At 42.2% G+C, this 144,179-nt stretch overlaps 1 protein-coding gene across 1 annotated transcript; it reads right to left on the reverse strand.

Moving 5' to 3' along the window:
* Positions 1–15,094: 15,094 nt before the first annotated feature.
* On the reverse strand, positions 15,095–118,488 carry ajap1 (adherens junctions associated protein 1). The gene is made up of 5 exons (XM_060851915.1): positions 118,459–118,488; positions 113,835–113,877; positions 109,087–109,174; positions 70,552–70,794; positions 15,095–15,173 (listed from the first exon to the last, which is right to left on the reverse strand). The coding sequence occupies exons 1-5, from the start codon at positions 118,486–118,488 to the stop codon at positions 15,101–15,103; spliced, it is 477 nt and encodes a 158-aa protein (XP_060707898.1). The 3' UTR covers positions 15,095–15,100.
* Between the last annotated feature and the right edge of the window lie 25,691 nt (positions 118,489–144,179).

Consider the following 144,179-nt stretch of genomic DNA (forward strand, 5'->3'; position numbering starts at 1 on the left):
GTAGTCAGGAGGGACAGCCATCTGAGAATATAACAACTTGTATTTATATAGTACCCTTAACCAAATTAAATGTCCCATTTCAAAAGGAGGGTTAAAAAACAAAATTTAACATTGAGCCACACAGGCAGCTATGAGGTCAGACGAACATAATCAAAGATGTAGGTTTTACAGATGATTTTAAAACATGAAACAATGGGACAGACGCAGAGGGATTTCATCAAAACGTATTAATATAACCCCTACAGTGTGGAAACAGGCCCTTCGGCCCAACAAGTCCACACCAATCCCTCTGAAGAGCAACTCACTCAGACCCATGCCCCCTACCCTGTATTTAGCCCTGTCTAACGCACTTAACACAACACATTCCTGAACATTATGGACAATTTAGCACGCCAATTCACCTAACCTCGCACAGTTTTGGACTGTGGGAGGGAACACATGCAGACACAGGGAGAATGTGCAAACTCCACACAGACAGTTGCCTGAGGCTGGAAACAAACCTGGTCCCTGGCACTGTGAGGCAGCAGTGCTAACCACTGAGCCACTGTGCTGAGGGAATAGTGCTAGTGCCTCAGCAACTGAACGCACAGTCACCGATGATGGAGGAATTAAAACTGCGGATGCTTAAGAGACTAAAATTGGAGGAAGACAGATATATTGGAGGGGTGTGTGGATCCAGGAAATTTCAGAGGTGGGGTTTAGAGGTGAGTTTATGGGGTAGCTGAAAACAAGATGAACACATTAAATGGAGGCATTGCTTAAGTGGGAGCACAGGGATGATGAGTGAACTAGACTTGGTGAGTAAGCATAGCAACAGCAGAGTTTTGGGTGACCTCAGATATATAGAGGCTGGAACATTGTGAAGCCAGTTAGGAGCACCTTAGAATAGTCAAGTCTAGAGATAACTGAGGCATGGATGAGGATTTCAGCAGATGTGCTAAGACAGCAGCAGAGTTGAGCAACGTTATTTAAGTGATAGCAATGGTCTTAGTGATGGCATGGATATTTGGTGGGTAGCTCATTTGAGGATCATATATGATACCAAGGTTATAAACGATACTTTTGTCAGAAATGAATGGGCTGAATGGTTAGGAACAGTTAATTAAGCAGTGACTAAAGGGAATGGCTTCTGTCTTCCTAATATTTGATCAGAGGGCATTACTGCGCATGCAACACCAAATGTTGGACATGAGGTTGGAGATATGAGAGCAAGAGAATCAATGATGAGATAGAGCCTGAACACCTCAAAATACTTGTGGATCCTGAGCCAAGAGCCCACTAGGGAACAGGGAATTCTGGATTTGGTGATGTGTAATGAGGGTGACTTGATTAGAGAGCTGAGGGCGAAAGATCTCCTAGGGACCAGTGACTATGATATGATCAAATTCACCCTGCAGTTTGAGAGGGAGAAGCTGGAATCACACAAAACAGTGTTGCAATAGAGTAAAGGGAACTCCAAAAAGATGAGGGAGGAGCTAGCCAGAGTTCATTGGAAGGAGAGCCCAGCCAGGAAGATGGTGGAGCAGCAATGGCTGGAGTTTCGAGGATAAACAACAGAAATTTATCCTGAGGAAGAAGAAACATATTAAGGGGAGGATGAGGCAACCATGGCTGACAGGGGAAATCAGGGACAACATAAAAGCAAAAGAAAAAACATACGCTGTGGTAAAGTTAAGTGGGAAGTCAGCAGATTGGGAAGTCTTTAAAGCCATCAGGAGATAACTTAAAAAAAACCAATAAGTGGACAAAAGTGAAATATGAGAGTAAGCTAACTAGTAATATAAAATAAGCTTGCAAGAGTTTGTAAAAGATATTTAAAAGACAAGAAAGAGGCAAGAGTGGATGTCAAATGGCTGGAAAATGAGGCTGAAGAAGTAGTAACAGGGAACAAGAAAATGGTGGAGGATCTGAACAGGTACTTTATATTAGTTTTCATGGTGGAAGACACCAGTGGCATGTCAGACCTTCAAAAGAGTCAGGGGCAGAGGTGATTAAAGTAGCCATCATGAAGGAGGTGGTGCTGGGGAAGCTGCTGGGGAAGAAGGTCTGAACGTGTATGAAATATGAAGACCAGATGGACCACACCTCAAAGTTCTGAAAGAAATAGCTGAGGGGATTGTGGAGGCATTAGTGGTAATCTTTCAGGGATGACTTAAAGCCTGGGAGGGTCCCAGAAGATTGGAGAATTCCTAATGTAACACCCCTGCTTAAGAAGGGAGGGAGGAAAAGACAAGAAGGCCAGTTAGCATCAACTTGGTTATTGGTAAGACTTTAGAGCCCATTATAAAGGATGGGATTGTGGAATACTAGAAAGTGCATGGTAAAATAGGGCTAAGTCAGCATGGCTTCATCAAGGGGAGGTCATACCTGCCAAACTTGTTAGAATTTTTTGAGGAAGAAAAATGCAAGTTAGACAAAGAAGAGCCAATGGACGTGAACTACTTGGATTTCCAGATGGTCTTTGACAAGGTGCCTTTACAGGATACTGCTAATTAAGATAAGAATCCATGATGTTCGGGGCAAGGTACTGGTATGGATAGAGCATTGGCTGACTAGCAGAAGCCTGAGAGTAGGGATAATGAAGTCGTTTTCAGGATGGCAGCTGGTCACCAGTGGAGTTCTACAGGCATTAATACTGGGACCACAGTAATTCACATTATACATAATTTATCTGGACAAAGGAACTGAGGGCAGTGTTGCTAAGTTTGCACATGACAAAGCTAGGTGGAGGGACTGTTGGTGTTACAGAAGGCTGCAAGCTGCAGAAGGACATGGGCATGCTAGGCAAATGGGCAAAGAAGTGGCAGATGGATTACAATGTGAGAAAGCATGATGTCATGCACTTTGGTAAGAAGAATAGAATTATGGACCATTTGGTAAATGGGGAAAGGCTTCGGAAATCTGCAGCACAAAGGGATTTGGAATTCCTAGTTCAGGATTCTCTTAAGGCTAAGATGCAGATTCATTTGGCAGTTAGGAAGGCAAGTACAATGTTAGCATTCATTTCAAGAGGGTTAGAATACAAGAGCAGAAGTGTACAGCTGAGGCTGTGTAATGATCTAGTCAGATAGTATTTAGAATATAGTGAGCAGTTTTGGGCATTTTATCGAAGGAAGGATGTGCTGGCCTTGGAAAGAACCCAGAAGAGGTACACAAGAATGATTCCTGGGATGAAGAGCTTGTCATTTGAGGAGTGGTTGAAGTCTCTGGGTCTGTACTTGATGGAGCTCTGAAGAATAAAGGTTGACTTCATTGAAACTTACATAACACTGAGAGGCCTGGGTAGAGTGGACGTGGGGAAGATCTTTCCACTAGTAGGAAAGACCAGGACCCAAGGGCACAGTGTCAGAGCAAAGTGTTGACCCATTAGAATGAAGACTAGGAGGAATTTCTTCAGCCAGAGGATTGTGAATCTGTGGAACTCATTGCCAGAGAAGGCAGTGGAGGCCAGGTCCTTCAGTGCATTTAAGACAGAGATAGATAGGTCCTTGATTAGTAAGGGGACAAAGGGGAGAAGGCAGGAGAATGAGGTTGAGAAACACATCTGTCAAGATTAAACAGCAAAGCAGATTTGATGGGCCAAGTGGCCTAATTCTGTTCATTGATCTTATGGTACTTTTGGGTGATGTGTAAGGGGATAGCATATAAATGAGAAATAAAAGGGAAGGGGGTGAAAGATTGAACCATAATGATATCATTAGGTGCCATGTAATACCATGTTGCAACCCTATTCCCACGCCATTCGATCTCTGAAACTTGGGTCATTCATGTTAGAGAATTTCTTTGTGACCAGAGTGCCACTGCTAATATTCTTTCAGGATGAAAGCAATGTAAGGCCAGTTCTGAAATTCGGGACCTGATTTTAAATGCAGGCCCGTTCTGGACAGGTGGATAGCAGCGTGAGTTCAAAAACTCAACTCTGGCTCCAGAAATTTAAGTCCAGCTGTCAAACTGAGAAAGCTGTGGCCTAGAGATCACCCACTGATAGAAGGTGTCAGCATGGATAACTAGAGGTTATAAACATGGGGGGATGGTTCAAGTAATGTTTTTAGTTTGCTTGTGTCTTTCAGTTCAGAAAATCAAACTAAAGTGAAAGCGAGCTGAGTTAGAAGTCACATGACTGTGGTAGGTAAGCTAGTGCAAATGCATTTCTTCAAACATCTTCTGTTACACAAGAAATAAATTATATACTCTGACTTTTGGCTCCAGGTTACTCAATATACTCAATCAACAAAGAAAATTATAATTTATGAACAAAATGCATTAATTCTAGTCAGTCTCATTTTCATCAGTCACTACAGACACACTTCATCCATTGTCTCTAAGACAATCAGGCTTTTAACGATATGCGTGAGAATTGATGGTGTCTGCTCGTTCCTGGGTTGATGTCCCTTTCCCTGATGAGGCCATGATCAGAGTAAGATGCTTGCCTTTCAGATTCAATATCCTTGTTGAGTAGATCACTTTTAGAACACATCGAGCGACTGTTACTAAAGCTGCTTCTTGTTCTGTGCCTCAATACTGCTGTGCATTCTCCCATGCACTAAGTCTGTGTAAGCACTCACACATCAATGACTAATTAGACAAGAACTTTGCTAGATAGCTCACTATTCCAACAAATGTTTGTTCTGTTTTCAGATCCATTGGATGGTGGATCTCTGCTGCAGTGCTCACCTGGTCAGGGCCTAGGCAAAGTCCGAAAGGCCCTCTCTAGTAGTCACATGAGGTTTCAATCACTGTCTACAAATAGCTTCTTCCACCATGTCCCCACGTTTATAAATTAGCAGTTAATCTACAATAGCATCCACTCTAAGAAGACTATTAACTATCACACATGTCTGCATTGATATGCCTCCAGAGCAAGAGAAATGCCAAACAATATGTGAACTATCTGCAGCTCCCAAATGGCATCCAGAATGTAGTTTTGCTGCTGCTTTTATCAAGCTACATTTGGCAGTAACCATCCTTCACAGCGAGGATATTAAACATCTTGCCTTGACATGTTGTGACAAGATTTCTTCAAAAGTTGTCATGGGTAGTAAGCTCTCTTTAAAGTTTTATTGAAATCCTTTGGATCTATGCACACTCTTAGTCTTCCAGGTTCTTTCACTGCTCACATGCTGCTAACATAGTTGGTAGGAGGTTTCACTTGCTTAATTACTCCATTCTTTTCCAGCACTTTCTATCTGGACCTGGGGCAGCAGGAACCTTCCTCAATAAATGTTGAATTGGCCTCACACTCTCACTAGTGAGAGATGATATTCACCAGTAAGACTAGGAAAGCATCTTTGGTAGGATTGGTTCAAGAATCTATGAGTTAGTGGCCCATGGAATTCTGCAAATCTCTTTGACACAATGTAGGATTACCAGTCTAAGCTTCAGATTTGTTTCAGCTTAGATGAGTGAACCAGGCTTAATGTCTAGTATCCTGGAACTCCAGATCTTACTTTGTGCTATTACATTAGACTTTCAATGACTGCATGTGTTTTCTCTGGGTGCTCTGGTTTCCTCCCACAATCAAAGATGTGCAGGTTTGGTGAATTGGCCATGCTAAATTGTCCATAGTGTTCAGGGTTATGTAAAATTAGATGCATTAGTCAGGGGAAATGTAGAGTAATAGGGTAGGGCAATGGGTCAGGGGAGGTACTTTTTGGGGGGTTGGAATGGACTTGTTGGACCAAATGGCCTGTTTCCACATTGTAGGGATTCTATGATTTCAGACACTCTCATCTTTTTGGCATGAGTATCATTTCATTATCCAGCCTCAATCTTCCCTTCACAGACCCTGATTTGTGAGGCCTCACCAATTTTCTTCACTATCTTGAGCTACATTGCTCAGGTCTGCCAAGCCCATCGTGCTTCAGGAAGCACCAATGTCTACCTGACACTTCATATTCACTTGATGGTCTCCTTCTGCAGTCATCATTCCGACAGTCACACAATATTTATCACTTTTGGACCTGATGATGGCATCCTGTGTCATAATTTGCCAGGATTATTGGCTGATAGCTATCCAACAATTACCTTCACCAGCTGCTCTGCTTCTTTGTAGCTGAACACTTGAATGCAAAGTAATCCAGTTTCTTGCAATCAGAGTACTGTTTTCCTAATGCTGAATGTGCTTACTTTTCTTCCGTGACCTGCCCCTCACAACTGTTGCATCCTGCCCTCTGGCCTTGATCTTGCTGCTCCTCTTCTGTAAATATTCCTTCCCTTTTTCCACACGTTGATCTTGTTAGGCTTGGAATATCTCTCAGCACAATGAAAAGTCTCCTCGGTTCTCCTATTAATACGATCCAACTGATGCATTAGAGCTTTTGTACATCGGGAGAGCGTTCTTGAGAAGAAATTTCTCCTCTCTCAGCAGACATGCTCTGGACAGTCCTATCTCTGATATGATCATCTTTCAATCATCCAAGAATTCAGCTAGATGTATCAATGCCAGGCAAACATTGATGAACAGTCGTCATCTCACTGCCTCCTGATTTTGAGTAATTTGCCATTCATAAGTAATATTATATGAGGGTTCAAAGTATGTATTTAAATCCTTCAAAATCTCTAATGCAGAGGTCTCTGCTCCTCAGTGAAATATTTCACCCATGCTGATAACAGGGATGTTACTCTCATTTGATTAAGATTTTAGTTTAATTCTATTTTAATGTTTTGGAACTGCCAGTCAAAAAAATTAAATACTTCATATCTTCTATCAATCCTACAGCAGCAGGGACTGAAAAATTCATAGTCACTCACTCAACATGCATTTCACAGTTACAGACTGCAGTTTTAAATTTTCTTTTTAATAGTGGCTGGCTCTCTTACATCTCCATAATAGATTCAATCACCCCTGGACATTACTGAAATCCTGTTTCAACTAATGCCCTCACGGCTGCCATAAACTAAAAGGAAAGCAAGTTACAGCAGAAGGGTGCATAGCCACAGTAAACCAGCTGAAAATGTGTTGCTGGAAACGCGCAGCAGGTCAGACAGCATCCAAGGAACAGGAAAATGTCGAATTTCCTGCTCCTTGGATGCTGCCTGACCTGCTGCGCTTTTCCAGCAACACATTTTCAGCTCTGATCTCCAGCATCTGCAGACCTCACTTTCTCCTCCACAGTAAGCCAGCTAGCATACTTAATACAACTGCATTTCTCAAAATATGGGAGGGAGGTGTAAACGATAGCAGCAGGAAAGGCCAAGCATTTCCAAGGTTCCCGATCTTCCTGGACTCCCAAGGAAGGTAAAGGAAGTTGAAAATCTTGCCTTTTTAAGGTTCCTCTCATCATAGTTCCTTGCTGTATGAAACACTTCTGTTTCTTCCTCGGGCCCTTGCTAAAAATTACAGAGTCAACTGCACCATTGGCACTCAATAAACATGCGTTCAAAAGGACCTCATTAATTCTGGATGGATAACATAGCCTTTTGCTTACGTGAGATGGTGAAAGTTGGAACCTGTCATTTCCAAGCAGTTCGATGCAAGAGAATAACTTGGGCTGCCATAACTAATCAACCCTGCTGCTCATTCCCAATGCTTAAATAGGGTTTAAATTATCCCCTTCCTCACCTCCAATCTCATTTAAGTCTTAGGATTAAAACAAAAACTTGACACCAGTTTCCATCAACCTTACAATCAGACCCTCAAGGGCCATGACTATGGGTAGTGCAATAGATGGAAAGAGCTGCTAATTTAATTGGGAAGTATGGTACTAGTTTTAGTTTGAGTTATAGAGTTTCTTTGCAGCTCTAGCAAATATATTTTGTGCTTCCTGCTAATGAATGTGAGGCCACATCGAAGGTTTACAAAGTAGGCTAGAGGGATTGCATGCTCATAACAATTTGACCTAAGGAGCCCACAGCAGAGTTATAAAGGTTAAGTGACCGGTTAAGAAAATACAGATGATAATTAGAAATGTCATAGAAGTCAACATAACTCTTGTGCTTGAGGTGAACTCTGTGGAGAAATATGTGGAATCCCAGTGCTACATCTGCCTGACCCTGCTAAGGACCGGTTTCAATTGGCTCAGCCTGTATAATTCTGATATCTGCACCAGTCTTCCAAGTCTCAAAGACTTAACCCTTTTTCTGACCTCATTCTCTTTCGCTATGCCTTGTTGCATTTTAGCCTTGCCACACTTCCCTTTCCCAATGCTGAGCATCTCCTTTCCTGCTCTATTGCAAAGGTCACTGGCTTGTCATTCTCTTTTGGCAACGCACTATACAAATTGACACTATTACTTTTTACAGTGGCCACTCCATCTATATCTAAACTGTTTGCAATCGCAATAGAGAAATACCTTATTTCCTGTTCAAGTATGAGAGCGGGATTCTGCTTTCTGTTTGAATAAAAATGTTGAGTATTGCAATTAGTGAACCGATGGTCATGCCTCACCCATGCAGTTTTGCCAGTTCAAGCAAATCAGATGGCATAGAATGCATGGCAGTCTGCCAATGGCATTTTTCAACTGAAAAATTGCCACCACGATTGAGTTAATTAATCTGCGTGAAAAGCGGCAGCAGTGTGAGGAAATACTCCCCCAATTATTTCTAATTTCAATAATTGCTTGGTGCTACAGATTGTAAATATTGTTAAACAGAGACATGAAGTTGAAGCTTTTTATCCTGCATTTATCAAAACTGGGACTCAAGGAATCAAAGAAAGAAATGGAGCAATTATTTAAACAGCGTAAGAAGAGAACGCTGATTGGTTCGACTAGATTCCCTACAGTTTGGAAACAGGTCCTTCAGCCCAACAAGTCCACACCGACCCTCCAAAAAGTAACCCATCCAGCGACTTGATATTTACTCCTGACTAATGCACCTCCCACTATGGACAATTTACATGGCCAATTCACCTGACCAGCACATCTGGACTGTGGGAGGAAACTGGAGCACCAGAAGGAGACCCACACAGACACGGGGAGAATGTGCAAACTCCACACAGACAGCGCCCGAGGTGGGAATCCAACCCAGGCCTCTGGCGCTGTGAAGCAGCAGTGCAAACCACTGAGCCACCGTGCCGCCCCTGCACTGTTAGACCATGTTTGGTATGAAGACTGCTAACTATGAATCTTATTTTAAACTCAGAACAGCCTTATGTAGATTCTGTTGGTCAGCTCATTACATTGAGGAATGCATTAGAGATTCACCGTCTCCATGATCCTTTCCCCAATGAAAAAAGATGCAACACATGGACAAATTCCTTCTGCTAAAATGAACAGGGTTCTGTATGTGAATATACAGAACAACCTCGGTTATTTGAATATCAGTTATCCGAATTCGGATTATCCAAACAAGATTTCAAGATCACAGTATGGCTTCCTTTGTTTACGATCAAATCAGTCATTCGAACAATCACATGTCCGAACAAAATACTCCCCACCCGTCTCATTCGGATAATTGAAGTTGTGCTGTATATATAGGTCCTGGAACACAGAAATGAACCACACCGCAAACCCAGCCATTAATCTTAAATGGCTCAGGTGTATTTCTAAGCACAGTCAGGATTATTTAGGAAGCGCTATCCAGTTTTGCAATCACCTCTCATTATATTTGTGGTGTTCTGAGCGTTTCCGAGCACCCTGCTGGTTGAGGACAGTTGGGACACTGCCTGCCACAGAGAGTCAATGGGACATGCTGTTTCATGTCAATCATTGGGATACACAGGCTACATTCTTGGCATCACACTAAGACGTAAACCTATATCCACATTACTAATCAAAACCAGGATACATGGACATCAACTAGCCACAAAACGACATGACCCTCTCTCACTAGTATCCTTATATTCAGATGAGGAAGGACAACACATCCATTCTAGGACTAGTCAAACGGAGACATGCACAAGATTTCCTAGAAGCATGGCATTCCAACTGGAACTCTATCAACAAACACATCGAGTTAGACCCCATCTACCACCCCCTGAGAAGAAGAACAGGAAATAATGTCACCACAGGAAATGATATCACCAACCCAAAGAAACCCAAACATAAATAGAAAGCACAAATTATCAACAGTGCTTCACCTGGAGGCCCACTGAAGGTGTTACCTATTACCAAACGAACCTTCCAGCTCAGCGAACAAACCCACATCCAGAATCAAAAACATCTTTCTAGCTGATGGTGGCATCCTCTTCATGGAGAATGCCACTCACCTTTTCCTCCAAAGTAACACAGTGAGACAGCTAGCCTCTCATGTTGCTCACATTTCTGAGATAGCTTTCCCAAAGAACAAATGATTCATTACCTTTCAGTACAGAGTTTAAATGTTGCTTTCTTTAAAAAAAAAGAGACAAGGTCAAAGTTTTTCACCTTGCATTCCTCTGGGCACCTTTCAGAGCCAATAGTGGCAGGTTTCGACCTTTCCTAGTTAACTTCAAAAGGACACTGACTTTCAGTAAGGTGGCAGGGGAAGGAAAACAGTATGGATTGGTGAAATAATTTGAGCAAAGCTACAAGATAATTAATAAACTGTGACACACTGGATTGAAAGTGGCACACAACAAATTCATTTGTTCTTTCTCCTCCTAACCATTTAAATGAGATACACTTACCGGCTGGAGAAATGATGATCAAAACCGAAGGTAACTCCTCCCCACTTAAAGGGTGCTGCCACTTTAGGGCAATCAAAATTGAAAACTGACCCTTCTTGTAATTAGTTTGTAAAGCAATTTGCATCGAATATGAAAATACAATAATTAGTAATGGCTAAGTGGTCAATTATCAGAATTATTATGACTGTAATTGTAATATAACAAATAAAGCAGATGGGATTTATTGCCATTTTTATGTATTATAATATATCAGCACAATGTGTATTTTTGGCACATCCAATGTCTGCATCCATCAGTTCATGAGGGAGCATCCATAATTTCTACTTCACTTACAATGAGGCGCCTACTATATTCAGCAACCCCATATTGAAAGCTGAGGAAACAGTTTTTAAGGATGATTGAGGCAGGGGTTGAGACAGTAAGTCTGTTAATACATGAGAGTGGGTTGCAACCATATCATTAATAACTAAGTGAATTTTCTGACTCATGCTCCAAGGTCATCACATCTGGACAGGAATCATACATTCAGCCCAAAAGTCTAAAAATATATACCAAAGCAGGTTGGGGTTTGTGCTCAGTCTTGTTCAACATTGAAAGCTCCAGAGCAACTGTGGAAATAGAAGATGCATTTATAACTCCTTCAATCTGTCACTCACTGAAAGGAAGGCAACAACTTTGGGCTTCTCCCAAATGGCAGTCGACTGCCTGTGATAATGATCATAGCAGATTGGTTTGGTGGATTGGATTTCCTCATGAGGAAGTCTCATCTTTCCAGGCACTCTCTAACCATGTTATAGTCAGTCATCTAAATTGAAGGTCAAGGACATAACGTGGGGCATCAGAAAGTGGGAGAAGAGTGAATGGGATGAAATGTGCTGATTAGGTGAAACCAAATTTATAATGTTAAAAATCACACAACACCAGGTTGTAGTCCAACAGGTTTATTTGGAAGCACTAGCTTTCAGAGTGCTGCTCCTTCATCAGGTGGTTGTGGCTTACACCTGATGAAGGAGCAGTGCTCAGAAAGCTAGTGCTTCCAAATAAACCTGTTGGACTATAACCTGGTGTTGTGTGATTTTTAACTTTGGATACTCTAGTCCAACACTGACATCTCCAAACCAAATTTATAATATTGCAGGAGAAATGCCAGGCAGAAAGAGATTCTGAAACCCAGGAACAAAGTTAGAGAGATGTATAGCTCAAGGGTTCAATATAGTGAGGATGGTTCCTTTTCTAATGAGTTAGCACCCTTTACACTGAAGGCTTATCCTGCCCTTTAACCAATATTTTGCTCATTGTGTGCAAGTCTTGGTTGCATCATTTGGGATAGCAAGGAAAACAAAACTGCATTGATGACGAGGGTCACCATCGGTTCAATACACCATCAAAAGTGTCAAAGATGGAGGATCGATGGCCATGGAGTAGGTCGCTAAGGGCCAGCGCAGCCCCCAGATTCATAGAGGAACAAACCTCGGGATGGGAGTGTGTGGAAGGAGTTAAAAGGAATGAGAAAACGAGAAGTAAGATCACAAAGTATAAACCTTAATTCAGCTCAACATGTTCCAAGGAACAAATGATTCATTGCTTGTCAGTACAAAGCTTAAATAGTGATTTTAAAGGAAGGGACAAAGTCAAAGTTTTTCATCTTGTATTCCTCTGAACTGCAAGGAAGCCAACTTTAGAAAGGAAAGAACAATTTCTGCAGCATGAGAAGAGAATGCTGATTAGTTGCATTTTGGTTAGCTTGGAAAAACACCAGGAACTAATCTGTCTCTTTACTGATTACATTTAAGAAAAACAAACTTTGATCCTGATGAACACAAAGCTTCAACATCATGTCTCTTTTTAAGCAATGTATAAGTTTATATTTAAAGTGAAAAGCTTCCTTTCTTATTGCTGCCCTGCTGCTGCTGAACTCCTGACACATCCAATAATTGTCTCGATTGCCTAACACTGTCCAAAATCCTGAAACTTTGGCTCTTCCAAAACTCTAGTGGTATATCCCATACTGAATGTCATTGTTCATCATCTTATCTTCATCAACTAATATAGTCTCAGAGTTCTCCAAAATCTTCAAGTTAAAATGTACATCTTTGTTGTTTATATTCCTCAAGCTTTCACCCTCCCTTATCTCTATAATATCCTTCAGTGTTGTTGTGGTTCTGTTCGCCGAGCTGGGAATTTGTGTTGCAGACGTTTCGTCCCCTGTCTAGGTGACATCCTCAGTGCTTGGGAGCCTCCTGTGAATGATATTATAGTGATCATTATAAATGCTGGGGATGAAACGTCTGCAACACAAATTCCCAGCTCGGCGAACAGAACCACAACAACAACGAGCACCCGAGCTACAAATCTTCTCCCAAACTTTGAATATCCTTCACCCTTTCGAACTGTCCTATTCCTCAGATTTTAGCTTTTTGTGCATACTCATCTCTTCCACCCCAGCATTTTGATATGTATAGATTTTAGAGTTTGGAATTCGTTTCCTGAACTCCTTCAAATCTCTGCTGTTTCTCTCCTTCTTTAAGAGCCTCTGCAGGATTCAACCTCTGGCCAAATCTTTGGTTTTTCCTTCTAAGGGTATGTTCTTTGGTTTGATGCACATTTTTTTCTTTAAGCTTCTGTGACTCTCATGTTTTTACTAATTTAAAAGTGTTCTATTAATGCAAGTTGCTAGGTAAAGTTAAGCAAAGAGAGGCAAAGTTAGAAAATAATAAAATTGAACATGTTTATCATTGTAAGATTAATACATGATTAACAATACTCAAACATACTACATCTTAATATAAAACAATGCCAGATGGATGGAAAGATTTTTTGAAACACCATGGGTACTTTTGTGAAACTCAGCTCACTTATTGCCCTCACAGTGCTTAATAGTAAATCAAAAACAGATTTAGTGTAAATGGTCTATCCAAAGTCATAACCATAAGTTAAAGTATGGGCCAATTCCTACTTTCAAGGAACAATTGTGATTTCTTCCTAAGTGTTCATTGACTTATGCCAAGATTCATTTATAAACAAATAGGTATTTACTTGCTATGTTTTGTTTTTAAACCCCAGAGGTTTTCTACAAATATTAGGTTTTCTTTTCCCAGAAACAAATACAAACAACATTTATTTTCGAAAAACAGCAAACTTGGCTTCATCATTAAACAGTTGAGTCACGGATGGCATCCAATGTAAACAATGCTTCATTGCTCTATTTGTTAAACCTTCTGAAATTTTGCCACAATTTGCAAATATGTCAAGTCTTTTGAGATGCTTTAGGTCATAAATGATTTGAAATAAGCAACTGTGCCCTGGATAAGCTAGCTAAAAATAAGTCCTTTATCTTGGTGTCTATTGGTTTTTATCCACTTCACTTCATCCCCATTGTAAACATAGCTAACACAGTATTGAATTGATAAATCTGCTGGGAAGCTGAAAAGGATCAGTAATAAACCAATTAAAGCTTCACAAATATTAATTCCAGACACAAACAAGGTCAGCTTTCCTGAGACCATATTTTGAAGCTATTTAGTGACAAGTTGAATGGTCACTGTGCGTTTAACGTTCAAATATCTTACCCTGAACTCCATTATTTTCATTCCATGACTCAGATCCTTATCCATAACATTGCTGAGAAATATTTCTGAAGGATATAGAGAGGAAAAGGTAGCACTATAATAATTAATTCTCCCACCCCCAAGAAAATTAGCTTGAATGATCTTTCCTGAAAATTAGGAATATTCAACGGGTGACCATTTGAACGTTGCACTATTTCAACTGGTTTTCCTTGCAATTATGTCAATCTTCAAATCACTATTATACATAGTAGAAACGTATACTGAAGACAGGCTATACCTAATCAAGGACCTTCCTTTTAAATTGGAGCACATCACACCAGTGGTCATGCAAACCCATTGTTTCTTCAGGAGTGTGAAAAACCTGAAACTCAAACCTTTTCAGTGAGAGTGTATTTGGAAGGTCTTTCACAAAAAACAGCCTGCACCTCCAAGTGGTGAAAATTTCCATTGCTCCACAAGCATTGTTGGGTGGGATTGATGTGGTTTGTGAGTTTGGGTTCTGGGCCATAGTCAACATTTTATGGTATTTCTAAATTGACTGGGATTTCAATTTGTTGGACTATCTGAAGTAAATAGGGCAAAGGAAATGATGTTAACCTCATGTTAACCGAACACAGTTTGAATGTCAAATTTGGAAACATCGAAAATAGATCCCAATTGATAGATGGGCTGTGATACCACATTCACAAGTTGGCTTTGTTGTGCTTTCTGAAACAAAATCACTGCAGGACGCAGTGCAGTCTCTTTCCACACAAATTGAGTGATGTTCAACAACACCACAGAAATGCCAACAATACCATTAGGATGGAATTGATCCCAACAAAGGCTACACTGGATGTATTTTTCTCTAATATCTGGCCTTCCCTCCTCAGACAACATTAACAATTAATGTGAAAGGAGCAGATGGTCTGAACTGGAGAGTCATACTTACCAAGAGTTAGAAAGGTGATGTCTGCCCGCCCCAGGAGTAAGAGCCTTCGGCCAGTCAGCAGGAGATTTCAAACCATTTCTCCGAAACGAAGGGCACTGGGATTAGCTGCCGTTCAGGTGGGGGTGTTCTGCAGTGAGCAGAGAAATGGGCTTGCACGTGCTGGCAAGTAATACACATCAAGCAGGCCTAGTAGGCTTGCTACAAGCTAAGCTTGAAAAAAAAAGTCTTTGTGAAGTGGCACTTTGCCAAGTTATTAGAGCATCGACCTCTAACCTTTAATGAAAAAAAGACTCTTCTGATATTTTAAGCCAGGTGTCGGTTTGACCAAGATCCCCAAAACTGGGCCGATTAACATCTTCAGTTTTGTTGAAAATTTCACCAAAACGTTTTTAATTTCTTTTTTTTAAGAAATCAAAGTTTGTGGAATTTATTAAAAATTAGCAGGCAGACACCCTTAATAACAACACATATAAAACATCAAATCCTCAACTAAACTGGGCCTGTTATTCCTAAAATGTTGAGTCATACATTAAAAAATAATCATGCCTTATAACACTTTATGAATGCTTTTGGATTGAAGGCAACATTCCTACATCCAATGATTGTTACATTGTTCTGCTTTTAATTTAAAATGATGCATATATTCCATCTTTCCCATTCAAATCATTGTTTGTGTTCATCTCAATAAGACGCACCATTCCCCCACCCAGGAGACAGGGTCTCTACTTCTGCTGACTGACTCAAGCCTGCCTGACTTAAAATAGTTACACACGAGTGGCTTGATTTCACTCCACCACAGCTTGCAACATTGGTTATTCTCTAACTGAGAGGCCAAGCAGGCAAGTGTCCTGACCCCTATATAACAGCATTGACTGCCTTTAGCCTTCACTCTCTCACCTTATCTTCCTTTAAGGTTGTGTAAAATTATAAACTTCCCACAAGTAATGATAACTAAGTAATTCTCATAATAGTGAACTGATCATGAAAAGAAGTGAACATTTGGAATAAACCTTCATTTGGGATACTAGTGACTAAAATTCTGAACTATAACCTGACAGGAATGTCAAGGTCACTTCTCAAATACTGAGCATTTCTGGGAATGACCCAAGAAGACATATTTGATTGTTGCTTACTAAATTAATTTGATTGGCCTCTAATTACACTTATTTGGTTCCAAACTTTGTCTTTCACCAATGTTCACCCCTTCACTCTCCTCTCCTGAAGGCATTGACTCCTAAACTCTGATTACCCCCCAACGTTGTACCTTGTCCCAAGCAATGCTTATCTTTTTGGCGATGGGAGCGACTGAAGATTATTTTGCAATGAATCCCAATTCTGACCAAACAGTACCAGTACTTTTATGCATTAAAGATTGAATCCCTCAACTATCTAATGATGACAACTGGACAGTGATGACAAGGAGCAGGATCCCAGGGCAATGGGAGGGGCCATCTATAGCATCTAAATACCCTAAACTGAGACAACCTAATCAATGCTGAATAAAACTGAGAGCTTTCTGATTTGAATGGCTCAGACATTCTCAGAATAAACACCAGAAAGGAATTTCTTCAATTGTTTCGGTCAGTAATGTGGCCATTATCTTCTCGGACTCAAAGGAATGCAACAGGCAAACACATAATAAAAAAAAGATCCAAACTCAGAAAATGAGAAGATACAACATGTCACATTTTCTTAAAATATGAAGGGATTATTTTTATACCCCCAGGTAAATAATATATTCTCGACATATCTTGAAGTTTTCCCTGGAATGCTAGTTCCATTTGACAAATGTGTTGCATCCTCTAGGGGAAACTGACTACCCTATTAGTGCTTGTGAGAATGATGTAGAATATAAATGGAAAGTCTTTCACAACAAGATATATAAAAAGGTGAGAAACAAATATACACAGTGTATCCAAAGTTAAAACGAGGAAGTATGACAAGAAAAAGTCTGGGTGGGAAACAAGCCATGTACAAAGAAAACGAAAGATGTAAACAGAAACATTTTTGTATGTTAATTACATCTAGTACTTGATGAAACACAGTTGAGTAAAAGGGTCTGTTGAAGAATCCAAGATCAGCTGACAGGCCAATGGGTAAGGAGACTATAATTGACTATGGAAGTAGTTTGATAAGTTACGTGAACTCTCTCAAATACTGCATCAGACTGTTAAAAAATGCTACAGCCAACTTAGAAAGGCATCAGTTTATATGAATGAAATGTTCAATTAACATTTGCTTTAATACACACTCAAAAATAATGCTCTACTATTCCTGTTGAACCATTTCAATAAAATTAGGAAAATCAAAATATGTGAGAAGATTTATAGCTCGGGTGCTCGTTGTTGTGGTTCTGTTCGCTGAGCTGGAAGTTTTTCTTGCAAATGTTTCATCCCCTTTCTAGGTGACATCTTCAGTGCTTGGGAGCCTCCTGTGAAGCGCTTCTGTGCTGATTTCTCCGGCATTTATACTGGTTTGAATCTGCCGCTTCTGGTTGTCAGTAGCTGTCCGCTGCAGTGGCCGGTATATAGGGTCTAGGTCGATGTGTCTGTTAATCAAATTCATGGATGAGTGCCATGCTTCTAGGAATTCCCTGGCTGTTCTCTGTTTGGCCTGTCCTATAATAGTGGTGTTGTCCCAATCGAATTCATGTTGTTTGTCATCTGAGTGTACGGCTACTAGGGATAGCTGATCGTGTTGTTTCGTGGCCAGTTGGTGTTCATGGATGCGGGTTGTTAGCTGTCTTCCTGTTTGTCCTGTGTAGTGTTTTGTGCAGTCCTTGCATGGGATTTTGTTAACTACGTTGGTTTTGCTCATGCCGGGTATCGGGTCCTTTGTCCTGGCGAGTTGTTGTCTGAGAGTGGCTGTTGGTTTGTGTGCTGTTATGAGTCCTAGTGGTTGCAGCAGTCAGTTCAGAAATGCTCCTGATGTATGGGAGTGTGGTCAGTCCTTTGGGTTGTGGCATGACCTCATTTCGTTGTCTTTCCCTGAGGCATCTGTTGACGAAATTGCGCGGGTATCCGTTTTTGTTGAATACCTTGTATAGGTGTTCTTCTTCCTCTTTTTGTAGTTCTGGTGTACTGCAGTGTGTTGTGGCCCTTTTGAATATTGTCCTGATGCAACTTCATTTGTGTGTGTTGGGGTGGTTGCTTTCATAGTTCAGGACTTGGTCTGTGTGCGTAGCTTTTCTGTATATCTTCGTGGTGAATTCTCCGTTCTGTGTTCTTTGTACCATCACGTCCAGGAATGGGAGCTGGTTGTCCTTTTCTTCTCTCTCGTGAATCGGATTCCTGTGATTGAGGCGTTGATGATCCGGTGTGTGTTCTCTATTCAACAAAAACGGATACCCGTGCAATTTCATCAACAGATGCCTCAGGGAAAGACAATGAAATGAGGACATGCCACAACCCAAAGGACTGGCCACACTACCATAAGTCAGGAGCATTTCTGAATTGACAGCCAGACTGCTGCGACCACTAGGACTCATAACAGCACAAACCAACAGCCACTCTCAGACAACTCACCAGGACAAAGGACCCGATACCCGGCATGAGCAAAACCAACGTAGTTTACAAAATCCCATGCAAGGACTGCACAAAACACTACATAGGACAAACAGGAAGACAGCTAACAACCCGCATCCATGAACACCAACTGGCCACAAAACGACACAACCAGCTATCCCTAGTAGCCGTACACTCAGATGACAAACAACATGAATTCGATTGGGACAACACCACTATTAAAGGACAGACCAAACAGAGAACAGCCAGGGAATTCCTAGAAGCATGGCACTCATCCACGAATTTGATTAACAGACACATCGACCTAGACCCTATATACCGGCCACTGCAGCGGACAGCTACTGACAACCGGAAGCGGCAGATTCAAACCAGTATAAATGCCGGAGGAATCAGCACAGAAGCGCTTCACAGGAGGCTCCCAAGCACTGAAGATGTCACCTAGAAAGGGGACAAAACGTTTGCAAGAAAAACTCCCAGCTCGGCAAACAGAACCACAACAAAATCAAAATAGATTAATGTATTCTGTTAGATCTAACAATAGCAACTTGAAAATAGATGGAAAAGTTGACCTGGATGGTATCTCCTCAAGAAGATGGACATATTAGATTAGATTACTTACAGTGTGGAAACAGGCCCTTCAGCCCAACAAGTCCACGCCTACCCTCTGAAGACCAACCCACCCCCCTACATTTATCCCTTCACCTAACACTACAGGCAATTTAGCATGGCCAATTCACCTAGCCTGCACATTTTTTTGGACAGTGGGAGGAAACCCACACAGACACAGGGAGAACGTGCAAACTCCACATAGACAATTGCCTGAGGCAGGAATTGAACCCAGGTCTCTGGCGTTGTGAGGCAGCAGTGCTAACCACTGTGCCACATATGTTGTACGGTAACTCTTTGGGGTTACAGTACAGAATGAACGGATAGAGATATGCATATTCGGAACAGCCAATATGACTTCTTAAGAGGAGGTTATATCTTAAGGAAACTAATGGTATTTTTTGAAGGAGTTAAGAAGGTGGTTGATGAGGGAAGCCAAGTAATCACTGCTGACCCCCAAAAAGCTTTCGTTAATGTATCAGACATAGGGATTCTTTACAAGAGCAAAGCCCCTGGAGTTTGTATTATTTGTTGAACTAGATTAAGAACCTGCTGGCAGAACACAGGCAAAAAGCAGTTATAGATGGATTTGGATTTATTTGGATCATAAGGAGTAAGACCTCACCCAGAGGAGTCATGTTAATGTCAAAATCGTGAAAAATACCTTAAGGATAACAGAAGTGTTGGCACTATTTTCTAGGTGATAGTTGAGATTAATATAGCTTTTCTCAGCTATGTCTACTTTGTGCTATTCTAAGCTGTCCTGAATCAATAGTAAGATTACAGTATCTTGATGAGGAATAACTGAAAAATCAACTGTTTATCGAAATTCTGAATTTAATACAATGTGTTGTTCATTGTTAGACTTTCCCTGTTGCCCTGGTAACCAGCCAATGAAGTAAAATTGGAAAAGATGGAATATGAATGTGTATGATGCTCAGATTCAGTCAATATATCCTTAAATAGCTATTTGAGTTTGCATCTTACTTACAGAGTCACAGAATGGTGGAAGGAGGCCATTCAGCCCGCACAGGTTTTATTTCATAGTTCCAATCTCCTGCCTTATCCCACAACCTTAAACATCATTTCTATCCTTAGAAACATCCAAAGTCCTTCTGAATGCCTCCATTGAACCTGCCTCCACCACACTTCCAGGCAGTACATTCCAAATTCCACTCACTATCCCAAAAAGTTTCTTTTTTCCTCATATCAGCCTTGCTTCATTTGCATACCATCTCATTCTTGTTTCATGTAGGAATGCAATTGGATTCTCCCTGTCAACTCTATCCAGTCTGCTCATGATCTTGGAATGCATTTAATAGATCCGAAAAAAAGGATTCATTCAGCACTCCCAATGCACCCAATACTCAAAAAGGGGCCAGACACTGGGTCTGTAAATGTGTGTCTGACTCATACTCACTTTGAACATGGTTATTTGATAGGGGTATATGGTCGCTATGTTTAAAGAAAAGTAACTTGCATTTGCAAAGTGCCATTCATGACCTCAGAATTTCCCAAAGCACTTTGCAGCCAAGTAAGTGCGCCATTGTTGCAATATCAAGAAACTCAGCAGACCAGCTACACACAAACAACAACGGGATGACAACGAGACAATCTGTTTTAGTTTGTGACGATGGTCGAGGGAACAACATTGGCTGCAGGGCACCAAGAGGAACCTCTTTAGAGGAGACAGATGGTGTTGAAAATTAATGTCTCAGCTCAAAAACTACCATCCAGCAAAAAGGTTTAAGGTAATTTTCTCTGGATTTGACACATTATCTAAAGAGACCATTGCTAACTTTTAACCAGTTCTTTTAATCCCTCAGTATTTAGGTCTAGAATGCCACAGATAAATGACCGTAGGGTCAGAAATTTGATTTGATGATTCATTGGTTCCAAACAAATGCAAATGTGTTTTAAAATAAAACAATAAATCCATCAATCAAATATATTTTCAGGTTTTGAAGGTAAATACCATATATACTTGAGTAATAATCAAAATTTTTTGATGATGTTTTAAGATTAAATTTATGGACTAATACATGGATACTATTTTTGAGGGGCTGAAATTCATGCCCGTCAGGTTCCACCAGCAGCTCTCACTGTAATGTTGCAGCAAGAACAGTGTATGCTCAGGGACACACACGCCCAGGTTATGGATTGGGCCAGGCTGCATCTTTGAAGTCTTTGCTCACCCTCATTCTTTCTCAACATTCCTGCCTTGCACACTTTGCCCCTCAGCCAGAGATATGAGGCTTATGTTAACACTGCCAGTTAACACAGCCACAAAGCCAGGAAGCTTGTCATGATCATCAGGAGTCCTCACCCAAGTCAAGGGAGATTGTCTTCATTGGCAGAGTAAGTCTAGGGCAGCCTCCAACAGCAGTCTGGGACCTGAGAGGCAGGACACTGTCCTCATAAGAGATGAGGAACCAAATGCGAGGCTGCTCACCACCCGCGTTGACTCTTTCTGCCCTATTGTGGGCTGTTTCCCTCCTGGAATGAGAGGGGAGAAGGGAATATGGGAGATGAAGATGGGGAGCACAAGTATTACATTTGGTACAAGTGAGGTGGCATTCTGATCGAGTGAATAGGACAGCAGAGAGCATGCATGGTGAGTGGTGGTGGAGGCTGGGCTGGGAGTCACTTTGAGAGGAAGGATGTTGCAGGCAATAGTGAGATAGTGAAAGAGTGTGAGCCCTGCTGAGAGGTAGATGGGATAGCAGAGACACAGAGAGTGAGTGTGAGGTAGCAAACAAAAGATGGTGGCATTAATGCTGATGGTGTGGAGAAAGACATTGACATTATTCTGGGCATTTCTCTGGGCCGAGGTTTCTTTAACCAGGCTGGCATGGTCTGGTCCATGCCCTCCAATGCTAATTGTGGGGCAAGAGGAAGACCGTCCCTTGTACAACCTCATCCTGCAGGATCTCCAGAGTGGTGCCCACAGAGTGGAGCACCAATATCAAGCGTCTGCCACTCCTGACTGACAGTCCTTGGCCAGGTACACAATGGGCTTTTGAAGATGGCACAGGTGCAAGGGATACTGGTGAATTCCATGATATTTGCTGAGTGGTGAGTTGTTCTGGGGAATGGTACACAGTACGGTCTGCTGCAAACCAGATGCCAGCAGTGCCATAGGGGCATGGTGGGCAATGAATCAGATGGGTTTGATAAGATACAGCAGAAAAATGCACTGGGCCTTTTGATGTTGCAAGCTCCTCCACTCAACTCAATGCAACTCACACTTAACTGGAAAAAGGTTGAGCACATAGCTTTCTAAGTCCCTAACTACTGCAGCATCCCCCAGTGGCTGTCTTTACAGCAGACATATGCCAGAAGAACAATGGAGTTTCAAGTTCCAGAATACAATCTCAAATTTCATTCAACTGCTCACCATCTATAGTTTTCTTGCAATAATTGTTTGTACCTAATTCTGTTAAAAGATACTCAATACCCAATATAATGATTGTGACAAGGTCAGCCAGATGGACCTCAGAGTATGAGTTCCCTGAGTGGGGCTCTTAATCTGGTCCAATCAGGGAGCCCTGGCTGACTGAGATAAACAGGAATGCCAGATGTTCTGAAAACAACAAATGCTGGAGATCACAGTGGGTCAGGCAGCATCCATAGAGAGAGAGCAAGCTAACATTTCAAGTCTAGATGTCTCTTCATCAGAGGTTCTGTTCACTCGGAGGGAGCTAGATCAATGTCAAGGATTCTCTCCATGTAAATAAAGGGTGACTTGTTGATGGGATACCGGCCTCTGTGGAGTTATTTCACCCGGAGGCTAAAGGTAACAAGGTACAATGGTGTCTGAAACACATTTGTTAACTGCATTAAAATATAAGGGGCGGCATGGTCATTCAGTGGACAGCACTACTGTCTCACAGTGCTAGGGAACTGGGTTTGACTCCTGCCTCGGGTAACTGTCTGTGTGGAGTTTGCACATTCGCCCTGTGTCTGCGCGGGTTTCCTCTGGGTGCTCTGGTTTCCTCCCACAGTCCAAAGATGTGCAGGTTAGGTGAATTGGCCATGCTAAATTGTCCGTAGTGTTAAGTGCATTAGTCAGGGGTAAATGGGTCTGGGTGGGTTACTCTTCGGAGAGTCAGTGTGGACTTGTTGGGCCGAAGGACGTGTTCCTATACTACAGGGAATCTAACCTAATAATGCAGTCAGCCAGAAGCTAGGAAGGTTTTTGTGATGCATGGTTGACTGAGAGAAAACTCTCATGAGAAAATCTAGCCCTGGTATTTGCATAAAAGAATTTAACTTCTACTTCAACTCAGCTTAGGGGGTTCATGCATTGTAAATCACTTCAAATGTTCAGTATATGGTCTGTTCAGTATATTTGTCTGATCTCAATGGGTGCTACAATGGACTTGTCTGCTTCTGAGCTGGAATAGTGAAAAATCATAATGTGCTCTGTTCCTGTTAAAGACCCCAGTTACAGTGTACACCTGGACATTATGGCTATAAATAGAATTGTGCAGCATCTATGGTAGAAGCATCTGCTGATGTTTGCATAAATGAAGAATGAGCATGTGAGTGAAATACCAGAGTTTTGCTGAAGCTCATTGATGTGTATTCCAGTGGGAGTTAACATCTTCAGGACAAAAATTGATCGATTAAAAACCATCATGGGAGCAGTTTGATTGGGATTTAGTGCTTGCTTGTGAATTATTTGACTCTGCAAATCACTCAAATTGATTCTGAAGAATGTAAACAATAGTAATGCTTTCTCCCTGTCATAGCTATGACCACAATCCCGGATTCTGGTCTAAAGTGCTTCAGCAGAGCTCTGGCCATTGAAGTGAACAGAGGCAGTGTGAGGAAGGTAGGCCAGGCTTATTATGTACGTTATTCAGCAAACTAATAATTGGCGATGGAAAGGTTCCGTTTGAGGTCAGAACTTTCAGGGGCAGAATGGTCTTCAGCCCACAAAGCTATGGGTAGTTCATTAAGAATATTTCGTGGCCTGTTATCTGAGGCCAGCTATAGCTTTGGCCTATTGTTCTGCACCCACATGGTACTGGGAGCATAGTAGCTATCTGGAGGGAACCTCCCATTGGCAGATTGGACTCCAGCGCACCAGAAATCTTTTCAAGGCCCTGTCCCCTGTCAAGTTGGTCACAACAGCTGTTTCTCCTTCAGAACAGTGGCACAGCAGTTGAGGCCAATGTAATCTCTGGTTTTGAAAGTGGGATTGCTGTCTCTCCCTTACCTCCAATAATGGGCTGCAGTTTATTTCATGTTGGATCAGCCCTCTAGTTTTGGGAGCACTCTTGATCAGAAGACAGTAGTATCCTCTGGCTATTCAATAGCCCATCAATTAGGTGCCTCCATCAAACAGAGTGTGGCGTCAGACATCACACTTGACCCCCAGTGTCAGGGTCTTGAACTAAGGTATAAAATGTTTCTCAAGTCCCCATAGCGAGCTAAAATTAATTTTAAATTTAAGTTCCTTTCTTGCAAACAATTTAGGAGGTAGGAAGCACATTCTGACTGTAGTTCTTGAAACATTTCCCTTCCTGTCAAGATTATTGAATCAGTTAATACAACTGTATAATTGAATAATAAATTTACATGAATAAGATCAAGTAATACAACGACACCTTGTATTTTATAGTACCTATAACATAATGAACCATTTCAAGATGTTTCTCAGGAGAATTATAAAGTAAACTTTGATACTGAGCCACATATTAGGATAGGTGGCAAAAACGTTGATTAAAAAAACAGTTACTGATGAACATTTTAAAGGGGATGAGAGGGGTAGGAGGTGGAGGAGTGTAGGGAAGGAATTCCAGAACGTAGTCGAGCGGTAGAGTGATTAATATCAGGGATGCTATCATAAAATATCTCAGAGCATTATAGAGATAGAGAGGTGAGAGGTGGCAAGTTTAAGGGGGATACACATGGCAAGTACTTCACACAGAGGGTGGTGGGCATTTGGAATGCCTTGCTAGCAGAGGTGGTAGAGACAGGCACGGTAGATTTATTTCAGATGGTCTGGATAAATGCATGAGAAGGTGGGGAGCAGAGGGATACAGATGCTTAGGAATTGACCGACAGGTTTAGACAGTACATTTGGATCGGCTCAGGCTTGGAGGGCCGAAGGACCTGTTCCTGGGCTGTAATTTTTCTTTGTTCTTTTTTCTTTGTACATTGGATTACTGTACTGATCTCAGAAAGGGACGATATTTGTAAGGCAGCTAGACGACATTACAATATGACACTGTAATACAAGCTATCTCCATCTTACACTGTGTACCACAGTCTTACAGTAAGCCATCACTCAGCCAGTTAATTGAGGAAGCAGTCAGTTAACCAATCAGCTGTATATTAAATGTTATAACAATACAAACGAGCATAGCAAACAGATTTGAGGTGGAAGGCTGAAATGTTATATCAACCTTCATAGTTAGTCATTAATAAGGTTCCAAAACTCTGTTTCAGTAAGAACCCGAATCTCCATGGTGTCTATCATGTGGGTTAACAGACAGCGAATCACATCATGAAGGCAGCAAGAAAATATTGAAAGCCAGCTGCAGCAAGTTTGTACCAAAGGCTGTAGAGGTGATAGCCGCAATGGCAATTGTAGCTTATTTTCTTTCCAGTCACTCATCATCTGTCAAGTTCAGAGCTGATGTTTACACTTTCACAGTGAAGACTAAAGGTTATAACCTATATTGAAGAATATGCCCTCTCTTGCTCTCTTTTAACAAGAAAAAAGGGAGACTGTTCAATTTAAAGATAAAGTAATTGACGAGATGTCCAGGATAGCTTTGATTTGGTAAACAGCTACATAGTAAGAATGAAAAGGAAGCATCTGAATATGGACCCTCACTCCAATCACACACTGTCAGAATTTCAATTCTTCAAATAAAGAATAAATGATCAATGAAGTAAACAATAGATTTTTTTAAAAAAAAACATCACAGTAAAACTTCTTATCCCTTTGGGAAAAATAGGATTGAAAAAGAATAGAATCTTCCAATAATTTTAATGATGACCATAAAAATCCTACCTAAATTTTTTGATTTCTCAAAGATCCATTTAAAGTCTGAGTCAACTTGGGGAACCATAGGCTGGAGTTCAGGTTGTACTATTAGCTGTCATGTGCAAAGATCAATGAATTTGTTGATAGATATAGAAGCACAAGTATGGACTGTGATTTCATCAAGGCTGTGTAAGGAGGAGCCACCCGAGCACCAACATCAGAGATGGTTCCACATTTCCGTGCATGGCTTGCATTAATCTCAATGAAGTACAAGAGGTATCTGCAATGTTGCAGCTTGCAGATTCCAGTCAGACAAGACAACCCACATGGACATGGTCAGAAAGACTGAAGAAGTTGACATGAAATATACTGTATGCCAAAGTGGACACAAGTGCCTGTTCAAACATTATCCATTCATGCATCTTGCCTGAGATGTAATCAGGAAATTGACACAATTTGGTGTAGCCCACATAGTCTTTGAACTGGAGTATCCTGATAAATGTCAATACAACTACAGAGAATGGACACTTGCGACTCTTTGCATAATTGATATAGCAGGACCGTCTAAAAGCAAACAGACTTATACACTTAGTGGTGGGGCCCTGGGTAGCATTGTAGAACAGAGAGGTTGAGGGGTTCATGTGTATAATCCTTTGAAATTTGCATCATGGATAGACCAGGTGGTGAAGAGGGCGAGTGGCACGCTTGCCTTCATTGCTCACTCCTTTGAGTATAGGAGTTGGGAAGTCATACTGAGATTGGACAGGACATTAAGGCCTCTTTTGGAATGCTGTGTGTAGTTCTGGTCAGCCTGCTATAGGCAGGATATTATTAAATTGGGGAGGGGGGGTGGTTCAGAAAAGATTTACCAGACTGTTGCCGGAAATGGAAGGTTTGAGTTATAAAAATAGGTTGGCACTTTTTTCACTAAAGCATAGGAGGTTGAGGGGTGACCTTATAGAGGTTTATAAAATCATGAGGAGCATAGATAAGGTAAATGGCAAAAGCCATTTCTCTTGCATGGGAGAGTTAAAATAAGGGGCCATATTTTTGAGGTGAGGAGAAAGGATTTTATAAAGGGACCTGAGGGGCAATTCTTTGGTGGTTCATGTGTGGATGAACTGTCAGAGGAAGTGGTGGATGCTATAAAATTTAAAGGACATTTAGATAAGTTCATGAATACGAAAGGTTTGGAGGTATATAGGTTAAATATAGGCAAGTGGGGTGAGTTTTGTTTGAGATTATGGCCAGTGTGGACTGGTTGAACTGAAAGGTCTGTATCCATGCTGTATGACTCTATAAATTTATCACTGGGGGTTGATGTGTATGCTATCTATGTACCATTACAATCTTTGAGATAACAATCTTTTTTTTTCAATTCCAATACCAAAGATTGCAGATGGTGACATCAAGTCAACATAACCTAACAAGCCTTTACCCAGACAAGATTGGCAACTTGAAGGCATTGCGATACTGCATCTGCCCAACCCAGCACTCAGATTCAGGAGAAATTCAAACTGGAACCGGACTCCATGGTATAAAACAACACCCTTTCCAAAGTTGAACACTGTCATCAATGAAGAGTAACATCCGTCCTGCCTCCATCCTGATCAGCCCCTTTGCCAATGGTATGACAACTGTGAAAGGTTTGCTTTTCTTTTACACACTGCTCCTCCCTCTTCCATCTTATTCTTGACATCTTAAATCCTCCTCTCCGTGGTCCAGGTGTTGACCAAACCCTGATGAGAAGACCTGGTTAGATTTATGAATAAAGTCTAGTGATATGTAATTCAATTACAGGCAGGAAAGGTGTCCTGTTTGATGGATACAGTGAACACACTCAGGGAGAATCTATTTCTCCTCAGGATGTTTTCAGTTGTACAATCCACAGCCAGCTCCTGATCTTAATGAGCGAGCCAACACAGGGAATGATTTGAGAAATAGCCAATTAAATAGACCACCTCTACATTTAACATCCAGTTCAGGGTGGTGAACTGGTTCCTGAGATGGGCATCTCAGCTGGCCTTGCCCCCTGGCAAGTTTGCCAGTGAGTACACTCCTGAAGCAGTGGTAGGGGAAGACAGCTGCAACTCTGGTCCATGGAGCTCATAGGAAGTTTGCTGTTCAGACGATTGGAGACAATCTGTCTCTGCGTGATCGTCATGCACTGGCAAAGCTGGATAATGGAAATGTCCATATCCAGTCAAAGGAAAATGTAAATTGTTCTCAACTTCAGGTCTTTCTGCACTACTTCCAGAAATTGGATTGGTTTCAAATCTCACTTTAGTTTTAATTGAAAAGTAAACTGGCTTGATATAAGCTCACCAGTGGGAGAACAAAATTTCAATCCAGTGTCAAAGAAATCACTGAATATTTTCAAAGTACTTTGGTTGTCTAATTGATACAACAGGGCTGCTCACTTCCAATGATAAAATGATGAAAAGCTCTTTGAAGTAGTGAGGCTGGAGCTCGGAGATGGATGGCATTACATCGAGAAGCTTTGAAAAATCACACCAATCAGTCAGCAAAAGACAGACAGCCTTTGCTGAAATTGTCATGTGGATAGATGATTCACCTGGATAGCCATGCTTACCCTCTTCACTCATTGTCTCATCACTCACTTTCCAGGACGAGAAAATAACCTGTGTGTCGGCTACTGTGCCTTCAACACAACAAATTAATTTTTCTCTTCCATCTTACAGCCAGAAGAAATCTGAAACAGTGGCACTCAGTCTTATTACAATACTAAGTCCTTGAATCAAAGCGGGCACCAGCCCCTTAGCCCTGCTTTAACCAGAAGTGAGCAGGTTTGGATTGACGTTCCGATTTTTAACATTTTAATGAACTCACATAGCCATAACCTTCCCATTTTCTGGAATTTTACAGCCCCTTCTTTCATCATTTGCGTAAAATCTCCTATTTTGCCTCGGCTCATGAGAGGTGTCATAGAATCCCCACAGTGTGGAAGCAAGCCATTTGGCCCATCGAATCCACACCACTCCTGTGAAGAACCCAGACCCACCCCTGCATCCTATCCCTGTAACTCAACATTTCCCATGCCTCTACCACCTAACTTGCACATCTTTGGACTGTGGGAGGAATGCTAAAATTGTGTTGCTGGAAAAGCGCAGCAGGTCAGGCAGCATCCAAAGAGCAGGAGAATCGACGTTTCGGGCATGAGCCCTTCTTCAGGAAAGGCTCATGAAGAAACTCTTTCCTGAAGAAGTGCTTATGCCCGAAACGTTGATTCTCCCGCTCCTTGGATGCTGCCTGACTTGCTGCGCTTTTTCAGCAACACATTTTCAGCTCTGATCTCCAGCATCTGCAGTCCTCACTTTCTCCTACTGTGGGAGGAATCCAGAGCGTCCAGAGGAAACCCACACAGACACGGGGAGAATGTGTAAACTCCATACAGTCGCCCGAGGCTGTAATCAAATCCCGCTGTGAGACAGTGTGTTCAGAGTGGGGCTTGAACCCACTACTAGCTACATCAGTGGTGGGAATGCTATCACTCCACCATTATTTACTTTACCCTGTAAAAAGACCCACTCATCCATTGTTCATTGCCTTTGCTCAAAGACACAGCCTAGATAACCTCCTAATGCATTAAAGTTTGAATCCTAAACAGCATCTATAACTTTCTCTGTGATCCACCCATTACTCTATCTTCAAAACATCCTTCAGCCTCATATCTCACCTTGTATCCCATTCCCTCATTTCAAGTTTGTCTATATTTCTTTCTTTTACTGGATGATAAAAACTGCAGCCACTTGGTCTTTCCTCATGAAATTCCCTCATCGTGGCCTCCTCTCATAGAATCTCTACAGTGAGAACGCAGGTCATTCAGCCCATCGAGTCCATACTGACCCTCTGTACAGCATCCCACACAGACCCATCCCCCTACCGTATTTCTGTAACCCAGTATTTCCCATGATTAATCCATCTAACCTGTACATCCCTGAGCACTATTGTTGATTTAGCATGGCCAGTCCATGTAACCTGAACATGTTTGGACCAGAGCACCCAGAGAAAACGCACGCAGACACAGGGAGAATGTCCACACAGACAGTCACCCAAGGATGGAATCAAACCCGGGTCCTTGGCGCTGTGAGGCAGCAGTGCTAACCACTGAGCCACCATGTCACCCTCTCACAGCCTCTTATGAAAACTCTCCTAAGATCTCTCTTTTCCAAGGGGATTTACATCACTTCTCCCATTCCACGTTCACTTTGTTCTTACGCTCACATGTTAAACACCTTGGCATTTTCTCACCATGTAAGGGATAGATTACCCCATAATGGACAGAAACAGGGTGAGGTGGGACTTACAGCCATCTACATAATATCAATAGGAGCAAAAGGCTTCTTCTGCAGGAGATTCCTTTTGGGAGATGGGGGTTGGTGGGTTACTGAGTGACTAACGATCAAGCATGGGGAACATGGTATTGCTGCAACACTTCAAAGGCTGCAACGACATCAGAAAGCAAAAAGCACATTAACTTCAAAGAAGAAAGGAGACATAACTAAACGCCAACTTCTGCAGAGTCAGGCTTAGCCAGACATATCCAATCGTCCCAAAGTGTTAGATCAATACCAGTTTTGGTCATCATTGTGCAGCATCTTCCCTGCCGGGAAGTAAAGCTGGTCACTCTCTGGCTGGGAATGGAAGATCAGTGAGGGTGAAGCAAAACCAGTCGCTCCCATTTCAGTAAATGGCAGGATGGGGGAAGTCAGTTCCTAAGGGCATGAAGATGCTGTGAAGTATACTAAAGATTCATTTGCATTAGTTGTATGAATAAAAAAAACCTTGACGCAAAGCACTAATTTATGCTCTCACCAACTTGCACTGCAGAGGGTGCTGCCCACACAATTAGGAAATTGCAATTACATCTTTAATTATCATTCATTTTTTTTTCAACACCATCATTTGCCTAGCTTTCCACCACTACTTTTCAGTTGTTAATTTAAAATGATGGAGCCAGGATGAGATCACTACAACACACAATGTGCCTTCTCAATGCTGGGGATCTGGAGACTGATCTTGACAGTGGTTGTATGTGCAAATGCACCTACACATAAGCCAGTGCAAGCATGATGGGCCAAATGGCATCCTGTTGTACCATAATGATTCTGTGATATAGAATCAGGTTACAGTCCTGTAAATGGCATCCAAAGAAGTAAACTTTATCACTCAATAAGTCTGAAGATGTGCGGTCTTGTTGGATCAGCCATGGCAAGTGCAGGGTTGTAGAGTAAGGGGCTGGGTTTGGGTAGGATGCTCTTCAGAGGGTCAGTACAGACTCAATGGGCTGAATGGTCTCTTTCTGTACTGTAGGGTTTCTATGATTATTAGATTTCCATTCCCATCACAGTCCTGACTTGGGAAGATATTACTGACCACCTATTGGTCTGAGTCAAAATCCTGGAACATCCAAATTTAACATCACTGTGGGAAATCCAACACTATGGAGACTGCATCAAATCAAAAAGGTAGCTCATCACCGCTCTCCAAAGCCAATTACGGGCAGAAATAAATGCAGGTTTTATCAGCAACACTGATATGTCACAAACAATTTTTTTAAAAAAACATCATTCAAAGTCAGTGTTTGCAAATGAGGTTGACAGAGATGTTCTTTTATGTGTTAATGGTAACTCTGTACATAATCCACGGAATCAGGATCCAGTGTAACCTGTTGGTTACCCTGCTCATTAACAGGGCTCATGGTGACAGAATTCACAATGCTGAAGGTGTTCAGTATTTGCTTTCATTGGAACCTTATGGTTTGCTGTTTATTTAAGAAAAGCATTTGCACATCTGGAATTCACAAGTCAATCATGTAAAAATATGCACAACATATTGTGCAGCAATATACTTCAACACACCTGACAATGAAATGTAAATACCATTGCAAGTACAAGAATGTTCATAATCAAACCTTCTCTTTGAAATCATAAATCCTATTCCTAAGGCTGGTAACATGTCTGATATTACTGTGCATCATAACAAAAGCATTTCAGCACAATTACTTCAAAAGTAGTTTCCCTCTGATACTAGACTAAATATTACAGTCAATATTTACAATATGCCTCATATATAAATGGTAGAACGATGTGGGAGATGGGTGGCATAAATAGCATGCAACCCAAAGGCACAAAATCCTTCCTCACCCAAAGGGGACAAATCTGTAAACACTTTGAAAAGGAAATTTAATCCACACCCCTTACTTCTTCTGGTCTGTCAGGAAGGGTAGGTTTAGATTAGATTTCCTACAGTGTGGAAACAGGCCCTTCGGCCGAATCAGTCCACACCAACCCTCCGAAGAGTAACCCACCCAGACCCATTTCCCTCTGACTAATGCACCTGACACTATGGGCAATTTACCGTGGCCAATTCACCTAACCTGCACATTTTTGGACTGTGGGAGGAAATCCACGCAAACACGCGGAGAATGTGCAAACTCCACAAAGACAGTCGCCCGAGGATGAATCAAACCTGGAACCCTGGTGCTGTGAGGCAGCAGTGCTAACCACTGAGCCACTGTGCCACCCTTTGTTACATGTCTTGTCAAGGTTACAGACTGAAGCTGCAGAATCTTCATGACTCTCTCTATAAGGTCATCTTCAAGGTATGTTATCCTATCGGTATGGATTTTCCTGTCAGACAGCCAAAGTTACATTTCTGTTACACCACTATCAAGAACACACAAGAACATATACATGCATGCACACACTCAGCATCTGTCTCACCAGAAACCAAACCAGAAGGCCTCATTATGAATGCTTGGCATAGCTCCAAAAGTAACTGTTGAACTCAGCTCAGGAGGAAACTGGGTGCAGAAATTGTAAAGGAATTTTAGCTTTCTTATATATGATTTTTCCACTGCCTACTTGTTTCTTTGGCTGGGATTAAGGGGTGCTAAAGGGATTAAAATTTGTATCATGCTGTTTGGTGGCAGTCGATTGATTATTTTTTATGAAGATCTAAGATGAGGAGTTATTTTTCAAAATTGAATTGAATTGAATTAGCTTTATTGGCACATGTACTCAGATGGGTACAGTGAAAAAAGGAGTTTTTCAAAGTTGTGTTCCTTGGTGTATCAGTTTCAGGAGCACTTAAAAGACTTTACAAAGTTAGCAATGACTCACCAGGTCCGCACATGTTGGGTACTAGAAGGTGAATATTTGGATTAAGGGCATGGAAGGGACATAAAGGTGATGGAAGGGCTATGGAGACAGATGGAGGTGGACATTGGGATGTGCAGTAGATTTGACAGAGTAGAGAGAGGGCATGAGATATGAGCATACATGGATGGAGAATGGAAAGAGGTAAGCGAGGGGTCAAGGACCAAGGGGTCTAATAACCATGTAGAAGATGGATTCAATGTCTCCAAGAACAGAGACAAGCCTTTTAAGCAATCCACTTCACTGCCTGCATGCTTCTGTTGCTACCTCGGGTTTCCCTAGTGAGGCAGTGGTCTGAAACTTGCTTACATCTCACTGAACTGAAAACATTGTGGGATTAAGAGGTTTCTGAATGGTGAAACCAGGAAATGGTCTGATTTCTGTCACTCAACCCTTTGTTTTTATATCAACAACTGGCAAAATAACCATCATGAGCAAATTTAAGAATAAAAAGTGAACCTAATAAAAGGTAACAAGTGTGGTTTCAGAAAGTGGAAATTCTTCCCAAGTAGCTTCTTTGGTATTTTACAGGAATAACATCATCATGTACAGGTAATTGACAGGTCATGCTGCGGCTGTACAGGACACTGGTAAGGCCGCTTTTGGAATACTGTGTTCAAATCTGGGTCTCAGATTTATAAGGATGTTGCCAGGATTAGAGGGCTTGAGCTATAGGGAGAGGCTGAATAGTCTGGGGCTGTTTTCCCTGGAGTGTTGGAGGCTGAGAGGTGACCTTAGAGAAGTTTAGGAGATAGTGAGGATGGCAAATGCTATAGAGTCAAAGTTGATAAAGGGTACCGCTGGAAAAAGCACAGCAGGTCAGGCAGCATCCAAGGATCAAGAGAGTCAATGTTTCAGGCATGACCTGATGAAGGGTCGGGCCCAAATCATCGACTCTCCTGCTCCTTGGATGCTGCCTGGCCTACTGTTTTATCCAGTGATACACTTTATTAACTCTTACAGAAAATTATAAAATCATGAGGGGCATGGATAAGATGAATAGTCAAGGTCTTTTCCCAGAAAGAGGAGTCCACAGGTTTAAGCTGAGAGAGGAAAGATTTAAAAGAGACCTAAGGGCAACTTTTTCACACAGAGGGTGGTGCGTGAATGGAATGAGCTGCCAGAGGAAGTGGTGGAGGCTGGTACAATTACAGCATTTAAAAGGCATCTGGATGGGTATATGAATAGGAAGGCTTTAGAGGGATAAGGACCAAATACTGGCAAATGGGACTCGATTAATTTAGGATGTCTGGTCGGAATGAACGAGTCAAACTAAAGTGTCTGTTTCCCTGCTGTACATCTCTTATGGCTCTAAATCATCAAGGAAGTGCATGAATAAGGCTGTGGATAAGATTACAGGAAAGGGTGTCCCTTGTCAGATTTGGAGCTTTGATAAATGCAGTTTACTGAGAAAAGGAAGCGGTGAGGTAGGTCAGGGTAAGGGTGAAGGGGAAATGGGAAGACAACAGCTAAATCTGATGGAGTAGCCAAGGAGGTGGAGAAACAATTCGAGATATGCCACTGGACAGAAGAGTGGTGAATGAAATTCAACACAAGCAAGTGCAACAATTTCCACAACATCGGGAGAAAAAGAGGGAATTTATGAATGGAGTTAAGCTGCTTAAGAAAGGCTGAAAGACATGTTGGGAGTGGCAATGCAACTTCCTCACACAGTCATATTGTATTATTTTATAGTAGTAATTACATTGCTATCACAGAGCAGCACAATATAATTTTGAGACCAATCATTACTGAAACAGTGCCATGTTTTGACACCTGTTTATTTTGGATCATGCTGGCATTGCTGAAAGTATCTGGGATTGTAACTGGGAAAGGCCAGTGAGATTATTTAATTTAATTTGATATGATTTATTATTGTTGCATGTACCTAGGTACAGTGAAAAGTTTGGTTTTGTGTGCTGTACAGCCAGACCATGCCAGACAAAGTACATTAGGGTAATAAAACAGAGTGAGGAATACAGCTGCAGAGAAGGTGGGTAAAGAGTGAGGTCAACATTAAATTTAAAAATTGATACGTCCATTCTGACATCTAATAACAACGGGGAAGAAGCTGTTCTTGAATCTGTTGGTCCGCGTATTTAAGTTTTTGTACCATCTGCCTGATGGAAGAGGTTGGAAAAGATTATAACCAGGGTGGGAGGGGCCTTTGATAATGATGGCTGCCTACCCGAGGCAGTGCGAAGTGTAGATGGAGTCAATGGATGGAAGGTTGGCTTGTGTGATAGACTGGGCTGTGTTCACAATTCTTTAAGTTTCTTATGGTTCTGAGCAAAGAAGTTACCAAAATTATACCAACTCTCTGATAATTAAGATATGAGGAAAGTTAAGAAAAACTTATTCAAATTAGAGCAGACCAAGTATAGTAACAGAAAATGCTGATCAAAGCTCTATGTCAGAACAACGGGCCATTGTAACAAGATAGTCAGCAGTAGGTTTAACACTCAGGTCAAGAAACATTCCATGAAGGGTGATTAATAAATATAATCGTCTTTTCCACATTTTACTTCCGGTTAAAACTGTGGAATTCTTCAAGGACATTTAGATGTTGTGCTCAGAGGAAACTAGATTTTTGCGAAAAGATCAGTCAAATAGATGATGAGCATTCAGGTTGATATGTGCATTTGTGGTAGCAAATTAGAGAAATTGGACATTAGCTTCAGTGTGTTGGCTGAGGGAGTGATTACTCTTCATGGAAAGTAAGAATTTGCTTTTTTATTGATCTTCAGGATACCCCAGAGATTTCACAGTTAATTATGTACTTTTAAAGGATTGTCACTGTTATAAATAAAAGTCGTTTGCAAGCAACTAGTGCAAAAAGAGCAGTCAGATAATCTCATATCTTTCTGGGTGTGAGTTGAGGGATAACTATTTGCCAGATCCCCAGGGTAGACATTAACCCTTCATGGGAAGCTTCATTCCCACTTGCAAATGGAGGCATGTGCCACTCAGAAAACAGCATCACAGACAGTGCAGCAATCCCTCAGTACAGTGCAACACCCCCTCGGGACAGGGACAGTGCAGCACTCTCTTGGAACAGGGACAGCGCAGCACTCCCTCAATGCAGTGCAGCACCCCCTTGGGACAGTGACAGTGCAGCATTCCCTCAGAACAGTGCTGCACTCCCTCAGGACAGGGACAGTGCAGCATCCCCTTCGGACAGTGACAGTGCAGCACTCCCTCTGGACAGTGCAGCACTCCCTCAGGACAGGGACAGTGCAGCACCCCCTTGAGATGACGACAGTGCAGCACTCCCTCAGGACAGGGACAGTGCAGCACCCTCTTGGGACAGTGACAGTGCAGCACTCCCTCAGTACAGTGCAGCTCCCCCTCGGGACAGGGACAGTGCAGCATTCCCTCGGAACAGTGCTGCACTCCCTCAGGACAGGGACAGTGCAGCATCCCCTTCGGACAGTGACAGTGCAGCACTCCCTCAGTACAATCCAGCATTCTCTCGGGACAGGGACAATGTAGCACTCCCTCAGTACAGTGCAGCACCCCCTCAGGACAGGGACAGTGCAGCACCCCCTTGGGATGACAACAGTGCAGCAGTCCCTCAGTACAGTGCAGCACCCCCTCGGGACAGGGACAGTGCAGCATTCCCTCAGTAACGTGCAGCACTCCCTCAGGACAGGGACAGTGCAGCATCCCCTTCGGACAGTGACAGTGCAGCACTCCCTCAGTACAGTGCAGCACGCCCACAGTACAGTGCAGCACTCCCTCAGGACAGGGACAGTGCAGCATTCTCTTCGGACAGTGACAATGTAGCACTCCCTCAGTACAGTGCTCCACCCCCGCAGGATAGGACAGTGCAGCACTCCCCCAGAGCAGTGCAGCACCACCTCGGGACAGAGACAGTGCAGCACTCTCGCGGAACAGGGACAGTGCAGCACTCCCTTAATGCAGTGCAGCACCACCTCAGTACAGTGCAGCACTCCCTCAGGACAGGCACAGTGCAGCACCCTCTTCGGACAGTGACAGTGCAGCACTCCCTCAGTACAGTGCAGCACCCCCTCGGGACAGGGACAGTGCAGCATTCCCTCAGTACAGTGCTGCATTCCCTCAGGACAGTGACAGTGCAGCATTCCCTCAGTACAGTGCAGCACTCCCTCAGGACAGGGACAGTGCAGCATCCCCTTCGGACAGTGACAGTGCAGCACTCCCTCATTGCAGTGCAGCATTCTCTCGGGACAGGGACAATATCGCACTCCCTCAGTACAGTGCAGCACTCCCTCAGTACAGTGCCACACGCCCTCAGTACAGTGCAGCATTCCCTCAGGACAGGGACAGTGCAGCATCCCCTTGGGACAGTGACAGTGCAGCACTCCCTCAGGACAGTGCAGCATTCTCTCGGGACAGGGACAATGTAGCACTCCCTCAGTACAGTGCAGCACTCCCTCAGGACAGGGACAGTGCAGCATCCCCTTGGGACAGTGACAGTGCAGCACTCCCATATTACAGTGCAACATTCCCTCAGGAAAGGGACAGTGCAGCACTCCCTCAGTACAGTGCAACACCCCCTCGGGAGAGTGACAGTGCAGCACCCCCTCAGGACAGGGACAGTGCAGCATCCCCTCAGGACAGGGACAGTGCAACACTCCCTCAGGACAGGGATAGTGCAGCACTACCTCAGTACAGTGCAACATTCACTCAGGAAAGGGACAGTGCAGCACTCCCTCAGTACAGTGCAGCACCCCCTCGGGACAGGGACAGTGCAGCACTCTCTTGGAACAGGGACAATGCAGCACTCCCTCAATGCAGTGCAGCACCCCCTCAGTACAGTGCAGCACTCCCTCAGTACAGTGCAGCACTCCCTCAATGCAGTGCAGCACTCCCTCAGTACAGTGCAGTACCCCCTCGGGACAGGGACAGCGCAGCATTCCCTCAGTACCGTGCAGCATTCCCTCAGTACAGTGCAGCACTCCCTCAGGACAGGGACAGTGCAGCATCCCCTTCGGACAGTGACAGTGCAGCACTCCCTCAGTACAGTGCAACATTCTCTCGGGACAGGGACAATGTAGCACTCTCTCAGTACTGTGCAGCATTCTCTCAGGACAGAGACAGTGCAGCACTCCCTCAGTACAGTGCGGCACTCCCTCAGGACAGGGACAGTGCAGCATTCCCTTCGGACAGTGACAATGCAGCACTCCCTCAGGACAGTGCAGCAGTCCCTCAGTAGAGTGCAGCACCCCCTTGGGACATGGACAGTGCAGCACCCTCTCAGTACGGTGCAGCACCCCCTTGGGACAGTGACAGTGCAGCACTCCCTCAGTACAGTGCAGCACTCCCTCAGTACAGTGCAGCACCCCCTCAGGACAGGGACAATGCAGCACTCCCTCAGGACAGTGCAGCTGTCCCTCAGTGCAGTGCAACACCCCCTTGGGACAGGTACAGTGCAGCACTCCCTCAGTACAGTACAGCACTCCCATATTACAGTGCAACATTCCCTCAGGACAGGGACAGTGCAGCATTCCCTCAGTACAGTGCAACACCCCCTCGAGAGAGTGACAGTGCAGCACCCCCTCGGGAAAGGGACAGTGCAGCACTCCCTCAGTACAGTGCAACATCCCCTCGGGAGAGTGACAGTGCAGCACCCCCTCAGGACAGAGACAGTGCAACACTCCCTCAGTACAGTGCAACATCCCCTTGGGAGAGTGACAGTGCAGCACCCTCTCAGGACAGAGACAGTGCAACACTCCCTCAGTACAGTGCAACATCCCCTTGGGAGAGTGACAGTGCAGCACCCCCTCAGGACAGAGACAGTGCAACACTCCCTCAGTACAGTGCAACATCCCCTTGGGAGAGTGACAGTGCAGCACCCTCTCAGGACAGAGACAGTGCAACACTCCCTCAGTACAGTGCAACATCCCCTTGGGAGAGTGACAGTGCAGCACCCCCTCAGGACAGAGACAGTGCAACACTCCCTCAGTACAGTGCAACATCCCCTTGGGAGAGTGACAGTGCAGCACCCCCTCAGTATGCTGTTAAAATGCAGACTCACAATCATCTTTCTGGGAGGAACCATGACATTCTGATACCATCACCCAAGGGTGGTCTTCAGGTCTGAGTCCTGATTGTAAAGAGGGAAGATTAATCCTGAAAAGTCAATGAGTTTGAGTTGGGTGGGGGTTTAGCTTTAAAAGTTTATGTCCCACCACTAGCCTCACCATCATTCACTGGAAATGGATCTGGGGGTGGGGTGGGGGAATCATCAGCTCATCGGAGGGGAGTGACAGCTGGATCAGGAACTATCATTCCATTGGCCGGCTGGATCCAGCGTAACTGCCTGTCTAACTAATCCTCTGCGATCGGACAAATGAAGCCTGATCGTCCTGCAAGCTCCCCTCATGAGGTCCTCTGAAGGCTCTGTTTCTGTGCTGTACATCTCTACGACTCTATGACACTATGATCTCTCCCCAACTTTCAGAATCTGCCCTCTCAGGAATCCACTGATCTCCCTGACAATGTCTCCAATACATTTTGAGATTGATCCTGATCTCCACCTTCTACTGGGATGCCTGATCTTCACTTTATTTCACACACTCCTGTGGCCTCCTCCATATTGCACTCTGCCTTTTTGCTTCCCACACGTGAAGTAAGTTCACACTAAACCTCCCCCCCACCCCCACCCCCCTGCAGAAATCTCGATGCTCCATTGTGTCATGATGCCTCACAGTAAAATCTAACCCAGTCCTATGCAAACACCATGCATTCATATTTCCCAGGTAGCAAAACCAGATAGAAATCACAAATAGTGGCCCTAGCTACAGATACAGAGGTCAATTGTAGTAGCTTTGATATGCCTCGCCTTAAATAAACAAAATCAGCTTAGGTCAAGGATGAAACGTGTTGTGTTATACTTCGGTGAGCAATATACCTCTAAGAGACATGCTCATGATATCATCCCTTATCATTGCCTGCGACTTGAATATATAAAGGCCTCAGGCTCCATCTTACCAATAGCCTCCTAAAGCATGACAGCTGATGAGCACATGTTACTTTTCCTAATCTAATAGGTTAATATTACCCCGGGCACTGATATGCATCTTTAATATGTATGCAACAGGAGTTATACAGTCAGACAGCACAGAAATAGATCCTACAAATCATGCTGACCATAATCCCAAACTAAACCAGTTCCACCTGCCTGCAATTGGTCCATATCCCTCTGAACATTTCCCATTCAAGCGCTTATCCAAATGTCTTTTAAACAGTGTAACTGTAATCACATCCACTCACTTCCTCTGCAAGTTCATTCTGCACACAAACCATTCTCTAGAAATAAAATTGCCCCTCATGTCTCTTTTTTTTAAAAATCTTTCTCTTTTCACCTTAACAATCTGCCCCCCCATCTTGAAATCCCCTCCCAAGAGAAACCTGCCATCCACCTAATCTAGACTTTTCATGATTTTATAAACCTCTATAAAGTCACCCCTCAACCTCTTACGCTCCAGTAAAAAAAAGTGCTAGCCTACCCAGCCTCTCCTAATAACTCAAACCCTCCATTTCCAGCAACATCCTGGTAAATCTCTTCTTAATCCTCTTTAACTTAATAATATCATTCCTATATTTAGGAACTGGATAAGTAATAATAATGATGGTGTAATAAATGTCTGTCGAATCTTTCCATAGCACTTTATCTATGTGTAGTTTTTTATGTTATGGAAGTTAACACAAGCTTTATAAGCTAAAGATATCCTGATGGAGACAAGGCTCACATTATGGTGCCAGTTCAAAATCTGGTGCCTTTCTAAATAATGCCATGCTTGATCATGCATCTTAATAACTTTTCATCTTGGTTCCGACAGTATTCCCAATACTATTATTCAATGAAGTTAGATACTTGCTTCTGTCACTGATCATCAACAGAGGAAGTTGCCAGATATTTGCATTTTGAGTACAGGTTGCTGCACGCATGCGTGTGCGAAGGTCATGCGTGCGAACGTCCATCAACTATGAGCAAATGTGCTTTTAGAGAATTGAAGGACAAAGTCCCGAGGGGATTTTCTTATTCAAGTGCAAGACATCATTCCTGGAAGAATGTGCTAATGGCACCTTCCTGACAATTTATACCTTCTTCCTGTGTCAACATTAATTGACCAAAAGAATCTGAGGACACTGCTTAAAACCTACGAATGAGCAGAATACAAACAGTGAAATCAGTATCAATTAAAAGATTCATTCCACGAATCTACATTTATCCAAGTGCAAGCATCAATGGCACTGCTATTAAGAAAGCAATTGGAATTTATTAGTAGATGCCAAAACTCGTTAATTAGCTTGGCTTACCTCTGGCTTTGTCCCTCTTCATTTGTCATGTGAAATTGTTAGGAGTACACCTGAAGCTGGTACAGTGGGCGAAATGTACCAATTAAGCAGTGCTGATGGGATAGAATCTTTCTCTGAACACAGGTTTCTTCAGGCTTGTGTCTTAGAGATTTTTGTTAATTCATTCATGCGATGAGGGCATCGCTGGCTGGGCCAGCATTTATTAGATTAGATTACTTAGATTAGATTAGATTACTACAGTGTGGAAACAGGCCCTTCGGCCCAACAAGTCCACACCGACCCGCCGAAGCGCAACCCACCCATACCCTACATTTACCCCTTACCTAACACTATGGGCAATTTAGCATGGCCAATTCACCTGACCCCGCACATCTTTGGACAGTGGGAGGAAACCGGAGCACCCGGAGGAAACCCACGCAGACACGGGGAGAACGTGCAAACTCCACACAGTCAGTCGCCTGAGTCGGGAACTGAACCCGGGTCTCAGGCGCTGTGAGGCAGCAGTGCTAACCACTGTGCCACCGTGCCGCCCACAATTGCCCACGTATTGCTCATCCCTAATTGCCCAGAGGTCAACCACATCGATACGGGTCTGGAATCACATGGAGTCCAGAGCAGGTAAGGTTGGCAGTTTCCTTCCCTAAATGGCATTAGTGAACTAGGTGGGCTTTCTGACAATCAGCAATGGGTTCATGGTCAATGGTAGAGTCTTAGCTCCAGATGTCATGGCGGGATTTAAACCCAGAACACTACCTGCGTCTCTAGATTTAGACAGCAGTAATACTTGAAATAAATAGTCTGGCCTTTAAATCAGTAGAAAAGCCACACATTTCTGGTCAGAGGTTATGCCTGACATAATGCTCAAGATATATGCACTGATAAGGGAGAGCATAGAAGAGTGAACCTCTTAACCTCGTATTCAAAGCATATAACAACACCGACTTACAATCGCACAGCACCATTAACTGGATATCACAAGGTGCTTTATAAAGCAGAGTACAATACTGAGTCACATCAGGCAATTTTACATCAGACAGCAAAAAGCTTTGTCAAATGGTGGGGGTTTTGAACAAGGAAAGCAAGATAGCCAGGTGGAAAGGTGTAGGAAGGAAATTACAGAGCAATGTTGGAGCAATTATAATTGAGAGTGTACATGAGACCAGAATCAAAGGAGCTCAGATAGCTCACAGTTATTGTGGAGTTGGAGGACATTAAAGAGAAAGGAAAGTGAGATTTCCATAGCATGTAGCTGCCGGCAGGTTTCCAACTTTCCCCCAAAGCTCTGGTTATTGTTCATCCAGCCTGCTGATCCCCCTCCTTACGTACCTGAGAGGCAGTGTTAACACTGCAGGGGCACAAAGCTTTACCATACGCTAGCCTCAAATGGCTCAATAGGTTTATGGAAATGAGGTCCGAAACCCCATATTGGGCACCTGAATTTCTCTGTCCAATGTTGTTTTAACAGACCACTGGCACCTGTATTCACATCTGGCTCAAATCTCTCCTTCACAATACATCTTCTCTCAGGTTTTTGAGACTACATGACAGCTGCTTGTTAAACATTCTGCATGTTTTTCTCCTAAAGTCCAAATGCAACATACTCCCAGACAAACTTCCTCTTCTATGCACTTTTACTCTGCAGAAAGACATCTTCAAATCACTATGTCCATTATTAATGTGTTCTTATCTCAAAATTTTTCAACTTATCTCTTCCACAGTGTTAGGTATAATGAGGAGGTACATCTCCTTCCTTCTCTTGTCAATTATTGTGGTGAGTTTTGTATGTCATTCAAACCTGCAGTCTATAAGGCGCCTACTCTGGATTATTTAAGACTTATTTAATGTTGACCATAGGAAACCCCCAGCAACATTTCTCAGGTTGAGGCAAGGGTTTTAATCAGAAACGGTTATCAGAGTACAGCACAAACCTACAACATTCAGCATTGGAGAAGGACAGGAAGACTCATGACTCCGGTAAAAGTAGAAAGTCATTTGCGGTCAAGTTGGGACAAGTTGGGTAATGCCATTCCATTGAACAGCTTTGGATAGCTGGTGAACAGAGGTCTCTTGCAGGATACAGGCTGTTAGATTCAACTCTGTGACCAGTCTGCTTCATTCTAACAGACTGCAGTTTAATCACTATATCCATTCAAATATAAGTTTATAAAGCAAGGACCCTAACAGCCTATAATGTGGTCTTCATAGCGAGGCAATTCAAGCACGAGAGCAACTTGCCGCAGTTGTACAGGGCCACACTTGGAATATTGTGTTCAGTTTCGGTCTCTTTATCTGAGGAAGGAAATTCTGGCTCTGGAGGGAATGCAGCAAATGACTGATTCCTGAGATGGCAGGACTGACATCTGAAGAGAGAATGTGTCAGCTAGGTCTCTATTCACTGGAGGGGTAGGTAGGAGGGCTCTCCTCGAAACCCATTAAATTCAAAGAGAACTAAACAGGGAAAATACAGAAAGGATGTTTCTGATTACTGGGTAGTCGAAAACCAAAAGTCATAGTCCAACAATATGGGGTAAGCCATTTCGGGCTGAGATGAGGAGGAATGCCTTCACCCAGAGAGTAGAGAGCCTCTGGAATTCTCTGCCATGGAAAGTTGCTGACGTTAAAACAGTGAAATTCGTCAGGAAGAGTTAGATATAGCTCTTAGGGCTAAAAGGATCAAAGAGAAAAAGTGAGAACGGGGTACTAAGTCAGATAAGTCAGAATATCTAATGGCCCCACAGGTTTGAAGGGTCAAATTGCTTCCATATGCCATTTTCTCTGTTAAGGAGAATTTGTCAACCTCTCACAAAGGTTCATAAATTGATGTCCATAAATCATTGCTTTTTTTTTCATTTGCACTTTTACCATCCAACACATGAACACAAACATCTCCTTTGTAGGCCTGAGGGGTGGTATCTTCCTTATAGCATCCATCATTATTTAACAACCACAAACTAGGGACTTGACTTTTGAGTTTATGACAATGCACCGGAACACTATGGAGAAGGTAGTGGTCGCTGCATGAAAATAAGAAGTGGACTGTGTCTCACTGCCCAATACACAACTGTAAGCTGACTATCTGGCTTTTAAAGCTTACAAATATCCTTCTAATGAAAGCTGCACCCTACTAGTAAAGCAGCATTTACCCCAGTCTAATGAAACTATTGAAAGGTAAAGTTAAAAATCACACAACACCAGGTTATAGTCCAACAGGTTTAATTGGAAGCACACTAGCTTGAAACCAGGGCCTGTGAAATGAACAGCCTCTGTTCCTGTTGGGGTGGGACGGTAGCTCAGTGGTTAGCACTGCTGTTTCACAGCTCCAGCGACCTGGGTTCAATTCCACCCTTGGTCAACTGTCCGCGAGGAGTTTGCACATTCTCCCTGTGTCTGTGTGGGTTTGCTCTGATTTCCTTCCACAATCCAAAGATGTGCAGGTTAGGCAAATTGGCCATGGGAAATTGCCCACAGGGTTCAGGAATGTGTAGGTTAGGTGCATTAGTCAGGGGTAAATGTAGCGTGATAGGCTAGAGGAATGGGTCTGGGTGGGTTATTCTTCGGAGGGTTGGTGTGGACTTGTTTGGCCGAAGGGCCTGTTTCTACACCGTAGGAAGTCTATGAACAAATCATAATGTAAGATATTTGTTTCTCTTTACAAAGAGACAAAAATAGAATAGTCAGATTTCCATTCCACCCGCCAGATTTTCAAACCAAAGCACTTACTATTTTCATGCGGTAGCCACCACCTCCTCCATAGTGTTCCCATATCTTGTGTTAGATTCAAAGGCCAAGTCCCTGGTCTGTGCATTTCTAACCAATGATGGATGTTGTAAGCAAATTACCCCAGCACTTATAAAGGAGTCATTAGTATCAATGCAATGGATAGTAAAAGGACAAACGAAGAAAGAAAAACCATTAATAGCACTTCCTGGCTCTCCATTCCTCTGCCTTAATTACATTGACTTTGACGTTGACCTTGAAACTTGACTTCACTTCCTCACACACATTTCTGTTTATCTTAAATCCATTCTCATTTTGATCTTTGAAGTTCTACATTCAGTCATAAAAATCTGCTATAGTTGCATACAAGGGACCAAATTCATTAGGGCATTAAAAGCTTGTTTTGGTATGAGGTACTGGCCTGGTATATTCTTTCAGAAACACATCCTGATCTGAGCATTTTTAAAAAAATTCTTTTCACTGGATAAGTACTGCCAGTAGCAATAAATCTGCATGTCGATTGAGCTTTGAATGTCTATGATCTCAGAGAAAGCAGTCCTTCTCACGTTTCAGTGATTTCCAGCTGGCATACTGGCATCATAAATTATGGGTGAAGACCACAAAAGGTGCCAACTATTCATGACATCAATCATCTCAGTAATAAATTTGATTTCAAATTTTGTTTCAGTGAAGTGGATGCCAACATATTAATAATGTAAATTGATTTCTTAGAAAGAATTAAGACTAAAGCTTGCTCTGCCCAGCTACATGAATGGCTTCCATTCAGATTCACAAACCCTTTTTAAGATTGCTGTTTGAATTTGCAGTGATCCAAAGGCACTGAAATTTCTGAGCCCTATCAGCTGGGATGAGAACACAATGGCCCATGACAGCTCCCCATTGGACTGAGTGTTCTAAATGTAAGTGGGCAGGAAATGGGGGGCGGGGGGGGGGGGTGGTTTAGTAGGGAATTGATGTGCATCCAGGCAGCATTTTGCCCTTTGCACCCTTGCATTAACAGGTGCAGTGAGCCCTGTACGGGCATCAAGCTGGAGTTACCATGGCTCCTTCTGGAAACGAATAATCTACAAACCAATACTCTTTCTTTAGACTTAAATGGAGGACATCAGGCTGAGCGGGCTGTAGTAACTCTGCCTTGCAAAGGTAAATTGTCATGATTCTGACTCGGTCATGAGAGAGGTGTGCCATGGATTTAGACCGCATCCGATGAGAACCTCGTTGAACTGGTTTTTATGTGAGCATTCCTCTTGTGTGTAGAGTGGAATTAAAGAAATAGTGGACTTGCATTCATACAGCATCTTTAATGAACTCAAGGTGTTTCAAAATTATTTGCAACAATGAAGCATTTTTGAAATAAAATGACAATAAACCTTAAAGTCAAAAAACAAATGTCACTGTAATATAGAAATGCATCGACCAATTAGCACCCAGTGAGCATCCTGTCATTTAATAATGGCTGGATAACATATAGCATGAAAATAGATCCTATAGTCCAACTAGTCCCTGACGACCATGTTCCCAAACTAAACTAATCCCAGTTGTTTGCATTTGGTCCATTTCCCTCCAAACCTTTCCTGCTCATGTACTTATCCAAATGACTTTTAAATGTTGTAACTGTACCTGCATCCACCATTTTCTCTGGCAGTTCATGCCACACATATATCACTTTCTGTGTAAACAAATTACTCCTATCTCCATTTTAAAATTTTCCCCTCTCACCTGAAAAATGTGCCCTCTAGTTTTGAACTCCCTCACCATAAGAAAAAGACCCTTGCTCTTCACCTTATCTTCGCCCCTCATGACTTTATAAACCTCTATAAATTTATCCCTCAATCTTCTTCGCTCCAGTAACAGTAGTCCGAGTCTATTTTTATAGCTCAGACCCTCCATTCCTGGCACCAACCGGGTAAATCTTTTCTGAACCCTTTCCATTTTAATAATATCCTTCCTATAACAGCTGAAGCAGAACAGCTACAGTATTCCAGAAGAGGCCTCACCTGTACAACCTCAACATAATATCCTAACTCCTATACTTAAAGGTCTGAACAATGAATGCAAGTGTGCTAAACAACCTTTTAATAATCCTGTCTATCTGTGATGCAAATTTCAAAGAACTATGTAACTTAATGCTTCGGTCGCTCTGTTCCACAACACAACACAGGGCTTTACCATTAATTGTATAAGTCCCCTGGCTTTGTTTGTTTTCCTAAAAATGCAACATCTCGTATTTATCCAAATTAAATTCCACCTGCTACTCCTCAGCCCATTGACCCAATTGTTCAAGATCTCTTTGTAATGTTAGATAACCTTCTTCACTGTCCACTATACCATCAATGTTGGTATCACCTGCAAAGGTACTAATGTGCCTCCAATATTCTCATCTAAATCATTTGTATAAATGACAAAACAGAAATGGACCCAGTACTGGTCACAGTGGTCTTTAGCTCACTTGCCTTCATTGCTCAGACCTTTGTGTTTCGGAGTTAGGACATCATGTTGAGGTTGTACAGGGTGCTGGTGAGGCCTTTTCTGGAATATTGTAGCAGTCTTGCTTGAGCTGTTATAAGCCTCCAGTCTAAAAATAAATACCCTCCACTTCGACCCTCTGTCTCCTACTGTCAAATGCTTTGTTTGTGGTGTTGGTTTCTGCAGTAATATGAAGCAGGGCACTGGATACAACTGCCATACACTTTGTGCAAAACCTCATGGGAGCTTTTGCACTGACCTGGTAGAGCACAAAGGCCATCAACTTATCTTTCAAAAGGCAGCTCCACCGACAATGAAGCACTCCCTCCGCGTCAAGCTCGATTTAATGCTTAAGTCTTTGGACTGGGTTTATCGGGAAGGAGATTTGAAGAAATGAATTGGAGAAATATCAACATTCTATTTTCTTTGTGGTCCTGAGCTTTCTGGGCCAGATAAGTTAAAGGAACCTGCTTGAGATCTCCCATCCCTGCAGCTCTAACCTGATGAAGGGCTTATGCCCGAAACGTCGAATTTCCCATTCCTTGGATGCTGCCTGACCTGCTGTGCTTTAACCAGCAACACATTTTCAACTTTGATAAACGTAGGAAGAGAAAGTTTCCATTCCTCCCTCTGCCCATAGGTGGCACTCAATCTCTCCTCAGGATTGAATTCAAGGGCAATGGAGGATAAGAAAGGATACTTTGTTGTTGCAAAGATTTGAGGCACTTTAAAAGGTTATATAAAACAGCAAAAATAAATGTAGAATAGTAGGTGGGGGCCTCTTTTGACAGAATTCTTGCCCCAACCTTCTCTCAACATCCATCAAGCAAAAATAGTCAAATGTATTCACTTAACTCACAGCGTTTAAAATTTGCCACTTGACACTAGCCCAAGTGACTCTGTTATGCAATAATCCATTTGAATCATAATGTGTGAATTAGCCACTAGCTCAGCAAGCAACTTGACAACAACAGGACTGGGAAGAAAACTTTGCATAGTAAGGCATTATCCCATCTGTTTTACTCAGATTTGGAGAACATTCCAAGACTCATGACGTATGATTTCTTTCGCATTCAAACACCAACCTGCTAATCCCATCCCAGAGGCGCTCTATGTTTATGGATAGTGTTAACATTGATTAGGCAAATTTAAATAAGTCAGGGCTGGTTGGAAGCAAAAAGAAATTTTAATGATGTATTTGAAGGTGTCAACCTTTTCCAGTATCTCGACTCTGGTCTCCAAATCAGAGGATTGCTGTATTATCTAGAAATGTACTGTTAAAGCAAGTATAGCTATGGTAATTAGAATAATTGGGAGATGTATTCTGACCTGTTCTGTTCATGTGGGCAACGCTTGCATGTCTAAGCTGCCAGCAATCATCCTCAATCACCACTTGTGTCAATTTTAGAAACAGTCAAAATCTCAGAAGCAGTTAAGTTTTGAATATCCACCTCACACCGACATCAGAAACAACTCTTTACAGTCACAGAGTTATACAGACGTACAGCATAGAAACAGACCCCTTGATCCAACTCATCAATGCTGACCAGATATCCTAAATTAATCTATGATCGATACGGGCTCATAACCAGCCCACACCATCATTATTAACCACCAGTGGGATTCATTCAAATAGGAGTGAGTGAAACATACAATAAAAATTACATTGCACACATGATAAACACAACATGTATATGATATATATAAGTACAACAGTAAAGCGTGTACTGTTAGATAACATAAGCAGAAGAATTGGCTGTTGAAAATGCAGAATATACATAGAACACGCAAGTGTTCTGCATTCTTAAGTCAAAGTATTTACACATGCACAAACTGTAATATACCCTGGTCACATGCTGTATAAAAACCTGTTAGCAAAATTAAAGCTTATGGGATTAAATAAGCAATGGAAGCATTGATGCAAAACTGGCTGAAGGATTGCTGCTGTTTTCAGACTGGACGTGTCACCCAGGAATTAAAACCATTACTCTTTTTGTCATAAATTAATGTCCTAGCCTCGGATACAGAGGGCATAATTACAAAGTTTGCCAATAATGCAAAACTTGGAAATGTGTTAGACACTAAGGCAGATAGTAACAAACCTCTGGAGGACATTGACAGATTGGTAAAATGTACAGACACAGGCATATTATATTTAATGCAGAGTAAAGATGTCTTGTTGCAACTAGATACAGCTTTGGTGAAAGCACACCTAGAATACTGGCCAGTTTTGATCTCCTTATGTGAGAAAGGATAGATACTCATTTTTTAATGAGCAAATCAAAAGTTCCCTCAACTGATTCATTGGCATTGGTTCGGTATGAAGACAGAAAAATTCTTATAAGGTTTGACAGGAGTGATTTGGGAGGAAGTTCCTGGTGCTGGAAAATCTGGAACCAGGAACCACAATCTCAGAATAAGTGTTTGGCCAGTTAAGACTGAACTGAGGAGAAATGTCTTCACTCAAAGAATTATAACTCTTTTAAGTTCACAATCCTATAGAGTTGTCAGTTGAGTACATTGAGTAAATTGACAGATATTATGCAGACAAAAATCCCAGCATTAGGGGAAGGTGGTAGGGGAGTGAGACTGGCTGAGTTACTCTTCCAGAGAGTTGGCACAGAAACAATTGGCTGCATTGTATCAGTTATATTCCACATAAAGGAATTGAGGGATATGGGTAAAGTAAAGGAAGATTGAATTAGAGTCATAGAGTCCTACAGAACAGTGGTCCAGACTGGTCCATGCTAACCAAAATGGCCCCCCACACTAACCCTGCACTTGGCCCATATCCTTCTAATCCTTTCCTATTCATGTATTTGTCCAAATACCTTTTAAATGTTGTTGATGTACCCACCTCAACCACTTCTACTGGCAGCTCATTCCATATGTGTACCACCCTCTGTGTAAAAACGTTGCCCCTCAGGTTCCCTTTTATTCTTTCTCCTCTAATATTGAACTGATGCCCTCCAGTCCTCGATTCCTCAACCCTGGGAAAAAGACTGAGTGTATTCACCCTATCGAAAACGGCCGTGATCTTATTGTATGGGAAAGTAGATATGAGGGACTGCTTTTAAATAGTTAATCATTCATAGGATGTGGGCACTGCAGTTGAGATGGCAGCTATTGCCTATCTCTTATTGCCTTGAGCTAAGTGGACAGATAACCAAAGCGGACCAGCAAAGAATGAAACCTGAAAGCAACAACACCCCCAGATTCTACGGACTACCTAAAGTACACAAACCAGACATCCCACTCAGACCCATAGTATCACTACCAGGGACACCAGCATACAAACTGGCCAAAGAACTACAACAAAAACTGAAACACCTAGTCAGCGGATCCAAACACTCCATACAATCAACACAGGAATTCTTGGACATCATCAGGAATACACACATAGACAAAGAAGAAACCATGGTATCATTCGACGTGACGGCACTGTTCACATCAATTGACAAAACCCTAGCCAGAGAAACAATAGCCAACCTACTGGACATACATAACAGAACACAGGAGGCCGAACCTATCAACAAGGACGGCATACTTAAACTACTGGACCTGTGCCTCACCACACACTTTACATTCAACAATCAGATATACGAACAAATCAACGGAACACCCATGGGATCACCAATCTCGGGACTCATAGCAGAGGCAGTTATGCAAAGGTTAGAACATACATCCCTACCACAAATCCAACCCAAACTCTGGATCAGATACGTCGATGACACCTTTGTAATCATCAAAAACACAGAAATAGAAAAAACACACCGAATCATCAACGCCACACTTACAGGAATACGATTCACGAGAGAAGAGGAAAAGGATAGCCAACTCCCATTCCTAGACGTGTTAGTAGAGAGAACACCCAACGGAGAATTCACCACAAGGGTACACAGGAAACCAAGACACAGACCAAGTCCTAAACTATGAAAGTAACCACCCCAACACACACAAACGAAGCTGCATCAGGACACTATTCCAAAGAGCCACAACACACTGCAGTACACCAGAACTGCGAAAAGAGGAAGAGGAACACCTATACAAGGTATTCGCCAAAAACGGATACCCACGCAACTTTATCACCAGATGCCTAAGAGATAGACCACGGAACGAGGACATGCCACAACCAAAAGGACTAGCCACACTACCATACGTCAGGAGCGTCTCAGAACTGACAGCCAGACTACTGCGACCCTTAGGACTCATAACAGCACACAAGCCAACTTCCACACTCAGACAACAACTCACTAGAACAAAGGACCCAATAGCCAGCACGAGCCAAACTAATGTAGTTTACAAAATACCATGCAAGGACTGCACAAAACACTATATAGGACAAACAGGAAGACAGCTAACAATCTGCATCCATGAACATCAGCTAGCCACAAAACGACACGACCAGCTATCCCTAGTAGCCATACACTCAGACAACCAGGAACATGAATTTGACTGGGAAAACACTACCATCATAGGACAAGCCAGACAGAGAACAGCCAGGGAATTCCTAGAGGCATGGCATTCATCCACAAACTCCATTAACAGACACATAGACCTGGACCCCATATACAAACCACTACAGCTGAAACTGACACCCGGAAACGGCAAGAAGATCCATCAACAGACACATCAACCTGGACCCCACATACAAACTACTACAGCTGAAACTGACACCCGGAAGCGGCAAGAACAAACCACTATAAATACAGGAAGAAACATCAAAGCAGCGCTTCACAGGAGGCTCCAATAGCACTGATGATGTTCCCTAGCCAGGGAACGAAACGTTTGCAGCAAAAACTTCCAGCTCGGCGAACAGAACCACAACAATAAGTGGCTTGATAGACTATTTCAAAGAGCAGGCAAGTGGCAATCACGTTGATGCGGGTCTGAATGCATATGTAGGCCAGACCAGAAAAGAATGGCAGATTTCCTTCCCTAAAGCACATTAATGAGGTAGATGGGTTGTTTACAACAATCAACACTAAAGCAGACTCATTCCCCTCCAACTTCATTTTGATTTAGCCCCTTCCCCCTCTCCTTCACTTTGATGGTCTGCATTGCCTGTAATGTACTTTACTTGTAAATATTTAACTGGCTACATGGCTTATTACTGGAGTGATTAAAAGGAAACACAATGATGTAAAGAACATCACAGTGATCTTGTTTTGATGGTGGGGAAGTTGCTCAGTTGTGTGTGATAGCGTTTCTGGGTATAAGAGAAAGGAAATCATTCTGAATCATAGAACCACATGAACATACAATGCAGAAGAAGCTCTTCGGCCCATCGAGTTTGCACTGACACAAGAGAAACACCTGACCTTCAACCTAATCCCAATTGCCAGCACTTGGCCCATAGCCTTGAATGTTATGATGTTCCAAGTGCTCATCCAGGTACTTTTTAAAGGATGTGAGGCAACTCACCTCAACCATCTTCCCAGACAGTGCACTCCAGAATGTCACCAACTCCTGGGTAAAAATGATTTTCCATACATTTTCACCAAATCTCCTGCCTCTCATCTTGAACCCATGTCCTCTCATAACTGACCCTTCAACTAAGGGAACAGCTGCTCCTTGTCCACTCCCTCCATGTCCGTCAAAATCACGTACACCTCAATCAGATCATTCCTCAGTCTTCTCTGCTCCAAAGAAAATGATCTAAAACTACCCAATCTTTTCTCACGACTTAAACTTTCCATCCCATCACTATCCTGGTGAATCTCCTCTGCAGAACTGCACACAGTATTCTAGCTGTGGTCTCACCAACATTCTGTACTACTCCATCATGACTTCCTGGATGTTTTAAATCTATACCTCAATTGATAAAGGCAGGTGTCCCATATGCCTTTTTCATCACCCTCCTAACATGCCTCCCATCACCCTCCATCTTTAGAGATCAATGGACAAACAAGGATCCCTTTATCCACAGAACTTCCTAGTGTCATGTTGTTCTTTGGACATCTTCTCATCAAATTAACCTTTCCAAAATATCTAACCTCACACTTTTCAGGGTTTAATTCCATCCGTCACTTAGCTACCCATTTGAGCATCCAGTTTATATCTTCTTGTAGCCCAGGACACTCAATCTCACTGTTAATCACCTGACCAATCTTTATGTCACCTGCAAACCTACTAATCTAACCTCCCATATAGTCATATGTATCATTTACACGCATGACAAATAATAGCACAGATCCCTGTTGTATGCCACTGGAATCTGGCTTTCAGTCACTAAAGCAATCTTCTGTCATCTCCTTGTGTCTCCTGCAACTGAGCCAATTTTGAATCTAATTTATCAAATTACCCTGCATCCCGTGTGCATTTGTCTCCTTGATAAGTCTCCTGTGGGAAACCTTGCCAAAGGCTTTGCTGAAATCCATATAAACGATATCAACTGCACTACCTTCATCTGCATGTCTGGCCACCCTCTCAAAGAATTGTTTGGCATGACCTCCCTCTGATAAGGCCATGCTGACTATCACTGGTCAAGCCTTGTCTCTCCATGTGGAGACAGATGCTATCCTTCAGAATTATTCTCCAAAAGTTTCCGTTCTACTGAGTTGAGACTCACGGGTCCGTAGTTCTCTGGCTTTTCTCTACAACCTTTCTTAAATATTGGAAGCACATTGGCTGTTCTCCAGTCCTCTGGTACCTCCCCGTGGCCTTAGAGAAATTGAAAATTAGGATCAGTGACCCTGCAATCAGCTCCCACCCAACCTGGGACACAATTCATCTGGAGCTAGAGATTTGTCCACCTTTAAGCCTGCCTACACCTTGTCCTTCCATATGTAAAATGCTCAAAAACCTCACAGTTTCTCCCCGTGGGGTCCATACCTTCATCCTCATTCTCTTGAGTGAAGACAGATGTTAAGTATTAGTTCAACACCTTACCAACACCCTCTAACTCCACCCACAGATTGTCTCTTGGACTCTAATGGGCCATATGCTTACCATGCCTTATCCTTGCACATTGATATACTTTTGGAATATCTTGCCATTTTCCTTATATTTACCAGCCAGAGCTTGCTCATATCCCCTCTTTGCTTTCTTAATTGTTTTCTTAAACGTCACCCTGCATTTTCTGTATTCTATTAATGCCTCCGCTAATCTGTTCTCCTTGTACTTGGTAAAAGCCTTTCTTTTCCTTCTCATCATATTCTGAATGTCTCTGGTTATCCATGATTCTCTGGGATGGTTTGTCTGACCTATCATCCCAGAGGCGTGTAACCTCACCATTTCTTTTCTGAACAACCTTCTCAGCCCACCTTTGTCCTTCTGTAAATTTCCCCACTAGTAGTTGTCCCCAGTCTACCTTGAATAGATCCTGCATTATTTTATTTAAATCCACTCGTGCCTCAATTTAAAACTTTTTTTTGCAAATTGTCTCTTTCTTTGTTTGTAATAAGCTTAAATTACTGTCACTAAGATGCTCCCTCACTCTTCTCAACCACTTGTCCAGCTTCATTCCCCAGAATTTGTGGGCGGTACGGTGGCACAGTGGTTAGCACTGCTGCCTCACAGCGTCAGAGACCCGGGTTCAACTCCCGCCTCAGGCGACTGACTGTGTGGAGTTTGCATGTTCTCCCTGTGTCTGCGTGGGTTTCCTCTGGGTGCTCTGGTTTCCCCCTACAGTCCAAGGATGTGCAGGTTAGGTGAATTGGCCATGCTAAATTGCCCGTAGTGTTAGGTAAGGGACAAATGTAAGGGTAGGGGTATGGGTAGGTTTTGCTTCGGCGGGTCAGTGTGGACTTGTTGGGCCGAAGGGCCTGTTTCCACACTGTAAGTAATCTAAAAAAAAATTAGGTTCAGAATACCTCTGTCCTTTGTTAGATCCTACACATATTGGCCTAAAAAGTTCTCTTGTACACGTTTTAAGAAATCCACTCCACCTAAGCCGTTAACACTATGTCTATCTTAGTTAATGTCGGGACAGTTGACATCACCTACATTAATTACCCTTCTGTTATTACTTTTACACACCTCTGCAAATTGTACATGAATTTGCTCCTCAACCTCCAGCCTACTCTCTGGGGTTCTGTAACAAAAACCTAGCAATGTGGCTGCTCCTTTTTAGTTGCAAGGTTTACCCACAGTGCTTCACTCAATGCCTGCTCCAAGATATCACCTCTTCTTACTGCAGTAACTGCTTACTTAACTAATAATGCATTGCCTCCTCCTCTTTTACCCTCTCCTTAGTCTCGCCTGAAGATTCTATATGCCAGAATGTTGAGTTGCCAATCCTACCCCTCCCTTAACCCTGCCTGTGATGGTTAAATATCACACCTCCACAAGTCAATTTCCACCTTAAACTCAACTGTTTTACCTATGATACTCTTGGATTTATAGTAAAGACCTTACTCTCTTGAAACTTAATACAGCTGCTCGCCCTCTGACTTCATAGAATCTCTATAATGTGGAAAGAGGCCATTTGGTCCACCAAATCCATTGTCCCTCCAAAGAACATCCAACACAGCCCCATAATTCCACATACTACTATGGCTAATCCATCCTCTGGACACTACAGACAATATAATATGGCCAAGACTCTTAACCTACACATCTTTGGAAAGTGGTAGGAAACTGGAGCAAACTCACACAGACTGGAGAGAATGAGCAAACCCCACAGATGGTCACCTGAGGGTGGAATTGAACCCGGTCCCTGGTGCTGTGAGGCAGCAGTGCTAGCCACTGAGCCACCACTCGATGATTCCATCTCCTTATTCTGTTAACAATCTGTATCCCTTTCCCCTGCTGAATTACTGTAAACTCTGCCCTGCATCACTAACAAACCAGCTCACAAGAATGTTGGCCACACTCTGGTTCAGATGCAGAGCATCCCGCTTGTACAGATCTGCCTCACCCAGAAATGATGTCAATGATTCAGGAATCTAAAACTTGCCCTCCGACACTAACTGATAAGTCACACACATGTCTGCACTATTCTTCTTATTCTGTGCTCGTTCGTACGTGGCATTGGGAGTAATCCAGAGATTATAACCCAAGTCGTCCTGCTTTTTAAGGGAGGGGACGCTTGAGGTGCAGTACCCCTACTTCTGAGCCCCAAGGCCTGGTTTCAAGTTCCCCTTGTTCCAAAGGTGTGCAATAACACCTCTGAATAGGTTTATTGAAACATAATGTTAAGCAGACTCAAAGGGCTCTTGCTGCACAGTTGCAGTATCCCTACCTCTGCACCAGGATTCCCAGGCTCAAGTCCCATCCTATTTCAGAAATATGTGATAGTATCTCTGAACTGACTGATTAGAAAATAGGAAAAATATAAAGTAGATACAAGAAGGGGTCCATGGTGGAGTAGTAGTTTCCCTAGATCCAAGCCAGGAAGTCTGAGTTCAAGTACCATCTGCTCCAAGTGTGTGCTATAATATTTCTGAACAGGCTGATTAAAAATACCTCTGGAAGCAGACTCAGGTGATTACTGGTGGTGGCTAATTTTTCTTTAAAGTCACGGTCATTTAATGATTTGCTTGGGACAGTCATTCAGTTGTGTAAGACAATGCTATCACTTTTAAAAGGTTATTTTGTCCTTCGTTTTTTTGAAAAGAGGTTGTAAAGGCATAGGTGATGAAGAATTTACGGTAGTAACAGCTGAATAATGTGAGGGGATTGACCAGTTCTCTCAGTTCAGGTTTTTTCTAGTCTTTTTTGCTGTGGCAGACACAGGATATGTGAGCCCGGAAGAGTTGTAAGCTTCAGTAAAGGATTTCTCTGACTTTCTCTGAAATCTCTGTCTCGATGTTGTTCCCTCCTGCCTGTAAGGATCTGTATTTGAATTTACTTTTTTGCCAAGGAGTGTGTTATGAGATGTTACGGTATTGGAACAGTTCCTTAGTTAAGTTGCTGTATCGCATAGGTTAGGTTTTCCAAAGTTAAGTTATTCTAACTTCTGCCTTTTTTTGCGTGTTTCAATGGTAGTGTTGAAATAAATTCTGTTTTGCTTAAAACCAAGTGGTTAGTCCAGCTGCATCACACCTGGAATATCCACTCCACATCTGCCTCTAAAATAAGAAAACATTACGGTCCAGGCTACCTTCTTAAAATATTTTGAGGGGTCTGTACTGGTCCATAACAAAGATAATATTTCCAGACAGATTGAAAAGAAATAGATCTAGGTATGGGTCTGCAAAACTGTCTGTCCTGAACTGGGACCAGTCTCTGGACACCACGAATAGCGGCTCTATTTTTGTGTTTACCAATAAACAATGTGTCTTTCCAGTCGGATTTCCTAAGTTATTACGTAAGGCTACCTTAATGAGTTTAGATTTCAGTCAAAGTACCGTGCTTAATGCTGGACACTGTACTTTAGGAAGGATGGCAATGATACAGAGGAGAGTTTTTGGAATAACTGGAGAAACTGTTCATCTCTGAAGAGGAATGGAAGAGCTGAGATTTGATAGGGGAGTTCAAAATACAAAGGGTAAATAGATAAGGTATTTTCCCTGGGGTGGGGGAGTCCAGAACTAGAGAGCACAGGTTTAGTCTGAGAGGGGAAAGATTTAGAAGGGATCTATGAGGCAACTTTTTCACGCAAAGAGTGGTGTGTGTATGGAATGAGCTGCCAGAGAAAGTGGTGCAGGCTGGTACAATTACAAGATTTAAAAGGCTTCTGGTTGGGTAAATGAATAGGAACAGTTTAGAGGGATATGGGCTAAGTGCTAGCAAATGGGACCAGACTTATTTAGAACATCTGTTTGGCATAGACAAGCTAGACCGAAGGATCTGTTTCCATGCTGTATATTTCTATGACTCTATGATTTTCATTGAATAAAGGAAAACTTCTATGAGGGCCACATAGTACAGCAACCAGACAACACAGATTTAAGGTGGTTGACAAAACAGCAGGAAGCAACATGAGGAAACATTATCTTCTTTTGGCATGGCAAGTTGTGGTTTGCAATGCATTGCAAACAACAGGCAATGTGAGTAAATTTAACATTCAGCAAAAATGTATCCATCTCTGTGCAATTATTATACGATTCTGCATGTTTCTAATTATTTACTATTTCTGCCACCTTTCTCATGCAGAGCTAAAGGCCTTCAGGAAGAGATGGTGAAAGAAGGAGAAGGAGAAATATTTGAGTAATGGGATTGAGGGATCTAAGGCCCTTTCTGCCTCAACACCATTTATTTTCTGGATGATTTCTCAACTTGCCACCTACCAAGTGGTCAATTAATGGCCACAACTTAGCACAGCCACAATTGCCTGCCTTTCAAACACCTCAGCCCCTCTCCATGTGACCCTTCACCCTGCCACAATGGAATAATTAGATAGCTTTGCAGAACACCTCCAGTGTGTATGTAAACATGACCCTAACTTTCCCGTAACTCGTCATTTTAACACAGCGTCCTGCTCAGATGCCTGGAGGGCCATAGGGCCTGTTCCTGTGCTGTAATTTTCTTTGTTCTTTGATTAACTCTATTACGTTGTTAAACATTTATTTCACTCGCCCATTTTAAAACATGGCTCTGGAATTCTGTCCTTGTGGATACAGGTGAGTAGACAAAAGGACATGCAGAAGGCATGGAGTGGACTTGAGGCTGGGTAGGAAGTGAGCTGTCAGATTCTAGGTCCGGATATTCAGCACTGCAAATGTGGTGTGTCCCTGTGAAAGGGATTAGGGATTATCGGGTGTGCTGCAAAAACAGAAATTGCCGGAAAAGCTCAGCAGGTCTGGCAACATCTGTGGAGAGAAATTAGAGTTAATATTTCAGGACAAGTGACCCTTCCTTAGAACCAAGAACTCAGAACAGTTGTGTAACTTTTGACTTTGTCCACCCCAGTCCAACTGGCGCCTCCACATCAGCTAATATCTGAAGCCAATACCTTCAGGCAGTAAAGGAACCTTTTACAAAAATAAACACAAATGTATCCAAAATTGAGAGCCTGTGGTTAGAGCAATGTTTAAACCAGTGCCTTGTGTGACGATACTGTGGTTTTAAGAGATGTGTTTCGTCCTGGTTTATTTTAGTGAGTGACTGGGGAGGCAAGTACCAAGTAGCCTATGAGAAGTTAAATAACTTGTGAAGCTTTGGGTGTTTTGTTTAAAAGTTGGAACCGTCGAAGCAGCCTGAGTAGATGGAGTCACGGAGCTGGGATTTTCAGTTAGCTTTCAGCAGTTGCTGTTGGGGTCTAGAAGAGATGGAAGCTATCTCTTTCCCCCTTTTCTCAGTTACAGGCACAAGCTGACGTTCTCTACCTGCTACTAGAAGTGTGTGTGAGACAATCTGTCTGAATTATGAGAAGCCATTTTATTGGAACAGTCCACAGAATCATAAAATCCCTACAGTGCAGAAACAGGCCCAACAAGTACACACCAACCCTCCAAACAGTAACCCGCCCCAAACTCATTCCCCTACCCTATTACTTTACATTTACTCTTGACTAATGCACCTAATCTACCCATCCCTGAAGACTATGGGTAATTTAGCATGGCCAATTCACCTAACCTGCACATGTTTGGATTGTGGGAGGAAACCCACACAGACACGGGGAGAATGTACAAACTCCACACAGACAGGCATCCGAGGCTGGAATCAAACCTGGGTCCCTGGAGCTGTGTCGCAGCAGTGCTAACCACTGAGCCACCCTGCTGCCCTAATGAATCAGTAATAGTTACTGTATCTATTATTTTGTTAAGTTTTCCAACAAAATTAATTTATTCCAACTCCTTCTTGCTTCTGTTGTATACTGGATGAATAAATTATGTTTTGCTGAACATCAAACAGTTTGGCCAATTGAATTGCATCTGGAACACAGCACCTCTCATTTACCTTTGAAATAAGAAAGGTAACTATCTAGGCTACCTTCATAACATATTTTGAGTGGGTCTGATCTGGTCCATGACATTTGTCTGTTTTCTCTATGGAAAAAGTAACCTTGACAAAGTTGAACACTAATTTCTGCAAAGAATGTCTTTACTCGGTAAATCTGACATGACGACAAACCACACATGATACTGGTTAGATTAGATTAGATTACTTACAGTGTGGAAACAGGCCCTTCGGCCCAACAAGTCCTCACCAACCCGCCAAAGCACAACCCACCCATACCCCTACATATACCCCTTACCTAACACTATGGGCAATTTAGCATGGCCAATTCACCTGACCCGCACATCTTTGGTGTCGGCCCATGATAGGTTAGTCAAGAACTTCTCATCTTGGTCAGACAGTAGCAGGCAGTTTAGTACAATGTTGCCAGTGACAATGCAGTAATCGCACACCCCAGCACAAACTGCTGGAGATTGTGAAGCAAAAACAAATGATTATGAGGGTGGCACAGTGGCTCAGCCGTTAGCACTGGTGCTTCACAGTGATCCATGTTCGATTCCAGCCTTGGGTGACTGTCTGTGTGGAGTTTGCATGTGCCTGCATGGGTCCCCTCTGGGTGCTCTGGTTTTGTCCCACAATCCAACGATGTGCAGGCCAGGTGAATTGGCCATGCTAAATTGTTCATAATAGTAGGTGCATTAGTCAGGGGTAAATGTAGGGTAGGGGAATGGGTCTGGGTGAATTACTCTTCAGAGCGTTGGTGTGGACTTGTTGGGCCAAATGGCCTGTTTTCATACTGTAAATAATCTAAAGAAAGTGAAAGGAAAATACAAACTTAACAAACCATGGAATCTACAGCACAGACAGAGGTCATTTAACCCATTGTATCCTGTCAAGTCAAGTCACCATAATCTTACCAGACCATGAGGCTGCTCTCTCATTAGAGAGACGTCTGGTGGTGGTTTAACCTGAGGGCCACCACACCTTGGGGATGGGGAGAGGTTGAGAAGTCCCTCGTGGTCACCTCAGCCTGCGATGGGAATTGAAACCATGCTGTTCGGATCACACTGCATTGCAAACCAACTGTCCTAAAACAACTGTACTGGCTCCTGAAAGACCTCCTCAGCTTGTCCCATTCCAGGCCTACTTCCGTAGCCCTCTAAATTGATGACAGCAACAACTTAAATGTTTGAAAACTCTCTTCTTTTCCTTTTTCCCTCATTTAATACAAACAGCATCATCTTCTTCCCTTGCAGATCAGTTTGACATCTGGCATTGCTCTGGGTTGGCTCGAGGGCCATATCCTAAATCTGGTTCTCCAACTGTCTATGAGGAGCTAATGAAACGTCGTGATGAAGCCATTTAGCTATGAATAGAGGATAGTTCAGTGAACCAAATTTAGGATATTGGTCTTCAAATCAATGCAGGACATGTGGAAGTCAGCTGATTTGTTTCCATTTTCTTTTGAAGTGGTACTTAATTTACAATAAAAAAAATTAAACATGGAGTGACATGGCTGAGGTAAATACCCTGAAGACCTCCTTTGACTGAGAAATTGACCACCAGTAACAAACATTTTCATTTGTACTTGATGTAACTCCACGTGAAAAGGTAACAGAAGATTATGATGAATGGCTATTTACTGACAGAGGAACACACTGATGTTTCACGGGGTTCAGAACTGGGTTCTCCTGTTTATGATACATATTAAAGGCTTGAACTTGGGGTACAGGATACAAAGTCAACATTTGTAGGTGTCATGAGACATAGGAATGTAAGAAACTCTGAGGAGGATCGAAATAGAATTCAAGGGGACATAGAATCATCAAATCCCTAAAGTGTGGAAGCAGGTCATTCAGCTGATCTACACTAACCCTCCAAAAGGACATCCCACCCAAACCCACCCCATTACCTTATCTGTGTAGCCCTATACTTCCTCACCCACCTATCCTATATATCCCTAGACACGATCAGCACTTTAGCATGGCCAATCCATTTAACCCACACATCTTTGGACTGTGGGAGGAAACTCGCACAGACAAGGAAAGAATGTGCAAACTTCATATAGAAAAAATCACCCGAGTCTGGAATTGAACCCAGCTCCATAGCACTGTGAGGCAGCAGTGTGTTAACCACTGAGCCATCGTGCTGACATACTGACAGGATTTGCAGAAATTCGGATCAGAAAGGAGGCAAGAACACAAGCTAAGTGGCTCAATTTTAAACAAGGTGCAAGAACAGGGACATCTGGGCAGATTGTGTGACAGTAGCAGGACACATGAACAAAGCAGTTGCAAAAGTAAACAGAATCCTTGGCTTCATATATGATGAAATAACAAAAGCCAGAATGTTGCAGTGAATGTAAATGAAATACTAATGTAGCCCTTGCCAGAGTACTGTGTCCAATTCTACAATAAAGAATGCAATGCTTTCGACTGGCTACAGAGGGGCTTTACCAGCCAGTTTATGGAACTGCATTTATATAATCAGATTGGATAGGCTGGGGTTATTGTCCTAACAGCAGACAAAGCCAAGGTGAAATTTTACAGGGGTGTTGGAAATGACGAAGGGTTAGCTGCAGTAAATAAAGGGAAGCAGTTCTCAACAGCTTAAAGATCAATAGCTAGCGAGGATAGATTTACAGGGATTGGCAAAACAACCAGAGGCAAAAAGAGGAAAACCTTTTGGTTCTAAAATTATCCAACATACTGTTAGGATTTAAACGCACTGGCTGGTAGCGTCTTAGAGGAGGCTGAATAAACTCAAAGAAGGAGTAGGAATTGCAGGGACATGTGGCAAGATCAAGGGAGTGGGACCAACTGGTTTGCTTTTTAAAACAAGTGGTAGTTTCAATAAGATGCTGTGTGTGCTGCACTATTCTTGATTTTAAGAAAACAAATACCTCGAACTCCATTCTGGGTTGAGCCATTGCAAAGAGCTAACAGAGATGAGTGTAAAAATATTTGCTCAGCAGCTACGTTTTTCCTTGGAGTTATTTTGCAAGGCGATAGCGCCTAATAAGGGCAAGTGTTCTACTGAAAAAACAGCATGGTCTCAGCCAGCGTGAACCATCAGCTTTGTCAAATTGCTCTGTGGTTGTTTTTTTCCACCAGAGAACACCAGCAGTTGGTCTGCACATTGTCTGCAATCCCAGAATGCCTTGGTGTTTTCAACCTCTGCTACACACACACACACACACACACACACACACACACACACACACACACACACACACACACACACACACACACACACACACACACACACGAATGTCCAATCACTTTGATAAGCACCATTTTATACTATGTGTGCACTGATCCATGGTTTTAATGTAACCAAATAATCTTGAATCTTCAGTGGTGACAATCCCATCATTCATCTTACAGGGAAACATTAGGTGTGTGGCAACAGTAAAATCGAAGGATGTGACAGAAAAAAAATAAATAAATTACTTTCAATAGTACCTTTTACAACATCAGCACATCCTAAACCACTTTACAACCAATGAGATACTTTCATAGTGTAGTTGCTGTTGTAATGCAGAAAACCCTGCGGCCACATTTCATAAAGCAACCTCCCACAAACTGCAATGTTATAAATGCTTGCTAATGCTTTTTTGTGAAGTTGATTGAAGGATACATATTGGTCAAGGCACGAGGCATAATTGCCCAAACTTTCGTCATAGGATATACCTTATATCCACCTGAGAGAGCAGAAAACACAACTGGTTTCTTTTCAAGACATATCACGTGAAATAAAATTGTAGCCCTATGTTTATCATGTTTATTATATATTCCAATATCGCATTCGCTAATTAACTTCTTAGTCAACAGACAGTAGGTTAAGTAATCGTACAATCAATCAACCATGCAAAACAATAATGTCAGCACCTCGACATTCCAGCAAAGAATCTATTTATCTCTTTAACAAATGCAATGTTATTGATTTCCTGACACTTTTTGTTATATCGTTTTAGATTGTTTCTGGGCAATGCCATGTAGAATGAAATAATACATCCATTGCTCCGAAGGGTAGCTTATTGTTAAACATGGGCAGGGAAATCTGAAACTAGAAGATAGAACCATGGAGTTACACAGATCGAAGACAGACTCTTCGGTCCAACACATCCATGTCAACCAGATATCCTATATTAATGTAATTCCATTTGCCAGCATTTAGCCCATATCTCTCCAAACCTTCTTATTCATGTCCTTACCAGTTTCCTTTTAAATGTTGTAATTGTAGCAGCCTCCAGCATCTCCTCTGGCAGCTCATTCCATAAACACACCACCCTCTGTGTGAAAAATTTGCCCCTAAGGTTCCTTTTATACCTTTGCCCTCTCACCATAAATCCATTCCCCTTAACTTTGAACCCCCCATCCCCACCAACCCCCCCCACCCCCAGCCCTAACCTGGGAAAAAGCCCTTTGCTATTTACCCTATCCATGCTCCTCATGACTTCATCAAGCTCTCAGCCTCTGACGCTCCAGGGAAAATAGCCTGAGCACCCTCTCCCGAAAGTGCAAACACTTCAACCCTGGCAACATGTTGTAAATCTTTTCTGAACCCTTTCAATTTCACAACATCCTTCCTACAGCAGGGAAACCAGAAATGAATGTAGTATTCCAAAAGAGGTCCAACCAATGCCCTGCACAGCTACAACATGATGTCCCAACTCCTATACTCAATGTGCTGACCAATAAAGGCATATTCATCCACAATTCATTCAGAAAAGCAAAAGGAAGGATTCTTCCAGAAACTTTGAGCCAATCTAGCTGTGGAATCACTGGGTTGATCATCAAAAATATACACAACTAGAAATTCCTTTCAATGATATTAGCAGATGAATGGAAAAAACACCTTTTTTTATGAATGTTATTTCAACCAAGGTGTCAGGCGAGTGAAAATAAACAGATTAATGCCTGCAGTAAAGAAACAAGAACACGACGAAACATTAAATATTCCTCCACTGATATTGTTCATTTCTCGCCCCTAACATTTTGAATTAATTTTTGAGATGTTGTTGGAAATGACATTAATATTGGTTGCACAATTTTTTTCCTTTCTGTCATTAACATGTTTACAATTTTGTTACTGAGTCTGTAGATACATATTTTTAACTCTTTGCAGACTTGTTGCCTGAATATGTTTACTGTGGTGAGACCGGAACAATTTTAGTTATTCTAACTCACAGGTTGGGAAGCCCGAAGATTGACAGGAGATGCTGGTTTGACACCACACTCGAAATTGTTTGCCCTTGCTTTCAAAGGGGAGTAAAATGGGTCAAAGTTGAAAATAACCGTGACCTCCTTATTGCCCATTTCCCACTTGGGTTGGGAAGATTAAAGTCACCAACATCCCAGCAAAGGACACAGTCTTATTTCTCCTGTGTCTAGACACATATGCCTGCATCTAACTTTCAAGCTTCAGTTAAAAAAATATAACTCGAGAAATCAGACAATCTTTGATTAACAGGATATAAACATAGGCCTGGGGCATAATATGCACCCTGTATTTTACAGTTTCAGCAAAGCATGAGTCAGTGAAATGAAAGTAAAGGCACACGCACCAAAAAAAGATATTTAATTTCTGACTGCAATATTTGGAAGTAGATAGACGAGGGTTATACAATGTCACATACCACAACATTTTATGCCAAGACTATGCATGAATACATTTCATAATAGAATGTGTTTTTTTTTGGTTGCTTAATCTGATCTGATGTGCACATAACTTACACTGATTATGGAAACTAATTTGACTTATTTGAAACTGGTTGTATCACCCTGATCCGATTCTATTGTTTTGTCTCACCTTTATTGTTTTATGCAAGTTCCCTTATTCTCAGAGAACTGCCAAGCTCAATAATGACTATGAAAAAAAGAATGAAAAGAGGCTAAGAAAGGTCAGAGCCGAGGTCGAAAAAGGAATATTGCTGTAGATATTCCAGCAAACCATCTTGACCAGCACATCTCTTCCAGTAATATCATTTGCAGCAGTTCCTCCAATGCTCTCCCCTTCTTTCCTTAAGGTGTTAATTCAGCTCAGAGTACAGCAGCAATGGTGACTATTACTCAACGTGAGACTGGAACAGGGTTGTCCAACTGACTGTGGGAGCTATCATTGCTGAGCCTTCATCTGTCTGCCTTCACCAAACCTAAATTTGCAGAAGAATTTGCCAATTGGGAATCAAGAGTAGAAACAGCATTTCTCCCTCCCTAATCCATGGATATTGAGGCCAAGTGCAGAATTCCTGGCATTACCCTGAAGATAAAGCCTTCAACCTTGCTGCACTATATTCAGAAATGGCTGTGATTTCATCTTAAAGCCAGCAGAGAACTGAGGTTCAAGCTGAAATTGAGATTAGAGTTGGATAGTAATTGTTCTGAATAAATCAGACAGCAAACAAATCAGTTTTGATAATTAAACTTTCCTGTTGATAATTGCAGATAACATGTGTAGCAATTTATTGAGGTTATAGTGCTGTTGACTGTATCACCAGTTATTCCTGCTATGGATAATCACCTCACCCTGAACAAATGTTAGGCATTTCTCCACAAACTGAGATAAAGAATATCCGTTTACATAATTGAAATATAATTTGCTATGTATTATACAAAATAAAAGATGAATGAAGCAATATCTGAATCCTATAAATGCAGGGAGTGCTTTTCTCAGAATGCTATGAGTTCAAAACCAATTCAATATAATACATCTGCCTATTATTCATTCTAATTCTACATGATTTCATGTGCAGCAATCAGACCAATAAAATGAGGATGTAACCAGTAACCTTACTGATATGCAAGGATAACCTTTCCGGTTTGCATTCTTGATACACAGCTGTATTACATGGAATTATGCATCTCATACCATTTTTAGAAAGCAATTACACTATGTTTGTGCTAACATTCAACAAAGTTTCACAGTACATGGAGTGCCTCATAAAACCCATCCTCTAATCCACCCAAACTTTAAAGGTAGTGTTTGACAGCAAAACCTCTGCTCCAGTCAGTATATCAAAGCAAGCAGCCTGTGGTGTCAATACAGAGATGGATGTGTCCTTTTGTTGCCTGTTCATGTTGACAAGTAAATGGAGAAACTCGATGTTGGTATGCATCATTTAGCTAATAGGACAATTCTTGTGACTGATTTCAAAACAAAGTTGAAATATTCTGTAATTGCCCCACATGACGCTAGTGCAAATCATGCTGTGTGGCCTTTTAATAGTTAAATTTGACATTGATCTTGCTCTCTGTGCACCTTCTCTGCAGCTCTAACATTGCATTCCTTGCTCTGTTCAATAACCCTAATGCACTTTGTTCGCTATGATCTGCCTGTACAGTACACAAAACAAAAATTTTCACTGTACCTAGATACATGTGACAATAACAAATCAAAGCAAATAATAAATCAAATCAAATCATGAGGCAACTTTAGGAGACCTACTACTAGAGTCTAACCCGTCACATCCAAGGCACTCATAAAATACCAGAGGAGGTGAGGAAAGGCCATGAATTTGTCATTTCAGTGACTCAATATACCTTTGAAAGGAGAGATCTGTTCTACCTTCCCCACCACTGGTGGGCACTCTACTCCACGCATTCCCTCAACTTCATGGGTTTCCATTTTCTAACACATGCCCAGAAAATAAGAAATATTCAACTCTTAGGGTTAAAAGGCTCCCGAGTAGCTCAAGTAGTTCATCAAATGAGTCACTGAATCATGTAGACCAGAAAATAAAAGCAACTAGGAGAAAGTGAGGACTGCAGATGTTGGAGATCTGAGTCAAGAGTGTTTTGCTGGAAAAAACACAGCTGGTCAGGCAATATCCAAGGAGCAGGACAATCGACGTTTCAAGCATAAGCCCGAATGAAGGGCTGATGAAGAGCCAAAGAAGGGCTTATTCCCGAAACGTCAATCCTCTTGCTCCTCGGAATCTGCCTGACCGGCCGTGCTTTTCAGCACCTCACTCTCGACACAGAAAATAAAAGCCCTTGGTGCTGACTCAGTCAGGATAATGGGAGGAGTGCTGCAGTAATATATGTATTGGAAAAATCGGTTATGTTTCCTTTTACTGGTCAAATCTTTAAAATGATGATGGGTTCTATAACATAACCACAGAGATGTTCCCATTTGTTGGGAAGCACAAAACTAAGGGTCATAAACATATGATAGTTCTAATAAGTTAAATAATTAATTCAGGAGTTTCTTTACTCAGAATAATGAGAACATGAGGATGGAATTGAATAGCATAGATGCATGTAAGTGATATCTAGATAACTGTATGAGGGAGAACAGAATAGAACAACATGGTGACAGGACGAGATGAACTACAGTGGATTCTTCAGGTGCATAAACACCACCCACCTGAGAGGTAAATGGATAGTTCTGGTGCTTTACATTCAACACAATACTATGTCATTGTCCAACAACAACACATGTCAGCTAGTCTGTCTACACCCACTAGCAGACACCTTGGTGAGGCATCAGCTGGTATAGGATGACTGTACAACCAAAGCCCCAAGCAAGAAGTCAATGCCTTCAGGAGTGCAGGGGAGAGAAAAAAGATTGATGAGGAAGAAAGAAACAAGGCATGTTAGTAGGGAAAGGAAACTATTATCTGCCAAGAAACCATAAGTGGACTTGAGATCTCAAGAAAAGTACGTAAGTTCAGCTGTGTATTTCCTGATCCAACTGATCAGGATGAGCTTGTTAAAAGGCAAATTAGGTCCATTGCATTTCATAGATCCCCTACAGTGTGGAAGCAGGCTATTTGGTCCATCCAGTCCACACCAACCCTCCGAAGAACATCCTGCTCAGACCCACCCCTCTACCCTCTGCCTGTAACCTTACATTTCCCATGGCTAACCCACCTAGCCTGCACATCCCTGGATACTATGGGCAACTTAATACAGTCAATTCATCTAACATACACGTCTTTGGATTGTGGGTTGAAATCGGAGCACCTGGAGGAAATCTATGGAGAATGTGCAACCTCCACACAGTCACCTGAGTGTAGAATCAAATCCAGGTCCCTAGTGTTGTGAGGCAGCAGTATTAACCCCTGAGCCACTGTGCTGCCCAATTTAACATAGGAGACATTTATTGTATGTTGGACTCTTATACTGACAGACCAAACAGATGCCCCCACATTTCTCACGTTACATCCAGAGGTGTCCAGCTATCTTTTTAAATCATTTATGCAAATCTGCACAGGACAGTGCTAAAGTCACTGTGGGAAAAGACCCAAATTGTCAAACATGGTTATGCAATTGCCAGTTGGCTATGCAAATAATTTGAAAGGAAGTTACTACAGGGCAGCTGTCTGGAACATACAGAACCGTAAAGGTAGAGTTTTGTCCAAGCAGTAACAGTCCTATCAATATCACAAGGTTATCATCATTGGTTCTAACTATTTGTTGGTAGTAATCTTATATAATGGGCTACTTTTCTATGGCTATTGATTAAAATTTGTAATTTATATTGTATTGCTGCTGTGCCAAACAATTAATGCCACAATTGTCTTGATGTTTTTGATCTCTACACAACATTCAATTAGAGTGTGGCGTGGCTTAGCTCTTATACAGAAAGCCTTATTGCTTTCACTGCACTTCCATCTAACCTGGGGAAGGAAGTAGGGTGGCACTCATTGCCAAGTCTCTCTGTCTCAAAGCACAAAATGGTCCTCTGATGCTTTGGCAATGCTAGTGAAAAGGGTAAACTAAGTTAATATTGATCCAACACCAACCTCCCTAATCCTGACACCACTATAAATATGCTACTTAAACAGCTCAATACCTATCTGGTGATTTTCTTGTTTCCCTGAGGTGGGTGGCATACCCTTTAGTGTCGTTAAATATTTTCATTTTAATGTTAATGTGATAGTCTTACCGGTTTCCATTGAATGTGGTTTTATAAACAGTGGTTGGGTGTAGGGCTTGGTCAGCATAGACGGGCATTGACGCACGGACACATTCATGGGAGCACTGAAGGGTCTCGTTGTACGCAGTGAATATGTCCAGGTTGCTCGGCACTCGTGCAGCGGTAAAATCAGTTAGATTTTGGCAACTCTCCTCTTGTTGGTTGATCTTCCGCTGGTGACTATTCCGATGTCCATTCCCATTTTCTGCGCAGCTGTAAGACAAAGAGACATGTTCATCTCAGCAGATTCATAGAACTTTAAAGAATCTCTATAGTGCTGAAGCAGGCCATTCAGCCCATTGAGTCTGCACCAACCCTCCAAAGAGCTTTCCATCCAGATCCATCCTCCACTAACCTGACTCCCTGTAACCCTGCATTTCCCATGACTAATCCACCTAAGCTACATATCTCTGGGCAGCATGGGCAAGTTGGCATAACCAATCCATTTAACCTGCATATCTTTAGACTGTTAGAGGAAATCAGGTCATCTGGAGGAAACCCATGCAGACAGAGGGAGAATGTACAAACTCCACACAGTCACTGAAGGGTGGAATTGAATCCGGGTCTGTGAGGCAACATTGAGCCACTGTACCACCCAGTTGGTTTCCATTTGTGGTTTCCATTTTAAGATCCCACACACAGAACACCCCTAGTTTCAAAGAGGCTACAGGGTTAGGCCAACAGAGAGATCAGCTAAGAAAAAAAACAGAAGAGGTTATTCTGCTGTATTTTGTCAATCTCTATCTGGCTGATCACCTAATCCTAGATAGAGTCTCCCTAGCATAAGATGCAGAGGTAAGCAGACAAGAGAATTCTTCAAATCTGTTTTCGGGGACATGACTGTGGGTCTTGGATGACCTCCAGCCCTGAGATTCTAGTTGTTGCTGGCCCAGTATTATCATTATTGTGCTGCACTACCTACCTACACCACTAACCAAGTAAATTTGTTGTTCAATTATCTCTGCTGACACTCAATTGCTTTTTTTCTCCTATGTCTGATATTCTCATAACCGATGAATAAAAGGGTAGGAAATGTTTGCTTAATTTTCATTTCTTCTTCGTTCTGGTTATTTGCTGCCTGCAGTGCACTAGAAATGAATTGTTAATCCCGGATAGTTAGTAATCATGATTTAGAAAGCTGAGCTATGAGGAATGTTAAAACAAGATGGGTTTTATACTTGAAGGTGAAGAACTACAGATTTTTACCAAACTCCAACATATTCAATTTTTCAATCTGATGAAGAGATTAACTACCAAAAAAAAGCAATAGAATTAAGAAGCCTCAAATTAAAGACATGTAAAATTAGATTAGTAAGTTATCACAGAACTTTCTAACAATTTTTCAAACACTACAATACTATTTATAATTCCATGTTACAGTACAGAAGTAATAAAGACAGACCAGGACAGGACAATATTTTATTGAAGGCTGAACTGACTAGACTCAGACAACATGCTAAGTCTCTACGTAACTCTCTGTGTGAATCTTATCGTTGGAGCTGGTCTGAGGATGTTAGGAGAAGCCACAGGCTGGGACAGGAGCAGAAACATTTGAATGAAGAAAGTCCTTTTAGAAAAAAACATTGCATGCAGAACCTAATAGCACCAGGGACCCAGGTCTGATTCCAGCCTCAAGTGACTGTATGGAATTTGTATGTTCTATCACTATCTGTATGGCTTTCCTCTGGGTTTCCTCCCACAGTCCAAAGTTGTGCAGGTTAGGTGGACTAACCATGCTAAATTGCCCAGGCAGGTGCAGGCTAGATAGATTAGCCATGGGAAATGCAGGGTTATGGTGTAACAGTAACAGGGTGGGTTTGGGTGGGATGCTCTTCAGAGGGTCAGTGTGAATACAATGGGCTGAATGGGCTGATTCCACACGACAGGGATTCTAAATGGAGATGATGAATAAGTCATTATGACCTCCTCCAGCTTGTACAAAACTCTCTATAAAGGCTTCAGAGTAGAAAACGGATAACTAGCCTACAAATTCCACTACAGGTAGAGCTTTGACCCCTCTATCCCCAACTTTTTATCCCCAACTATTTTAACTCTCTTGCATGTGGTGAAAGCCCCATGAGTTTCCCTGTAGGCTCCCGCACTCATGCATAATGTAGCGACACAGTGTATCAACAGTTGTGTAAAAGGAACTCCCTTCTTGACTAGCTTCCCTCTCTCTGAAAAACCATTATATGATTGATACCTACAGCCTAAACATGAAGAATACTTGATGGTTCACTTAAGGTTGTGCAGTTGGTCTCAATTTGTTATTAACTGAATTTGGGCACAAATCCATTCACTATTAGGATTGTAATATCCTGTTAGGCTAATCTAGCAATTCCTGCCTTTTTTTTGTTTCTCCCATTGGAGAAATGGATAATGCAGCAGCAGCAGTGGCATTGAAAATCTTCTTGTATAACTATAGGCGCAATTTAGAGATGGACAAATCTCAACTGAAGTCCATGCAAAGGGAAAGACAGAAATGAAGCAGGATGGTAGAAGGTGAAAGAAATAGACACAATGTAAATAGAGATGTACTGCACGGAAACAAACCCTTTGGTCAAACTTATCAATTCCAATGAGATATCCTAAATTAATCTAGTCCCATTTGTAAGCATTTGGCCTATATCCCTCTCAACCCTTCCTATTCGCATACCCATCCAGATGCCTTTTAAATGTTGTAATGGTGGCAGCCTCCATCACTTCCTCTGGCAGTTCTTTCCATACAAGCACCACCCTTTGCATGAAAAAGTTGCCTCTTAGGTCCCTATAAATCTTTCCCCTCTCATCTTAGACCTATGCCCGCTACTTTTGGACTCCTCTACCCTGGGAAAAAGACCTTGTCCCTATCCATGCCCCTCATGATTTTATAAACCTCTGTAAGGTCATCCCTCAGCCTCTTACACTCCAGGGAAAGCAGCCTCAGTCTATTCGGACTCTCCCTATAGCTCAGACCCTCCAACCCTGGCAATATCCTTGTCAGACTTTTCTGAGCCATTTCAAGTTTCACAATATGTTGGAGGTGATTTCTTCAAATTCCAGGAGCAGCAATTACTGTTTTATATGCTGTTGCATTGTTTTGGAACTTTGGGGAAAAAAAAGTCAAAACAACAGCAGTTTAAAAGGGAGAAGAACAGACAAAGGAAGCACATGGTGAGGACAGTGCAGGGGAGGGAGAGAGAGAGAGAACCTGCACAGTTACTGTCTTTGCTGTTTGAATTTGTGTATCGCTGGACATCGGAGTGCATCTGGGAAAAATAACAAACAGTGAAATTCACAACTAATCTTGGAGGAACTGTTGGGCGAAGTTCACAGCATCGAATCAGATAAGTTAGTTGTTGTTTTAAGTCTGTCCAATAGAAAAGCTGCAGTCGTGAGTACAGTGGATTCTTTCTTGATTATATGTTTTTGGAGATAAGTCTCTTGATTAAACTTCAAATATAAGCCATAGCTATTAATTTAACCTGGGGCAGTGTTTTCAGAGGAATACGATGGTGTTATTTTCTGGGTCTGTAGATTGTGAAAGAGCAAAAATGGCCTTTGCAGTGATATGTACTTCTTGTCGGATGTGGGAGTTTAAAGCGAGTTTAAGGGTTACTGCGGATTATATCTGCCATAAATGCTGTTGGATGCGAATCTTATCAGATCGAGTGGATCGGTTGGAGAGACAAATAGAAGCTATGAGGAATTTGCAACAGCAACAGTATGTGATGGATGGCAGTTATAGGAAGGGGGGAAAGTCTCAGATACAGTCACATAGATGGGTTAACTCCAGGAAGGGTAAGAGAGGTTGGCAGCTAGAGCAGGAGTCTTTTGTGGATATACCCATTTCAAACAGGTATGCTGTTTTGGAAAATGTAGGGGATGATGGATTCTCAGGGGAATGTAGCACGAACAGCCAAGTTTCTGGTATTGAGACTGGGTCTCATGCAACGAGGGGTACGTCAGCTTCCAAGAGATCAATTGTGTTGGGGGATTCTGTAGTCCGAGGTGCAGACAGATGTTTCTGTGGCCAGCAGAGAAAAAGCAGAATGGTGTGTTGTTTCCCTGGTGCCAGGATCAAGGATGTCTCAGAGAGGGTGCAGAATGTTCTCACGGGGGAGAGGGGCCAGCAGGAGGTCACTGTCCACATTGGAACCAATGACATTGGAAGGGAACAGATTGAGACTCTGAACGAAGATTACAGAGAGTTAGGCAGAAATTTAAAAAGGAGGTCCTCAAGGGTAGTAATATCTGGATTACTCCCAGTGCTATGAGCTAGTGAGCTGCAAATGTGTTGCTGGTCAAAGCACAGCAGGTTAGGCAGCATCTCAGGAATAGAGAATTCGACGTTTCGAGCATAAGCCCTTCATCAGGAATAAGAGAGAGAGAGCCAAGCCGGCTGAGATAAAAGGTAGGGAGGAGGGACTAGGGGGAGGGGCGATGGAGGTGGGATAGGTGGAAGGAGGTCAAGGTGAGGGTGATAGGCCGGAGTGGGGTGGGGGCGGAGAGGTCAGGAAGAGGATTGCAGGTTAGGACCTACTATGAGCTAGTGAGGGCAGGAATAGGAGGATAGAGCAGATGAATGCATGGCTGAGGAGCTGGTGTATGGGAGATAGATTCACATTTTTGGATCATTGGAATCTCTTTTGGGGTCGAAGTGACCTGTACAAGAAGGACGGAATGCACCTAAATTGGAAGGGGACTAATATACTGGCAGGGAAACTTGCTAGAACTGCTTGGAAGGATTTAAACTAGTAAGGTGGGGGGCGGGGGAGTGGTGGGGGTGTGGGACCCAGGGAGATAGTGAGGAAAGAGATTGGTCTGAGACAGGTACAGCTGAGAACAGAAGTGAGTCAAACAGTCAGGCAGGCAGGGACAAGGTAGGACCTATCAATTAAACTGCATTTATTTCAATGCAAGGGGCCTAACAGGGAAGGCAGATGAACTCAGGGCATGGTTAGGAACATGGGACTGGGATATCATAGCAATTACGGAAACATGGCTCAGGGATGGGCAGGACTGGCAGCTTAATGTTCCAGGATACAAATGCTACAGGAAGGATAGAAAGGGAGGCAAAAGAGGAGGGGGAGTGGCATTTTTGATAAGGGATAGCATTACAGCTGTGCTGAGGGAGGATATTCCTGGAAATACGTCCAGGGAAGTCATTTGGGTGGAACGGAGAAATAAGAAAGGGATGATCACATTATTGGGATTGTATTATAGACCCCCCCAATAGTCAGAGGGAAACTGAGAAATAAACTTGTAAGGAGATTCAGCTATCTGTAAGAATAATAGGGCAGTTATGGTAGGGGATTTTAACTTTCCAAACATCAACTGGGACTGCCATAATGTTAAGGGTTGAGATGGAGAGGAATTTCTTAAGTGTATACAAGACAATTTTCTGATTCAGTATGTGGATGTACCTACTAGAGAAGGTGCAAAACTTGACCTACTCTTGGGAAATAGGGCAGGGCAGGTGACTGAGGTGTCAGTGGAGGAGCACTTTGGGGCCAGTGATCATAATTCCATTAGTTTTAAAATAGTGATGGAAAAGGATAGACCAGATCTAAAAGTTGAAGTTCTAAATTGGAGAAAGGCCAATTTTAACGATGTTAGGCAAGAACTTTCAAAAGCTGATTGGAGGCAGATGTTCGCAGATAAAGGGACGGCTGGAAAATGGGAAACCTTCAGAAATGAGATAACAAGAATCCAGAGAATGTATATTTCTCTGAAAGGGAAAGGGAAGGCTGGTAACTATAGGGAATGCTGGATGACTAAAGAAATTGAAGGTTTGGTTAAGAAAAAGAAGGAAGCATATGTCAGGTACAGACAGGATAGATCGAGTGAATCCTTAGAAAACTATAAAGAAAGTAGGAGTATACATAAGAGGGAAATCAGGAGGGCAAAACGGGGACATGAGATAGCTTTGGCAAATAGAATTAAGGAGAATCTAAAGGGGTTTTACAAATATATTAAGGACAAAAGGGTAACTAGGGAGAGAACAGGGCCCCTCAAAGATCAGCAAGGCGGCCTTTGTGTGGAGCCATGGAAAATGGGGGAGATAGTAAATGAATATTTTGCATCAGTATTTACTGATATGAAAAGGATATGGAAGATATAGACTGTAGGGAAATGTGACATCTTGCAAAATGTCCAGATTACAGAGGAGGATGTGCTAGATGTCTTGAAACAGTTAAAGGTGGATAATTCCCCAGGACCCGATCAGGTGTACCCGAGAACTCTGTGGGAAGCTAGAGAAGTGATTGCTAGGCCTCTTGCTGAGATATTTGTATCATCGATAGTCGCAGGTGAGGTGCCGGAAGACTGGAGGTTGGCAAACGTGGTGCCACTGTTTAAGAAGGGTGGTAAGGACAAGCCAGGGGGCTATAGACTATTGATCCTGACCTCCGTGGTGGGCAAGTTGTTGGAGGGAATGCTGAGGGACAGGATGTACATGTATTTGGAAAGGCAAGGACTGATTCGGGATAGTCAACATGGCTTTGTGCCTGGGAAATCAAGTCTCACAAACTTGATTGAGTTTTTGGATGAAGTAACAAAGAAGATTGATGAGGGCAGAGCAGTATATGTGATCTATATGGACTTCAGTAAGACATTCGACAAGGTTCCCCATGGGAGACTGATTAGCAAGGTTAGATCTCATGGAATAGAGGGAGAACTAGCCATTTGGATACAGAACTGGCTTGAAGGTAGAAGACAGAGGGTGGTGGTTGAGGGTTGTTTAAAGTCTGGTTGAAGATTTGTAGCTCGGGTATCCGTTGTTGTGGTTCTGCTCGCCGAGCTGGAAGTTTTTGCTGCAAACGTTTCGTTCCCTGGCTAGGGAACATCATCAGTGCTGTTGGAGCCTCAAAGCAGCGCTTCACACGAGGCTCCAACAGCACTGATGATGTTCCCTAGCCAGGGAACGAAACGTTTGCAGCAAAATCTTCCACCTCGGCGAGCAGAACCACAACAATGAGGGTTGTTTTTCAGACTGGAGGCCTGTGACCAGTGGAGTGCCATAAGGATCGGTGCTGGGCCCTCTACTTTTTGTCATTTACATCAATGATTTGGATGCGAGCATAAGAGATATAGTTAGCAAGCTTGAAAAATTGGAAGTGTAGTGGACAGCGAAGAGGGTTACCTCAGATTACAACAGGATCTTGACCAGATGGGCCAATGGGCTGAGAAGTGGCAGATGGAGTTTAATTCAGATAAATGCAAGGTGCTGCATTTTGGGAAAGCAAATCTTAGCAGGACCTATCCACTTAATGGTAAGGTCCTAGGGTGTGTTGCTGAACAAAGAGACCTTGGAGTGCAGGTTCATAGCTCCTTGACAGTGGAGTCGCTGGTAGATAGGATAGTGAGGAAGGAGTTTGGTATGCTTTCCTTTATTGGTCAGAGTATTGAGTACAGGAGTTGGGAGATCATGTTGCGGCTGTACAGGACATTGGTTAGGCCACTGGTGGAATATTGCATGCAATTCTGGTCTCCTTCTTATCAGAAAGATGTTGTGAAACTTGAAGGGGTTCAGAAAAGATTTACAAGGATGTTGCCAGGGTTGGAGGATCTGAGCTACAGGGATAAGCTTAACAGGCTGGGGCTGTTTTCTCTGGAGAGTCGGAGGCTGAGGGGTGATCTTATAGAGGTTTACAAAATTATGAGGGGCATGGATAGGATAAATAGGCAAAGTCTTTTCCCTGGGGTCAGGAAGTCCAGAACTAGAGGGCATAGGTTTAGGGTGAGAGGGGAAAGATATAAAAGAGACCGAAGGGGCAATTTTTTCACGCTGAGGGTGGTACGTGTATGGAATGAGCTGCCAGAGGATGTGGTGGAGGCTGGTACAATTGCAACATTTAAGAGGCATTTGGATGGGTTTATGAATAGGAAGGGTTTGGAGGGATATGGGCCGGGTGTTGGCAAGTGGAACTAGATTGGGTTGGGATATCTTGTCGGCATGGATGGGTTGGACCGAAGGGTCTGTTTCCGTGCTGTACATCTCTATGACTCTATCTTTCCTGTATCAGGGAGACCAGAATTCAATGCAGCATTCCCACAAAAAGGAAAATGCTTATAAATGACACTTGACACTCCCCTATAGGAATTGTGACAAAAGCACCTTACTTTAGCCAGGTTTCTATTTTCTATCTAGCGTCTCAGGCTTAGCACTTGCATATAAGTTTTAGTCAGGGCTGGTCACATTTTAAGGCTCATTGCTCCATGCAAGTTCCTTTGACCAGCTCAGCTTTGATATTTAGTGCCTCGAATGATTACCTTCTTGACATTAATTTTTAACCTGCTCAAATCCCTTACATTCCCAAAGTAGCTAATAGTCATCAGTTTGTTTATATTTGTTATTGCTGGTGATTCTATTATTCGCGTTTAAACATCCTCCAGGTTAATCTCATTACTTTCTGATTCAGTTACTATCTTAGCTCACCATATACCATCTTCGCTTTTGCCATTTAATCTTTCCTGTCCTTTGGCCTGACGTGAACTTTTTTTCTTGGCTTGCCTCTCACTTTCCCTCCTCACTATTTGCTTCAAGTCTGTTACATCTTTTCCAGTTGTAACAAAACATCAATGAGGTGGATTGTCAATTTTGCTTTTCTCTCCACAAGCCCTGTCTCAGTTTTCATTTCAATTGTTATTGGGGTTTTCCCTTGCTTGGGGACATAGGATTTGCAGACGAACTTTCTTGTAATCAAACCAACAGCTTGCAACATATTAATTATACAAGAAACCAATTTAAGGACAATGTGCATGGGTTAATTAGCTTCCTTGGTCAGCATAGGTATCAAAGCTAGGATGGCTGTTTGGAATATCTTAAAGGTACTTCAATGTTAGGGATGAGAAAACCCATCCTTGACCATGACTTCATGAATTGAGGTGGAAATTTGATCCAAGTTGGGGGGAAAAAGGCTGAAAAGCAATTGAGGGTGGGGTCAGATCAGCCATGACTTCTTTGAATGGTGAAGCAGATTTGATGGGCCGAATAGTTTACTTCTGCTGCTATGTTGCACTATTGTCATGATCACCCCAACAGATAGCGCTATATTGTGGATAACTCACTGTCGAGTCTCCATAGCCATTGTAAAGTTTGGGAAGTCGAAGTTAATATCAAAAAGTATGGCACTGGAAAAGCACAGCAGTATCTGTGATGCAGGAGAGTTGATGTTTCGGACATAAGCCCTTTATCAGGAATGGCTTGTGTGCTCCTGCTCCTCGGATGCTGCCTGACTTGTTGTGCTTTTCCAGCACCACACTTTTCCAACTCTGACTCTGTAGTCCTCACGTTCTTTAAGTCCTGGTCAATGGCCACCTGCTCTATCCAAACTTGCTACATTGGCCAAATCTTACAACTACAAACATCTGTCCCTTGAAGCCTTGACACGCACGATGCTCAAAAATGTTCACGTATATGACCAAACAACAGCCATACAATTATAAGACGACAAATTGGGAGCATTGGTTTGTAATGGAATGCATCTACAGTATACTGATTAACAGACTGTATCAATGTATTTACTAGTGTACTCAGAACCATTAACAGTGTTAAATCAACACATAAAGAAACAGACAGGATAGATGTACATTGATAGCTGAGGTCCGGGGCGCTCACCTGTGATCCCACCTGAGGGACATCGCGTGTTGGATGGACCCCACCCAGGAAGGAAACAAAAGGAGAAAAAAGTTGAAAATGATCCAAGGAATTTCCAGTTTAATTTTGAGTTGATTGATGCCTCACCTTCTGGCTCACAGCTTCCTTTCATCCGAGAGAAAAAAAATCACAGTTTTTGTAGTTCCCTCCCAGCAATGGTCAAATGTCAAGCCCAGCAGCATGTCTGTGTTGTAATATAGGACCAAGTGTAAACAGCTTGGTAAACTTGCAAAAACAAATCCTCCAATAATAGTCTGTTTCCTGCCATGTATTGGTGAAATTCTATCATTGTTGCACATAACTACTGTCTTTCCTATCATGTAACTGATCAAAACTGGCGTCATGTCAACAGTAATACCTTTTTCTGGTAATATACATCAATCTGTGTCATTCTCTAAGCAACATTCCCCAACCGCTGATCATTTGCTATTCAAGATACTCCAACATCTACCATTCTTTATACAGCTAGCCCAGCTATCTGCAACCCATTATGTAACATACTTTCAGCTCTCTGCAGCCTCTTTGCAATTTATATCTCTCCATTTTGATGTCATTTGCTACAAATTTTAAGATTCACTTGTTCCTGTGAAACACTTTCATTTGTGATCCTTTATATTATATGCAGAGGCTTTTGCCTGAGTATATTAAGTTTGTAGTCTCAAAACCACAATCCATAAGTATAAAATATTAGCAGACACTTGAGCGAAATATCAAATAGTTAGAGATGTTTTCCTTTCAAGTGAAGCCAAATCGAAGGTGCCATTTGGATAAAAGCTCATTTTAACCTGAAAGACTAAGTCAGCTTCACTCCACAGATGATACCTGACCTGCTGCGCTTTTCCAGCAACACATTTTCAGCTGCTGAGTATTTCCAGCATTTTCAGTTCCCATTTCAGAATTTCTTCATCCACAGTATTTTACTGTTGTGTTGAAAGTGCATCTGCTTGCTTAAGCTGAAATTAAAGATTCAGTGTCACTTGACAAGCAGGGAGTTCGCGTGGTGTTCCAGGCAACATTCACTTCTTTCCCAAGGAAGTAAGATCATTTATTCATGAACTTAAACGCTATCCTGTGAGTTAAAAAATGATTAGTATGCAGGTAGACCACATAATGGAGAAGGCTAATGGGATGCTAGCCTTTATTTTGAGAAGAATTGAACAACAAAGTCAGGGTGTTATTCTTCTGTTATACCAGGCATTGATGCAATCACCTCCTGACTACAGCGCACATTTTTGACTCCTGTTTTAAAGATGTAAATGCATTGAAGGTGACTCAGAGGAGGTTTAAAAGATTGATGCCTGGAATGAATGGGTTGTTTTATGAGGATGTGTGGACAGGCTGGGCTGGAGTTTAGAAGAGTGAGAGGTGACTTGATGGAAGTGTACAAGATCCTGAATTGTCTTGACAAGGTGAATGAGAAAGGATATTTCCTCTCGTTGGTCAGCTCAGAACAAAGAGGCACTGTTGTAAAAGTACGCATCACGCATCACCCTTTCAGAATAGGACAGGGATTAGGAGAATTGCTTTCTCTCAGAGGGTAATGCAACTTTGCCTCAGAAGGAGGTGGAAGTGGCAAGTCATTGAATATTTTAAAGACAGAGGTTGATAGATTTTCGTTAGGCAGGGGAATCAAATATCATTGAGGATAAATCGGAGTGAGAATTCAAAAGACAAACCATTATCTTATTGAATGGTGGGCATGCTGGAGGGATTTATAGTAATTCATACATTTACATATTTATGGGATCTTGCTGTTTGTGTACTAGCCGATGTATTTGCATATATAACTCATTATCAGGAGTGAGCGAGATATTTTTAAGGTTTTTATCACACACTATACAAATATTATTCTTCCCTCTGTAAAACATTCCCAAGGTTTCAGGATTTTTTTTTATTTTGAAGATGCCTAGCAGTTTTAATAACTTCCACCCTCGTGTTTAAATTAAACTGTCAGAGGTCTAAAGTTGCAGGGCACATCACAGCTAAGCTTAGTGTGATCCTCATTCAGCCTCTTCAGATCGCCAAATAGGATTGGGACCCTTCTTGAATCTTGACTTTCTTTATTCTCTGGGTGTGGAGCAAATTTCAATACTTGCTACTCCATTGAGACCAGCCAACTTCAGAATTTTGAAACGTACCAATAAGAAAATCAAAATCCTACAATTGGAACAAAAAAACAAAGTGACACCACGCGATATATTGTAAATCGATCAGGACAGAATTATAATATGGCAATTTCTTCACTGATCACTATGACGATGCTGTGGCTTTAAGGGGTGTATTTTGTCCTTTTTTATGAAGAACGTTTTAAAGTCAGCGGTAAAGAGCTCTCTGTAGAAATCCTCTAAAGTAAACAGCTTGTGAGGCCTTGTGTTTTTTTTTTAAGTTGGAACAATAGAAGTAGCCTGAATGGGTGGGATCAACCTCCCTTAAAGCCAGAATTTTTAGTTTTAGTTTTTCCACAGCAGTTGCTGGGGATTTGAAGCTGGGTTAAGAAGCTGCAGTACACCGCTCTCTGCTACTCTCTCTTTCTCTCTCTCACACACACACACACACACACACACACACACACAAACACACACACACACACACACACACACACACACACACACACACACACACACACACACACACACAGTTTTCTCTTGATGTTTTTCCCTCTGGACTTGAGAATTTTCTGTGTGACAATCCATTTTAATGTGTTTATGGAATGTTCCCATCTTGGAACAGTTACTATTTAGTAGTTAAATGATCACTTATTATGTTAAGTCTTCCAAAGATGTTATTATTCCAATTTCTTATTTCTTCTGTCGTATTTTAACGATAGTGGTTGGATAAAATGTGTTTTGTTTCAATACTGGTAGTTTGACCAATCAAATTGTATCCAGAACGCAATGACTTTAAAATAAGAAAATGTTAGGGAACATATTTTGAGGGCGTTCAGTCTGGTCCATAATATCACGTTGCATCTGTACCTGCAGCAGATTAACCCTAGTTCAAATTACTTTGAGACCACATACTCAAGCAAGGATGAACCTCATTTACCTCTGTGTTCAGTGACCCAAAGATTACTTAGTTAATCCCATTTCACCATCTAATAGCCTCACAGATGTACAGGCACAACATAAGGCAGTGTATACATCTATCTTGTAGTAATCAGAATTTTTGGTTGACTCAATATAAGGTAGTCTACAGAGAACCATGACTCATCTGTGTACACAAGCTTCTGAATATATGAAAGGGCAGTCTCACAGAAAGCATGACTAAACCAAGGATTCATAAAAAAAAGTCAATAGATAATATATTACTGTCATTTAGGAGTTTGTCTCAAAGAGGATTTTGCATTATTCACATTATTCCCATAAATTGCCTGAATTTTAATGTTTGTTCTATAGATCTTAAATTTATTGATATCCCAGAGCAATGCCAGACAATTGGTTTCTTGAAATTCCAGGCAATGCTCAATTTAAATTAATAGTAGATGATAGTACTTAAGTAGCCTATAATTGATAAGCGAGAAGAATATCAGACCCTTAATAAAAGCGATCTCCTGGAAACTGTTGGAAGGTGACAGTGTGAGAAAATCCATTGATATTTCTGTTACTAGCATCTCTCGAAGAGCCTTTTTCTTTCTGATCTATTGTATAGACAGCGGGAAATTTCAAAGAAAATGTTAAGATGTAGATGCTGTGGTAATCCTAAATCAAATTTCTCTTATCTGTACAGCCTACAGGCATTGCTTCTACTGTTGGTCACTTTGAAGAAACCAGAGTGCCTCCCACTTCAGAAATCTCGAGGAAGTCTGAAAGTTCATAATGTAGCAGACAGATTGGAAAACAGCAGGAAAAAGCCAATGAAATAAATCAAAAAAAGAGATGTTAGATAACACCAAGTTGGAGTCTTAAACACTGGAAGGAGGGGTACTGAGATAAAAGTTTTAGGAAAAGATTTGCCCAATTGGGAGTCAGGCAATGTGATGAATTTCAATTTTTATGTTGTACAAATGCACAGCAGGGAAAAAACACATGGGAAGATTTTTTTTAAACAGGGTTTAGACAGACAGGAAAAGAAACATTCAAAAGAAAACCAATAATAGAAACATTGATTAAATAAAACCACAATCTGTCCATCCGTTCCAGTGAGCTGCACTTTCTCATTTTTGTCTCAAGAGTTTTATAGAGAGACTAATGATTTGCCTTAGCCAAGGATGATTTTTCTCAAACAAACAATCTTTCAGTCTTCACCTCAACAATGGGGTGTTAGCGGTCCTCTGGGCAACCCAGAAAGGATTGAAAATTACTGTCACCTCCCTCCTACTGTAGAATCATATAATTCCTACAGTGTGGAAACTGGACATTTAACCCAAGTCCACACCGGACCACTGAAGAGGGACCCACCCAGACCCATTCCCCCTATGGACACTGTGGGCAATTTAGCATGGCCAATTCAGCTAACCTACACAACTGTGGAAGTAAACCAGCACACCCAGAGGAAACCCAGATAGACACAGGGAGAATGTGCAAACTCCACATAGATAGTCACCCAAGGCTGGAATCAAACCCAGGTCCCTGGTGCTGTGAGACAGTAGCACTAACCACAGAGCCACTGTGCTGCCCTTAGACTGCTTAGTAAGGTTAGATTACATGGAACCAGGAGACCTAGCCAATTGGATACAAAATGAGTTTGACGGTAGGAGACAGAGGTGGTGGTAGTGGGTTGTTGTTCAGACTATAACCAGCAGTGTGCCACAGGATCAGTGCTGGGTCCACTATTGTTCATGAGTTATATAAACAATTTAGATGAGAATATTGGAGGCATGGTTGGATGGCACCAAAATATAGTATAGTGGACAGTGAGAAAAGTTATCTGAGAGTACAATGGGATCTTGATCACCTCAGCTAGCGGGCTGAGAATTGGCAGGTGCAGTTTAATTTAGATAACTGTGAGGTGCTGCACCTTGGTAAGACAAACCAGGGCATGACTTACACAGTTAATGGTAGGGGCATGCTGAGTGTTGTTGTACAGAGAGGGGGGTGCAGGTTCATAATACCTCGAAAGTGTTGTCACAGGTAGGTTGGTGAAGAGGGCATTTGGTAAGCTTGCCTTCAATAGTCAGAGCAGTGAGTATAGGAGTTAAGATGTCACGTTACGGCTGTAGAAGACATTGATGAGGCCACATTTGGAGTATTGTGTACAATTCTGGTCACCCTGCTATAGGAAGGATGTTATTAAACTGGAAGGGGTGCAAAAACAACTTCCAACAATGTCTCAGAGACTAGGGGAGGTTTGAGTTGTAAGAAGAGGCTGGGATTATTTCCCTGGAGTTTAGGAGGCTGAGGGATGACCTTATAAATGTTTCCAAAATCATAAGGGCCATAGATAAGATGAATAGCCAAGGTCTTTTCCCCAGATTAGGGGAGTCCAAAACTTGACAGCAGCGATTGAACTTGAGAGGGGAAAAATATAAAAGAGACCTGAGGGGTAACTTTTCCACACAGAGGGTGGTGCATATATGGTCTGAGCTCCCAGTGGAAGTGGTAGAGGCAAGTATAACATTTAAAGGACATTTGGACAGCTACATGGACAGGAAAGGTTTAGAGGGATATGGGCTAAACATGGCAAATGGGACAAGCTCAATTCAAGAAACCCAGTTGGCATGGACGTGTTGGGCCGAATGGGCCTATTTCCATGCTGTATGACTCTGTCACTCTGTACAGTCTAGGATATGTCTCACCCAGGACTACAGAATTATCCACATTAAAGTAACTAAACCTGCTCCCATCTCCTCCCTCTCTAACTGATCTTAGAGTAAGATAAAAGGCCAGCACAACATAGAAGGCTGAAAGGCCTGTACTGTGCTGTATTGTTCTATGTTCAATGTTGATTTCTGCTAATCTTTCACAGTCCACAATGATGTCCACACCTGCATCATCCTTCTCTATCGTAAAGTGCTCATTGAGGATTGAGCTCACATGTTCCGTGTCCATACGCACATTATCGGTATAATTTCTTCAGACCTTACTCTTTCCCTAGTTATCTACTTGGCCTTTGTAATTTAAAAATATATATCTTTGAGCTTTTCATTTTAGTTTGCAAATGCTTTCTCATGCACTCTCTTTGCCTCCCTAATTTCTTTTCTTAAGGTCCCCCACATTTTCTGTATTTATCCTCAGATTATGGCACATTGAGCTCTTGGTAGCTCTCATAGTTCTCCAGGATGCCTGGTTCATACCCATTGTCTCTACAGGAACCTATTTGTTCTATATTTCCTGAATGCCTCCCATTGCTCTAGCACATTTTACCTGCAAGTAGTTGCCCCCAGTCCACTTGGGCCAAATCATATCTTATACAGTCATAGAGTCATAGAGCTGTACAGCATGGAAACAGACCCTTCGGTCCAACTCGTCCATGTCAACCAGATATCCCAACCGAATCTAGTCCCATCTGCCAGCACCTGGCCCACATCCCTCCAAACCCTTCCTATTCATATACCCATCCAGATGCCTTCTAAATATTGCAATTGTACCAGCCTCCACCACTTCCACTGGCAACTTATTCCATACACGTACCACCCTCTAGTTGTGGACTCCCCCACCCCAGGGAAACGACTTTGTCTATTTACCCTGTCCACAGCCCTCATGATTTTATAATTGTAAAATTAGCTTTGCCCCAGTTAAAAACTTTTATTCCTGGCTTATCCTTATCCATCGCTAATCTAAATCTGACTGAGTTATTGTCACTATCTCAAAAATCTTCCCACACTGAAACACCATTTGCTTGCCTGGCCTCAGTTCCCAAAGAACATGGCCTTGCTCCTGCCTTGATTCACTTTTGCTTCTGAGGCCAGGGGGAACCAGTTGTGGATGCTCATGAGGCTGTGCACTAAAGGCTGAAAACATAAGATCATCCATGTCCAGGGAGGCTTTGACCTGCAGGGCTCCTCTACCTGTCTAAGGCTTGCATCCTTCCTGATGGACTTGGCAAAAGGCTGTATACAACACACACATACACAAGGCAGGAGAGAGTGGGCAGCCCTGCCTGACTCTGATCTGACTGGGAAAAATGCTGATTCCCATCAATTCACTGAGACCACACTATCAGTCTTGGTGTAGATAAGTGGACCTGATTGCAGATTTCCTCCCCAGAGCCCAGTTAGGAGAATACATCCACCTGTAAGTGTGTGATATCTTGTCAAAGGTCTTCTCCCGCTACAGGCTGATGAGGCCAGGTGTTCAACCCCTGCAGATAGATGATCTTATCCCTGAGGAGAACGAAACTCTCAAAGATCAGACTGCCCAGTACAACACAGCTCTGAGTGACACTGACTGCCTGTCACACGGTGCTCACCCACTCCTCTCAGTGACACTGACTGCCTGTCACACAGTCATCACCGCACTCACTCCTCTCAGTGACACTCACTGCCTGTCCCAGGGTCATCACCTCATCTACTCCTCTCAGTGACACTGACTGTCTGTCCCAGGGTCATCACCACACCCACTCCTCTCAGTGACACTGACTGCCTGTCCCACAGTCATCACCGCACTCACTCCTCTCAGTGACACTGACTGTCTGTTCCAGGGTCAACACCGCACTCACTCCTCTCAGTGACACTGACTGTCTGTCCCAGGGTCAACACCGCACTCTCTCCTCTCAGTGACACTGACTGCCTGTCCCACAGTCATCACCGCACTCTCTCCTCTCAGTGACACTGACTGCCTGTCCCACAGTCACATCACTGCACTCACTCCTCTCAGTGACACTGACTGCCTGTCCCACAGTCATCACCACACCCACTCCTCTCAGTGACACTCACTGCCTGTCCCAGGGTCATCACCTCACCCACTCCTCTCAGTGACACTGACTGCCTGTCCCACAGTCATCACCACACCCACTCCTCTCAGTGACACTGACTGCCTGTCCCACAGTCATCACCGCACTCACTCCTCTCAGTGACACTCACTGCCTGTCCCAGGGTCAACACCGCACTCACTCCTCTCAGTGACACTCACTGCCTGTCCCCCAGTCATCACCGCACTCACTCCTCTCAGTGACACTGACTGCCCATCCCACAGTCATCACTGCACTCACTCCTCTCAGTGACACTGACTGCCCATCCCAGGGTCAGCACCTCAATCACTCCTCTCAGTCACACTGCCTGCCTGTCCAAAGGTCATCACTTTGCCTACTCTTGTCAGCGTAGAATACTTGCTGGAAGCACTTGCAGTGAGATTGCTGCCTAAGCTGGTGGCACATGTGTGACTTTGCTGTAACACAATGCCTTACATATCCACCTCCTTGTCTGTTCAGTGTCTCCTACTGTGACAAGCTGCCTGCCTCTCCTCTGTGCTAAGACACAATGCATGCCATAAATAAGCAGAAAGTGAGTGAGCATTAGGAAATGAAGCCAAAAGCCTTAAAATACATTGTACATAGAACAATGAGATGTATGCATGTACCTGTGTGCAAATTCTTATATTTTCCTAACTTTCTCACCATTGTAGGTGTCACACAATGCAAGAAAAATTCTGGCCAGTGTGTCTCAGTTACTGTCAGTTCAATTTGAGATTTTGGAAAATGGAATTTACAGTTGAGTTTATTCAGTGGTTCATTTATGTTAACATTTTTTAATTGTCGAAATGTTTGAATTAATCAAGGTGAACTGTACAACCAATAGCTACGCGTCTGAATTATCAGAAGGTTTCAATTCAGCTACTTTGGATGAAGCAATTTTGAATTAAAAGATATAAGCAGCATGCACATCATTCACAAGTTATATAAGAGCAAGTTCTTAAAAAAAATTATTTAAAATAGTTAAAAAGCCAAGCTGTTATATTGCAATACACTGAAACTGAAATGACTTGCAGTAACAAATGCTAATTAATTCAATTAATCCGTATAGCTTCACTGAAATCAATGCAATCCACATAGCATTGATTTGCATTTAATTTTCATGCAAATACTAACATCTTAACTCTTAGCCAAAGGAAATGCATATTTGACAAGTTAATAATTCATAAAGAAGCAGAGGATTGGAACTGGATTGTCAGGATTACAGTGATCATGAGTTTCTTCATTTTAGCAAGAACCAGAAATAGGAACTCGCAACAATGGGAGCAAAAAGGTCTGGAAATGATTATGCTATTCATTTATGCCACGTGAGCTGGACCAGAATTTATTGCCCATCTTTAGTTGCCCTTGAGTAGATGGTGGTGAGCTGTTTTCTTGAACCACCGTAGATGCCATTAGGGAGGGAATTCCAGGATTTGACCCAATGTAATAACTCAGGCAGCCCAGTGGGAAAGGAATTATTTATTCTTGAACAATAAAATACAGCGACTACTCGTGGTACGCATAGGCTAGTTCTTGCCAGGGACAGTTCTGCAGACACATCCCCCTGGCACAAGTGGGGCTTGAATCTAAGCCCCCTGGCTCTGAGCTAGGGACAGTAACACTGCTTCACAAGAACCCTGGGTCTGCATTTTTTTCCTCTTCCCTTTATATCCAGAAGTGCTCTTTCACAAAACTGAATGGCTTACCCGCCACCAAATCACTGCTCCTTTTTTTTTAAAACAGCCAGCAGTAAATTACCTCTGCAGCCAGTTTGACAATTACAAGCGAAGACTATTAAGGACAATGTGAACTATCAGAAGTGAAGGAGAGGGGAGGCTGCCTGAGTCTGCTTTCTTTCTTTTGAAATCAGCATGTACGGAGGTGTTATTACACTCCTCTAGAGCAGGTGGAACTTGACCCGAGGCTCTCCTGGTACAGAGGTAAGGTAACCCCTACACCACAAAATGTACCCCCCTTCCCCATCCACCCACCAACCCCAGTAGGTCTGCTTTATAAAGGGCTCAGATGATGAGTTGCAGCCTGACAGGCCACTGCCAGTTATTAAGGGAACTCTTATTCAGTGAGCTCCACAGGGAGATTAATTAATGCTTCCCCATGGGCCTTGTAGAGGTTATTACAGATATATTTCCAAGTCTGGGTGCTGAGTGGCTTGGAGCCGAACTTGCAGGTTTTGGTGATCCCATGTGCCTGCTGCCCTTGTCAATATAGATAGCACAGATCACACGTTTTGAAGGTGCTGTATAAAAAAACCTTGGTGAATTTCTGTAGTGCCCCTTTTAGATGGCACATATTTCTGCTATACTGCGTTGATGAAGTGAATGCTCATGGCTGTGGTGCTAATCAAATGGGCTGTTTTGTCCTGGATGATGCCAAGTTCCCTTGAGTGTTATTGGACATGCACTCATCTAGGCAAGTGGGGTGTATTCCGTCATACTCCTGCCTTGTGTAAAAAGTGAGGTCTGCAGATGCTGGAGATCAGAGCTGAAAATGTGTTGCTGGTTAAAGCGCAGCAGGTCAGGCAGCATCCAAGGAACAGGATATTCGACGTTTCTCCTGCCTTGTGCCTTATATATGGTGGACAGGCTGTGGGAAGTCAACTGAGTTACTTGCTGCAGGATTCTTAGTCTCCGACCTGCTCTTGTAGCCACAGTATTTATATGGTGAGCCCAGTTCAGTTTCTGATTAATGGTAACCCCAAGACATTAATCGTGGACAATTCAGTGATAGGAATGCAATTAATATCAAGGGTAATTGCTAGATTCTCTCATGTTAGGTATGGTTATTATACGGCAATTGTGGATCACAAATGTTACATGTCATTTATCAGTCCAAACCTGGATGTTCTCCAGGTCTTGCTGTATTTGAAATAGACAACTTCAGTATCTAAGGCATTGTGAATGTAGCTGAACGTTGTGTAATCATCAGCAAACATCCTCACTTCTGACTTTATGATGGCGGGCAGGTCATGGATAAAGTAGCTGAAGACGTTTGGGTGTAGTCATTATCCTGAGAACTTCTGTACAGATATCCTGGAGATCACACAATCCCTATAGTGTGTAAGCAGACCATTCAGCCCATTGAGCCCACTCAGACCCTCCGAAGAGCTTCTCACTCAGACCTAACCCCCTACCCTATCCCTGTAACCCTTCATTTCCCAACTAGCCTGCACATCCCTGGACACTATGGGAAATTTAGCATGACCAATCATCCCAACATACTCATCTCTAAACTGTGGGAGGGTACCAGTGCACCTGGGAGAAACCCACACAGACACGGGAAGAATGTGCAAACTAGTGACCCGAGGCTGGAATCGAACCCGGGTCCCTGGCGTTGTGAGGTGCCATGTCGCCCTGTGTTAACCACCATGCAGCAGCGATGAGATGACTGACCTCCAACAATAACAACCACCTCCTGACGTATCAGGTATGAGTTGAATCAGTGGAGAGTTTTCCCTGTAATTCCCATTCACTCTAATTTTACTTATTGGTAGAAAGTCTGGCACATGGTAAATGGACCACTCTATAACAAGAGGCAAGAAAGATTGACTTTCTATGTGTGAGGCGTTTTGTAGCTTTAATTCTGTTTTCATGCAAGAGACTAAAACTAACAGCCAGGTCATTTCTGATACCGAATGTTCCGTGCCAGAGCACAAAAGAGTATGATAGCATCGTGACGATGTGTCTGGACTAACAAAGCAAAGGTCTGAACTACTGATCCAGAAATATGAACTCAACACTCACCACAGAATTTAAAATGAGTTCATTAAACAATGCCGGAATAAAAAGCTAACATCGGTAAATGGTGATCACAAGTGTCATGACAACTCACCTGCTTCACTAATGTCCTTTCAGGAATAAAAAGCTTTGTGTTTATCCAGTTTAACCTCTGCATGCTCCAAACCCACATTAATGTGACTGACTCTGAATTCGCGAGGCAAGCTGGATTCAAAATGGTGACTCACCAGTAATTGTTGGCAATTAGGGATTTGCAGTGAAATCTCATGAATGAGAAAAGGTTTGACTCACAAAAGACACTGGGCAGCAGTTTCAGTGGCTGGAAATTGATACCGATTTGTGCAACCAGTTAATGGCTTTCCACTGAATTTCTACCTGCGCTATTTCAAATGATTTTTTTATTTTAAATGGGCTGACGATGTCTCATGCTGACCTGTGGAAACATTTCAGAGAGTTACATTAGCCAGTGCTATGGAAGAAACTTAAACCTCCTGGGGCACAGGATGGAGAGATACCGATCTTGCACTGGTGGTGAAAGGGAGATAGAATGGGGATCCCTATGGAATGATAGGATCCCTAAAGGATGGAAGTACCCCATCCAGACCCACCCCATCCACCCTATCCCTGTAGCCCTGCATTTCCCATGGCTAACCCACCTAGCCTGCACAGCTCTGGACATTATGGGCAATTTGGCATGGCCAATCCACCTAACCTACACATCTTCGATGTGGAGATGCCGGTGTTGGACAAAGTCAGAAGTCACACGACACCAGGTGACAGTCCAACAGGTTTATTTGAAATCACAAGCTTTCAGAGCACTAAATCATCCCAAGCTTTCAGCAGGTGAAGGAGCAGCACTCCAAAAGGTTGTGATTTCAAATGTACCTGGCAGACTATAACCTGGTGTTGTGTAATTTCTGACTCGGTACAGTTTTGGACTGCAGGAGGAAACCCACGCAGACACATACAAACTTCACACAGTCACCCAAGGCTGGAATCAAACCTGGATTCAGCTGTGATCTGAATCTTCCTTCCACATGGGGATGTGGAACAGACTGAAGCTCCCAGGTTGCCTTTCATTATGTTTCTCTCCATCTGCCTGGAGGCATGGACACATGAGAACATTTGAAGGTGCACTATATTTGTGCTGTGGCTCAAATGCTGAGGATGCTCACATTGGCTCAAAAAAACCCATCTCCTATTTACTTGCTTTCTATTTTGCAATTAGTAGTTCAATTTAAAATCAATAACATTTTCATCCAAACAACTCAAAGTATAACTTCAATTCCACCCTTCAATGCACACAAACACACCATCACTGGAAGGAGAGGTGCCCACTATTTAGCAGAGCATTCACACAAACACACCATCACTAGGAGGAGAGGTGCCCACTATCTAGCAGAGCATTCACACAAACACACCATCACTGGGAGGAGAGGTGCCCACTATTTAGCAGAGCAATCACACAAACAAACCATCACTGGGAGGGGAGGTGCCCACTATCTAGCAGAGCATTCACACAAACACACCGTCACTGGGAGGCGAGGTGCCCACTATTTAACAGAGCATTCACACAAACACACCATCACTGGGAGGAGAGGTAACCACTATCTAGAAGAGTATTCACACAAACACACCATCACTGGGAGGAGAGGTGCCCACTATTTAGCAAAGCATTCACACAAACACACCATCACTGGGAGGGGAGGTGTCCACTATTTAGCAGAGCATTCACACAAACACACCATCACTGGGAGGCGAGGTGCCCACTATCTGGAAGAGAATTCACTCAAACACACCATCACTGGGAGGAGAGGTGCCCACTATTTAGCAGAGCATTCACACAAGCACACCATCACTGGGAGGAGAGGTGCCCACTATCTAGTAGAGCATTCACACAAACACACCATCACTAGGAGGAGAGGTGCCCACTATCTGGAAGAGAATTCACTCAAGCACACCATCACTGGGAGGAGAGGTGCCCACTATTTAGCAGAGCATTCACACAAGCACACCATCACTAGGAGGAGAGGTGCCCACTATCTAGCAGAGCAGTGATGATTGCCAAAAGGACAGCATTCCAAAACTAAAAGGACACTGTGTCACCAGGACATCAGATGAGAACAAGCAAACTACAAACGTTGGAGATTTGGAAACAAAAGCAGAAAATACCAGAAGTGCACACAGCAGGACTGTTAGCATTGGAAAATGATTAAAAAGAAACAGGCAAATTAAAATTATTTGTGCTTTGGGATTGGAATATCCAATACAGCCATGTGTACGCTGGCTGCGCCTGTCGAGACATTTCCAGAAACAGAAACTGGAAAATTAAGAGCGCATTTCCATTTTGACTCTGCTGCCCATTCTTGCACAGATATTAAGCCTGTTTGGAAGATTCCACTTTTGGGTCCGAATGATTGCAGAACCAAGTGGGGCGAGACTCTCTGAAGAAGTAACATGCATCATTTGGATTTGACATCAGATGGAGGATAAAAGCAGAAATCTAGCGAGAAATCCTGGATGACTTTCCCTTGACCCTTCAATCCCTCTGGATCATCCACAGCATCCCAACTGCTCTTAGACTTTTAACACCTTGATTTTGTTGCTGCCAACCACCAATTAATTCTAAATCCTTGCATACGGGGTCAGTCTGACTGGGCAAGATCTGATAATCTCTTTCTTCTTAGCCAGCTCTTGAGAGTTTGATTGGGCTCTGTGAATAGGATCTGGTCGAATTTCCAGGGTCTGAACACATATCATATTGAGTTTTTTTTTAACTACCAAGCCAAGTGCTTGCCAGGGTGTGTGCTAACCATCCAGTTAGACACATGGATGAGATAGGAGAGGGAGAGAGAAAGAGAAAGAGACGGTACCTCAGAGGCATTTTTGGCATTTGTAACGTTAGGAAAACCATACCAGTCAGGACATCAGCAGAGAGGGGTAGCCTTTCACTGGTTGGTCAGCAGCCAAATACATCGCCTGATATCTACAGCTGGAGTTTGAAGACCTTCACTTTCATGGAACACAAGCCCCCAAACCCTGGGGTATAACTAAGACGCCACCTCCAGTCACCTCTGCTCAGTAACCTTCATGTCCCATATAATTAACTCAATATGCTACTTATGTGTGAGCAATTCTCATGTCCCACTTCCCCGCAGAATGAAAATAGTCAAGAGGTAGGAGAATGTTGAAGGATTGTGGAACTATCTGCCTCTGGAACCATTTCCATGTCTGTTTAAAAATTTGGCTCTTGCATTTTGTTTCCCTGTGGAACTGGTTACTGGAAACTGCCAAATGTATAGTTTTCCAAATCCATGAAATAACAAGCACAAGTACTCCAAATATTTTCCATCTTGTCTCTTTATGGTAACAACATCTGTCATTGCCTCATCTGTTTCCTTTCTGTGTTGAACTAGAGACCATACTGTCATCTACTCTGAAATGTGTCTGTTTAGGACCTTAGATGTGTCACATTGTCTGCATTCTTTAGTTTTCTGTTCCTCTTGTAGTCCATAAAGTATTGGAAGCCAAGCCTTGGCAATCCAACCCAGCTCTGCGTAAGTCAGCTCATGTCCTCACTTGCTCCAATCAAGTTACCAAAACATTGTTAGCTGAGGAATCCTCTCCCTTTGGCTAGCTCCAAATGCTATCTACAAGACTCTTCCATTGGAGAAAGTGAGGACTGCAGATGCTGGAGATCAGAGCTGAAAATGTGTTGCTGGAAAAGTGCAGCAGGTGAGGCAGCATCCAAGGTGAAGGAGAATCGACGTTTCGGGCATGAGCCCTTCCTGAAGAAGGGCTCATGCCCGAAACATCGATTCTCCTGCTCCTTGGATGCTGCCTCACCTGCTGCGCTTTTCCAGCAACACATTTTCAGCCTAAGACTCTACCATTGGCCACCACAGAAAATGCCCAATTTTAATTGGCACAATGTCAATTATATACCCATACAACAATTTGAAATTGTACAATACACTTGACAGTGTGGGCACAACTAGGGCAAAATTTCAAAAACTGCAATTAGCAAAATAAGCATCAGCCTTAGACAACACAAGGCTAATGTGATGAGACTGCTTGCTTGCTGGCCAGGTGTGTCCATTAATTGAGAACACGCAAGATTGGAAATTAAAACTGTAGCTATATTGCAACTTTGACTTTGCAAAGTGATTCATGTTTTGCTTAGACGTTAAAATGGCTGGAAGATTACAGGTTTGTGGTCCAGAATAATGCACTTCTTTAAAAATAAAGGAAACTGCAATTCTCTGACAACAACTTCCACAGTCTCAATTTCTGCCATCTCAAAGGACAAGAGCAAGTAGGAACATGGCAACACCACCATCTTCAACATGCCCAAAAGTCATTCATTGTCCTGATTTGGAATACTTTTTTTGTGTCTTCATCATCACTGGGTGAATGTCCTGAAACTTCCTCCTTAACCATGTGTCATCACTGCGTGCACTGCAGTGGTTTGAGAAGGCAGCTGATTATATTCTGAAGGTATGAGCAACAGGTATTGTGCTTTCCAGTGACACCCCCAATCACAAGAACGAATAGAAAAGAAATTCGACTACAAATTCAGAAATCAAATGTTGGAGTAAGCAGAGGCACAATGTCACAACAAATTTTGGAAAATTCTGCCTCGCTATAAGGCCACCATGTTTTTGTCTGCATGGCATCCCAGTACATCAGGCTAGCTTTGGATTATGGGAGACCTTAGCCATTACTTGAACACAGAAAATTCAGAAAGAAATTGAAAAAAAAGTAGTAAGAGTAAAGAGAGAGTGAGAGAAGTGGCTGGCAGCAAACATCTATATGTCTTCTTTAAGCATATAAGTAGTAAAAAGGTAGCAAGAAAGGGGAGGGAGCCAATTAGGGACCAGAACAGAGATCCACACGTTGAAGCAACCCAACGTACCAATTCAGCATTTCACATTTATCTTTACCAAGGAAAAGAATAGTCCCAAAGCCACAGGTAAAAGGGAGATGTTTAAGCTGATGAATGAGCTATAAACTAACAAAATGTTACTAGAAAGTGACCTGAAGCTGATGATCCAAAAGAAGCAGATGGAACGTGAAGCTACTGAAAGAGCTAGAAGTAGAAATTGTCAAGGTAATTGCTATAATATTTCAATCCTCCTTAGACACAGACTGGTTACAGGGGACAGAAGAATTGTGAATGTTACACATGGTCAAAAGAGGGAGTGAGTGACTACAACATCTACAGGCCAGTCAGTCTAAACTTAGTGATGGGAAAATGATTTGAAATTAAAATCTGCAAAAAAAAATGACAGACACTTTAACAAGTGTCATTTCGCATGAATCTGTCAAATATAAATCATGCCTAACTAACTGAATTTTTTGATGGGTTAAGACATGGTTGATACGGGCAATTTGCTAGATGTTTATCAACTTGCAAAAGGCATTTGATAAAATGGCAGGTAATTGTTTGACAGCAAAGTTCAAACCCATGGAATAGGAGAGGTGCAGCATAAAACAAAGTTGACTGAGTGTCAGGAAACAGAGTGATAGCACATGGTGGTTGATTGATCTGGAAGAAGATGTGCAGTGCTGTTACTCAGAGCTCAGTATAAGGACCACTGACTTTCTTCAACTCTACTGGTGACTTAGATTTGAGTGTACAGAGCACAGTATTAAATTTGCTGCAATATAAAACTCGTAAGTATATGAACCAGGAAGAGAATAGTGACAAATTCCAAAAGGATATAGACAAGTGTATGGGATTTGTGGGCACAAGGCAGATGTGATTTCATACATATTGTAAGAGGAACAATCAAAGTCAATTCTAACTAATAATTAAAATTCAAACGGGTTGCAAGAACAGAGCACCTGAACTGTAGAAGTATTTGGAAAGATTGGGAAAGTAGTTGAAAGGCTTGCAGGGTTTTAGTGTTATATATTTGTTCATGGGACATAGGTGTGATTGACTGGGCTGGTATTTATGGCCCATCCTTAGTTACCCTTGAGAATGTGTTGGTAAGCTGCTTTCTTGAACCACTAAAAATCCATTTGCCATAGACAGTGCCACAGCACTATTAAAAGGGGAATTTCCAGGATTTTGATTCAGCAACTGTGATAGTTTTCCAGATCAGGATATAATGTGACTTGGAGAGCAGCCTACAAGTAATGGTGTTCCCATGCGTTTGTTACCTTTATCCTTCCAGATGGTAGAGGTCAGAGGTTTGGAAGATGCTGTGGAAGGACTTGATGAGTCACTGCCATGTATCTTGAAAATAGTACATGCTACTGCCACTACATATGGGTGGTGGAAGGAATGGATGTTGAAGGTGGTAGATGGAGTGCCAATCAAGTGAACTCCTTCAATTTAGAACAGCATTAAGAGCTTGAATGTTGTTGTGATGCATTCATTTGTATAAGTGGATTGATTCATCATTGATATTGAGGGATTCAATGACGGCAATGCCATTGAATGTTAAGTGGTAACATTGCCATGAATATTACTTGCCACCCGTTAATCTAAGCCTACATATTTTGCTGCATTGGGACACGGATTGCTTCAGTATCTGAGGAGTCATAATGTTCAGCGAATATCCCTGTTTGTGATATTATGATGGAGTGAAGGTCATTGATGTAGTAGCTGAAGTTTGTTGGGCCTAGGACTCTATGCGAAGGAACTCTTGCAGAGATGGCGTGGAGCTGAGATGATTGATCTCCAACAAACACAACAATATTTATTTCTGTTAAGTATGAATCCAATCAGTGGAGAGTTTCCCCCATTTCCTATTAACTCCAGTTTTGCTAGGTCTCTTTGATCCTCCACCACTGCTTTGTTATCAGTGACAGTCACTGCCACCTCACCTCTGGAATCCAGCTATCTGGTTTCTTGTAGATAATGGTCAGGCTTAGGCCAATCCAGAGATGAGTTATTTGCCACAAGAGCTCAGCCACCATATTGACATTGCATTTTTTATTTCTGGTCAATGGTGGGATGTTGATAGTGATGGTAATGTCATTGAATGTCATGGGGAGATGGTTAGATTCTTTGTTCATCCAGATGTTCATTGCCTGACACTGTTTGATGTGAACTTTATTTGATCTTGTCAGTGCAAGTCTGGATGATGCAGACAGACACAAACTGCTCCATATTGCAAGCATTAATGGATGCATTGATTACAAAAGCAATGAAATTTTGTTAAGTCTTTAAAAACCCTGGTTTAGTCTCAACTGGAGTTTGTATCCAATTTTTGCCCCACCGTTTCGGAACAATGTGAAAGCTTTGGAGAGGATTCAGAAGAGATTTAGAATAATGTTTGCAGAAATGAATAAGTTCAATTATGCCGATAGATTAGAAAAGCAGATGTTCTTCTCAGAAGTAGAATTTCGAGAGGGGATTTGCGAGAGGTTCTCAAAACCATGAAGTGGCCAGAGAACGTGGATGGAAACTGTTACCCATGACAGAAGGATCAAGAACTAGAAGATACAGGTTTAACATGAAATTCATGCCTGACAAACTCACTAAAGGTGAGGGCAACACTGTTGATGTTGTGTACATAGACCTCCAGAAAGCATTTGATACAGTGCAATACAACAGGCTTGTGAAAAGTGTTATAACTCATGGATTAAAATGTTCAGTAGCAACATGGATACAAAATTAGCTGAAGAAAACTTTTAACACTAGAGTAAGGCTTGTAAAGGCATTCCACAGGGACTGGTATTGGGATTAAAATAGGAAGTGCTGGAGGGTGGCTCAGTGGTTAGCAATGCTACCTCTCAGCACCAGGGACCCGGGTTCTATTCCAGCCTTGGGCAATTGTGTGTGCAAAGTTTACACATTCTCCTTGTGTCTGTGTGGGTTTCCTCCCACAATCCAAAGATGTACAGGTTGGGTGAATTGGCTATGCCAACTTGCCCATAGTGTTCAGGGATGTGTAGGTTAAGGGTAAATGTGGATTAATAGGGTAGGATGGCTTACTCTTAGAGTCAGTGTGGACTTGTTGAGCTGGATGGCTTGTTTCTCACAGTGTAGATTCTATGATAATGTTTCTATGATGAAAGCCAGCAGGTCTGGCTGCATATATGTAGAGACAATCAGAGTTAATATTTTGAGTCCCATGACTCTTTGTCAGAATGCATCCAGCATTTTGGGATGGAGACCCTTGCTTTTCTTGATCTCTACAAATGATCTAGATTTTCATATGCAGGGCATAGTTTTAACACCTGCAGTCAGTGCAGAGCTCAGAAGCATTGTAAACGGTGCGAAAGACAGTGTAGAACTCAAAAAAAGATTCACACAGCTCGATGCAAATAATGTTTAATTCAGAGAAATGTGAGAAACATAGGAAATAGGGAGCCGGAGATGACCATTCAATCCTTCAAGACTGCTCTACCATTTAATATCATCATGGCCAACCATCCAATCCAATAGATCACTTCAGCTTTTCCCCAAAAGCTTTTCACTGTGGGCGGCACGGTGGCACAGTGGTTAGCACTGCTGCCTCACAGTGCTAGAGACCCGGGTTCAATTCCCACTTCAGGCGACTGACTGTGTGGAGTTTGCACGTTCTCCCCGTGTCTGCGTGGGTTTCCTCCGGGTGCTCCGGTTTCCTCCCACAGTCCAAAAATGTGCAGGTTAGGTGAATTGGCCATGCTAAATTGCCCGTAGTGTTAGGTGTAGGGGAATGGGTGTGGATGGGTGCACTTCGGTTGGTCAGTGTGGACTTGTTGGGCTGAAGGGCCAGTTTCCACACTGTAAGTAATCTAATCTAAAAATGGGGAGGGAGGTGGCCTCCCTAAAGTAAATGACCTTAGTACAGAGACACAACAAAAATGGTTGTTATTCTAAAATATATGCAGAACAGAGAAACCTGAGTATTAATGTTGATGAATCATTAAGGTTAACAGGACAAGTAGACAGAGTTGTTAATTATTTGTACAGTATTCTAGGTTTCATTAATAGAGGCATAGAGTGCAAGGAGATTATGTAGAATTTTAAAAAGACACTAGCAAGATCTCAGCTGGACTATTGCTTATAGTTCTAGGTACCATACTTTAGGACAGATATGAATGGTTAGAAAGGATGCAAAATAGGTTTACAAGAACAGCTAAGAAACTTCACTTATGAGGATAGATGAGAGAAGTTGGGATTGTTTTCCTTGGGGAGACGGTTGAGAGGAGATTTCACAGAAGTTTGAAAAATCATGATGTGCCCAGACTAAGTGGATAGGGAAAGTTTATTACTGCTCGGAAAAGGATCGAGTATGGGGGGCACAGTTTTCAATTAGTTTTACAATGAAGAAAGTGCAAGGTGAGAAAACGTTTCTTCACAACATCAGTAGATAGGGTCTGGAGTACACTGTCTGGAAGTGTGGTAAAGACAGGTTCAATTGAGGTATTGAAGAGGGCATTTGGGTATTATTAAATAGAAACAATGTGCAGGGTAATGGGGGAGAAAGGAGCAAACTTTGATAATAAGCCAAATTGTTTAGAGAGCTAGCATAGCCATGATGGGTCAAATGGCCTCCTTTTGTTTATTTATTCACAGGATATGAGTATCACTGGCTGGACCAGCATTTATTGCCCAGAGGGTTGAGAGTCAACCCTTTTGCTGTGAGTCTGGAGTCATACATGGGCCAGACCAGGTAAGGCTGGCAGTTTCCTTCCCCAAAGGACTTTACTGAACCAGGTGAGTTTTTCCAACAATTGTCAAAGGATTCATGATCATCAGTCGACTCACAATTTCAGATTTTTATTGAATTCAAATTCTACTGTGGCAGGATTGGATCCCGGGTCCCCTTTGGCTTAACAGTCCAGCAATAATATCACTAGGCTGTTACCTCTCCTTGTGCACCATATAAAGGTGACAAACAAGCTAAGGAAGCCAAGGGGAAATCCACTGTGAGGGGTTACAATCTTGCATGTGCTGCATAAAAAGTTGAATACTCAATCAGGACTTTCCAAATACACTTGAAAGGGCACCAGGCCAAATCAGAAACTGTCGGGCCATGGGAACAAGAAAGGGAAGTAGAAGTTGCTGAATTGCTGCTGCCCTGAACGGAAGGGCCAAATGGCCTCCTTTTGTGTTGAAATCATTCTGCAATCCTCTGGCCTCCAGCAACATAATTTAAGTTCCATATATCAATTAAAAACTGCAATAGAAATAACCAAATCAACTTGTTCTGAAAATTAGACAATGAAGGATTGCAGCTTTATTTGATTTTAATTGAAAAATCCCTTAGCATGTAAAAAATGCTCTGAGATAAATTGCTCCTAACTGTTTTATTCTTTTCCCTCTTTATATTCCACATTCAATTACAAAAAGATTGTTGTTTGTCAAATGAACGTAGAACTGTACAGCAAAGGAACAGGCCCTTCGGCCCATGGCATTGTGCTGAACATGACATAAATTAAACTAAGCCCTTCTGCCTGCCCTTGGTCCATACTCCTCCATTCCTTGCATATTTATGCACTTATCTAAAAGTCTCTTAAATGCCCCTAACGTATCTGCCTCCACCACCACCACTGGAAGCGCATTTCAGACTCCGACCACTCTCTGTGTAAAAAACCCTGCCCCTCACATCTCCTTTGAACTTTCCCCATCTTAAATGCATGCCCCTAGTATTGGATATTTCAACTCTAAAGAAAAAAATTCTGACTATCAATCCTATATATGCATCTCATAATTTTATCGACTTCTACCAAGTCTCCCGTCAGCCTCTACCACCGCAGAAAAAACAATGTAGGTTTCTCCAGCCTCTCTCTTATAGCTCATATCAATTAATCCTGGCATCATCCTGCCAAACCTCTCCTGCACCCTCTCCAAATTCCCTACATCCTTCCTGTAATGTGCCAACCAAAACTGAAAGCAATACTCTAAGTGGGGCCTAACCAAAGTCTTATAAAGCTGCAACATGACTCCAGTGTTCAGACCACCAACCAATAAAGACAAACATGCCATACACCTTCTTTACCACCCTATCTATTTGTGTGGCCACTTTCAGGGAGCGAAGAACCCCAAGATCCCTCTGTACACTAATGCTGTTCAAGGCCCTGCCATTAACTGGATACTTTTCCTTAACATTTGATATCCCAAAAGTGCAGCACCTCACACACTTGCCTGGATTAAACTCCATTTGCCATTAATCCGCCCATATTTGTAGCTAATCTATATCCCAATATACCCTCTGACAACCACTATCCATAACACCACTGATCTTTGTATCATCTGCAAATTTACTAACCCAGCCAACTATATTTTCATCCATGTCATTTTTATATATCACAAACAGCAGAGTTTCCAGTACGGATCTCTACAGAACACCACTATTACGGACCTCCAACCAGAAAAACACCACTACCCACTGCGTTCTATGGGCAAGCCAATTCTGATTCCCTGCAGCTAGGCCACCGTGGATCCAATGCATCTTAATCTTTTGGATGAGCCTACCATGTTGAAAGCCTTACTAAAATCCAGATAGACAATATCCAATGCACTACCATCATCAATCACCTTAAACACCTCCTTGAAAATGTCAATCAATTTAGTAGGACATAATCTATCCTGCACAAAGCCATGCTGACTGTCCCTAATCAGGCCATGCTTTTCCCAATGTGCATAAATCCTATCCCTAACAATTCTGCAATAGCTTCCCAACCAAATGCATCTTTACAGGGTTGACTTGTGAGGATACAAGCAAAATCTCAGATTTAGTGACAAATCAACAAATGGGGGTAAGGAGCAACTGAGGAAGGTTATAATCACCAGAGAAGTGGTACTGAGTAAATTGTTGGAGGTTTGAAAGCATGCAGGTTCTGATCGACATCATCCTAAGTGAGTGGCAGAGATGTGATAAATGGAGTATAATGTGGGAAAATGTGAAATTGTCAATAGAACAAAAAAGCAACATTTTATCACTAAACAGTGAGACGATGCAGGGAGATGCAGAGAGATCTGGGTACCTTTGTGCATGAGTCACGAGAGGTCACTGTTCAAATATAGCAGGTAATTAGGGAGGTCAAAAGAGTACTATCATTCATCATAAGGGAAATTTGACACAGTGTGGATGTTATGCTTCAGTTATGCAGGGCACTGGTGAGACTCCATTTGGAGTACAATATTGGGTCACCTTATTTGAGGAAGAATATAAATTGGAAGCAGTTCAGAAAAGATTTACCAGACCAATCGACTGAGGAAAGATTGGACAGGTTAAGCCTGTATGCACCAGATTTTGAAACAGTAAGATTTATCTTGATTGAAACATATAAGATTCTCAGTGTTCTTGGATAGATGTAGAGAGGATACATCCTTGAATGGAGGAGTCTGGAACTAGGGGTCACTGTTTTAAAATCAGGGCTTGCCCATTTAAAATCAAGATTAGCCAAAGTATTTTCTCTTAGAAGAACTTGTACATTTAGAATTTTTTCTTTGAAAAGGTGGTGGAAGCAAAGATCTTGAATATTTTTAAGGCAACCACTCAGACCATCAAGAATAGGAGTTGGGGCATCATGTTGAATTGTACAGGATGTTAGCAAGACCGCTTTTGGAGTATTAAGTACAGTTCTGATCGCTCTGCTATAGAAAGGATAAAATTGGAGAAGATCCAGCAAGGAATCACAGTTATGTTGCTGGGACTGGAGGGTTTGAGTTGCAAGGAGAAGTTAGGTAGGCTGGGACTTTTTTCCCTGGAGTGTAGGAAGTTGAGGGGTGACCTTACAGAGGTTTATAAAATCTTGAGGGGCATAAATAAGGTGAATAGCAAAGGTATGTTCCTTAGCATTTAGGGGTCTAAAAGAAGGTGACAGGGGAAAGATTTAAAAGATAACATTTTCAGACAGAGTGATTCATATATGGAGTGAACTTCCAGAGGAAGTGGTGGATGCAGGTGCAGTTACAACATTTAAAAGACACTTGGACAGGTTTTGAACGAGAAAGGTTTAGAGGGATATACTCGAAATGCAGGGAAGTAGGACTAGTTTAGTTTGGGAAACATCTTTGGCATGGATGAGTTGGACTGAAGCATCTGTTTCTATGCTGGATGGCTCAATGAGTCGAGGCAAGGGGGTGAAAGGTCATCCGGGCTGATGGAAATATGGACATACAGTCAGAATCAGATCAGCCATGATCTTATTGAACCTCAGAACAGGCTTGAGAGGCTGATTGGCCGACCCCCATTCCAAACTCATACCTCCAACCTGGCTATATAAGTGTAACTTCACCAACACTGTCTAGATCAAAGCAGCCTGCTTGATTGGCACCACATCTACAAATATTCATCCTTTCCACCATAGTAGCAGCTGTGTGTAACATCTACAAGATTCTGTCAAGAAACACATCAAGGTTCCATTAAGAGCATCTTCCAAACTCATGACCACTTCTATCGAGGAGGACGAGGGTGACAAATATGTGGGAACATCAACATCTGCATGTGTTTCTCCGAGCTGCTCACCATCCTGATTTGGAAATATTTTGTCTTTCCTTCAGTGTCATTGGGTCAAACACCAGAAACTTCTGCCCTAACAGCACTGTGGGTGTCCCCACTCCAAATGGGCTCCAATTATTGAAGAAGGTAGTTCACTAGCATGTTCTCAAAGTCAATTTGAGATGGGCAATAAACACTGACCTAATCAACGTGCTTTATATTTCTTGAATGAATAAAGAACAAAAGCCTCAGACTGAACATCCCTGGAATGAGCCTACCATCCAGTCTATCTGTTAACATTTGCTTCCTGCCTCTGGTAAATTTTAGTTCCAACTTACAACCCATGGATTTTTACTTGACTTTATAGTTGTGGAACTTCTGTCAAAGCATTTGCTCAAATCCATGCTGACCGCATCAAGAAATATATTGTGCAAAAATGTGAGGCTGTTTTGGTTAAAAAAAAAGCAAACTTTTATTTACATATTGAGAGACGAGAGAATACTGGGGTTTACAGGCATCGAGGTGTCATGATAGGTGAATCACAGACAGTTAGTAGTCAGGCACAGTAAGTAACGAAATAAAATGCTGACTTTATTAGAATTTGAAATTGGGAAAATCTTAGAGCCATAGAGCTGTATAGCACGGAAACAGACCCATCAGTCCCACTCATCCATGCTGATCAGATATCTTAAATTAATCTTGTCCCATTTGTCAGCACTTGGCCCCCATCCCTCTAAACCTTTCCTACCCTTGTACTCACCTAGATGCCTCTTAAATGCTGTGGTTGTACCAGCCTCCACCACCTCCTTTGGCAGCTCATTCCATACATGCACCACCCTCTGTGTGAAAGCGTTGCCCCTTAGGTCCCTTTTAAATCTTTCCCCTCTCACCCTAAAACTATACCCTCTAGCTTTGGACTTCCCTATCCTGGGGACAGACCTTGGCTGTCCATCCTATCCATACCCCTCATGATTTTATAAACCTCTATAAAGTCACCCCCAGCCCGTGATTCTCCAGGGAGAACAGCTAGTGCCTAGTCAGCCTCTCCCTATAGCTCAAATTCTTGAACCCTGGCAACATTCTTGCAAATATTTTCCAAATCATTTCAAGTTTAACAGCATCCTTCCTATAGCAGGGAGACAAGAATTGAACACAGTATTCCTAAAGTTACCTAACCAACGTCCTGTGCAGTTTCAATAAGACCGCCCAACTCCTATACTCAAGCATACTGAATGCCTTCTTCACTACCCTGTCAATTTGCCACTCCATTTTTAAGGAACAATGAACTTATACTCCAAGGTCTGATTTGCTCGCCAACACTCCCGAGGACCTGACTATTATGTGTATAATCTCGCTGGAGCTTACAGTGTAAGAGAAACATCACCAATTGTACTGTATACAGTTTTATTTTCCTTAAATAAAAGTTAGGGGCGAATGTTTACTTGTATAGGAGGCATGTCAATGAAAGTTCACTAGTTTGATCTCTGGAATGAAGGGTTGCTCTTTAAGAAATGTTTGAGCAGTTTGATCTTGTCCTTGTAGAATTTGCAAAAAACACGAGAGGTGGTCTTATTGAAATGTAAGTTCACAAGGGCAGGTGGGGACCGGGTGACAGTGTTGTTAGCGAATCTCAACCTGGGGGCATAGATTTTAGAATAAGGAGTCATGCATTTTCCATGGAGAAGAGGAGGAATCTCTTCTCAAAAACCATCATGAGTCTTTTGAATTCTCTAGCCTATGGGGCTGTACAATGTTATCAAGGTTGATTTTGAGGTATAGTTATTAAGGATTATGGAGAATTTGTGGAGTTGAGGCTAAAATTAGACCAGCCTTGATCTTATTGAATGAGAATGGCTTGACTTACTCCTGCCCATCTTTCTTATGCACTTCTCAAATGTATTTAGCTTCAATGAAGAATTCAATCTGCTTTGTCTGAACATAATCTGGTTGAATATCCTTGATTAATTTGTGCCTTTCTAAATGACATTTATATCATTCCTAAGGATGTTTTTCCAATAATTTGACTAGCAGTGAGATTAGACTCATTGTCCTGCAAGAAGTGGGGAAATTCCAACAAAACAAAACAGCAATAGTTTGAAATGGCTGTAATGGTCATAAGAGACCTCCAGTTTAGAGTAAACAAGATAAATCTGGCCTGTATGTCTCCTTTGCTAGCTTTAGTGAATTTTCCTTTTTTGGCTTCCACTTTTTTAAAATAATAGTGCAATGCTAGCAGTCCTCTTACCCACCAGCACAATGCCTGTGACCAAGAAAGGACTGTAAAGTGTGTTCTTAACCTCCACGGTTCCGTCCCTTTCTTCTCTTAGCAGGTTGGGATACATTGCATGTGGAATTGGCAATGTATCTACTTTCAAATATGTTAAATCACTTAAGATTTTCTTTCTCTCAGTATTTGCTCCATCCAATATTTCTTACTTCTACACCTTAACTACAATGTCTGTGCTGTACCTATTCCTGTGAAGACAGTTACAACATAATTCCCAAGTTCTCTTTCTCGTGAACAAACAGCCTCCATTTTGGTCCTGAATAGATCATACTTTTACTTCAATTGTTCTTTAGCTGTCAATTTATGTATAAAACAATATTTGAGTTCTCTGTGATCTTAATTGCTAATACTTTTTCACATCAACTCTTTCTTTTACTAATTTCCTTTTTAATTTGAACATTTGAATTTACAATTACATTTCAGATATCATCTCTTTAACTGAATGGATCAATTTCATCCCTTTCCTGTTGCTCTGCCACAATAGACTGCAGAATTTGCTTATGTCCTGGATCAAATAATTCACCTCATGTCTTAGATTGTGTGAACATAGAGATAAAGAGACTAACGATCTGCCAAACCTGACCTTCTTTCTGCGCTGATATCTTTTTAAATCAATCCTAATGCCAGTTACCTTTCTTCCCAAAGGCAGTTTCTCTATGAAACAGGATTCATATTCTGGTCAGTCCACTCCCCTTCTCGGAAAAAAAAATCTCCCTTTCCTCAGAACTTTCTGAACTTTTAAGTATTGGTTCATTGCCTTTGGACACTCCTCAGGTTTTAACCTTAAAGAAATTAACATCAGAAATCAAGTTGGTTTCATAATCCTAATAGCTTCATGAACATTTTTATCAGTTAGTGCTTCAGAATAATAGTGATTTCAGAAGCCTGTGGGAGAAATGCTATGAGTGAAAAATATGATTGGCATCTCAAAGAGTATAATACACTTTAGCAGATGCTCCTCTATTTTGTCACTATTCATTGCTTACTCTATGTACCTGATCATCTCTGAAATACAAAGTGCTATCGGGCTGTTTTTAGAAAGGGGCACTATTTGCCTTGTCTCATGCTGGCATGACCAGCTATGAGAAGGAAGCTTGGTGGTCATAGCTTTTATGAGCCTATCACACAGCTTAAGATATCACTAATTGGAAATTTCAGTCAGAGACTACAGGGTGGCTGAAATAATGGTGAATAAATATAGGACACTGGTGCAATAAGGGGCATGTATTTTGTGGTTGGCTCTGATGTACGTTTTGTTGGAACTGATTTACATGCTTATATCTATGAGTGGAAGGACTTATCGACATTGGGTGTCTACATGTTCTGCCCCACACCTCTAATATTCCTGATCAACATTGATTTGACCAAAAAGTTAAGAAGAAATCAGATAAGAGTCGAAATGCCAGTCACTTGGTAACTGAACTAAGTTAATAATTTGGATGTCTCTCTTCCTCAGCAATCAATGGTTCTCCAAGTTATCAAACTATTATTGGTTTTAATAAGTCACTGGCTAACAATTCTGAATTTCAAACATTATTCTTTTCAGTTTCAGTCTCCCAATATTTCTAGATTTTGTAAACTCTCAAAGAATGTACTTACCAATTTTTTAAAACCAATGTTGTAATCAAAGCAGCAACAACCATGATGAGGGAGACTGTGATGGTGATGATCTGGTGAACAGCCAAACCTAAAGATTAAAACAGAAAAATGCCTTGTTTATTTTCTGCGTGTTATCTATGATTTCAGATACAATCTTCTCTGAAGATCCAGGTTATTTTATTGTTTAAGCAAAGCCCATTAATACCAATGGCAAAGATCTTTCAAATTGAATACCTAGTAGTTCAGATATATAATTCTAATGTTTTTCTACAAACTCTACCATCAGGGAGAAGGTACAGAAGCCTGAACACATGAACTAGCTGGTTTTGTAACAGTTTCTACCTTACTGTTGTTAAAATACTGAATTGACTCACAAACTCTTAATATTTGCCTGTACCTGTGTTTTTGTTTTTGCCACTGTTTACCTATTAGTTACTTATCTATGCTACTTAACTGTGATCTGCATGTATTGCCCGCAAGACAAAGCTTTTCGCTGTGTGTTGGTACACGTGATAATAAATTTAATTCAATTCAATTCAATTCAGTTTGCATCACAAGTAGGCGGGATAGTTAAGAAGCCGTTTAGCATTCTTGTCTTCATTTTTCAGAATTTTGAGTTATAAGCATTAGGACGTTATGTTGAGGTCGTACAGGTCGTTGATGACTTTCTGGAGTACTGCATCCATTTCTAGTCATGTTGTTATAGGAAGGACATTATTAAGCTGAAGAGAGTTCAGAAGAGATTTACCAGAATGATGCTGGGAGAAGAGAGCTTGAGTTATAAGGAGAGGCTGGATAGGCCTTGACTTCTTTCACTGGAGCATAGGGGGTTAAAGAGTGACCTGACAGAGGTTTATAAAACCATGAGGGGTATAGGTAAGGTGAATGGCAGGTGTCTTTTCCATAGAGTGAGCGATTTCAAGACTGGGGGGGTATATTTTTAAGGTGAGAGGAGAAAGATTTAAAAAAGACATGAGGGGCAATTTATTTTCTTGACACAACGTGGTTCACGTGTGGAATGAACTTCCAGAGGAAGTGGTGGATGGGGGTGTTTAAAAGACATTTGGATAAGTTCATGAATAAGAAAGATTTGGAGGGATATAGACCAAGTGCAGGCAGGTGGGACTAATTCAGTTTGGGATTATGGTTGGCATGGATGGGTTGGAGCGAAGGGTCTGTTTCCATGCTGTATGACTCTATGACTCTTAAAAAAAAATGTAATGTTTTCACTGGCAAGTGAGTCAACAACAGCAGGAATATTCATTGGATAAAGATGCCTCACTGGAGAGGCTTCCCTTATTCATAGCGTAATTAGAATTTGGAAAACTGAACCAAATGATTTTCAAATTAATGGCTTTACCAATAAATGGCTAAAACTCTGTAAGGAAAGACGGAAAAGGAATTGCTGAGATTTGAGATTGTTTGAAGATTTCACACCACAAAGAATTGGAAATTGGAAATTGGAATTGGAGTATTTCATTCCAATGTTAAAGCTAAATATATGGGAATGGAGGATGTCATCACAGGACTAAAACTGGGAAACAGAATTGGGGTAGATTTTTCCATTGTTAGGGCTAACGCCAACAAAATGTAAGATACACTCCTTCTGTCCTTTAGTTTCTAAGTTTCTATTGGGAGGAAAAGTGCTAATTTTTTAGAAAAAACATTATCACTTTTGCAATTCATTATTCACAACAACTCAACTAAAACAATAAATAAAAGAATCAAACAGTCAAAAAAAAGAATGAGTTAATTATAAAGTTAGATGAATGCAGGTCCAACTAAGAGTGATAGAACACTAAATGTAACCACAAATAAAGAAAGTTAAACAGAGATTTATGTGAAGTTACTCAGATTGATGGACTGAATGTATGTTTTGATAGTTAAGGAGCTACAGTGATAGATGCAGGGATATGTACACATATAGCTACACTGATGAATACAGTGATAGACAAATATTGATGCATACAGAGATAAATTAAGAAAAAAAAGTAGGATGACAGGTATGTAAAGAAATGAAGAAATGGATGGAAGTATAATGCAAGCTAGTGACATAAAAATCAACAGTTAGGATCCACTGATAAACGCTCACAATTTTTTGTATCAGGTTGAAGCAGTAAACCTTTAAAAATAGCAGGTAAGATGAGCGTCCAGGATTTCTGCCCAGATTCTCATTTCCAGGAACTCTGGTTAGGACAGGAGAAAGTTTTGGGTAGTCAGCCCATACACAGAACTCTTGACCTTACAGCCTCCATTTCATGACATTTACAAACCTCATACCTGTATTATGTTGAAGGAATAGGCTCATTCCATCAGTTGATGTTGATGATAGATTGTTGTGTAAAGTTAGACAGCCGAAAGACATAATTTCATGCCTCACTGGGGTAGTGCTATGGAAATCAAGCCCTATTAGTTCCAGAGTCAGTTACAAAAGTTAAGGTTTTATCAAAGCATTCAAAGTCTCCAAGTTGCCTGTCAAATAGACCCAAGTTAACGGAAAATACAGACTAGGTATCTCTAGTCAACAAGAATTTCTAGTTATCCTACCCACAGATAAACAACAATGAAGTGGTGACATATCTTTCTCTTAATTAAAACTCTACCCCACCCCCCCTTCTAAAGCCCCCTTATGTGTACATATGATGACATATCTGTACAAAAAAATGGTGGTATGGGTGGAGGGAACAAAATATTGGGGAAGCAGTACAATAATACCATTCCTCAGGATTCAGTAAAATGTTCTTTTTGTTTTGCAAGTCCTTCAGTTTTCTGATCATTTCCTTCATGTCTTTATAAGAGCTACAAAATAACTGATACACAAGTTACAAAGCCTATGAGGTATTCGTTAAAACAACTGGTGGGAGAAAATAAACTTGCTTTCTTCAGACTTCAAGTATTTTAATAGACAGACACTCCAACTGACCTTTCAGCAGTCTGAAAGCTTCTGCCAGTATTGTACACACCCACAAGCTCTTCAGCTACCCAGGAGCCAACCAGATAATTGTGGTCATGCTGATGGCTTTTGGCATTCACAACCAGTTACTACTCCACAAATCTATTAGCAACCTGCTGTCAGCAAAATCCATTTTGTACATAGAACCCCTAGGGCCAAACTGTCTATGAACATCCCCCCCCCCACCATTGTTTGAATAAAGCATTAGCGTAAACATTGCACACAAAGAGTTTTAGTAAATCTTTTTTAAGAAATACAGTTTTGTCAAATTGTCAACCTACCTCAACGATTCCATTCCTTCATTGCATTAATTGTATTAATTAATTAGCTACTGATTGGGTAATGGGGAGTTGCAATGATACCTGGGTGTCATTATACACCAGTCATTGAAAGCGAGCATGTAAGTGCAACAGGTGAGTGAAGAAGGTAAACGTAATGTTGGCTTTCATAGTAAAACAATTTGAGTACAGGAGCAAAGATATTTTGCTGTATTGTTCAGGGTCTTGATGAAACCATATCTGGGGTATTTTGTGCAGTATTTGCCTCCTTAGCTAAGGAACTGTATTCTGGCAATGTGCAATGAAGATTTACCAGGCCGATTCCTGAGATGGCAAAACTACCATATGAAGACAGATTGGATCAGTTCCAATTAAATTCACTGGAGTTTAAAAGAATGAAGCTGATCTCACAAAACCTGGAACATTTCTACTGGGACTAGACAGAGTAAACATGGGAAGGATGTTCCCAATGACCAGCAAACCCAAAACCAGGGGTCACAGTTTAAGGATATGGGATATGGGATAGGCCATTTAAGACTGAGATGAGGAGAATTTTCTTCACTCACCGATTGGTGAGCCTCTGGAATTCTTTACCACAGGAAATGGTTGAGGCTAAGACTTTGAATCTTTTCAAGGAGTTAGATATTGTTCTTCAGGCTAAAGAAATCAAATGGGCTTCAGGAGAAAGTAGGAACTGGAGTTGAATGATCAAAATGACCATGATCATATTGAATGAGGGAGGAGGTTCAAATGGCCTACCCCTGCTTCTATATTTGATGGTTTTATTGTGGGCTGGACTACATTAGCACACAAGTAATTACTGGTAACATTTCACAGGAATAGAACGCAGAATATAATAGCACCATCAAATATAGAGGCAGGAATAGGCCGTTCAGTCCTTTGACATTCTACATGATCATGGCTGATACCTCAATCCAACTCAATCCCCTGTTCTCACTTTCTCCCCAAAGTCTTTTGATCTCTTTAGCCCTAAGAACTATAACTTACTCCTTGAAAAAATTCAAAGTCTCAGTCTCAACTATTTCCTGTCGTAGAGAATTCCAGAGGCTCACCACTCTGTGAGTGCAGACATTTCTCCCCAGCTCAGTCCTTAATGGCCTTCTCTTTTTAAAACTGATAGGTTTTCATGGTTTAATGGACTTGAATCAACCACGGTTGAAAACTGAGAAACTGACAGTCCATCCCTGTCACAGAATATATTAAAACTGAGTTTGTTTTCTGATGCAGGAGTTTTACCAATGAAGTGATGGATTTCTTATAGACCCTGACCATCCTCACTGATAAATGCCACTGAAATATCTTACACAGGTTTGAGGAAATTCTTGAATTTCACCTTCCCTGACATCCTGGGGATTCAGGGACCTTGCAAAAAGCTTCACTAAAACCCTCAGGCCATCGGATTGTTGCAGCCTAATTGCAATGTTCTGCGGCTGCCTTGCAATGGAAAAAAGATGTCAATATCAGCTGCCTTAACACACCACAGTTGCTTCACTTACAGGCCAACAACCCTTGAGCAATGTTGTAGAAATGAGCATGCCTCTAACACAAAGATACAATAGCAACAATTTATTTTCAAAAATCCTGCCACGCCACTTCTCTGCAACCTGGCAGCGATGTTGGTTAAACAAGGGCAGATGGCATTTTAATTGGGATGTATGAACAGAGGCACCCGGCAACATACGCAAACATATCTTTGAAGGTAACAGGATGGGGTTAACAAAGCTAACGGAATCCTTGGCTCGTGGTTTTTTTTTGCTGAGGCAGATGGAGTTAACAGCTCTTCCCGGACCCGACTCCAGGATTCCTGCCCACATTTCCAGCACATTTAGTTGGTGCAGGATAAGACTACAGGTAACCATTCCAGAGTAGCACTCCCTACCTTGCAGTTTCCATTAAGTGGTCGTGGGGTAGGGTGTTGGGGGTGGCGGGGGGAGGGAGGTGCATGAAGCAATTGTTGGAAATTTCAAAATCCTTTGCGGTTTTGATGGAATAGGCTCTTTCCATCAGAAGGTGTTAGTCCGAGGAGTCATAAACAATAAGGGAGTCCTAGTCATGAATGGGGAGCTGAGTAAAGGGTAACAACCTGACAACTTTCATGGAACACACGACCATCTTAACTCTTCAAAGAACTGTCAATCACCATCACCATCCCATCAACTTCAAAGAAACTATCCACATCAAATCTCTCACTCTTATGTAAATAAACACATAGGTATTGAAAAACAATATTGAAGAACGATTAGGGGATTGGTTGTCAAGCCAATAAAATTTATACACTCCCCTGCAAATGTCTGCTGAGCTCAATGAATTACTCATTCTTAGTGCTCAGTCAAGCCTTCAAGAAAAAGCAATGTAGATCATTGAACATAGAACGGTATAGCGCAGTACAGGTCCTTCGGCCCACGATGTTGTACCAACCTATGGACCCAAACTGAAGCCCATCAAACCACCCCATTTCATTCATATGTCTATCCAATGACCATTTAAATACCCTTAAATTTGGCAAGTCTTCTACTGTTGCAGGCAGGGTGCTCCATGGCCCTATTACTCTCTGAGTAAAGAAACTACCTCTGACATCCATTCTATATCTATCACCAATATGGTGGATGTGTTTTTTTACACAGAAGCTGATATTTATTTACATGAATTGAGAGGTCTGAAGTGGATGAAAACTTTTTGAAATGGATACTATGAATGGTTGTGATTGATTGACATTCTAAGAGGTTTAAGGTGGCTAGTTTTTGGTCTAAGTACTTTTTCAAAGCAAATGCTTATTTCAATCAGTGACCAAACTTGCCAATGAGTCACTGGTTCTGGGCAGAGTGGATACTTGAAGGTTGGGTTTGAGTGAAAAAATGGGGGAATGAGCTGAATGGAAGGGATCTGGGATATATGGGAAATATGGATGCATGAATAGGTTAGAATGGATATGTGGGCTGAATGGGGTTGAGGTAAAGGCTCAACCTGAGTCTGACAGTCATGATTATAACTAGGTTGCTACCCTGGTAAAAAGAAATGGCCTTATTCCCATTGGCCTCACCATCTATTGCCTTTATTGCTGCCTTCGACCTGCCTCTGGCTACAACAGGCCAAACAACATTCCACCTCAAGTCCCATCATGAGATAAGATGGGAAGAAGTCACAAAGAGAGGTCTGTAGGATTGACTACTTTCCCCAAGTCATTAAAGCAGTGACCTGAAGAAAGGTTCAGCCCCTTACCTCTACAATATAGAGCAGAAAAGCATTGAAGCTGTGCCAATTCCTTATGAAAGACTATTTAGCTGTCCACTAGTGTATTCAGTCCAATTCCGGTCACAGCACTTGAGGAAGGATATCAAAACGTGAAGGAGATTTACTTGAATAATATCAAGAAATTGATATCTCAATTATGTCTAGTTTTCTAAATTTATGTATAAACCAATGTTTTGGGTAAGTTGACAGTGAAGACTGAGGAAGATGGCAATAAATTACAGGAGAGCCATCATAAAGACTCAGTGATATTATGCTAAATCTATGCTGGACTTCATTTAGAATATTGTAGTTGTGGTTACCCTATGACAAAAAAGATATAAAGAGACTGGAGAGGGTACATGGAAGATTCACAAGGATGTTATAAGAAATGTATTGGTTACATATCAGGAAAGGATTGACAATCTTCCATCTCAAACATAGACTGAGGAGTGACAGCGATGAAGATGATCAGAGGTTTTCTGGAGAGTGAATCCAGAATATTTCCTCAAGTGGAAAAGAGCTTAACTAGAGGCATCAATATAAGTTAATCAGTAAGAAATCCAAAAGAAAAATTAGAAAAAAAATTCTTCATTATAAGATAGTAGGAATGTGGAACTTACCACAACAGGGAGTGGTTGAAGCAAACAATATAGACACATTTAAGGAAAAAACTAGACAACCACAGGGATCGGATTTGATTCCATCCATGGGCAACTGGGTGTGTAGAAATTTGCACATTCTCCTTGTGTCTGTGCAGGTGTCCACCGAGTGCTCTGGTGTCCGCCCACTGTCCAAAGATGTGCAGGTTAGCTGGATTGGCCATGTTAAATTGCCAAGGGTGTGTAGGGTGGGTTAGCCATGGGAAAAGTAGGGATACAGGGATAGGGTTGTGGAGTGTGTCTGGATCGGATGCTCTTTAGAGGATCAGTGTGGCCTGCTTCCACATTGTAGGAATTCTATGATTCTACGGTTCTATCCATGAGGGAGGAGGGAGCAGCAGTTTTCCTGATAGATTTTGACAAGGCTTAAATGGAGCAGTGTGCTTCTACCAACTCCAATGTAATGCTGAAAACCTTGACTCATGTTGAGGAATTTCTTCATGGGGCATATTTTAGGAAACTGCAATCTTTTTCCACTGGGATGCTGGGAATATTCAACGATCATCTGGAGGTCATTGGCCACATGCAAATAAGACTCGAGATGCAATAGCAAGTATGTATCTGGTCTACCCTGTCCAACACAAGGATCAGATCTAGGTTTAGACCTCTGTATTGAGGAGGAGGTTTCAAACCTGGGTTCTGTCTGTCTGAAAACCTCAGTTGACCAAGTTATTCAAGGTTGTGAAATGGGTTGTAATATCCTGAGAATATGATAAAGGACAAAATAAGTGTAAGTTCATTCCTGCTGAGGGAATGATCCATATTAAGAATAGGACAACATCAATACTATTTTAATGATGGAATGATTTAAACATGAAAGGAAGAATAGGCAAAAAAAAATTAAAAGCCTCTGTTATTAACAGAACAGAAAAATGATAGCCATTACTGTTTTAAGTTTAATTAATGTTTCACTTTACTGTCATTTTATGCACATTAGAATTTGCCATATTCTCCATTCTGTAGAATGCATGGAAGTATAAGTCTTATTCCACAGAATAGATTTCAAGGCCCACATTAATTTTCATGGTAGTATCCTCTCTGATCAATCGTTGACTCTGTCAATCCAATTAACATCTTTTGCAAGCTTCTCGTCAATGGCAAAGTTTCACCATGTGGAAAAATCTGACTGACCAAGAAGGAAATGGATCTGTTGTGAGAAAGAGGAAGCAGCATTGATCCTCTGACAGTTGGCTTCAGTCAGATTGGCAGCATGCTCACCTGAAATGTATAACCTTCTGAGGAGGTTAAAAGATGGATTGGAAGTACATCCATAAATCATTGAGGAAGGATCTCACAATTCTTACAACATTCCCTGTAACATTATGAAGTGATGATAATAAGGAGTACAAATTTTTATTCAAAATCGACTGATAGGTATAGCATAGCCTCACCCTGGCTTGAATTTCTGATCTATATTGTGTTAGCATAAGAGTGAGGACCAAAAGTAGGCCAATTTCCTAAGCTCAATACTCCAAATAATCTTTCACTCACTGCTCACCAAGAATTGATCCAACAGTCTCAAAAATGCCCACCACCTTTTGAGAAAATATTCCAAAGATTTATAACTCTGAGAAAAAAATTCTCTGTATCTCTATTTTAAATAAGTAATCTTTTATTTTTAAATGGTAACATCTAGATCCTCCCCCAAAAGGAAACATGCTTTCCACATCTATCCTGTCAAGACCCTTTAAGATTTTTAATGTTTCAATCAAGTAACTTCTTACTCATTCATACTCTAATGGATACAAACCTAGCCCTAACAAATTTTCCTCATTAGACAACTCATCCATTTTTGGTATTAGTCTGATAAACCTTCTCTGACCTGCTTCCAATGTACTTATATCCTTCCTTAGATAAGGAGAACAATAATGACCATAGCACTCCAGATGCCAGCTCACCAGTGCCCTACATAACTGAAGCATAAACACTTTACTGCTCTATCCAGCTCTCCTCACAATAAATAATAATATTCTGTTAGCTTTCCCAATTCCTTGCTGTAGCTGGACACTAGCCTATTGTGATCCATGCATGAGGACACCCAGATTCCTGTGCATCTTAGAGCTCTGCGGTCTGTCACAATTCAAAAGCTTATTTTTTGTTCTTCTTGCCAAAATGGATAATTTCACAATTCCCGAAATGATGCTCCATTTGCCAGATCATTCCCCACTCACTTAACCTATCTATGTTCCCTTAAGGCGTCCCCTTATGTCCTCTTCACAACTTTACTTACCTTTGTGGTGCCAGCAAATGTTGCAATCATGTCTTCAGTCCTTTCATCCCAGTCATTGTAAAACTGTTACATTTTCGGGCCCCTGCACTGATCCCTCTGACACACCACTCGTTGAATCTTGTCAACCAGGAAAAAAAAGAACCGTTTATGCTGACAGTGTTTCTGTTAGCTTGTTAATCTTCTATCCTGATGAAGGGGTTTTGCCCGAAACGTCGATTTCGCTGCTCCTTGGATGCTGCCTGAACTGGTGTGCTCTTCCAGCACCACTGATCCAGAATCTTCTATCCATGCCAATACTACCTCTTACAGCACGATCCTTGAAGAGCCTCAGTTCATTTAGCTGCTCAGATGTCACATGACACCAGCTTATAGTCCAACAGGTTAACTCAAAATCACAAGCTTTCGGAGTGCTGCCCCTTCACCTGACGATAACACGACTATAACCTATAATCGTGTGACTTCTGAACACTGAAACCTCCACTTCATTTATCCGAGCCAGGGAAACTGAATGTCTTCCCATAATTGGTCTCAATTTCTGTGAGTCGAGAAAGGCAAAAATTCACCGGTGAACTAATCTAGTCCTGTCACTCTTTTGAATAATTTGGTAGCCTCCCAACGCACAATCTCTTAGCTCATACATAAACAAGCTATGCTTCAGTGTTAATATTCCCACCTCTGACTCAGCAATTTATGGCTTTTACTTCCACCCATTCTGGACACAAAATGTAGGCTACAGCCTCACAGCAGTGCAGAGGAAGCTGCCAGAGGATTTTGCGTTTTTGATAAGTTTGAACTTACAGATGGCAGAAAGATCACAAAGTGAGAATTCTTTGTTCCACTGACATCAGTCAGTTGCAAATAGAAAGGGAGGTTAAGGATAGACCAGAAACTACACTCAAGTACTTGAGCAGATTTATAGCTAGGGTTGTGGATGAAGTTGTGGATTCATTCGCCGAGCCGGTGTTTTTCTGCAAACATTTTGTCACCTCGCTGGGTGACATCGTCAGTGTGTAATGTTCAGCCAAGTTAGCTAAGCAGCTGCAAATAAAACTAAAATACCTCACAGAATCATCAGAAACACCACAACAGAAGAGAATGTAATCATGATTTTATTTGATATGATAGCGCTTTTCACATCTATAGACATTGATCTAGCCAAGGATACCACTGCCACATTATTGGATGAAGCAGTTACTAGGACACCCAATGCCACCAGCAGCATCAACAAGAACAGCATGCTGAAATTACTGGACCTATGCCACACAATTTACCTCACATTCAATGGACAAGTGTACAGACAAATCAATGGCACACTAACGGTGTCCCTGATTTCAGGACTGATAGCAGAAGCTGTACTGCAACACTTGGAACAGACACCCCTCCTCAGCATCCAACGCAAACTCTGGATCCAGTGTTTAGATGATATTTTTGTCATCATTAAAAGTACACAACTGGAAGAAACCCACCACCACATCAATAACATTGTCACCTGAATAATGTTCACTAAAGAAGAGAAAAACAACAGCAGATTCCCTTTCCTGGACATATTAGTGGAAAGCACACCTACCAGGGAACTCCAAACCGGCATGTACAGGAAGAACACCCATACTGACCAGATACTGAACTATAACAGCAACTGCCCCAGCACCCACAAACAGAACTGCATTAGGACATTATTTAAATAGACAACGACACACTACAGCAACCCAGAACTCCAGAAGGCAGAACAGGAACATCTATTCAAAGGATAGGGAACGCCAGGATCACTATCCTCCTGTACCTATGGTACAAACCTAAAGAAGCAAACGCTACATTACTAGACATGATAGCGACCATACCATACATCAAAGACGTATCAGAGATAACCACCCAACTACTTAGACCCTTGGGAATACTAGTGGCCCACAAACCAGTAAACACTCTCCACCAGCTCCTCACAAATGTTAAAGACCCCACACACACATCCAACAGGATGAACCTTATCTACAAGATACCCTGCAAAGATTGTGAGAAACACTTCAGAGGATGAACAGGAAGAAAACTGACCATGCGAGTACACGAGCATCAGTACACCACTGCCAGACATGACTAACACTCCCTCATTTCCACCCAGACAGACAATGGGACAGTGTAACCATCCTAACACAGGCAAAACCGAAACACACCAGAGAATTCCTTCAAGCCTGGCACTTCAGCCAGAACTCAATCAATAGACACATTGAACCGAACCTCATACACAAACCACTAGATACAGAACAGCAAGTACCAACAAACAGAGACGTACAAATACCAGGCAAGATGGACCACCAATTACTTGTCAAAGATGCATCGATGATGTCACCTTACAAGGCAACAAAACTTTTGCAGAAAACACACCAGCTTGACATCAAATCCTCAATAAACTATACTCATGGAATGACTATGTAACTTACTTTGAGTCTCTAATTCCTTTTCCTGACAACATTCCCTTCCCATAAGCTTTCCACCCCAGCAAAGCCATCCTTTCCAGTAAAAGACCATTCAACTGATTTAACTGCCCTCCCTCACTGATGCCACCTGCTGTTGGAGGTACCATTATAAACCAAGGACATTCATCACTCACAGTTAGTCTTAAAATACTTCCACCTCGAAACACTTCAACCATAGGGCATCAAGGTGGACTTCACCAGTTTTCTCATTTCCCGTTCCCCCCCCACCTTACCTCAGTTACAACCTTCCAGCTCAGCACTGTCTTCATGACCTGTATAACCTGCCAATCTTCCTTCCCACATATCCACTCCACCCTCACCTCTGACCTATCACCTCCATCCCTACCCCCATTCACTTTGCTACCTTCTTCCCAGCACCCCCCCCCCCCCCCCCCATCTTATCTCTCCACCCTGGAGGCTCCCTGCCTCTATTCCTGATGATGGGCTTTTGCCCAAAACGTTGATTTTCCTGCTCCTTGGATGCTGCCTGACCTGCTGTACATTTCAGCACCACTCTGATCTAAACTCTGGTTTCCAGCATCTGCAGTGCTGGCTTTTGCCTAAAATACTGTGGTATAATTCAAAGGGAGGGCAAAAGAATTCTCCTGGTGTTCTGATCAATTATTATGCCTTAACCTAAGCAATAGTAAAATAAAAAGAAAGTCAGATAATTATCACATAGCTGTTTGTGAAAGTTACCATATGAAAGTTGACTGCTGTATTTTGTACAGTCCAAAATGTCCACAACATGTAATAGCAATTTACTCCTTTGTGATGTCCTGATATTGTATAAATGTGGTCTTTTGTCTATATATAAGAATGACTGTGTAGAAAGGTGTCCATAGATGTCTTGTAGCTACAAACCTCTACTGCAATATAAATCTTTTCTGTTGACTGTACCGCTTCACTGAAATGTCTACCACATCATATGGAATTCTTGACGCGGACGTGCCAGTGTTGGGCTGCGGTGGGAACAATTAAAAATCACACAACATCAGGTTATACTCCAAACTGGCTACAGGAATTAAAATACGAAGTGTCAAATGTATCACCATACAATGTTAAAAATCACACATCACCAGATTATACTCCAACAGGTTTATTTGGAATGACTAGTTTTTGAAGCACTGCTCCCTCATCAGGTGGTGACCAACTTGATGAAGGAGCAGCGCTTCGAAAGCTAATGATTCCAAATTAACCTGTTGGACTATAACCTGGTGATGTGTGACTTTTAACATTGTATGGAGAGACATTTGACGCTTCATATTTTAATTCCTGGAGCCCCATTCAAAGTATAAGAAGTATAAAAGCACACAAAATCAATTGGTATTCAGACTCTGTGTTCTGATTCCTGATACTTTTACTGCCAGTGGTAAAATTACACCAATGGGAAAACTTTCTGATTGAATTTGCGCATCTAGACTCACAGTGTCGTACAGCACAGAAACAGACTCTTCAGTAGAAAACAAAATTAAATAAAAATAAAACAAACTCTTGAAATTCCCCACCCTAGGAGAAAGACACCTGCCATTCACCTTATCTATGCCCCTCATTATTTTATAAATCTCTATAAGGTCATCTCTCAACCTCCTAAGCTCCAGTGTAGAAAGTCCCAGCCTATCCAGCCTCTCTTTGTAACTCAAAACCGCCTGGTAAATGTCTTCTGAACCCTATCCAAATTAATAATATCCTTTCTCTAAAAGAGACCAGAATTGCACACAGTACCAGAAGAGGCCTACCCAACATTCTGTACAAAGTCAGAAGGTCTGAGCAGTGAAGGAAAGCATGCTAAATGCCTTCTTGACCACCCTGACAATATTTGGATGATGTTACACTGAGTGGCTGCCAATGATTCCAACTAAACTCATCAATAATTATTAATCCTCTTCCTTTGTAGAAACTGACATATCTAGACCCATGCTGGGGGAATTGGATGCTCCGTCTGAGGAGTGGGCTGGGAGGCCCGGGTTAGATTTTGGGAAGGTGGCAGAGCAGAGGAAAATCACCTACACAGTGTATTCAAAAAGAACGGATACCCAATGAACACAGTCCGCTGATTTCTCAGCAACAAACCCCAGCAAGCAGACAAAACACGTCCAAAAACCCTAGCCACTCTCCCCTACATCAAAGAAATCTTGGAAATGACTGCCAGACTACTCAGACCCCTTGGCATCATGGTAACCCACAAACCCACTAACACACTAAAACAGCAGCTAATGAATTTGAAAGACCCGATACAGACAACAAGCATAGCTAATGTCATTTACAATATACCATGCAAGAACATAACAAACATTAAATTGGACAAACATGTAGAAAACTAGCCACTAGGATACATGAATATCAACTAACCACAAAAACACATGATCCACTCTCACTAGTATCCTTACATACAGATGAGGAAGGTCACCACTTCAACTGGGACAACACATCTATCCTAGGATAAGACAAAGAGAGACACGCATGAAAATTCCTAGAAGCATGGCATTCCAACTCATTGACTTGGATCCCATTTATCACCCCCTGAAGAAAAGAAAGGAAAGAGGGCCATACCACCAGTGCTTCATCCGGAGGCTCACTGATGATGTTACCTAGTATGATGATGAAACATCTGAAAATGAACCTTCTAGCTCAGCAAGCAAACCTACATCCTGTCGTTGGATGGTCTTCAGACCACATCATGTGGATAACCAGCCATATTTACCTGATGCTGGTTGGAGGTGAGGTGAGGGGGAGGGGTAGGGAAGGTGCTTTCTCCTTTTCAGACATCCTATGTCTAATGGATGGACCCAAAAAAAGCAATGGTGGGATCCATGGGATTGCTCTCACTTCCCTTCCCATCCTCCTGGCAGGAGCCTGCCTGACCACTTGGCAAGCCTGTCCCTTGTAGCTACATTCCTGGGCTCTGGTAATGACTACCATCCACAGGCCCACTGCAGTAACCTCTGCTCCCAGACCTGTGCTTCTGGTACCTCAGAGCGGTGAATCTCTGATTGGCTGGCCAGTCCAGGGGGTGGAAAACTCCTGCTCTGTTGGACCCAGGTACCCTGACAGTGCACTGCAGACTGCCCAATTGAGATATATCTTGTCAGAGCTTCTGGAAATTCACATTTCTCCAGATGATGCTGCAGCCATTAAATTCCATGTATGGTGTCACTATATCAATCATAAAGCCTTCACTATTTAGTTGACTGAAGAAGCTGTCTTCGGACTTCTTAAAATTATCAACAAAAAATTCTGTGTAAAGAATCTCATTTCTCTCCACAAATGTGGCCAGACCTGTTGAGTTTTTCCAGCAGTTTCTGATTTTGTTTCGGATTTCCAGCATCCGCAATTCTTATGTTTTTTTTTTCGTTCTGTGCAAAACTGTCCCCGTCATTAAAAATGGACAGAGCAAGCAGAGAGAGAGAGGAAGGCAATGAGTAAAAGCAAGTTAAAACGACAAGTGATAGAATAAAAACAGTTAGAGTTAGTGAGCATTTAAGAAAAGGAACAAAAGCAATGGATAAAGAAAATATGGCAAGTCTCAAAGCTCCTTCTCCAGCTGAGAAGACAATAAAGACCATATGGTTGAGTGGGATGCATCATGTGTGTGACCATGGCAACAACTGGTGAAATGTGACCAGCTGATCCCGAAATTTCCTGGAGTGGTCTTTCAGCTTAAGGATTAAACCATTTTTTCTGCCAAACCAGTTAACTTTAGCAAAATTACTTTACCTCAAAGCACTAAGAATGCTTGCAGTTTTTCATTAGCCTTCACAATTGAAAAGGGTCCAAATGGATAATAGTATCAATGGAAAATGAAGCCTCAGAATGTTTGTCTTAAATGCATGGTAGAGTAATTAAAGAGATACAGGAATGAGGACAAACCATGCAAACTCAAAGGAGTTGATCCTAACTGCAGCTACATGTCATAGCCAGGGCAGAAGAAATGTCCAAATGAAACCAAAAGAGAAAATGCTGGAAAATCTCAGCAGGTCTGACAGCATCTGTAAGGAGAGAAAAGAACTGACGTTTCGAGTCCAACTGACCCTTTGTCAAAGCAGCTTTGACAAAGGGTCAGTTAGACTCAAAACATCTGCTGTTTTCTCTCCTTACAGATGCTGCCAGACCTGCTGAGATTTTCCAGCATTTTCTCTTTTGGTTTCGGACTCCAGCATCCGCAGTAATTTGCTTTTATCAAATGTCCAAATGATATCAGCTCATTTACCGACCTGTATATGCGTAGATTCTGATCATCACTCTTTTGTGTGGGCTCTTAGAAAGGAGGCTATTTAAGGTCAGAGACCACTTTAAACACTTAAATATGTGTTCTCTGACATACGTGGAACCCAAGCCCCTTCTGTAACTGAACCGAACAGCTTAACCGATGATACTTCAAGAAACCTTGGAAGGCCATCCCAAAACTTTTTAAATATAAAAGTAAGGAGGTTTTGCCAAAACTAGTAGGCACTAGAAGACTACCAAGACAGTTTTGGTCTGTTTCTCTAAACAAAAGTGTACTGGCAGCAGAAGCAGTCCAGACATGGTTCACTTTGTTGACCCCAGGTTGGGCAAGGAGAGGTTCAGAATGGTAAGTTTGTACTCATTGAAATTTAGAAGAATAAAAGGAGGCCTTATTAAAAGATACAAGGTTCTTAAGGACATTGACAGGGTAGATGCAGAGAGGTTGTAACAGAGTCCATGGCATCATTTCAGTGCAAAGGGTCACCAATTAGGACAGAGATGGGGAGGAATTTCTTCTCTCAGATGGTAATGAATCTATAGATTTCTTCAGTACAGAGGGCTGGGGAGGTTGGGTTGTTAAGTGTACCCCAGGCTGAGACAGGCAGATTTTTAATCAGAAAGGGAACGAAGGGTTATGGGGAGAAGGCAGGAGAGTGGAGTTGAAGATTATCAAATCAGCCATGATCTCACAGAAGGCTGGAGCAGAATTACCACCTCTGTCCCTATGTCTTATAATCTTAGGTTCTTTTCATGATTTTGTGGGACTAAGGGACAAAGGAATGATACTTCATGCTTCACACAAGCTTTCCTTGCAGCGCCAGCTCCCATATTGCAACCCTCCCCTTCCTCCAGGTCTGAGCTGTCAGACAATTCCATACAGAAATCAGCTGATTTTCTTACCTCACAAAGGCTACATTGGAGGATCAGATTGAGGGAAATAATGTTCAAGCCTCAAACTGGCAGCTGTCCATTTTGAATATAATCTTTCTTAAAACAGGATATTGTCTTGTGTCAAACAGAAGAAGGTTGTTGCTATCAGGCCATGCAGTAACTACCATTGGATGTTTCCACCCAAATATATTTGAGAACAAGTGCAAAAGGATTCTATCTGATATACATGAAATTGTAACACTTATGTATGAGAATCTATCTGTACTCTTAAATTGAACAGTTGGATATGATGACAACTCACACTCACACAGCATTACACTTGCCAGGTCTTGACGTCAGCAATAGGAAAGATGCTTGAGAGGATCATTAGTGATGCACTATATGACTAGAGATAAAAGAGATATCAAGGATGCTTACCAAGTTTCAAAGAAAAAAAGGAAAGCTACTGATAAGATGCCTGTTAAGTTTCATACCCGTAAGATTGAAGTTTTGGTATATCAATGGAAGCCTAAGATATTGGGTTGAGTGTTGCCTTCAAGCCCATGGACAGGGAATGATTGAAGATGGATCTTGATTTTAGTAGAAACTTAACCTAATCGATGTTAGGGATCCATCTTCCTGCCTTTCCCCAACTCAATGTCCATGACATGTGATACAGTAGGAAGGGGCCATTTTAACAAAAATCATTCATTGGTAACTGAGCTTTATAACACATTAGTTGGATATTGTGCCTCCTACACTATAATACAATTGGCATAGTCAGAATGGGCAATCAGATTCCTCACATCGCAGGTGAAAGAGTGCAAAGGAAGGAGGAGATGCATCTTTTGGTGTGTGCCTCTTGCACATATTGGGTATCTGTCACTCTCCTTCCCAAAGTTTCCTTTGCTGCTCTACAGCCTTGGATTGAGCGTCATCTACAATCCATTGCTTTTCTTCTCAGGACGTGCCGAAATCCTAGCACCACCCACTAATAAGGTCTGAACAGCTAGAGCTGCCACTCAGTCAGATATCGGATGTGAGATATACTTGCATGGAGAGGTGTAAATTCAGCTCTATTGTTGTTAAGGCCATTGCTGGGGTGGTAGGGTGCTGAGAGGGTGTGTGTGTGTTGGGGGGGTGGGGAGGGGAGGGGGTTGTGTGTGGTGGCTGGTGAAATGACCAATCTAAAGTGGGTTTGTTCGCCATTGACTTTTGGAAAAGATGGTGCCCAGCAATGTTCCAGATCCTCAATCCCACCAAATACTTCAGCTCCATTTGTCAGCATAGTGGCTATGTTTCATTTTCACTTATCAGTGGGATTAAGGCACTGATAGAGAGATCTACATAACTTGAGGATAGTACGTAAAGAGTTGAAAATGCAGACCATGTTCATCCACCATGAGAACATACAAAGGTGCTGGGGTTTGGCTCCTGATTGGCAAATTACATCTAATTTTCAAAACATTTATTCAGTCATGGGCATCACCACTGAGGCTCGCATTTAATGCCCATCCCAGGGGCCAGTTAAAAATCAACTACATTGTTGTGGGTCTGGAGTCATATGTAAGCCAGACCAAGTAAGGAAGGCAGTTTCTCATGAAACAGATGTTTTTTTGCTAACAGCCAACAATGGACTCATAATCATCATCAGACTCTTTAATTCCAGTCATTTTTATTGAATTCAAATTTTCCTACCAACCATAGCAGTATTTGGTCATTCCCTGGTTGTCTGCATTGGCAGTCTAGTGATAATACCACAAGGCCAATGTCCCTTTGAAATTGTAATCAAGGAGGCAATCAGGTGGGCAGTTGCCTTGCAATATATGGACAATTATCAAAGAAGAATAATTAAAGTGGATGATACAAGGAGACCTGGGTATACAATTGTCCATATCCTTAAAGTCTCATTCCTTATTTCCACAGCGAGGGCAAGTAGGGAAATGAGATGTATTTACAAGCGAATGCACTATTAAACAAAATTATCATTTTTGTACAAGGTTTTGGTTGGGACATGTTGAGTTTTGCGACCAGATTTTTGCTCCCAAGGTGGGTGACCTGGGTCAACAAATCTCCTGACACGCCAGTCCCATCTTGGTTTAATTACTCCATTACACCTAAGTTTCATTCTGAAGAGGAAAATGGAGGAAAGGGTTGTACCTGTTTGTCCTGGGTGCAAATTGTCAGTTGCCATAGCAGTTGGCCAAGCGCTGAGGCAGTCTGGTTAGAAGGCCAACCACCGTTCTCTAAGAATTTGCCCCGGTTGTTCTAAACGCTGTTTAACTCATGAGCACTATCCTTTATCTGCATCCCTTTGGTCTCTCTACGTCAACTTATACTTCCTTCAGGCTGTTCCAAACATTCTAGGCTTTCTCCACAGCCACTCATCCAGGAACTACAGTGGATCAACCTCAGAAATGATGAAGAGAGTTTTAAAAAATAAGCTGCAGCAAATTAATTAAGTTCTGATAGAAACTTGATACTGCAACGAAAATGCCCATTCGCGAAACTCAGTAAAATATTCTAAGTCTACTGAAGTATTAAATTTGTTGAAAAAACAAACTTCTATTCAATATCACGTCAATGACAGGGAACCTCATAATAGAATTCCTTAACTGTCAATTAAAATGTGTACAAAATTAAAATCACACAACACCAGGTTATAGTCCAACAGGTTTTCTTGGAAGCACACTAGCTTTTGAGTGTCGCTCCTTCATCAGGTGATTGTCAACTGGCATCTCCAAATCAATTAAAATGTGATGATGCAGATTTCTCAGTGTTGGATTGGGGCAGATAAAGTCAGAAGTCACGCAACACCAGTTCAAAATCACAAACATTTGGAGCCCTGCTTCTTTGTCAGGTGAAGTGGAGGGAAGCACGCAGGCACAGAATTTACAGGTGGAGAGATAATGGCAAGATAATTCCAGGTAATTATGAATGTCAACAGTTAAATACAAATGGTGTGAGTGGAATGTCAACAGGCTGAGTAACGTGTCTTTACAGGTGATCAAAAATGTCAAAGAATGTGAATAAACAGCTGATTAGCAAGTGAAGGGATGACCTATGAACCAATTAATTAACGCAGAGAGATAATTACAAAAAATCAAAAATAGGATGGTACTAGAGACTAACCAAATGACTGGAATAATATGATATGTATCAGAGTCAAGCAATGACTCAATTAGCATTGTTAAATGCACGTCACAAAGCTGGTGAGGAGCAGAACATAAAAGATAAGGTGGTCAGAGGTCATGAGGAGAGGTGGACAAAGTTCCTGGCTGCTTGGTCAATGTGTTCTGAGGAGACATTTTAAGTGAGGCAGAGATGTGGTAAGATAGAGAGGTTTAAGAAAAGAATACAAGACAAAGACTCAAATTGACTTATTACTTTCTAATGAAAGAAAAAGGCAGTAGGCTGGAGTCCGGTGTGGAAGTTACAAGCTCAGACTCAGGGCTTTGTCGACCAGCACGCAATCCAGTCACAGAGCTATGCTGCCTCTTCTCAAGGAGCAACCATGCTCATGATACATCCCACCACCGCTCCCTCCCCCTGGCCCCCCAACCAAACCTCCTGCCAGTTAGGAGGTCCCTGAAGGTTGAAATTCAATCCACCAGATGCAGCCAACCACTCAATAACAAGGGAATTCTGTGCTCATCAACACCATGGAGAAGGCAATGGCTGCTGCTGGAAATGCAATCTCAGAGTCGCTGTGCCCAGGATAAACGCAAGTAATATGTGTGTGTGTTTGCATGTCTGCATGTGTCCGTGTGAATGTATTTGTGTGCATGTGCATGTGTACGTGTGTGTGTCTGTGTGGATGTATAGGTGTGTGTGTATCTGTGTCTGTATCTGGATGTGTGTCTGTATGTGCCTTTGTCTTTATGTGTGTGTCTTTGTGTGTATCTGTGGGTGGGTGTGTTTTGAGTGTGTGTGTGTGTCTGTATCTCTGTGGACGTATATATATGTGAGTGTATGTCTGTGTGGATGTATATGTGTGTGTGTGTCTGTGTCTGTATGTTTGTGCATGTCAGTGTGTGTGTATCTTTATGTGTGTGTCTGTGGGTGTGTGTGTTTGTGTCTGTGTCTGTGCATGCCTGTGTCTGTATGTGTCTCTGTGTGTGTGTGTCTGTGTGTTTGTGTCTTTGTGTATGTCTGTGTGCTTGTGGGTGTGTGTGCTTGTGTCTGCGTATGTCTGTGTGTGTGCATGTGTCTGTGTGGATATAAATGTGTGTCTGTATGTGCACGCGTGTGTGTGTATCTGTATAGATGAGTCAGTGTGTGTGGATATATATGCGTGTCAGTGAGTGTGAGTGTGCCTGTGTGGATGTATATGTGTGCATGTATGTGTCTCTGTGCTGTGTCTGTGTGTGTACCGCTGTGTCTGTCAATGTGGATGTATGTGTGTGTGTGTGTCGGTGTGTGTGTCTGTGTGGATGTATACGTGTGTGTGTCTGTGTGTTTATGGAATGGGTAGTCAGTGAGCTGTCACTTGGAGAGGGAGTGGTTGGAAGCCAGGGGTAGCTCACAGTGGACTCCCCTCTGCCTGATGTCTATGATCTCAATCAAGCAGATTGCCTTTCGTAGATACCTCCATCCTGCCTGGAACTGGGTGAATTCCAGCAGAGGGCTGAGGCCCTGAATTTGGCAATATAAGGATCTCCACTGCCAGTGGGATGGGTAGATCAACTATGGGCTATCTGCCTCAGAAACTGAAGGAGGTGCATGGGTGGGATTGTTCAAGTAAACTACCACCCCACCTAATTAAATAGCCTTCCCGCCTCCTACCTCCCTGCCTGTGGGAGCTGTAGACTCTGCCCATTGAGTGAGACTGTGCTGGGTTAACATTTGCTGCTATATGAATTAAACTACAAAAGAAATGGCACAGGGCTTACAGTATCCAGAATCAAACAGCCAAGGTTTTAACCTATCTATAAGCAAAGTTCACTTTATAGCACTGTGTTTTAGTATTTATATGACCTTGTTTTGTTTGAATCAATCACAGATCCTGAAAGCAGAGCCTATCTCAGTATTTTCAGAGTTCATTATCACCCTCAGGAGCAAATATTCATCGACTGCATTCACAGAAGAAAAAAAATCACAGAAAGCGCACCTCAATGAATCTGAAATACCCATGTGAATAAGGATAGACTGAGTGGAAATTGAAAGCCTTTGGTTAGAAGACTGCTGTTGTTCACACGATGATTCAAAAGTGCAGCCCACACATTTCAGGAATGCATAATGGAATTATGCTTCATGGCTCCCTCCCTCACAGTTCAATCCCCACGCCCACACTATCCGTCAAAGCCTGAAAACAGTCATTGTCCATGTCAGAAACAGTTACATGGAAAACTGACTTCATGTTTCCAGACAATGGGAGCATGAGAACTTGCATAATCCATCTCTAAATGTCTTCAGAAGCAATTCTCTCATGATCGGTTGCTTAAAGGTACTTTGTCTTGTTCCACTGAACCGCTGTGGTAAGGCGGACCAACATCAAGATGGCATTGAGTTTGTAGTAAACTGTATGGGAAATGGGTGGGTGACTCAACTAGAAGGGAGATGATAGCATCGTGGTATTATTGCTGGGCTATTAACACAGGTAACGATGTGGAGACCTTGTTTCAAATCCTGCTACAGCAGATGGTGGAATCTGAATTTGATTTTTAAAAAAACAAATTCTGGAATTAAGAGTCTAATGATGACCACGAATCCATTGTCAGTTGTTGGGAAAACCTCGTTTGGTTCACTAATGTCCTTAGTCTGTCATCCTGACCTGGTCTGCCCTACATGTGATTCCAAATCCACAGCTATGGGGTTGACTCTCAACTGCCCTCTGGGTAATTAGGAATGGACAATAAATGCCATCACTAGCCAGTTATGCCCTCATCCCATGAAAGAATGACAAAAAAAGAAACTGTTAGGGCTGCCCATGGCTGAAGTTAACATAAAATGGCTTAGGAAGACGCTTACCCAAAACGAGACACTGTCATAATCTGAAGTTAAACTATTTGCTAGAGTAATGAAATGCCTCCGTAAAGGGAGTAGATTCCAAGGTAACGAGATGAAAATAACACAAAAAGATTGTGAGAAATATATACAATGGACTCCATAGCAACAGAAGCAAAATGTGTTGCTTGTTTAGAGACTATTTGATGCGGAACATCCTTTGGAGAAGCTGAGAGAAGTCTCCACGCCAGCCTGGTCTGAAGTCAGGTATTAATCATGGGACAGATGGGAAGGGCCTGACCCACATCAGTTAAGACCCCCAGATATTTGTAGCCATGGATGGTATGTAAAAATGAGAATGTTAAGTGTACAGGCATTTAAGAGATTTTACTTCATTCCCATGGATATTCAATCTGAGGCAGATAAGAGCTCCCTTGCTATTGACAGGGGAGTAATGCATAATGGTGCAGGAACTAAAGCTTGAAATAAGATGCATGCTGAAGACCCAAGGATTACTGATAAGGAAGTCTGATAAAATCTCAATGAGATCATGAGTCAGCTAAAAGCTGACCATAACTGAACACACAATCACATAATTGTATGTAATCAATTAATAGTATACCATTGATTTGTAATGGTAAAGGTGGGCAAAAACAAAATGTATAAAATGTGTACATTTCCTTTATTCAGGGGAGAAGCTTCTGGATTATCAGAGGATTTCTTCACCTTATTACAGTGTGGTGAGCCCAGCTGCTAAAAGATTCATTTAGTCATTCAGCCCCAACAGTAACCACAACACTGCTCAATGCGAGTTTTGAGAAGATTTGTAGCTCAGTTTGAGGTTTTGGATGTAGCAATTGCTTCACCTGAGGCCCACTGAAGATGTTACCTAGTAGGGTAATGAAATGTCTGGCAAAGAACCTTCCAGCTCAGCGAGCAAACCTACATCCAAAACTGCTCAATGCAAGTGGCTTTGAAAGAGAGGCAAATCAATTACTTGTTCAACTCTGTCACCTTCCCAGTCCCAACATACACCCTCACTACCCCCATCTCACACACACACACACACACGTACATTTGTATTCATACACAGACCCACACCCACATACACAGATACTCATTCACATATGCGCACACATACGCACACACATGCACAAAGATATGCATTCACACACAGACACACACTCACGCATGAACACAGTCACATGCACACCCCTACCAAGACACACAAATTCACACACATACACTCACAATGACACAGTCACTTGCACACTTTCACACACACTCATTTTAGGAAAGTGGGTGTATTTGGGGGCAAGGACAGTCATCTATTGACACAACCTCTATCACATGGAGACTGGGAAGCAGTGCTAATAGCACTACATCATAGCCAATGGAGTCATACAGAAGAGGCCCTTGACCCCATTGAATGTGTGCCAACCTATCCATACTAATCTTACTTTTCAGCACTTGGGCACATTACTTTGGATGTTACGACATTTCAAGTTCTCAGCCACATTGATTTTGAAGTTTGTGAGCTTTCCCATCTCTTCACCTTTCCAGGCAGTGCATTCCAGATTCCCACCTCACCCTCTTGGTGAAAACATTTTTCCTCATATCCCTTCTCAGCCTCTTGCTCTTCAGCTTAACATTATACCCCTTGTTATTGACTCTTCAACCAAGGGAATCAGCTGCTCCTTGTTCACCTTGTCCATGCCCCTCTTAAACTTATACAAGATTAGATTACATTTGGTTCCCTACAGAGTGGAAACAGGCCCTTCAACCCAACAAGTCCACACCGACCCTCCGAAGAGTAACCCATCCAGACCCATTTCCCTCTGGCTAATGCACCTAACACTCTGGGCAGTTTAGCACGGACAATTCACCTGACCTGCACATCTTTGGACTGTAGGAGGAAACCAGAGTACCCGGAGGAAACCCACACAGACATGGGGAGAATGTGCAAACTCCACACAGTGACCCAAGGCTGGAATCTAACCTGGGACCCTGGTGCTGTGAGGCAGCAGAGCTAACCACTGAGCTACTGTGCACAGCTCAATCAGGTCCCCTGTCAGTCTTCTCTGCTCGAAAGAAAACAACCTGAATTTATTCAGCCTTTCTTCATAGTTAACATGCTCCATCAACCAGGCAACATTCTTCAAAGGTGAGGCCAAAAAAACTAGACTAGGGACAAGAGAGATATGAAAAGTCAAACTTCATTTTGTTTTCATTTATTTGTAATAGCTGCAGGCGAGCTTGTGGAACTAAATTCCCACAATGGACAGGACACTGCTTCTCGATGGGAGCTAGTGGGAACAGAGCCAGAGGCATTTAAATAAAGCCCATGTATTAAACTAGCCTGAGTGCCAGGAGTTTCAGAGCACTGCACTTTGAGCAAAGTCAAAGCTGTCCATTAAGAAAATTGGTTCCTGGCTAAAACTGGGCATCCTTGAACATTTGTCAAACATGGAGTTATAGAGATGTACAACATGGAAACAGACCTATTGATCCAACTCATCCATCCCAACCAGATATCCCATTTGCCAGCATTTGACCCATATCCCTCTAAACCTTTCCTATTTATTTGCCAATCCAGGTGGCTTTTCAATGTCTGTAATTGTACCAGTCTCCGCCACTTCCTCTGACAGCTCATTCCATACACGCACCACTCTCTGCATGAGAAGGATGTCCCTAAGGTCTCTTTTAAATCTTTCCCCTCTCACCTTAAACCTATGCCTTCCAGTTTTAGACTCCCCTACCCAGGTAAAAGACCTTATTTATTTACTTCACCCATGCCCCTAATGATTTTATAAACCTCTGAAAGGTCACCCCTCAGCCTCTGATGCTTCATGGAATAAAGCTCCAGCCTATTCAACCAATCCTTTTAACTCAATACCTCCAGTACCAGCAACATCCTTTAAATTGTTTCTGAACGTTTTCAAGTTTAACAACATGTTTCCTACAGCGGGGAGATCAGAATTGAATGCAATATTCCAAAAGTAGCCTAACAAACAGCCACAACATAACATTTCAACTCCTTTACTCAATATACTGATCTGTGAAGGCAAATGTACCAAATACCTTCCTCACCACCCTGTCGACCTGTGACTCCACTTACTGCATTAGTTATTGGAATCATCATCTCATCTGAATTTATCCTTCATAGACCAGCAAGTTATCACCTGAGACCTCAATTTTCTTCATACTTTTTATCAGCGTCTGAATATTTTGTGACATTTTAATAACTAAATTTCAAGTAAGTTCATAATAGGAAGTTAACAGAGGTCAGAATGAGACTTGCTGATCCCACACACTCTCACTAAAATGGGGTTAGAATTAAGATTAGACTCAATCTGCTTTACTATAAGAAAGAGGGAACACAACTTATACACAGGGGCAAATAGTGGTCTGTGCTAAAAAATATTGGGAACCAAATTGAAACAATAGGGTTGTTGCTGAGTCAGGAACATGATCAGAGAATCAAGGCTGTAGCAGCAGTTGCCTTCTGTCCTCCCACATCTCCCTGCCACAGGCATTGAGATTGTAGCTTCCATTATAGTTCCATAGTACAACACACAGACAAAGTATCACTGTTATCTTGAAGCAGATCTATCCTAGGTATCTAGTGATCTCTGCTGTTGTGATGTAAACATTACGACTCGTGAAGTTGGAACTGAACAGAATGCAATTGGATATTCACCAGAAGGTGGCGACGCTGACAGACCACACTGAGCAAAGAAGTTGAGCAGTTCCCCACAACCTCCACCACCAGGCTGCAAGGTTGAGGGAGGGCAACTAGAGCTGTCAAATGGACTCTCACCAAAGTCTCAGCTGTTGGCGGAGGAAATTGGAATTTTAAACCAAAGCCGGGTGAAGGTTCCCCACATGTGTTCTCTTGATGCATTGGTAGAAGGAAGCAGTACCCCCAGTTGGATATCCAATTGGTCAATGAATAGGAAGCTGGGTAGGTTCGGGAGAAGACTGGAAACACCGAATGATCCCATGATGGAAGACCAGATTGAACTGGTTATGGCATCAACATAACCAAGCAGGCAGCATTCCTGATGGAATGTCTGTGTGGTAAATGTTAGGGAGAAGTTCTTAGAAGTCCATGATAGATCTCTGAGGGACAGACAAGGCTTTTTTGAGATAGTAGTAGGTACGCAAGAACCAAAGACCATTCAGGCCATGAATCCTGCCCTGCCATTTAATACATTCAGGAATGATCGAACACCTCAATGCTTTTATCCCACTCCATCCCCATAACTCTGTGCACGATTACCAATCTATCAAAAATCTATCAACCTCTTAAATATTCTCAAAGGCTGATCTTTCATTGTTCATAGTGGTAGAGAATTCCAGAGGTTTCACCACCCTCTGAGTAAGAGAAAATGACTTCACTATGGACCTAATTTGCATCACGCTCATTTTTAAACTATGCCCATGTTTTAGAATCCCCAATTAGGGAAACATCTCATCGACTGATATCCTGTTTGTCCTTTAAGTATTTTGTTAGTTACGATGAGAATACCTATCATCCTCTGAAACAAAGAGAATACAAGTCTAGTTTACTCAATCTCTCTTCATTCGGCAGAGCTGCCATTCCAGGAACAGGTCTGATGAATCTTTGTTGCACTCCCTCTATTGCAATGATGTATTTTCTGAGATAGGCAGACAAAACTGCACGTGATATTCCAGATTCAGTCTAACCAATCTCCTATACAATTGAAGTAAGCCTTCACTACTCCTCTATTCAAAAGTCTTTCAATAAAAGCTAACATTCCATTGATCTTCCTCACAGTTTGGTATACTTGCACATTAGCCTTCAGTGACTTATCAGAAAGTACACCTATGCATCTACAATTTCCAACCTTTTAACATTTAAAAAATATTATGCACATCTGCTCCTCCTTCCAGAGTGGATAACCTTACATTTTTCCCACATTACATTCCATCTGCCATTCACTAATGCTGCCCAAATTTCCCTGAAGCCACTTTACATCTTCCTCACAACACACATTCTCACTTGGTAGGGTATCATCTGCAAATTTGGAAATACCTGTATTATATTTGGTCCCCACCTCTGAATCATTGATATGGAGCTGAGACATAAGTGTTGAACCTTGCAAAACCCCACCAGCCACAGCCTATCAATGCAGGAATGACCCATTTTTCTATCTGTTAGCCAAAACATCACTCTATACCAATGCATTGCCACCTATTTTTCTGACCAGCCTCATATTCTGGATGATAAGTTCGTAGAAACATAGGATTTAAGAGCACAAAGAGAACACTCAACTCTTTGAACTTGCTCCACCATTCAGTAAGACCACAGCTGATCTGCATGTACTCTCATCTCCTTTTTCCTATCTGCATCTCATAAGCTTTGAATCCTTTCTTGATCAAAAACCTATCTAACTCAGCTTTGAATAAAATTAAAGTCTTAAGTGCCACTATCTCCTGGGGAAGAATATTTCACCAGCCATGATGATCTGAGAGAAAAATCTCTGTTTTACGGTGGCTCATTGATTAGTACTGCTGCCTCACTGCTGCCTCACTGCTGCCTCACAGGGTTCAATGTTGTGGTTCTGTTCGCCGAGCTGGGAATTTGTGTTGCAAACATTTCGTCCCCTGTCTAGGTGATATCCTCAGTGATTGGGACCCTCTTGTGAAACGCTTCTGTGATTTTTCCTCCGGCATTTGTAGTGGTTTGAATCTGCCGCTTCCGGTTGTCAGTTCCAGCTGTCCGCTGCAGTGGTCGGTATATTGGGTCCAGGTTGATGTGCTTATTGATTGAACCTGTGGATGAGTGCCATGCCTCTAGGAATTCCCTGGCTGTTCTCTGTTTGGCTTGCCCTATAATAGTAGTGTTGTCCCAATCGAATTCATGTTGCTTGTCATCTGCGTGTGTGGCTACTAAGGATAGCTGGTCGTGTCGTTTCGTGGCTAGTTGGTGATCACCATGAACACTAACTAGCCACGAAACGACACGACCAGCTATCCTTAGTAGCCACACACACAGATGACAAGCAACATGAATTTGACTGGGACAACACTACTATTATAGGGCAAGCCAAACAGAGAACAGCCAGGGAATTCCTAGAGGCATGGCACTCATCCACAGATTCAATCAATAAGCACATCGACCTGGACCCAATATACCGGCCACTGCAGCGGACAGCTGGAACTGACAACCGGAAGCGGCAGATTCAAACCACTACAAATGCTGGAGGAAAGATCACAGAAGCGCTTCACAAGAGGCTCCCAAGCACTGAGAATGTCACCTAGACAGAGGACGAAACATTTGCAACACAAATTCCCAGCTCGGTGAACAGAACCACAACAACGAGTACCCGAGCTACAAATCTTCTCCCAAACTTTGAACTTGGGTTCAATTCCAGCCGCGAGTGACTGTCTACATGGAGTTTGCACATTCTCCCATGTGTGTTTCCTCCCACAATCCAAAGATGTGCAGATTGGGTGGATTGGCCATGCTAAATTGTCCATAGTATCCCAGGATGTGCAGGCTAGATAAATTAGCCATGGGAAATTCAGGGGCTGTGTTTGGGTCAGGTGCTCATGGGAGGGTCAGTTTGGACTCAATTGGCCAAATGGCCTGATTCCACATTGTAACACTTAAAAAGAGAGACCTCTTAATCTCTGTACCTAGATTTTAGCTTCCCCTGCAATTGAAAACATTTTCTGGATAATCACCATATTGATTCCCCTAAAGCCTTATTAAATTCAACAAAGTCACATTTCATTCTTCTAACCTCCTTTGGGGATGAAGCTAACCAATTCATCCTCTCTTCAAAAGACAGACTTTTCATCCCAAGAATGAGTCAAGTGAATCTTTTCTGAACAGCTTCTCAAGCAATTCTCTCTATTTCTCAAATGCCAAAATCAAAACTGCACACAATACTCCAGATCTGATCTCACCAAGGCCTTGAAGGGTTGCAGTAAGGCTTCATTATCCTTATGTTTCATTCCCTGTGCAGTAAACAACAACATTCTGCTTGCTTTCCTAATTACTTGCAGTGCCTGGATACTAACTTAATGTGATTCGTGTCCTAGGAGCCCAAGTCCTTACGTACCACTGAGTCTGTCATCTTACTCCACTTAAACAACTTTGTATGCTCTCAGCTCAAGTGAATTAGTTCACATTTACCCACAAAATACTCCATCTGCCAAATTTCTACCTCATCACTTCACCTGTCTATAGCCTTCTGCAGAACTTCCTCCCTCCTCCTAGTTTCCTACTTATCATGGTGTCATTAGCAAATACAGTTTCCATAGATTTGGTTTCCTCATCCAAATCATTGACATGGATTGTTAATTATGAGGATTCAGTATTGATCCTGATGACACACCACTTGTGACAGCTTACCAACCCACACAAAAAAAAATCCAGTTGTTCCTACTCTGTGCTTGCTGCGAGCTAACCAATCCTTATTAGATTAGATTACTTACAGTGTGGAAACTGGCCCTTCGGCCCAACAAGTTCACACTGACCCGCCAAAGCGCAACCCACCCATATCCCTTCTCTACCACTACGGGCAATTTAGCATGACCAATTCACCTGACCTGCACATCTTTGGACTGTGGGAGGAAACTGGAGTACCCAGAGGAAACCCACGCAGACACAGGGAGAATGTGCAAACTCCACACAGTCTGTCACCTGAGTTGGGAATTGAAACCAGGTCTCTGGCGCTGTGAGGCAGCAGTGCTAACCACTGTGCCACCATGCCGCCCACCACTATCCATGGTAAGATGGTTTCCCACGAACCGTATGCACCAGCCTTTGATGTGGCACCTTATCAAATTCAATGCACTTCTACTGGATCCCCATCATGAATGTTACTTAATCAAAAAACTCTAATAGATCATTGAATGTGGTTTTTCTTCCAAAAAGCCATGTTGGCTCTGCTTGATTGTGAATTTCTAAGTATCTTGCCACAATCACTATAATAAGCAATTTGGGTACATTCTCCATGACAGCTTTCAGGCTGACTGTCATGTAATTCCAGTTTCACCTCCTCTTTCTCTTGAATAAAACTGTTACAATAATCCAACTTGCTGGGACCCTTCCTGAATCAGAAGAAGCTTGGAAGAGGATCACCAATGCATCGGTTGTCTGCTTTATCATCTCCATCAATGATGACCGACTTGACACTGATACTTTTTACAAATCCACCGACTCTCACAGCTATCTGGACTATACCTCTTCCCGCCCTACCTCCTGTAGAAGTGCTACCCCGTATTCCCAATTCCTCCGCCTCTGCCGTATCTGCTCCCAAGAGGACCAGTTCCACCACAGAACACACCAAATGGCCTCCTTCTTTAAAGACCGCAATTTCCCTTCCCACTTGGTTGAAGATGCCCTCCAACACATCTCATCCACCTCCCACACCTCCGCCCTCAAACTCCACCCCTCCAACGGTAACAAGGACATAACCCCCCTGGTGCTCACCTTCCACCCTACCAACCTTCGCATAAACCATATCATCTGCCAACATTTCCGCCACCTCTAAATGGACCCCACCATCACGGACATAGTTCCCTCCTCACCCTTTCCGCTTTCCACAAAGACCATTTCCTCCGTGACTACCTGGTCAGATCCATACCCCCCAACAACCCACCCTCCCCTCCTAAAATTGTAAAACCTGTGCCCACACCTCCTCCCTCACCTCCATCTAAGACCCCAAAGGAGCCTTCCACATCCATCAACGTTTTACCTGCACATCCACCAATGTCATTTATTGTATCCGTTGCTCCCGATGCAGTCTTCTCTACATTGGGGAGACCGGACATCTTCTCGAAGAGCACTTTAGGGAACATCTCCGGGACACCCGCACCAATCAACCCCACCACCCTGTGGCCCAACATTTCAACTCCCCTCCCACTCTGCCGAGGACATGCAGGTCCTAGGCCTCCTCCACCACCACTTCTTCACCACCCGACACCTAGAGGAAGAAGGCCTCATCTTCCGCCTCGGAACACTTCAATCCCAGGGCATCAATGTGGACTTCACCAGTCTCCTCATCACCCCTTCCCCCACCTCACCCCAGTTCCAACCTTCCAGCTCAGCACCATCCTCATGACCTGTCCTACCTGCCAAACCTATCCGCTCCACCCTCTTCTCTGACGTATCACCTTCATCCCCACCCCCATCCATCTATTGTATCCTTTGCTACCTTCTCCACAGCCCCACCCCCTCTCATTTATCTCTCCACCCCGGAGGCTCCCTGCCTTCATTCCTGATGAAGGGCTTTTGCCCAAAACGTCGATTTTCCTGCTCCTCGGATGCTGCCTGAACTGCTGCGCTTTTCCAGCACCACTGTAATCGAGACTCTGATTTCCAGCATCAGCAGTCCCCGCTTTTGCACTGTTTTATCACTGATCCTGCGGTGCACACCATCCAGACCTGCGAATTTATCAACCTTTAATTAACCCAATAGTTTTCCTTGTACCTTTTCACTGCTGACAATTACTTTAACAACATCTCAATTTTCAGTTATCTTTGCAATGGTTTATAATTTTTTTCTCATGAGAATAGACAAATATACGCTTAGAACCGTCACCATTTCTTCACTTTCTGTTGTCAGTTCCCAAATTCACTCTCTAAAGGAACATCTCCAATTTTAATTATTCTTTTCCTCAATTACTTAGAGAAGCTCTTACTAACTGTTTTTATATTACTGGCTGAATTTCTTCCATACTCTGGTTACTAGCTGTTTATTATCTTATTAGTCATTCTTTACTGCTTCTTAAAGTCTGTCTAATCTTCTGGCTAATCATTAATCTCGGTGATTAATACAGTGCTTCTATCAATTCAATATTACCCTTAATTTTCATATTTAGCCATGGATGATGCTCTTTTTCAGAGCAATGATGTATTTCCTGAGATGAACAGGCAAAACCGCACGTGATACTCCCAGTACAGTCTAACCAAGCACCAATATAATTGAAGTAAGTCTTCACTAATCCTGTACTCAAATGTCTTTCAATAAATGCTAATATTCCATTAAATTTCCTAATAGCTCACTGTGCTTGCATGTTAGCCTTCACTGACTTATCAAAAAGCATACCAATATATCTACAATCTCCAGCCTCTCACCATTTAAGAAATATTCTACACATTTCTTTGTCTCTGTGGAATAGACCTTCACTGAGAGTTATGAAATATCTTCTTACTGGACTGCCTATTCAAATCTGTTATCAGATATTTTAACATTGTTGCCCAGTTCACCTCTACCAGCCTTGCCTTCACCCACTCCTATTTCCCTCACTGAGGTTTAAAACAATAGTCATATGGACCCAGTTAAAAATCACACAACGCCAGGTTATAGTCCAACAGGTTTAATTAGAAGGACTAGCTTTCGGAGCACCGTTCCTTCATCAGGTGGTTGTCTAAAGAACGACGGTCCGAAAGCTAGTGCTTCCAATTAAACCTGTTGGACTATAACCTGGTGTTGTGTGAGTTTTAACTTTGTACATCCCAGTCCTACACCGGCATCTCCAAATCATATGGACTCACGTTTCTTTCTCTCAAACTGAACATGAAATGCTGAAAATGTGTTGCTGGAAAAGCACAGCAGGTCAGGCATCATCCAAGGAACAGGAGAATTGACGTTTCGGGCATAAGCCCTTCTTCAAGAATGAGGAAAGTGTGAAATGCTGTCATGTTGTGATCATCCTGTCATCTAGAGGTTTCCTTATTATGAAGTTATAATCTCACTGTACATTACCAACTCTAGTACAATCTGCTTTAGTTGCTTGAGAACATACTGCACACACCCTCTCTGAACTAACTTTCTTGGCTCCTTTACCAAAGTGATCCTCCTAATCTACCCGTGGATTAAAGTCATCCATGATTACTGTTGCATTTCTAATATGCCATATTGATTATTCCAGGTCCTGGACAGATACAGGTCATCAGGGGAGGGACTGGAGTCAGAGGAAAGAGAGGAGAAGGAACAGGGAGTCTAAGAAGAAGCAGAGAAGATACGTATGGCCCACTATGAGGTGACATCCTCCTATGAGAAGGAAAGACGTCGTCCCTCCTGTACTGTGTGGCCTCCAATTACATTGCAGTGGGCATCGATGAGATGAGGAGTTACCCTTCATGGGAGTCAGACCTCTAGCTCTCCTGTGACAGCTCTGGTGGGGTGAAAACTTTGGGGTAAACAGCTAATTGCTCCCTCAGGAAAATCAATGTCCCTAATGATGGTTGTCATAGAGGTAGTTGGTGGAGGGGTACACCTGGTCGGAGTCAATTCCACATTACATCTGATCTGTTATATCTGAAACGGTTAATGTTGAAGACCGCATTAAGCTCCATTCAGTTTGATTGTGTCCCACAGCCTTAGGTTTAAAATCAAGGCGACTAGCTTGAGATGTCAATGGGCAGAGAAATATCATCCCTGGTTCATGTCATAATAAAAAGTCACTGTAACTTCTATCTATTGTGATCATGCAATAAACTGCATCTTCCTGTTAGAATCATAGAACTCCTATAGTGTGGAAGCAGCCCATTTGACCCATCGAGTCCACACTGACCCTCCAAAAGCATCCCATCCAGACTCACCTCTATACTCTATCCCAATACTCTGCATTTTCCATAGCTAATCCACCTAGCTTGGTACATCCCTGGACACTATGGGACAATTTAGCATGGCCAATCCAGCTAACCTGCATATCTTTGAAGAGTGGGAAGAAACCAGAGCACCCGGAGGAAGCTCACGCAGACACGGGGAGAACGTGCAAACTCCACACAGACAGTCACCTGAGGCTGGAATCGAACCTGGGTCCCTGGCACTGTGAGGCAGCAGTGCTAACCACTGAGCCATGGTGTTCAAAACTTATCTCACCTTGTCAAGGTTTATTAATGGTTCAAGCCTATTACCATTAACCAAGTAGAGAGTTTGAACAAGTACAGAGTCTAGCCCTAATGATCAGCTGGTACTAATTGATTCCGAATTCTGTATTCCATGACGTAACATAAATTCAGCGTTCTGCTATAGTGCACATTTTGTTAACGCTAATTCGCTATAACATGATCAATGAATTGGGGACACTGTTTCGAAAGTGCAGATTTTTAAAGCGTGTATTGGTTTTAATGCAATTTCGTACTTATTAGTTTAAACAGTGCTGCTGTTACCTGGTTTTCTTATAGCATGTTCTTCCATGAGGATGGAACTACAGTGTTAT

The sequence above is a fragment of the Hemiscyllium ocellatum genome, chromosome 37, assembly GCF_020745735.1.
Source record: "Hemiscyllium ocellatum isolate sHemOce1 chromosome 37, sHemOce1.pat.X.cur, whole genome shotgun sequence".
In the NCBI taxonomy this organism is placed as follows: domain Eukaryota; kingdom Metazoa; phylum Chordata; class Chondrichthyes; order Orectolobiformes; family Hemiscylliidae; genus Hemiscyllium; species Hemiscyllium ocellatum.

Coding starts and splice junctions, on each gene's coding strand:
- ajap1 (XM_060851915.1), bottom strand. CDS start 118,488: ATGATTGCAACATTTGCTGGCACCACAAAG. Junction 70,795..109,086: donor ACATTGGTTTTAAAAAATTG/GTAAGTACATTC, acceptor TTTGTCTTACAG/CTGCGCAGAAAATGGGAATG. Junction 15,174..70,551: donor ACCACATTCAATGGAAACCG/GTAAGACTATCA, acceptor TGCTCACTGCAG/AACACCCCCACCTGAACGGC.